This window comes from Lissotriton helveticus, chromosome 2_1, assembly GCF_964261635.1.
Source record: "Lissotriton helveticus chromosome 2_1, aLisHel1.1, whole genome shotgun sequence".
NCBI classification, from domain to species: Eukaryota; Metazoa; Chordata; class Amphibia; order Caudata; family Salamandridae; genus Lissotriton; species Lissotriton helveticus.
Window position 1 is genome coordinate 1,537,332,820 of NC_136059.1, and position 144,179 is coordinate 1,537,476,998.

The window sequence follows — 144,179 nt, forward strand, 5'->3', positions numbered from 1 at the left end:
TAGCTTGCTTAATCTTTCCGATGGCCCCCAGCGCCTAGAGACCCTTATGGGTGATTATGCGCTTTACAAATGTGGATTAATATAATTATTATTACAGTGAGTTGTAGTAATGTGGAATTATTACCATGTAATGTCTATAGTCTAGAATGCTACAAAAGTGCAATAGGATGCAAGACTGAAATGGATGACATTACATGACCCATGAGAGTCAAAGAAAACCTATGTGGATTGAGTCTAATACCTACGAAAAATCATTTCCTGTCAGCAGACACATTGCACTGTTTTTGTTCAGTATGTCCTACCAGGCAAGGTGGTAAATGTGCATATAAATACAACACCTAAGCCTTTGAACTTTAACTGTGATTTATTTTTATTTTTCTGCAGTCATTGAGATGTTAGCAGGCCAGTTTGCTGCCACTGTAGACACTCCCCTAGTCACACTTTTCTTTGAAGCCTACTCAGCCTATAAGATGTTTCTTCTTGAAACCATCCCCAGTCTCCAGGAGGTGAGTTTGAAAAGTGGGGAAAGGACAGAGCGCAGAGGATGATGGATTAGAGCTGATTCATCATACACAAGATTGTCCCTCCCTCTGCCTTTGCATATGCACTTCATTCGATGAAATACAAACAAAATATAGTTCATTCTCTTGATCCAGACTTGTGATATCTATTCTTGTAGATGACTAAAATGTGTAACAACCTGTATTGTACCATACCAAGCATCCAATACATATCAGGTCAAATATGTAAAACAAAATCAAACCTAAACGATGCTATAATTCTTAAGTATTAAGGAACAGTAAGTGTAATAAGTATTTTTGAAAAATGAAGTGACAGAGTGAGATTCTAGGGTAATTTAATAGAATCGGAGTTGCAGGAGTCTCTTTTTCATGTCTACCACAATCTTAACATGAAGAGGAGGCAAGGGGAATAATGGGTATTGGAATAAAATGATGGTACAGATTTAAAGTGGTAGTGAGGATTAATGGCAGGATTGGTAGTGAGGGGCTTGGGGGAAGAGATGACTTTAGTAGGGGAGTAGAAATTGTTGAAAATAGCTGAGAGATGTAGTGGGGGGCAGGGGAAACATAAAATACAAAAGTGGAGAGAGTGGATGTAGAACTCTCATTCAAATAAGATGAAAGGTTTGTGAGGGATGCAGAATAGGAAGGGTAAGACAGCAAACCCAAGGGTCTATGCAATTTTAACAACGGAATTGGAGGGAATTACTCTGATATTAAATTCATTAATCAGGATAAATGTAACAACTTGGGATTATTATTTATTTGAAGTATTTGTGGAAATAAATTCATGGATAACATTTCTATTTTCCAGAATCAGTCTTGTCTACTTTTTTGTACTACCAGTAAAACAAAGCATCTGCCTTTGCATGGCAAAAACACTTCCTGGAGAACAGGTGTGAAGTACAGCTGCCTCTCCAAGGAACCACCTACTTCCAGATGTGGCTCATGTTTTCTTAGTAGTTAATGTCAAGTGTGTGGAACTGAAAACCAGGTGTAATTTATCTTAACAGGTCTGGGGGCAGGTTATCACCACTCTGGGACATTTGGCCTCCGTCCTTCCAGAGGAGCAACTAGATAAAGAACTTCCATGGTTGGTTAAAGAGGTTGAAAGCCTTTAACCCCAGCTGCCTGCTGATATGGCATTTTGTTTGCTCAAGGTGAGTGTGACCTCCATTTGCTGTCCATGCCTGCCACTGCAACCAACCCCAAGTGATCCGCTCATAATGAACACCCTATCCCATAGTGAGAGATTAGCTTCAATGAAATAATAAATTACTGAGAAATGAGGACCAAATACAGAACTAAAGAATTCCATTGGTGAGTCAGTTACACCACAGGTGGAGTTGTGCAATGGTTCAGGCTGCCATCATGTGCACTTTGGCCCAACATATTGGTATTCCACACCTGACACTACCAATGTTGTGAGTATCAGTAATTTTGAGTTACAGGAAAAATGTATGATTCCAAGTTTGCCCCTAAGGTAACCGTGAGAAATAGAAATACCACGTCAATTTCGACTGTAATTCCCCACTATTTGACACATTCATGCCTGATAATTACTTCGGCTTTGAGCTGGTGTATTGTGTGGAGAGATGAAGGGATTACGGTGAATATAGTCTTCCAAGCATTCATTCTAAATACCGAACCAGCTAAATTCTGATTTGTACACAATTTGTGAAGACAGCTTGAGAAGCAAAACTTGAATTCTTATTTGTTACATATGAAATCGGGATAAATAAAGCAAAAATGTGAACCAAACAATTGTGCTAGAATTTAAATAAACATCAACCTTGCTGCAATTTTTCCACTTGTGATACTGTCAAATGTGGTTATTTAAGGGAATTCAAGCATACTGACGCCCCATACTTGTGCGTTAATCACAAGAGAACAGCAAATCTTCAGTCACTAGAGCCCAGAGATAGGTCCGGAGCCGCTATGAGGCATACTGAAGCCTCAGTGACCGCTTAGAACATACAGAGGGACATTGTATCTTCTCTAGTCTGAGGGGCTGCTTACACCCTTTGAAATACAAGTTGGTTACAACAAGTACATTTTTAAATGACCTTCACTAAAGAGCACAATGACTTTGCATTACACTCCTGGTGACCGAACATACAGGTAAAACAAAGTAATTTTAAGAGGAGCCCTGGAATTGTAATTTGTTGGCTGTATTGAATACTACTTTTGGTTGCTATGTGAAATAAAAAAAAAACATTAGCAAAGGAAATAGTCCACAGTTACTGGGGTTCATACTGTATTTAATGAAAGAGCAAGAGAGACATAGAGCTTGGTGGAAACATTATTGGGATCATTACTTCTCGAAACTTCCAATTTTCATTTCCACAGAAATATTGTTTGTAGAGGCTTTAGAATAAAAGATTAGTGCTGAGGCTCTAAGTGGGTCAGTTTCCGTGGGTCTGATCTCTTACAGTTCAAAGGACAAGATGTTCAAATTTCCTTACCAGGCCTTCTTTTGACATACTCCACTTTTGAAAGCCAGCTACAAACGAAAAAACAAATCACAAAAGTTTGGTGTAAGACATACTGACCATGCACTTAATTTTAGGCCATTTTTCCGATGATTCTTCTGAGCCTTCACTGTAGGTGAGCATTCTCCTCATTAGTATAGGTGAAGCTAAACGTGTTCCTGTTTTTAGGCACACATCTTATGTTCTGCAGTTCCTGCCTCCAAGTTGCCTTAGATGCTCATAAGCAAATGCTCCCACATTTAGGCACCTCTGTACTCCCTTGGTTCAGTCTGCAGGGCTGCAAGGGGGACATTGAGGAACCTTGGTCCACAAATGTTAAAAGTGAAACAGGTGCAGTGGCATCGGGATCCAGGGCTTAGAGGAGCACCCCAATTCCTACTGTATTGTACTATCTAACAGGAAACAAGGAGCTGATTTCCTTTCAATAGTGCCCATCTACCTGTGCTGCATCTCAGTGTGCCCTCTAGCTGGAGGTTTATCTGGTTGACTATGTATGAGAATATATTGTGCGGATGGAGCACTTTGAGAAGCAGGCAGATACCTAAAGGCCCTCTGGGATGAAGAGGGAGAACCATGGGAATGAAGAGGAGGTCACACAGATGAGGAGGAATGAATGGAGGAGGAGGAGCAGGCCCACCAGCAGGATTAAGAACACAAGGAACTGGATGTCCTGGAGAATGAAGTGAAAGCAATAGCAGGAGGACTATGAGAAAGACCTGGAGGATCCCACAGCCAAAGACCAGGATGACTGGGACCACCAGGACATGAGGATCAGTGAGACCAAGAGAAAGAGGAGGCTCAGTAAAACCAGGATGAGAAGTAGAATGAGGAAGCCCAGAAGGACCAGAACCAGAAGGTGAAAAAAGGGGGAGAAGGATGGGTAAATAGAAAAGGAGGACTATCAGGAGGATGAAGACCACCAGAAGAAGAAGAAAAAAGGTGACGATAACTACAAGGGGAACCTAGACCACTATGAATACCGCACACAGGAGGAGGAGAAGGGAGATGACCATGAGGATGACTAGTAGGTGGTCAAGTGGGGAGAGGAGTTGGCCTAATGGCTAGGGTGGTTGACCTTGAATCTGGGGAACCGGGTTCGAGTTTTGGCAATGAGGCTGAACATCCTGTGATTCTAGGCAAATCTCTTAATCTCTCCGTGCCTAAAAAATGGAATGTGTCCTCATGTAACACAACTGATGCTATGTAAAGCGCTCTGATACCTGATACCGGCTCAAGTTCGCTCCCAGGAAGTTTTGAAGCTTCAAGAGACCACCAGAAGGATTTGGAACAGTAGAACCAACAGGGGACCAATACCATGCCCAAGAAGTAGGAAAACCAAGAGGATCAAGACCAGGAGGCAAAGGAAAAGGACTTCCAAGAGGTAGGAGAAAAAAATGAAAACCAGGAGGAGGAAGAACAGAAAGAGGAGGAGGACCAAGAAGAGAAATAGGAGGTCAGGAGGTCCAGAACAACATTCACCACAATGACCATCAGGAGGGCCAACACCAGGACTGCTAAGAGGAATAGCACCAGAAGATTCAGAGTACCAGGATGAGGATGACCAGGACTAACTGGACCACAAGCAGAAGGACAAGGAAGATCATGAGGACCAGTAGGACTCAGACCAAAAGGAAGAACAACAAGGACTGGCACAGCAAGAAGCACCATGGTAAAGATAATATTTACCAACAGAAGGAGGGTCTCAGGAGGATGAGGGCCACTTATGAACAATAAACAATACCCAGAAGACTAGGACTAAGAATATGTAGGTGAAGACCAGGAGGATGAGCTTGAGAAAAACTATGAGGTGGCAGAGGGGAAAGAAGAATAAGAGGATGTTCAGGAGGAAGATATCTAGAAAAAAGAAGAGCATGAAAATCAACACAAAGATTAGGGGGACTAGGAAAAGGAAGACTTGGTAAACCAGGATCATGAAGATGAAAGGCTACAGGTGGGAGACCAGGAAGAGGAGAATGACCAGGAGGAGTAGAGGGACAAGGGCAACCAAGAAGACCAGGAGCACTGGGATTTCCAGGTTCACCAAGAGAACTTGTGGACCATGACCAGAAGGATCAGGACACAACCATCAAGAGATTCACGAGAAAAAACATCAGGTGGACTAGGTACAGGAGCAGCAAAGGCAGAATGAGGATTTGAAATAAGGAAAGGGAGAGCAACAAAACTGATTAGTGCCATCAAGACCAATACCAGCATGAGGACCAGGAACAGGAAGACCAAGAACAGGGAGGAAGGGACTTAGATGGCTAAGTGGATTTAGACAACAGTGCCATAAGAAGCAGGAGCAGCAGACAACCAAGAGTACTCGAACTACCAAGAGAATTAGGACAACCGAGACAAGGGCCATCAGCAAGAGTGGCTAGGAAAACAGGGCCTACAATGACAAGTAGTGATTCTAAGCTACGTGTTAGGGCAGGCCCCAGTTATTTGCTGCATATGTTCGGTTGTGGTTCCTTGATAGACCACAATCCAACATCTGATGCCAACAGAGAACAGTACTATGTGAAGCACACCAGCGAGTCAAGAAAACAGACAAACCAGTGAAGAAATAATTAACCTCTTGCATGCTCATGACAAGGTGAGCTCGTCATGAGGCACACTGGAGCTGTGCTCATGACAAGGTGAACTCGTCATGTATAATGGGGATTTGGGTCCTCCAGCACAGGACGGGAAAAGCCTTAGCAGCCAAGTGGTTAAACCTATGAATGGTCATCTGTCAAAATGTACTTGTGGTAATTTCTATTTAGAATTAGAACACATGAGAGCTCATTCACACAGAAACTCACTCTGGCATTCATACAGAATTTACATTTTAAAGTTTGTAGCTCACCACTGACCATCACCATTTCCTCAAATTGCCCTTTGGCCTCATCCCAGTTTTCTTATCTCCTTACAGACCCTTGAGTTATGCATGCACGCAGCTGTTACTAAGAGTTGCAGAGGCCTGAATGGATCTGTGCCAAATGTTCTTGCAGCCCTGCATCACCTGGTAAGTATATACATGAGGATATACAAAGTTTTACATATTGTAAAAAAGAAAAGAACCACATTGTTCCAATTTATAGCAAGAGTATTTTTAAAGGAGAACATTTAGGAAAAAATATTAAATTATAATCCATAAAGAGGCTTGTTAAGTGCAATCTCAGCAACTGAAAAAAGAGCATGTGTCATTTGCATTTTTCAATGTAACCAGGGCAGGAGTCATGCCTCTCAAAAGCAATCAGAGCAGGTTGCCTTCACACCGCTACTTGGTAGTGTGGGATCCTCACTTATTCACCATCAGGTATTCCCTACTGTGACCTAGATCCCCACACGTAGACCCAGGATCACCAAATGGTACCAAATGCCCAAAACGAAATTTGGAAATCTGCTCAGGAGTACAAACCCTGATGTGAGCTTCCATATTATATTGGTTTGGGTCATCCTGGAGTCAGAGATGGTGGAAGTTCTCATGGCCTTGAAATTTTCCTTCCCACTATATCATTTTTAAACATTTTTCCAACACATGACCAATTTCCGTGTGATTCATGCCAGACCAACACACAGAGTCTCATCAACATGAACCAATTTGCATCAATGATGCAAAGAAAGAAGATTATGCCAAAAACTCCGTCAGTACTGTCAGCGCAGAGAGGTACTAGTCAGGAACTACCCATAAATCCATCTCTCTGCAACTCTGGCTCTTGTAATAGATAACAGAGAAGGATGGCGACCTGAAAGAGAAACAAACGTCTTACCTAATAACAATGGTTTACAACAGAGACATAGTCACGAACAAAGCTTATCTGGAAGGATCAATTGTCCATCTAGACTTTACTATATAACATAAACTGGACGTTGTGACATTCCCAACAACAGGAAACCTAATGCTTATATGGTAAACACAAAGAGGTTTAATAACCTACCCTATACCGCTAAAATTGCAGAGAAAATTGCAAATGTGCAATTGATGGCATTTGCGGAGAAGAACAATCTCCTGCACCCCTTGATCGGGGTTCCGAAGAGGCTTCTCTACTGAGACGGCCCTATTAAGAGCCACCGAAACTCTACGTCAAGGAGCTGACGCAGGCCTAACCATGGCACTGGTCATGCTAGACCTAAGCGCAGCGTTCGACACTGTAGCACATATCACCTTGCTACAGTGTCTGAACAGAGGAGGTGTGACTGATAGAGCACTCGGCTGGCTTAAATCGTTTCTGACAGGCAGAAGCTTTCAGGTTCAGCGGGGCTCATTTCAGTCTGAAGAGTGGGTATTGGAACAGGGGGTGCCACAGGGCTCTGCTTTAAGTCCTACTCTTTTTAACTTATATATGGCCCCCCTGGCTGAGTTAGTTCAATCGTTCGGGGTATAGATTGTATCCTACGCCGACGATACACAGCTCCTACTCACCCTCACCCAAACGCCAGCGGCTGAAGCTAACAACTTCAGAGCCTGTATGCAGGCACTGGCCATGTGGATAGATACGCACTGCCTTAAATTGAACGGATCCAAGACAGAGGTCTTGGTGGTTGGTGGTGATCAACGGTTTTGGACATGTGATTGGTGGCCAAGCTGTTTAGGCGATATGCCTACACCATGTACTGAAGCGAAAAACTTAGGGATATGGATGGATCCCGCACTCTCTTATGAGACACACATCAACCGGTTAGTAGGCAAGTGCTTCGGAGTCCTAAAGACCCTCAACAAAACCCTAGATCTTCTCCCTTTGGAGGCTAGGCGTACTATGACCCAGGCACTGATTACGTCACGCCTCGACTATGGGAATGTCCTTTTCCTGGGAGCTTCGAGTAAAAGCATAGGACGACTCCAGACATTGCAAAATGCTGCAGCCTGCCTAGTGCTTAGACTCCCACGAAGAGCCAACTCTAAAACCACCCTGGAGGCCCTCCACTGGCTCCCAGTGAAAAAAAGAATAAACTACAAAGCCCTCCTGATATGTCATCGGATCCTATGGCACAAAGCTCCTGGTTACCTGACCGGTCTGGTTACCAGGTATGAACCTCGCAGATCGCTGAGATCGGGCGGCATGGGCACGCTTGTGACACACCGCTACAGGAGAGAAAAAATGGGAGGTCGGTCCTTCAGAGTGGCCGTAGCCAGAGCATGGAACAAACTTCCCATTAACCTCCGCCTGGAGCCTTCGGAAATTATTTTCCGACGGCAACTTAAAACTCACCTGTTCACCTTATAGCTCACTTAATGCCTTATGCCTCGCACGGCTCTCCCCCAAAATGAGTTTCTCCTCTATCTTAGCGCGTGGACACGCTGAGATGGCGTACTTATTCCATGCGCTCTATAAATGTCTTTATTATTATTAGCATGATTTATAACATCGCATGTCATAAATCAATAAGTATAATAATAAATAGTATATATATCATATACATCGGATTAATGCCATCAATTAACGGAAATTCAGTACTTACCCAAAAGAAAAAGGTCCTACTGTAGGCACCGACAGAAACACTCACCTCTCTCCTCTGCCAACCAGAAACCTGGGATGCAAAAGGAGCAACAAGTGCACAAAAGATGCCAGCTCTAAAAAGCATGAAACCCATCTTGCCTGCCAGAGACCTCGGGATGGAAAAGGGGAACTCACTTATCGTCCCCAAAGATAAACAAAGTTGAAATGCAACAACAGCGTCCTCCTTGATTTCCGAGAATAGCTAACACTGTCACTAGTGCCAGCTGTGTTAAATAGCATTCCGTACGACTGCCTGCTGCAATCTCGTGAGACTTCAGAGTCAACAAACCATACAACAAACCATTTGAAACTAAGGGGCCCATCTTAGAGTGGTGACTGAGGATTTGCAATTCCACCAATACTGGACTCACAGATAATGCTGTTTTCCACGCAATTGATTTTGCTGTAGCGCTGTATGGATCATGGCCCCACAAGGTCTGACAAACTATTATGCCGTAATTCCCTCGCTGAAAGTTATTTGCTGTCTGGATGTAAGGGATTGGCTTTCAGATAGCCTAGCTTCCATTATTGCTTTGTTATTGACAGATCTGCACACCCTCAAGGGGAGTTTCTGATGAAAGGGAGGAGCCACTCAAGGTGTCCACAGCCATTATCCTGTCACTGGGTGAGTTGGTCAAATATGCATGTCTGAATATATTTGTGATACTGCAAGTGTATTATGGTATTTACTTGGAATCAGGTCCTCAGAAACATTAATTTCTGTTTACTGCCCTGCACATAACTTGATCTTCTTAAAAGCTACTATTGCTTCAGTTTTTATCTCCCTTCCCAGTGCATTGGTTGGCTTTTTACTGGAACATGGAATCCAGTTTACTATATACAGCTATAGTAATCACATGAGTACTATGTACTCCTAAGATCATCATTAAATGTTGTAGACCATTGATATCGTACCTCCTGGATATGAGTTGAAGAATTTCCGTATATTTGGCCTTGATGACCTGCTCCCCTGCGTTTAGTTCCTCATTGCATGATTTTATGTTGTGTTATTTTTCGTTTATGTCTATTTTTTCTCTTCACTTTACTCTTGCAGCCCATTCTCACTCTAGTGAGGTCCTTAAATATTTTGAAAGTAGCTTGATCCAGATGAGTGCAGAGTCCCGTGCCATAACAATACAGCTGCTCTGCAAGCTTCTTGCTGAAACTGGTAAGACTGTCAGTGGGTAGGTGGCAGTGTGTGATTTAGGTAACATGGACAATAGTTAAAGGACTAAAATGCTTGTCATGGAATCTGTAGCCCTAAATTATAGTCCCAACTTACTCCCTTACTTAACCAACATGGTGCAGCTCTGAGCAAATCAGTTCAATTTCATATTCCTCAGCTATATTAAATGCAAAGAGTTTCTGGGAGAGCACTGTAATTTTAGATCAAGCCTCCCTTCCATCACCTTCAATAACATGAATTGGGGTGAAAATATAAAGTAGTGGTCAAACAATGCCACCTCTGTCTTTTCTCTTTATTGTTCCCATTGTGAGCCATTAATGGAACAGGGACACTGTGAACAGAGATCCTGACATAGACAGGACAGGGATAATAAGGGACATAAAATGCGGAGCAGGAAGACTCAGACACGTTCATTGGGACATGATGACACAAAACATCTACAGTGGAACAGGAAGGCGTTGATAGGCCCATGGGACTCACAGTGACAGACTCGCACACCAAAACTAAAAGACAGGACCCTCAGGGTGGTCAGCACAGTTGATCGCGGAAACTTCATCTACTTATCCATCAATCTTGATCTTTGTTGACAAAGGCAATATCTGTGTTGTGAACATTTGGAGTATGGCTTTATTTCATAGATTCAGAAGGTGCCTCTTATCTGGATGCTGTCTGTCACGTGCTTGAGGATGACAATCACAAGGTACCATCAAGCTATTATGTATGAAGCAATCTGTGTTGAAGCAGTTTCAAACTAACAACTCAATCTAATTAAAGTTTTGCACTTTTTGGATAGTGTAGTATTCTTTACTTACACGGACCCATAACAGTGGTATGCATACTACAGTCTGTTGATTTTCTCCAAGGCAAATCTTCCTGGAGGTGTTGGGTCATGCAACCTCCATTCATGTGTGTCTGTTCAGTGCATCCTGAGTTCCATTGCTTCCCTGTCCAAGTGGACATATCCTAGTTGTCCTGTCCCAGGTGCTGTTCCCTAATTGTTGAATAAGTGTGTGTTAAGAAACAATTTCTTGTGTGCTGTCTACATGTTTGGTCTGTATTTCACATTGTGTTGGTCTGTAATACCCTTCACTGAAGAGGAGAGTGTTGATGATCAAATCAGGGGGTTTGAAGTTTAGAATAATGATATCTGCTGAAACCTTTAACAACCGGGGGGTAAGATATTTTGTTGATGAGTCAATGGTCTCTTCCAAGAATGATATTTGGGCTATGTCTCAGCGAAATCTCACCAAACATGGATCAATAGAGCAGGATAATATTCAGTGTGCACATTTGAAAAGTCTAATTGTGATATAAAAGATGTATTGTCTGTAGAGATTGGAATATATGTAACTTTCTGAACGCCATATACGTCCACAATGTGCCCAATTTCAGTGACATTGAGAAAGCCTGTAACTTCAATAACAGCATCACCATGGTCAGTATGTAAGAAAGCACAGGACCTAGGGATGAAGGAAAATCGAAAAATTAATTCTCTTTCGATAATCAACAAAAACCTGTAATTCCATAACTGGGTCTCTAGTCTATTCTCTTTGGGGGGTTTATTGGGTTTGTCATTTTTAACTTCATGATATAAACCCAGTTGACTTTATATACTTGGCAGACTAAACCAGAGACATGAGAGTCAGGACCCTACTAGGATCCTTAGAATTTCAGAAATCAAACATGAATGTATTCTTTGGCGGTTGAAGACATTGGGGTCAGCTTGTGCAAATATGCAGCATTCAGAGCGATAATAGGGATGTGAATTTTAACCCTGCTATGTGGATACAGGAGACTGTGACTATTTACGGTCTTGAGCCAAAATGACTTCTTGAAAGTTATATGGACCAATCAAACATCAAGGTGTGGGATAATGGACTCCAAGTACGTTAACCCATCTGTTAACTGATGGTAGAGTGGGATGGTGTAAGGTTGCTACATCCTGTAGGTGGAGTTAGTCAGGGGCCATCATTCTTCCCACAGACTACTCTAGGTTGTTTTAAAGAGAAGTGGAATCCACAGCCTATTTTTCAGTCTCATTTTTTAGAATCAATACCAGGTCCTGAGAGGTTCTTTGTTGATTGTAACCTACTTGGGCATATTTTTCAATGTTTTGCAATCTTTTACCAAGTCCCAGGCACCTATAGAAGGTGTAGTGTACCTGGAATGTTTGGATATTCCCTCAATCGCACTTTGGTCAGACACTCTGTTAGAACAGTTTAATTAAATTGACTCCAGTTTCATTCTCAGAGTGTCTTAATAACCCTTTTCCAATATTTTTTAAAAGGTTGCATCGAGATGCTAGCTTTCCACACATAACAAAATGTATATTTCTATCCTCTGTGAACAAAAGGGAAGGAGAGATTGTATGGTTTCCTCACACTCCCTTGCTGCTCCCTCACCAGAATGAGGGATTTGATCCTATTTATACGCCAAAATGGTTTCTCACTAAACATGCTTACCATTTTTTGTTTATTATAGGTTATTCTTGCTACTTTAAGTTTAATATCCAGTTTAACATCCAAAGGTTATTATGATATGAATGGAAGAGCTGTGATTGAATATGTGCTCAAAAAGTACAATCTCCTCACCAAAGAGCAAGTAAGTGGCAGATGTACATATTTGTTTAAGTGAATATGTTAGGGAACAGCAATCGTAGTCAGTCCAAAAGAAATAAGGGGACCTTTTGGCCCCTTTGTGACCAATTGTAGCTCCTTTGCCATATAATATAGATCTGCAGTGTTCCATATTTGCCCCGGGTGGTGGAATATCGACCTTGTGTCCCTCTTTTTAGTTCCCATAGGCCCGCCTTGACATTCCTTGTTCTCCATTTGAGCCTAATGTACCCCCACTACCACTCCAGTGTGTCTTTCTCCATCCCTTGCTTTAAAGGACTCCCTTGCTCCATCTATCTGCTTACATTTGTACCTGAAATACAATGCTCAGACACCGTGGCAATGGCACTGGATCCACAGCAGTGCTCACAGGCACTGCAGAGGCCTACCACACAATCCAGCCTATGAGAGGCAACTGGCCATTAGACTTTATCAGAGCTTCTACGGTGATTGGGCAAGGCACAAGGGCATTTCGCTACTGCACTGAAATGATGTGCTTTTCACTGAGAGTGCATTATCCTGTTACATACCCATCTTTACCGTTCAAATGCCTGACAGGGCAAACTACCAAATCCTGCACAAAGTAGCACAAATATACTTCAAATCAGTATTTCATATCAACACTGTCTCCCAAAAATGTAGTTCCTGGAATTCTTTTGTCCTTATTGAGAGTAAAAAGTCCCATAATATAGCACATACTGCCCCATCAAGCGGTGGGGGCAGGGTGCATGAGCAGCCCAATCCGTGTGGTAAGGATGAGAGACTACCTTGGGGTGCCAGAGGTGCAATATCTCAGGTGTAGTGTCCTATGTATCAGACGCTTACATATTATAAGTGAGTCCACCAATAATTTTATAGTATATGAATGCTATGCCTTTCCCTGCCAAATTACTGAATAATTTATTCTCTACAGAGCGGAGCATGAGAGCATAACCTCATTTATACATTTTATTTACATGTTTGAGGTGATTGTTTTTGCTTTCACTTTTGAATTTAAGCCAAGAGATTCTCTTTGTGATTACAACTTGGATTAGGAAGTTGTAATGTTTTGACTCTCACATCTCTTGTCTCTCCATGAGGTGAGAAAACATAGTGAGTATGATGTGAAAATACATGTTGCTTTACTTCTCTTGCTTTCCATATTTTCACAGTGCACTAGTCACATGGATCATGAATCTGATGTTGAGGAAGAGACCATCCACATCCAAATCTCTCAGCTCCTCAATAAAATTGCATTAAGCCATAGAAATACTGATGAAGTAAGTGAGAACAATGTGAAACAAGGTGGGACATTTAACTAGGAGTGTAGAAAATATAAATTGCAGAATGTCCACAGAGTCCTGATTTCCCAGGTGATCTTAATTATCCTCCACCTCACATAAAAGCATGTTTTAGTAAAGCTCCTTCTACTGCAGGGTTGTATGTGGGAACCATTCAGACATTTATCACGTCTGCCTTAACTACGTGGTCTGAACCACGAATACCTGTTTAAAATGCATTCCTTTACCACACAAGTTGTTACAATGTCTTGCCTTAGGGAAAGCACTGGACGTTGGAATAGTACAATTTACAATTCCAACTCCAGCCTGCGCAAAAGTAGGGAAAGTGTTGGATTTAAAGTCCAACATTAGGCCAACAAAGCTTTCCTTAAAGCACTTGTTGTAATGACTTGCATTGTTATGCGTTGTAAAAATTCATTCGTGGTTTGGACCACATTTTTAAGCACAGCGTGGTTCAAGATGCAATGTAAAGGTTGTTTCCTCTGCTGCTGGGTTGGAGGTCTGCTGTCCCATGCAGTCCTCATTCCCAGTGTTTGCAGCATTCGGGGAAGATTGCTAATCAAATCCTACCTCATTCATTTTAATGAGGCAGGAGGTTTTGCATCTTCTTCTAAATAGCCAGTTTGACATGAGTGATATTGCAAAACATTGCTACTCAATTTACATCTAATATTTGCTATATGCCCCATGATACATCAGGCACCAATATTTCACATCAACAGGGTCTTGCATTCCCAGCAATGGCTTTGCATTCTCTGGCACATTGATAAAGATAATTCTATGAAGATAACAGCAGATAATGAGATCATTTGCAAAGTTCAGCTCACTTGAAGTTTTTTGGGAGAGTAAATGTTGCGCACATTTTATGCAAATAAGGTGTTCATTCTCCTTGGATGCAGAGCCACAGATTGTAGCATTAAACGGGATTGGTGCTACATGAGTGTAATACTAGGCATCTGCCTTGGACACCATGAGCAAGGAATATGGTATAAGGAAGGGGAAGAATCAAATGTAGCCCCATCTCCAGGAGAGGTGGACTTACAAAATGACAAATGACCTTAGGTGCCCAAAACCGTCCCACAGGGAATGATTGTATATCTATGGAAATAAAACCTTATTAAATGCTAATGATACAAATAACGCATTTGCCGGTCTTTCTTGAGGAATTTTGGAAAGAGATTTTGGGCTACATGCTGGAAGAGGACTATACTTCATCTGTGCCAGTTCTGTGCCAGATGCTACTTGTTGTGGATAAAAGAGCAAGCATCAGCTTTCAAAAATGTGGTGAGTCTTATGCATCTACTCATTGATACTGTGGGATCGATCACTGAAGGTGGTTAATGCTTCTTCCTCAGCTCCCAGATCACCTCTTACATAGCCATGATATGGCATGAGGTGAAAAACCAGTCCATTCGCTCAGGGGTTTTGGTTGATTTATTATAGCATGTGGGTGTTCTTCTTTCAAATAACAGTTTTTGCTCTCCTTTTAGAGATATGTGTATCTGTGCCAATGTTGCAGCTCTCTACATACTTCTTGCAGTTTGCCAGCCATAAAGTTACTTTCCTGTTGGTTTCATCTCTTCGTCTGGTTAATTCTCTCAACCCCTGTCAACTGTCCCAGGTTTCCCCACTCCGTGAGGCTACTCAGGCCGCTAATGCTCCTCTTCATACCTTGGAGTGTTTTTGCTCTCCATGGAATTACTTCTGTCTGGTATGCTGATCAGACCCTTCTGGATATGGTACCTATTTATACATGTTTAATTTTGTTGACAGCAACAGGGGTGTATTTTATTCCTCCATGGAGTTACTTTTAGTTATTATATTTTTCTCTGCAATGTTTCTGGTTCAACATTTTGGACTTCAGATCTAGACTAAAATGTTAGTAATTGGCCCTCACTTGACTTATGGACCTGGTACACAAGGATGCCTGCTCAATGAGGGTAAATGAAAATAATTATTTTGACTGACTCCACGGTTAGGAGGAAGATTTGCATCGGTGGGTGAGTACCTATAATTGCAGACTGCGTTTCCAGGGTTCCAATTAGCTTTCCTCACTCAGTTTTCCATTAGCTGTTTTGCTAAAGTGCAAGTGACCTGGGCAGATGGTATCATAGTTTATTTCTTTGTCACCTGTGTTAGTGGGTCATGAGCAGAAGAGAACAGGCAATATGTGCCCCTATATTGCCTGCCTCCCAGGTCATTAACATTATTAGAAAATGGATATGCAAGAACATGTTCTGGAGTCCTATTTTCTTATGGGTATCCGCTGTCACAGAATGACATGGTCCATTCAGGATGTAAAGCACGTCCACGACTACTGCGGCATCCTCTCTTATCCCACTGAAGACTTTTGCCCCGCAATGACAGCTGCAGGTTGGATCTGGCCATGACAGCTTAGGTAGCTCCTCCTGCAGCTGTCATTGCTTGAGAGCAACCGCTGGGGTGGGAGGGGGAGCATTGCAACACAGGACATCGAGGCACCTTGCCCATGAAGATCTTGAATTCAACTCCGCTTTTATCCATATGAATTTGATGGTTTTATTTCCAGGCATTTGGTTATCAGTACAACATACTACTTACATTGTACAGAAACAGCCAACATGTGGATTGTATCGAAAGCAAGGTAGCATTTGCAGATACGTTAAAGGCCAGAGAGTAAGACCTGATGAAATTATCACTTTCTGAATACTTTGTTGTGGATTTTCAGGTAATTTCTTCTTATCCCCACTGGGATGTCGAAAGGGGAACCTCGGTCTTGGCTCTTCTCGAGCACCTGATTCCTGCAAACTACCCATTTCTAGTGGGACTCGCGAAAATGAAGATCCCCCCGCTGATAGCATATTTATAAGGTAAGACCCCAAAGCATGAGACAGTGAGCACACAATTTAAACAAGCATTAATGGCATTTAAACAAGCATTGACAAAGCAAATAATTCTGGTGTTCGCTGCTAGCTTTTAGGCTTTGTCCACGCTTGTATTTTTTAACGGTTTTTGTAAAACTTTTTTGTGAATGGAGACGCCAGGTACTCACCAAGATAAAAAACATATTGTCTAAAGCATATAATATTGTTTTGGTCTTGAAAAGCCCACATTCCCATAGTAGTCCCTGGAACTAAAGAAAAATACTTTGTGTGTGAATGCCTTGTGTTAAAGTAGAATGTCACCACTCACAGTGAAGGTAGCCTGGGCTGATTGGCCCATTGTGAATGCTGTGGAGGACAGAAGAGAATGTTTTTGATCTGACACAATAGATCCACTGATGAGGAGGTCTGACTAAAAGTCTGTATAAGTAAGCAAAAAATAAAAATGAAAGAAATACACACAGTCATTTTTTGTAGCTGGCTGCTGCCATACTCCAAACTGCATCGACAGAAGCTTCATGCAAGTTCTGGGTTCCTTCCTCATGTAAAAGAAAGGCCGTTGGCAGCATTGGTTTGCTGAAAATCAGTTAGTTACAAAGCTTCTGCAATGAAGTGCTTCAGCTGTCAGATCCTAGCTTGATCACATAAAGAAGCAGTATCTTGAATCCGTGTTTTAAAGTGCACATTTGCTCAAACATTCCATGAACATAGAAAAAATACTTCTTCAATATATCCAAGGCCATCATGATTATTACATTTCTCAGATCCGCAACAGGTCTTTTATTTCAATTGTGACTTATTTTAACAATGCAGTATCACCACTTCTTCAAAATTATTGAGCTTGGAAAAAAAAAACAGGTGGCTTCAATACAGAAGAGAATTTCCAAACACATTTATTAACACCAAACGTTGTCTCTACTTTTACATTAGAAGCAGGTATTAGTTAGGGTACATGGGAGGGTATATTAGCCTTCTTGGGCATAACATTGTTTGTATGATGAGTAAGGCTGAACAGGGTATTTCACCGCAATTAATATGTATACAAATGTTAGGACACTGGTTTAACCATTAGTTGCAGTTAAAAGTAATGTTTTAAATGTTGCATAACTGAATCCTACTATGTGATAATTTCACAGTAAGGGACATTAAGAAGAGTTGGTGATATTATGTTGGTGGTAATGAATTGACACCTATTACTGCTAGGTGGCACACCCCTGTTTTCTGAAATACTAGACATATTTCAGCCTGTGTATAACAGATATCATGCTGAAGTGTGTTTAATGTGTTTTTAGGTATATATCATTACTTATTATAATTTCATTTAGGTGAATTATGAAGTGTTAAAATCATTTTGGTCTTGGATATATTAAAAGAGTATTTGTCTACGTGTATGTGATTTAGAGCATGTACGCACTTTTTAACTCAGAACTATGATGGTGATCACGGTTGCACCTGACAGCCGAAATGCTTAAGGGCAGAAACTCTGTAATACACTGATTTAAAGAGTTAAGAGTAATATCAAGGGCACATGAATAAATGAGGGCCTTGAAATCCATTACTAGGTGAGGCTGAGCCAACAGACACATTTTTCAGACTTTGAATTGTGTGATTCTATTTCTGCCAGTACTTGATATGTAAGCCCATGGCCTTTAAAATGAGTCTTGACGTTTACCTTTACTTACATATATATCTTTTTTTCCAACTGCTATTTCAGCTTCAACAGAAAGAACTTTTGACTTGGCACAGTGGAAATGCATCCTTGTTTCAGTAAGGATTATTTGCTAATGAATGTCTCACATGACTCTTGACTCATTGTTTTCCACAACCACTCATTCAGAGTGAACATATGCAGATATTAAATTCACCCCTTCATACTTATGTTCTGCTACATGGTTGAAATATTTTAACCATATTCATATTTTTTCTCTGGATTATGATCCTTTCTATGACCTTAAATATGATCGGGCACAGTGGGGGGGGACCGTACTGGGTACACAAAATTTTCCTAGGATGCAATATTTACTAGCAGCATTAATAACCTCTTTGGCCCAAGTTGACACTCAGAAAATTGAAAATTATGTACTTACTGCACCTAGTCCTGCATGTATCAGAGTTTATACCCATGTTTTACTCAGGTAAATTACAGGCTATACAGTGATTAATTCATTACTCATAAATTTGATTGTTGCACAGGGCAAAAAATGTAGCCCCACACTGGAAATCGGGCACTCTGTCTTTTTCTGTCCCCAGGATAGTCACACTAGCACAAAGTTCTTTTTTCCATGGATTGTCACAATATTTCTCTTCCTGCTATGCTTACTGCTTTTCCAATTATCAGTATGTTCATATTATGCAGTCGGCTTGGCACATGATCAGTGCTCCCTATCTTCATTTGAATTATCACTCTGTCACTGTTCCAGTTCAACCTTTTGATGGCCATATTATAGCTTTCTCTATTCATCCCTTGCTTATCCCATTACTACTTGGTTCCTTTTTAATTCCCAGACAGTCACATTAACTGTATTTTTGACCAGGTCATCACACTCCACTGTGCTATTATTGAGTTCCTTGAGGGAAGGTGGAGTATGACTACATGGATGCCCCCACTTATTTCCTGGTGTTTTGATGTTTTTTTGACTTAATTTGGCTGGGAACCTGATTTTCAGGTCCACAGCCTGTCTGCTTTCTCTTATAATTTGATTCCATGTACTTTAGATACACTCCAGATTGGATTCTGGGATACCCTTATAAGTCCCTAGTATATGGTATACTATGTACCCAGGGCATAGGTACCCCAGAGGCCTCCCAGGGGCTGCAGCATGTATTATGCCACCCCTGGGAAGCCTTCCAAAATGACACAACAGGTCTGCTACAGCAGCCTGTGTAAGGTGGTGTATGCATCCCTTACTCATATATAGGTTTCCTATATCGACCTTATCACTACACATATTAACCTATCAGTCACCCCTATGGCAGGCCTTTTCGATCCGGAAGGCAGGCTGCTGGGCTTTGTGTGAGAGGGTGCCCATGCATGAGCAGAGCCCTCTGCAGCCTTCAGAATCTATCTTCTGGGGTTGTTAGTGATGCAGCCTTGACCATATACTCTTAAGTGCAGTATAACCTTGCTAACTTTAAATCGGCTGCACAGGACCATGTCCTGTTTGGTGTCAAACACCTTGGAATCAAACCTCCACACCAGTAACTGGTGTGGGAGGTATGATTCCTCCATGGTAGAACCACTAGTGTGAAGCTCTGGGCTACCTGGTACCAGTTTTCCTTAACCCTGGCATCACAAAATGGATGCTGCAGCCACAGACACGATTATGGCCTCCTGCTGCTGGATGAAACTCCGGCAGGGGAGACCTGGACTATAGGTTTCCTTTCACAGGGAGGTGTAACCACCTCCCAGACAGGCTTTAGTGTATTGGGGCTGGGCGAGTGCACTCCAAGAGTGCTTTGAAGTATGCACTGGGGCACATTTGGTGTCCTTGTGCAGCGCCCATTTCAAACCGGTTTGAGGGGCTGCCAGTACCTGCTCGGGCGCGAAATTGAACAAAGGAAATGGGTGTAGCCACCCCTCTTTTCAAAGCCTCTCATAGGTGGGTCCCCAGAGTTTGTCCCAACCCTTCCTTGGGTATAAAGTAGGAACCCCCGACTACAGGACTTTAGAATTACCTGGACGAAACTCTGATACTGAATCCTTGAACTTCGATGATCTACATGACGCTAGATGACTGAAGAATCTCCCTTGGAGTAAAGGAGTTACTCCCCTGCGTGGCAGGCACCAAAGACGCATCTGACTGGTTTGCATCTCTGAAGCTCCCGCTGGATTCCGAAGAATTTGCAACACAGGAGGTGGGTGCCCAGGCTTCCCAGAGGCTAACCCGAGCTCCCAGCAAAGCTGAGACCCTTAGCCCTCGTGAGGACCGTGGAACCGGAACCCCTGGACACCGTGCATATTTGCAAGTGCATATACTTCTTGGTGATCCTGAGGCTGTGTTTTGGGTTACTTGTAGCCCAGACCCGAGCAGCATTTCCACCGAAGATTGTTGGCATACACTCCACAAGTGTTCCGTGAGCCGACGCTTTGTGTTTTCTCTCAAGGTACCTTCGCTATCCCTGGTCCGTCGACCTGTGGGTCCCTGAGAAGGCAAATTTAACTTTCCTTGGGCATCCCTGGTTGCTCCAGATGTTCCCTGATACTTCATTGCTTGGTGAGTCCCCTGGGCCTTGCTGGTCCACACTGAAGCTTCTTTTCTCCTTCTTCATGGGTTGCTGTTGCTGAGGCTTGTTGCGTTCAATCGGTGTACCGACACCGCAGCACTCAACATCCTTCATGGGACAGCTCGAATCCAGCTCCTGGTCATTGTCGACGCCTCCTGGTCCTCTTGGCTGCAGAGTCAAGCTTCATCTCTTCACACCTGAATGACCCATGAGCATTCGTCTATTGTGCCCCTGGTCACTGGCAAGTGACCCAGACTCTGTCCCCTCTGCTTTCAGGTTCTTCACATCTTCGATCCAGTCTTAGATCACACTGGACACTTTCCTTCTTCACGGCAGCAGCACTTTGCAGCAGGTCGCCATTGAAACGACGACAATTCCCGACACCATCTGACACCTATGCACCCGATGGGTGAGGTAACTCGAGTACTCCGGTGCTCCCATGGATGTTGGCACTAGAACTCCTTAAGTCTAAAGGGGTTTTCTCAGAGTCCTCTCCTAAGTGTCCCTAAACTTTAAAATTCGAACCGTGACTTTCCCTTTTAGAAGCTAACGGAGCTCGTGGCTGTGTTCTCACACTGCACACGTCCCCCGTGGGTCCCCTGTGTCACTACCTTGGGTGGTTCCTTGGGGTCCCGGCGATTCTACAGGCTCTAGGCTTTGTGTCAAGTCAAGTTGTGGTTCTTATAATACCACTTTCTTAATATATGGTTTGGTCTCCCCGTGGGGCCGTTTGTATGTTGTGCTATTTACTTAAGTTCTATCATGTTTTTGTTGTGTACCTGGCTCTGTAATCTCATAAAGAGATTACTAGAGTGTTTAGTAATAAATATAAATATATATATATATATATATATATATATATATATATATATATATATATATACCTTGTGTGGTTCTCCTTTCATTTAGACATTCTGGTAAACCAAGCTGCTTAACACTCCTTCAAGACTTAGCCTGAAGGCAGCTCTCCATAGCTACCACTAGGATAGCTTTCAATAAAGGTTGTCTCAACCTATCATCAAACAGGGCTGTTTGGACTGGTGCAAGGTGCCCACTATAACTAGTGGACAGCATATTCCGGACCAACTTCTCACATTAGTGTGCAGCGGTTGGATTCAAGCTTGCTATTGCATTACCAGATAATCTCATTGAGTGACTAACTGAAAACCACTATAGGTACATAGGTACATATAAATCAAGAATAGAATAAAGTAAGTTCTACTGAACTTAGAGTTGGGTGCCAAGGGTTTAGTACACCCTTTCTCCAACTCCAGAGTGAGTTTAGTAGTCCCACAAGAGTATGTAGGTGCAGACACCACACCACACTAATATGTCTTCAAGGGCTGAAGCCAGTAGCTCCAGATTAACCAAGTATGACCATGTCCCATTTCCAGAATTGAGGACCATGGCCAAGTCTAGGAAATTGAAGACAGGGAGACACCCAAACACTCAACGCCTCGTAGAGGCCTTGCTTTTAGATGATCTCAGAAAGACCCCAGGGTCTGATGAGGCAGGCAAAGTGGGTGGGACAGCAGAAGAGGAATAGCAAGGAAATGAAAACGTCTAAGACTTAGACTCTGAAGCTGGCCAGGAGGATCAGGATGATTCTAACCTGGACAATCCAACTCTCCCAGTGGAGGAAGGAGAGAACCCCCTGGGGCCTCTCTTCACCCCTGCAGGAAGAGTTAGCAGTGTACATAGGAGGTCTAAATCTCCTTCTCAGGATTCTAAACACTCTGGTACATCTGTAGGGACCTCTTTCTCTCATAGGACCTCAGTCTCCTATAGGAGAGAGTCCTCCCATGATAGAAATTGCAGACTGCTAGCATTTGAGGATGAGAAACTCAGAATCAGGAGAGAACAGTTGGCTTTAGACAGGGAATACCCGGAGCTCCAGAGAGCTTCTAGAAAGTTGGGGCAAGAGCCCCATGGTGGCAGCATCAGTGTTCCTAGAGGTAGAGAACATACTCAAGACCATAGGAACCTGAACAAGACTGTTCCTCCCTACCAAAGCGGGGAGGACATCCACAAATGGATAACTGCACTTGAGAGGGCCTGTAAAGTACAAAGGGTCCGTCAGGAGCAGTGGGCAGCAATCTTGTGGCTCTATTTTGCAGAAAAAGGCAGAGACAAGCTTCTGACTGTAAGAGAACAGGATGCTGATCATTATACTGTCTTGAAGAGTGCTCTGGTTGGTGGGTTTGGCTTACCCACTGAGCAATAAAGGATTAAGTTCAGAGACACCCAAAAGGCACAGACTCAAGAATGGGTGGACTTTGTAGATTGTGCTACCAAGGCTCTGGAAGGTTGGATACATGGCAGCAAAGTGCATGACAATTTAGGATTGTACTATTTGATTATGAGGGACCAGATCCTTAATAATTGTCAAAACCAGCTTTTACACCAGTACCTTTTGGACTCTGATCTGACCTCTCCCCAAGAATTGGGAAAGAAGGCACACAAATGGGTCAGTACCAGGATAAGGCCTAAGAATCAGGGTGATGAGAAGAAGGATTCTACTAAGTCCCAAGAGAACGGTGGGGATAAAACAAAAGACAAGTCCCCTACAGGGCCCCAAAAATCCACGTCTGGGGGTGGGTCCCAAACTCCTTTCTCCCCTGAAAAGAAACCCTATTGCCATGTGTGCAAGAAACCTGGCCACTGGAAAAATTACCCCATTTGCCCTAAGGTTAGCGATAAAGAAAATGTTCCTCCAAGCAATACTACCATTCCTCCTGGTACTATTAGTAGTAATCCCCCAGGTAGTAGTAATGCACCCAAAAAGATAGGTGCATTCTCACGGGGAACTGAGGTAGACCCTGGTTTAGAAAGGCCCCCCTAACGATGACTCCCAATACTTTGAGCAAGTATTGACAGGAGCACTTAATCAATGGCCAGAAAGCTGTGGCATTCAGGGACACAGGGGCTAGTGTCACCATGGTGACAGGGAAACTAGTCCCCCCTCACCAGTTTTTACCTGAGATTAAGTACCAGGTGACAAACATTGATGGTATCAGAAAAAATCACCCCATGGCCATAGTCAATCTGAGTTGGGGAGGGGTCACTGGCCCAAAGAGAGTGGCAGTGTTTCCAAACTTGCATGTAGATTGCCTGATGGACAATGATGTAGAGATTTCAGCCTGGGCTGAAGTTGAATACCAGGTCCGTCTTAGAATGTTGGGCCTCCCTGAAAGAGTGAGTGGGGCTGTGAGGGCCACAGCCCAACCCAAGGGACATTTTGAAGAGGTGTAGCCTGAAAGAATGGCCCACTCTACTCCCCCACAGAGCAAAGGGGTTGAGGAACAGTCTTCCTCCCCCTCCCCAGACTATAGGTAAGGGTCAGCTTCCTCAGGGAACTGAGCCTACCCTTTGTGAAGGAACTGCCACAGAGGTGTCAGGCCTGGCCTGGCACCACCCCTGAAGGCAGAGGACCCTTCCAAAGTAGTACCCAGTCTGGAACAGGTAGCCTGTCCCTCTCTACCCTCCTTCCATCAGCCCAGGGCTGCAGAGGTCAGGGAGGTCAGTGAACCATACAGGGCCCACTGTCCAGAGGAAACCCCCATCAGCAGATTAGGGGTACCCAGTCTAGTAGCCCTAGCTAGGTAAAAACTCCTCAACCCCCTGAGGGATCCCTTTTGACAGTGAATAGGGACCACCCCCAGATATACTATGTTGGGCAAGGGCAAACCTGGGACCAAAAGGTTCCAAACCTGCCATGTCCCTCCAGTGTTCCACCCAAAGGGACCCAACCCCCAGCTGTAGGCAGCCACAGGTGGACCCTTAGAGCAAAGTGCAACTAAGTCATAGAAAGAAAGGCATCCATGGTGACCAGTGATCCAAGGAAGCTGAGACCAACTTTATTAGGGCCTCACTTCCCTACTCAGACACCTCACCAGCCTTTCACTTTACCAAAACACACCTTAGGTAGTAATTCTCCATGGTGGAGACCCTGTCATATCCTTGGGGTGAGGGATTGCTTAGTGGACCATAAGACAGGAGGTAACCATGCTAGTGCAGGTAATTCCTTATAAGGCCACTTAGTCAATAAAGGCTAAACTGGGCAAGGTTAGCCTTATCTCCTTTCGTTTGGGGGGATATGTAGGAAGGTGGAATCTGACTACATGTTTGGCCCACTTTTTTCCTGGTGTTTTGATGTTTTTTTACTTAGTTTGACTGGGAACCTGCTATTCAGGTCCCCAGCCTATCTGCCTTCTCTTATAAATTGGTTCCATGTACTTTAGGTACACTCCAGATTGGATGCTGGGATACACTTATAAGTCCCTAGTTTATGGTATACTATGTAGCCAGGGTATAGGTACCCCAGCTGCCTCCCAGGGGCTGCAGCATGTATTATTCCACCCCTGGGAAGCCTTCCAAAATGACATAACAGGTCTGCTACAGCAGCCTGTGTAAGGTGGTGTATGCACCCCTTACTCAGATATATCTACCTTATCACTACACATATAACCCTATCAGTCACCCCTATGGCAGGCCTTATCAATCCTAAAGGCAGGATGCTAGGTTTTTTGTGAGAGGGTGACCAGGCATGAGCAAAGCCCCTCTGCAGCCTTCGGAATCTATCTTCCGGGGTTGTTAGTGATGCGGCCTAGACTATATACTCTTAAGTGCAGTATAACATCGTGGTAAATGCTAACTTTAAAACGGCTGCACAGAACCATGTCGTGTTTGGTGTCAAAAACCTTTGAATCACACCTCCACACCAGTAACTGCTGTGGGAGGTATAATTCCTCCATGGTAGAACCACTAGAGTGGGGCACCTGGGCTACCCGGTACCAGCTTTCTTAACCCTGGCATCACAAAATGGATGCTGCAGCCACAGACACAAGTATGGCCTCCTGCTGCTGGACAAAACTCCGGCAGGGGATACCTGGACAATAGGTTGCCTGTCACAGGGAGGTGCACCCACCTCCCAGACCGGCTTTAGTATATTAGGGCTGGGTGGGTGCACTCCAAGAGTGCTTTGAAGTCTGCACTGGGGGCACACTTGGTGTCCCTGTGCAGAGCCCAGTTCAAACCGGTTGCAGGAGCTACCAGCCCCTGCTTTGGCGCAGAAATGGACAAAGGAAATAGGTGGTGCCACCCTTCTTTCCAAACTCTCCCATAGGTGGGTCCCCAGAGTTTGTCCCACACCTTCCTTGGGTATAAAGTAGGAACCCCTGACTACAGGACTTTAGATTTAACTGGACGAAACTCTGATACTGAATCCTGGAACTTCGTTGACCTACACAACTCTAGATGACTGAAGAATCTCCTTTGGAGTAAAGGAGTTACCCCCTGCGTGGCAGGCACCAAAGACGCATCTGACCAGTTTGCATCTCCTGCTGGACTTCGAGGAATTTGCAACACAGGAGATGGGTTCCCAGACCTCCCAGAAGCTAACCCGAGCTCCCAGCAAGGCTGAGACCCGTAGCCCTTATGGGGACAATGGAACCGGAACCCCTGGACACCGTGCACTTTTGCAAGTGCATATGCTTCTAGGCAATCCTTGAGGCTGTGCTTTGGGTTACTTGTAGCCCAGACCCCGAGTAGCATTTCCACCAAAGATTGTTGGCCAACACTTAATGAGTATTCCGTGAGCCGACCCTTTGCGTTTTCTCTCAAGGTACCTTTGCGATCCCTGGTCCGTTGTCCTGTGGGTCCCTGAGAAGGAAACTTTAACTTTCCTTGAGCTTTCCTGGTTGCTCCAGACGTACCCTGACTCTCCATCACTTGGTGAGTCCCTGGGACCTTGCTGGTCCACACCGAAGCATCTTTTCTTCTTCCGCGTGGGTTGCTGTTGCTAAGGCTTGTTGTGTTCAATCCAAGCACCAATGCTGCAGCACTCAACATCCTTCGTGGGACAGCTTGAATCAAGCTCCTGGTCATCGTCAACGCCTCCTGGTCCTCTAGGCTGCAGAGTCAAGCTTCACCTCTTCGCACCTGAATCACCCGACATCGGTGGGCAGTCGTCTATCGTGCCCCTGGTCACTAGCAAGTGACCAAGACTCTGTCCCCTCTGCTTTTAGGTTCTTCACATCTTCGATCCAGGCTTGGATCACACCAGACACTTTTCTTCTTCACAGCAGCAGCAGTTTGCATCAGGTCGCCATTGAAAACTACGACAATTCTTGACACCATTTGATACCTATGCACCCAGCTTCCCTGGGTGAGGTAACTCAAGTACTCCGGTGCTCTCATGAGTGTTGGCCCTTGAACCCCTTAAGTCTAAAGGGGTTTGCTCAAAGTCCTCTCCTAAGTGTCCTTAAACTTTAAAATTCCAACCGCGACTTTCCTCATAGAAGCTAACGGAGCTTGCGGCTGTGTTCTCACACTGCACACGTCCCCCGTGAGTCCCCTGTGTCACTACCTTGGGTGGTTCCTTGGGGTCCCGGTGAATCTACAGGCTCTAGGCCTTGTGACTAGTCAAGTTGTGGTTCTTGACCACTTTCTTGATATATGGTTTGGTCTCCCCGTGGGGCCCATTGTATATTGTGCTATTTACTTAAGTACTATCGTATTTATGTTGTGTACATGGCTCTGTAATCTCATAAAGAGATTACTAGAGAGTGTTTAGTAATAAATACATATATTTTATATATATATATGCCTTGTGTGGTTCTTCTTTCATTTAGACATTCAAGAGGTTATGATCTGGTAAACCAAGCTGCTTTACACTCCTTCAAGACTTAGCCTAAAGGCTGCTCTCCATAGCTACCACTATGATAGCTTTCAATAAAGGTTGATTTAACCTATCATCAATGAGGGTTGTTTGGACTGGTGCAAGGCGCCCACTATAACTAGTGGACAGCATATGCCAGACCAACTTCTCACACTCCTGAGATACAATTTTCTTTTCCTTGTGTTCAGTCTTAACCCTTGTTAACACTAAATTTACATTTGGCCCAACGTTGGTGATCGAAGAGTCTATATGTTAGCATTCTGCTCTGAAGTATGTGATATTGTTTGACAGTCCCTATCAGCGTGGATTCCTGCACGGTTGCTCTTTTCACTGTAATTTGTTGGCAGCAGGCTTTTGTTGCGTGTGTTTCTTTGTAAATCATGGACACTGTAAATGTCTCCTTGTTTCTTCTGACCACTAATTTCACACCACACTAGTTAAGCGTTAAGAGTTATGTGTTCTATGGTTTTTCTGCCTTCATACTATTTCGTTATTACTGAGGTTGTTGTTAGCCCTGGTTTGTTCGCTCTTATCTTCTCAAAGTCAATGCACCCAGACGTTAGCTGTAGATACTGCATTTAAGTATATATTACTGTGTTAAAGTTTCTCTCTGTTTTCTTTGCAGTTCCTGGGGTCTATCCTGAAGCAAGTTCCATACAGAGAATGGCACGTCTCATTAATGGAGGAGTTCAGCTTTCAGATTCCCAGTTTTGTCCACCATGAGAATGAGGAGGTTAGTGCTCTCAAGGGTCAGCATTGAACCACTGGGGAAGTCAATTTAACACAAAGACAGAGAAGGATAGAACTGTGTATTCCAATTGCACTGTGATTGGTAAAGTTAATTTTTATACTATGGGTACACAGGACTGGAATTGACCAGTCGGAAAAATAAGGTATGATTCTCCCACTCCCTGTAAGAACCAACCTACTAAGAATCAGATGGAGATGAACTCCAGAAGGTAATTCCTCTCCACCTGGCTCGTTAGGAGCCACCACATGTCAGGGTTATACTGATTGCCCCAACGGATCTCCTTCAGCTAAAAGGTACTCTTCATGTTAGAGCCACTCTCCATTCAGTGGATCTGAGGTCATATTCATGCAAAAAGCAGTTTAGGTATTGTTCCTATCAAAAAGCAAAGACGAAAGAAAGGCAGACAAAGAACGGGGAATCCTAAGGATTATTTCCTGGTGACTTCACACATCCATGAGGATGTCATGCATCATAGTGCACGTGCTCTTCATAGGGTCAGCGCTTCAATGCCCCATGGGACCCACAATTTGCCTGCGTGAGGGCGTTTTGAATGTGAGTGTGGAGTGAATGTGTGCAGTGAAGTGAAGAGAGAATAAAACTGTCTCAGAGATACCGAACTTTACTTTAATGTAATGGTTCCCTTTGAAGGATTAAAAAAAACATAATTTGATAGGGGCTACTACAGTGGTGTAATGTACCCAAGTAGCCTAAATCTGTGAGTGTGGCCAGGTTGACATCTTTGGCCTCAAACAGTCTAAAAAAGATCCACAACACTTCTTCAGGACCCAAATAAATGGGGAAACCCCTTCCCTACACCTAAGACATGATATGCAATGTAGGTATTACCTCAGAAGAAAATACCTGTTTTAAAATATTTACAAATGATTTTCCAACCTAGACAATAAATGATGAGAATAAAGAAAACACACAGTAAAGAAATGTTTTGTATGTATGGTCACATATGCCACCAGAATCGCTTTTCCAACTTACTGTATCATAGTGTTTCCAAAGGTAGACATGTACATGCTATTGTTGGCACTGATCAGTCTCCACAACCTGAAAGATGTGAAAAAAACACACTAGTGCATACAATATAACAGAACTGGCAAGTGGACATACGTGGAATGTGTAATTGGAGTGATTGTTCTCAGGTGAGGTGTGTACAGCCCCGGGAAGGAGGGATGACCAAATGGCCAATGAGGAGAGGAGAGGAGGGGCGAGCTTGAGCCAATTGGAGCTAGCCCCCTCGTATGCTGGCGCGTCTAAGCAGTAAAATAGGACAGTTGAATGTTTTCTTAATGGAGAGTAATGGTAAGAGAAAAATATGGTGCACCTAAGTGCTCTAGTATATATAGTGACAGAGAGCAAGTACGGTGCACATAACTGCTAGCCATCCCTCATGGTGGAATCTAGGCATATTGGCATCTGTGTTCATGTTGGAAATATGGTCCTCCTCATGTAATAAATAACATGGGTGGCCAATCGAACAAATCACTACACCTAAATGAGCTGCCACCCACCTTGGCGAGCTTGAAATATAGACAGAAAGAAAACAATAATAAGTATCAAATCCAGAGACCCAGTGAGCCCCCAACCAACCATGCATCACTGTCACAAAGATCCAGAGAAGCTGATACTGAATGTCAAATGCAGAGACCCAGGGAACTCCCGGCCACCCATGTGATCCCAACACAAAGACCCAGAAAAATTGACCTAGAACATAGAAATCAGAGACCTTGAAGAACCAAAGCAGTCATGTCCTCTAAGGAGGCGACGGAGCTATCCCTAACTTACAACACTCTCCTCTCAGATACCCCTATAGCCAAGATTCAAGTGATCACCGGTTTCGGAAGAGACCACCGCTCCTCAAAATCTCCAAGACCTCCGGCCCTCCTCACTCCCATTCCCAGAGCCTCCCCCACAAAGAAGCACACCAAAGGTGAACGCACTACCAAATGCATGCTTTTAAATTGTAGATCAGCAGTCAAACACGCAACAGAACTTGCAGAAATCATCCTCTCGCATGACTTAGACATTGCGTTTATAACTGAGACTTGGCTAAATAAATTCTCCACACCAATCCAAGGCTTCACTATCATCAACAAGGACAGAAACAACAAGGACAGAAATGACCGAAGAGGCGGAGGCATAGCAATCATACATAAGAATACCATTGCTGCTTCGCATCCAAGATGGCCGCGTGAGCACAGGGCTCCAGAGACCCCCGTAGCCCCCGAATATATCCTGGCACTAATCCTGTCTACTGTGAAGTGCTTCTTGCAGTGGAACCGAAGGAGTGTCAAATACTGAAAATCGCATCCCGAACGGACCCCGGAAACCAGAGTTAGGGGGTCGGAGAGTTTGCGGCCTATTTCTGTCGGATGCCCGGTGCTTGGGTTGGAATAGTGCCCACGGCGTAGTTCAACAACAACGGCGCTGGGTACCAGAAGTGGCCGGTCTAGTCTTGCAGCCTTTTGGTTTCACTTTCGATTTTGATTGGAACGCTTGGTGTTCTCGCCTGGGTGCACTTCTGTGATCGGACACCCCAGTCGGTGTCAGTGTGCAATGCAGTGTGGGCATTTTACTAATATGGAGGCCTAAGGACTTGAAAACTAGGCTTTTGGTCGCGTATCATGCAGATGTGGCTCCCGTGATTGGGTCTCTCTGCGGCCTGATGGGCGCTGTGGTACCACGGATGGCTGACCCACTATCCTAAAGGTTCAGAAGATAAGGAGACTCGATACTGTCCATCAACGACGAGTCCCAAGTGCCATCTCCCCGAATAGGACGATGAATAAGGATTGTCCCAAAGAGTGCTTCCTGCAGTGGAACCGAGGGAGTGTCGAATACTGAAAATCGCATCCCGAGCGGACCCCGGAAACCAGAGTTAGATGGTCGGAGAGTTTGTGGCCTGTTTCTCTCAGATGCCCGGCACTTGGGTTGGCAAAGTGCTCATGGCGTAGTTCATTAACAACGGCGCTGGGTACCGGAAGTGGCCGTTCTGATCTTGCAGCCTCATTTGGTTTCACCTTCGATTTTGACTGGAACGCTAGGTGGTCTCGCCTGGGTGCACTTCTGTGATCGGACGCCCCAGTCGGTGTCAGTGTGCCATGCAGTGTGGGCATTTTACTAGTATGGAGGCCTAAGGCCTGAAAACTAGGCTTTTGGCCGCGTCTATCGGCGGCTGGCTGGGCGCTGTGGTACCGCGGATGGCTGGCCAATTATCCTAAAGGTTCAGAAGACAAGGAGACTCAATACTGTCCATCAACGATGAGTCCCAAGTGCCACCTCCCCGAATAGGACGACGACTAAGGATTGTCCCAAAATGGCGACCAAGCCGGAGGGGGACAAACAGAAATCGAAGGCCACTAGAGGGGGAAGATACACCCAATCAAACAACATGGACCGATACGCGCAAACTAAGGGGTCGCCTAGTGGACCGGGAAGGTCACAAGAAGGAGTAAAAGACGCCTCTGTCCTGGAAGTTGAGCCGACATTGCAAGATGTGATGGCCGCAATTGACGGGATCAAGTCCTCTCTCGGGCAGAAGATGGAGACGCTTGCTCATAAATTGGACACTGTGTCCATTGAGGTTAACTTGATTCGGACGGACCTCTCAAAAACTAGTGAGAAAGTGAAGTCTTTGGACATTAAAATGGCTAGTCTTACGGATGACGTCACAGAATTACAGTCAGAAGTTCGGAACCTGAGGGCCTCTAATGACCTCGTTGTTTGTCGACTGGAGGATTTCAAAGGGCGGGCCCGGAGGAATAACGTACGTATCCTCGGGGTGCCGGAAAAAGTGGAAGGGCAAGTGGCTGACCTCTTTGTTGAGGGTCTAATAATCAACCATCTTGGACATAAAGACCTGAGTAAGTTCTTTACCGTTGAGCGGGCACACAGAATTCCTGGAGGGAGACCACTTGTCAGTGCCCCGACCCTTGATAGCAAGAATATTTAATTTCAGAGACAGAGATGCAATCCTCCAGGCTTCTAGATTGGGGGGCCCCTTGAAGTATGAAAACTCGTCCATCAGTTTCTTTCAGGACTTTACGCAGGCAGTCCAGAAGCAGAGACTGAGTTTTATGGGAGTGAAAAGAAGGCTTCGAGATCAGGGACTTAAATACGCCATGCTCTATCTGGCTAAGCTGAGAATCGAACATGAAGAGAGAGTTTATTTCTTTGATAAGCCGGAGATCGCTGCAGACTGGTTGGACACTCTATCTGCCCAGCGAGAGCCCCAGAGACAGAGTGGAGAAGAAGACCCGGATTCGCAGGAGCAAGAATGAGTACTGTTGTCCTGGTAGCTGGGGAAAACTGGGGAATGGTCCATTGTTGTAATGATTGTAAGGTTCAGGCGCAGAGGTTTAACACAGTACAAACGGGGGGGTTAAAGGGCAATCGGTGGGTCTCTTTTCTCCTCAGCCTTACTTTTTGTAGTTTAGTCTAGATGTGGGGGCGACAGGCATACTGCAAGTTGGGGAGGCTCTATAGTCATAAGCAGGGGTGCAGGGAGGGGGTAGTGTAACAGGATGTTTGGGGGTGGTGGTGGAGAAATGTTCATTTGTTGTGTTTTGTTCGTGTTTCTGCAAGGCATTGTATTTAAAGATTGCTTCTATATGGTGCGGGATTCGGAGGAGGGTTGGGTCTTCTTTCTGTTTCGTGATGGGGGTAGGGGGTTGAGGGTATTGAGCTGGAATGTGAATGGGTTGGGGGATAAAATCAAGCGCAGTGTGACTTTACAATTTCTCAAAAGACATTCCCCTGATGTGGTCCTACTTCAGGAGACTCACTTGGAAGTGAATGTATGTAAGGCGATGAATAGGAAAGGCTATCGGCTGGTAGCTCATGCTGGTTTTACTTCCGGGTCCCGAGGAGTTGGGATCCTTCTGAAGAATTCTCTCCCGTTAGTAGTGGAATCTGTGGTTGCAGACCAGAGGGGACGATATGTTGCTGCTTCAGGACGTTGGGAGGGACACCCTCTCTCACTGGTTTCAGTTTATGTCCCTCCGGGTCTGCAGACTACGACTTTTATTAAGTTAGGGAAGATTGTGTTGGACCTCCCTAGTGGATTATTGATCTTGGGCGGTGATTTCAACACTGTAGTCTCTGGCAGTCTAGACAGGTACCCGTCACGGGACGTGAGGAGGGCCCATAGATGGCTCCCAGATTTTTTGAGGCACTGGGTCTGGCTGATAGCTGGAGATTGTTTCATTCTAGTCAGCAGCAGTATACCTTCCACCCTGGTGCTCATGGTAGTCTCTCTCGGATAGAATATGTTCGGGTGCCTGCAGCCCAGGCATCGTATATTGCTGAAGTAAAGCATCTGGCCAGAGGTATTTCGGATCACTCGCTGCTCTGGCTTAGATTTGAGTGGACTTCTGGTTCTGGTGGTAGGGTAGCCCCTATTAATCCCTGGTACCTGCGTAATCCTAAAATTTGCAATTATTTGTTTAAAACATTGGAGTATTATTTCCAGGACAATGAGGGTTCAGTTTCCTCGTCGATCTCGTTGTGGGAGGCTTTTAAGACTGTGCTCAGGGGTCAGGCTTTATCCCTGAACACAGGAGTCAAAAAGCAGAAAGAGGAGGAAGTAGTGAGAGTTGGGGCCGAAATAGCTAACATAGAAATCGAACTAGAACAGGAGGTGACCCGCGCCAGATTGCATGTCTTACAACTTACGATTCAGAAAAGGGGGTGGTGATGAACAGAGTGTCTGAATTAAGCAGACCACTCTTACCCAGTCCAAAGATCAGGGCTTGATCCATCACCGTTATTTAGCTCACTGACCCATCCCAGCTCAGAACCTGGCTATATGCAAATTAGGCTGTCCCTGGCCCAGTGCATCATGGGAACAGGGCAGACCAAACTACCAAGCCAATTCTTCACCAGAAAGGAGACAGTCCCAGTGCATGATGGGAACATGGCAAACCAAACCAAACTTCATCACCACCCCCTTTTCTGAATCATTTTGTCCACCATAAGCGTGGAAGGGTATACTCAGATGTGAGTCCCTTGCTCATTGCACCATCAGGATTCAAGCAAGCCGGGCTGACGAGGCTGAAATGCCAGAAACCGGTCCCCGGTAGCTTGTTTCCTTCCCAGTATAAGAATTGGCTTGGTAGTTTGGTTTGCCCTGTTCCCATCATGCACTGGAACAGGAACAGACTAATTTAAATGTAGCCAGGTCCTGAGCTAGGATGGTGCAGTGAGCTAAAAAACGGTGATGGATCAAGCCCTGATCTTTGGACTGGGTAAGAGTGGTCTGCTTAATTCAGACACTCTGTTCATCACCACCCCCTTTTCTGAATCATTTTGTCCACCATAAGCGTGGAAGGGTATACTCAGATGTGAGTCCCTTGCTCATTGCACCATCAGGATTCAAGCAAGCCGGGCCGACAAGGCTGAAGTGCCAGAAACCGGTCCCCGGTAGCTTGTTTCCTTCCCAGTATAAGAATTGGCTTGGTAGTTTGGTTTTCCCTGTTCCCATCATGCACTGGGACAGGAACAGACTAATTTGCACGTAGCCAGGTTCTGAGCTGGGATGGTGCAGTGAGCTAAAAAACGGTGATGGATCAAGCCCTGATCTTTGGACTGGGTAAGAGTGGCCTGCTTAATTCAGACACTCTGTTCATCACCACCCCCTTTTCTGAATCATTTTGTCCACCATAAGCGTGGAAGGGTATACTCAGATGTGAGTCCCTTGCTCATTGCACCATCAGGATTCAAGCAAGCCGGGCCGACGAGGCTGAAATGCCAGAAACCGGTCCCCGGTAGCTTGTTTCCTTCCCAGTATAAGAATTGGCTTGGTAGTTTGGTTTGCCCTGTTCCCATCATGCACTGGGACAGGAACAGACTAATTTGCATGTAGCCAGGTTCTAAGCTGGGATGGTGCAGTGAGCTAAAAAACGGTGATGGATCAAGCCCTGATCTTTGGACTGGGTAAGAGTGGTCTGCTTAATTCAGACACTCTGTTCATCACCACCCCCTTTTCTGAATCATTTTGTCCACCATAAGCGTGGAAGGGTATACTCAGATGTGAGTCCCTTGCTCATTGCACCATCAGGATTCAAGCAAGCCGGGCCGACGAGGCTGAAATGCCAGAAACCGGTCCCCGGTAGCTTGTTTCCTTCCCAGTATAAGAATTGGCTTGGTAGTTTGGTTTGCCCTATTCCCATCATGCACTGGGACAGGAACAGACTAATTTGCATGTAGCCAGGTTCTGAGCTGGGATGGTGCAGTGAGCTAAAAAACGGTGATGGATCAAGCCCTGATCTTTGGACTGGGTAAGAGTGGTCTGCTTAATTCAGACACACTGTTCATCACCACCCCCTTTTCTGAATCATTTTGTCCACCATAAGCGTGGAAGGGTATACTCAGAAGTGAGTCCCTTGCTCATTGCACCATCAGGATTCAAGCAAGCCGGGCCGACGAGGCTGAAATGCCAGAAACCGGTCCCCGGTAGCTTCTTTCCTTCCCAGTATAAGAATTGGCTTGGTAGTTTTAGTTTGCCCTGTTCCCATCATGCACTGGGACAGGAACAGACTAATTTGCATGTAGCCAGGTTCTGAGCTGGGATGGTGCAGTGAGCTAAAAAACGGTGATGGATCAAGCCCTGATCTTTGGACTGGGTAAGAGTGGTCTGCTTAATTCAGACACTCTGTTCATCACCACCCCCTTTTCTGAATCATTTTGTCCACCATAAGCGTGGAAGGGTATACTCAGATGTGAGTCCCTTGCTCATTGCACCATCAGGATTCAAGCAAGCCGGGCCGACGAGGCTGAAATGCCAGAAACCGGTCCCCGGTAGCTTGTTTCCTTCCCAGTATAAGAATTGGCTTGGCAGTTTGGTTTGCCCTGTTCCCATCATGCACTGGGACAGGAACAGACTAATTTGCATGTAGCCAGGTTCTGAGCTGGGATGGTGCAGTGATCTAAAAAACGGTGATGGATCAAGCCCTGATCTTTGGACTGGGTAAGAGTGGTCTGCTTAATTCAGACCCTCTGTTCATCACCACCCCCTTTTCTGAATCATTCTGTCCACCATAAGCGTGGAAGGGTATACTCAGATGTGAGTCCCTTGCTCATTGCACCATCAGGATTCAAGCAAGCCGGGCCGACGAGGCTGAAATGCCAGAAACCGGTCCCCGGTAGCTTGTTTCCTTCCCAGTATAAGAATTGGCTTGGTAGTTTGGTTTGCCCTGTTCCCATCATGCACTGGGACAGGAACAGACTAATTTGCATGTAGCCAGGTTCTGAGCTGGGATGGTGCAGTGAGCTAAAAAACGGTGATGGATCAAGCCCTGATCTTTGGACTGGGTAAGAGTGGTCTGCTTAATTCAGACACTCTGTTCATCACCACCCCCTTTTCTGAATCATTTTGTCCACCATAAGCGTGAAAGGGTATACTCAGATGTGAGTCCCTTGCTCATTGCACCATCAGGATTCAAGCAAGCCGGGCCGACGAAGCTGAAATGCCAGAAACCGGTCCCCGGTAGCTTGTTTCCTTCCCAGTATAAGAATTGGCTTGGTAGTTTGGTTTGCCCTGTTCCCATCATGCACTGGGACAGGAACAGACTAATTTGCATGTAGCCAGGTTCTGAGCTGGGATGGTGCAGTGAGCTAAAAAACGGTGATGGATCAAGCCCTGATCTTTGGACTGGGTAAGAGTGGTCTGCTTAATTTAGACACTCTGTTCATCACCACCCCCCTTTCTGTGTCTTACAACTTAAGCAGCTTGAGTATATACACTGGTTACGGACAGTGCTAGAGCCCTGAGTCGAGAACAACAGGAGCGTCTTTATGACGTTAGGGACAAGGCCGGTAAATTGATTGCCTGGTTGGATAAGAAGGATAGAGCTGATCGGGTGGTTCCAGAGGTTGAGACGATTGGTGGGACTTGTATAACTGACCCACAGGGGATAGTGGACTGTTTCGCTGATTATTTTTGTACTATTTACCCTTCCGTCTCAGAGAGACTGGAGGAAGATTCGTGTCTACTATTGAGGGATATTAAGCTTCCTTGTCTGACTAAGGAAGATCGTGAACTCATGGATGGTAAGCTTACTTAGATGAGGTAGCTCTGGCGGTGCATTCCCTAAATTCGGGCAAAGCGATGGGTCCCAATGGTCTTCCTATTGAGCTGTACAAACTTCGACCAGACAAGATTGCCCCCTATTTGAGAGATATGTTCTTGGAATCCTGAGATTGTGGCTTACTCCCCCAGGACCAGAGACTGGCATCGATAGTGGTGATACACAACGAGGGGAAGCCTAGAAACAGATGTGCTTCCTATAGGCCTATCTCATTGTTGAATTCAGAACCCAAGATACTAGCTAAAATATTATCCAATAGATTGATCAAAGTCATTAGTGAGTTTTAGACCTGGCACCTTGGTGTGAGTCTCCCTTCCACTTTTTGCTGATGTGCCTCAGATGTTTTGCTGATGTTCGATGCTCAGGTCACTGCGCCACGGCCAATCCGTACCGCAGTGGAAGTGCTACCAATATAAAGTATATGTGTAATTGACTTCCACAATTGGCTTATTTGGTTTACTATCAGTCCCCAGTAAAGCGCACGAGGAGTGCCGGGGCTTGTAGATACAAATGCTGCTAGTGGGCCTGCAGCGCTGGTTGCGCCACCCACAGAAGCGGCCTCGTAAGATGTGTCACGGGTCCGCCATTGCAGACCCCGCGTTCGGTCTCGTACTGTCACGCTGACTGCGCAAGTGCCCACACTTGCCAGTCCCCAAACCTTACCCGACCTTCATATCAGTCACCCCTATGGTTGGCCTACGGGCAGGGTGCAATGTAAGCGTAAGGTAGGACAAGCCTAGAGTGTGGCATGTCCTAGTAGTGAATTACCGCCCTTCTCGTTCTTCACTATGGAAGGGCTACCAGTTCTCTTAGACCAAGATGAGCTACCGGAACTATTACACGCTATAGTCCCGACAGGCTCAGGGAACACGGTAGCACGTTGAGTTTAGTATGCCTGAACTCAGAATAATAAAATACTTCCTTTAGTAAGGTTTATTTTAATATCCTGTGTTTGCAAATGCTACTTTTAGAAAGTTAGCCTTTGCTGGCCTAACTGTTTCAGCCCGCCTCTGCCAGGATGTGTATCTGCTGTCTGGGTTTGTGTGAGTGACAGGGCTGGGAGATTCTCGTGGACAGTCTGGGGCTCCAGGTGGAGAACAGGGTGCTTACTCCAGAATGGGTTGGCGGAGTAGTCCTTGACTCTGAATAGGGTTGTGCTCCACCACCACAATGCTGGCTCCACCTCCTGCGGAGCGTCTGATGTCTCTGCCCTGCGCCCTGAAAGTAGACGGCAGCGTCCTGTCAACAGAGTACTCTAAAATCGGGTTGAACTAGGCTCAGGCCCCCTGGCCTGCAAAGACAAAAGAAAAGCAGTATAAATATAGGAGCTTCGCTCCTTACAAATCAGATCCAGTTTTGACCACGACGAACCTCTGCCTGACTAGAAGGACCAAGAGAAGCTGAAGGATGGAAACCAGTCTGTATCCTGTAAGATTGGCCTGCAGTGGTGCCTTGCTGAGAACGGAGAAGAAAAGACCAGAGAGGACTTTGTAGACTTGTGCCTGAAACGATCTCCAAGGGCTTGATCGAGAGCTTGCCCCCTGAACGGAACCCCAGGACCATTGGGTTCTATCTGCTTGTGCCTGTGTGCTGTTGGGCCTTAGTTCTTATTCCCCCGAGAGATTTGTGACTCGGGTGCCTTCGCCCCCTCCCAGGTCGTGACAGCTCGGAGACTGGACGCCCTGCCGTAGAGAGCCCCGCTCATCCCTGAGTCGCTCTCCGCTTCAGTGCCGGGGCTGCCCGCTCTCCTGTCACCTCACCGCTAACGGAGCGCGTTGTGCGCCTTTCATCTTCTCCAGCCGGATTCTGCACGGAGCGCATTCCATAGCCTCGGACAGTACGTAGGTCGTGACGTACCCGACTGTCTCGCTTTGCCCTCCTGCATACCAAGACCCGTGCCGCACCTCAAGAAAGGCCTCCCCGTACAGTGGTACCAGAAGCCTGGTGCTGCACCCGTCTGCCATAGAACGCGACGCCCCTCACAGATCCACGAGTACGACCCGGCGTGCTAAGAAGTAGTAGGTCCCGCAGGCCTGAACGGTGCCTCGCCCCGTGAGCTGCATCGACCCCGGATCACCGCAACCCTCCTCAGTCCTGCTCCCCCGCCTCGCTCCTCGAGGGGGACCGAGTCGGAGAGATCCTCTGGAGAACCGTTGGCCTCGTCCCGGGTCCGCCCTCACCAGTAGCTGCGCCTGAAACGCCTCGGACTTCCACAAGCAAGGTACACCTGAACTCCGTCCCGAGTTCATATCGGATCCAGGGTCCGCACCGTTCTTATTTCCCTGTCGTCGTACCTAGCTGAACAATGAACATTCAAAGACTAATCTTGCCTATTGTAATCTGGTGGCCTCAAATCGCTAAACGTTATTTGGTCTTGTGATAATCCTGCTTGAATATAGCTTTTATATAAAGTCTACGTATTTTTGATACAACCATACGACTGGTGTCCATTTGTGGTGGGTCAGTGGGTTTACTGTGTATGATCATGAATGCTTAACTTACTATCGCCCTGAAGATTAGCCTTGTCTGCTCGCGCCACACTACCTAGAGGGTGAGCAGGGGTTATTCGAAGGAGTAGTTCCCTTGCCCTGACTGGAAGTGAGGGTCCCTGCTTGTCACAAGTGCATACCTGTGCCAACCAGAGACCTCCGGTTCCAACATTGGTACCAGCGGTGAGGATTTCGGATTTGCATTTATGATTCATGTACAGTGAATTACTGATCACCACGTAGTGAGAGCTGACCAATAACAAAGCCACAGATTACGTTCTTGCCGTGAGTTCTCCAATCTCCAAACCATGCCTGGTTCACTCCCCGTGAGAGCACCCTCTGTTATCTCTGGAATCTACGAAGTTGACTGGGAAGGGCTTGACAAATGGAAAATGGATCAATTGAGAGCCCTATGCGAAAAGTTCAGAGTCTCCCAAACGGGCTGCAAAACCAGAACGCAGACCCTCAAGGCACTGAGAGCCTGGAATGAATCGAGAGAGCCAGAAAATTGGGTGGTAGTAGATCCACCAGAAAGCCTTGTCGAGGTGCAGGGAGGCCCGTCGTCAGAAGAGCTGGTGGACAGGGCCGCTACCAGAGCGTATGAAGTAGAGATGGCCAGATTGAAAGGACAGATGGCAATGGAGGAAAAGAGGCTCCAGCTGGAGCATGAGATACGCCTTAAAGAATTGGAGCTGAAAGCAAAGAGCTTGGACGCAGCTCCTGGTGGCAGCACAACGCCAGCCCAGGTAGAGTCAAGGGTCTACGTACCGAAGGATGTAGTTAAGGAGTAATTTAAGGGGGATGACATAGGGCAGTGGTTCTGGGCCTACAAGGTAGCCATGTCCTCCCACTGGGTCCCTGAGAGAGATTGGGGAGCGGGGTTGTGGGGACGGTTCCTGACCGAGGGGCGGGATACCCAGCTAGATCTTCCTTCTGAAGAGTCCAACTCCTACCCGCACATGAAAGATGCCCTGATAAATCGATTTGGGTTAACTCCTGAAATGTACCGACAGCGGTTTAGGAAGTGTGTAAAGATTCAGGGGGGTACGTATGTGGAGTATGTGACCTTTTTCTGCAGAGCGCTGGATGGTTGGGTGAAGGGCAGTAAGGTAAATGATTTCCAAGGGCTGCTTGATTTAATGGCATGGGAGCACTTGTCTGATAATTGATTTCCTGAGTTACGCCAGCACCTGATCAATAGCAAGCTGTCCAACCTGAAGAAGCTTGCCGAGAAAGTGGACCGCTGGCTCAGCACCAGGGTCCACAAGGGTCCAGTGGGAGACTCAGCCAAAGGTGGGCAGGGCCCCCAGCAGAAGAGTGGGGGGGACAGGGGAAAACAGAAAGGGTTCCACAAAGGCCCCCAAAGTAATCCCCAAGGGAACCAAGGGAAAGGTTCTCAGCCTCCTCCACCCCCGAAGTCAACCGGGGCCCCAACAGGTAAACCTGTTCAAAGAGGGCCCATCACCTGTTTTAGGTGTGGTGACCTGGGTCACGTTGCCTCTGACCCTAAGTGTCGCTTGTTCGCAAAACCCGTACCCACTGGTGCTCCAACCCGGCAAATAGCTAGTGTTAATTTTGGGGAGGAAGTAGCCGTCCAAATGGGTGGGGATCCCGTACAGATGACCCTAGTCTCGCTAGGAGACAGTGAGATGGTCCCCGAGAACTACCTACCCAATAACACTAAGAAATATGGGCAGGTAGTGACCATCAACGGTAAGAAGGCGGAGGCTATTCGAGATACAGGAGCCAGTGTGACTGCAGTGAGGCAGCACCTGGTGTCTGAACAGCAGGTAGTACCGCACGCCTACTGTAGGGTTGTCAATGCTGACAATTCTGAGAGCCAGTGTCCGATGGCTCAGGTTCCCTTGGAGTGGGGGGGACTCAGGTACTCTGCAAGTCGCTGTGAGGACCTCCATGCCTGTAGATTGTCTGCTAGGGAATGATTTGGAGAACTCCCATTGGGGAAAGGTGGAGAAAACGACTCATCTGCGGATGGTGGGTCTACCCGACTGGGCGTGCGTGACCACGCGGTCCATGGCAGAAAGTAGGGGTGTTGAAGAAGTCCTGGAGCCTGAAGGAGAGGCCCAGGAACCGGCCTTAGAGAGAAGGCGCAGGGGGCGCGGACAGCCGGCTCCCGAAGTTCCCATGGCCCAGGAGGAAGCAGACCTCGATGGGGATGCCCTGGAGCCTACCGGGGACAGATCAACGAACTGGGAGACCTGCCTGAGCTGACCCATTGGCAGAAAGAAGGAGGCCCCTCCAGGGAGTAATTCTGCAAGGAGCAGAAAGAGTGCCCTTCTCTCGTGGGTATGCGGCAGCAGGCTGCAGACCAGGCCAATGGTGTTCAGTCCGGAAAACACTTGGTCTACTGGGAGAACGATCTCCTGTATTCAGAGCCTAAGGATGCTGAACCTGGGTCAGCCCATGCGCTGGTGGTACCCCAGAAGCTCAGAGCCTTCCTACTGGGTCTGGCTCATGACGTGCCGTTAGCAGGACCTCTGGGGATGGACAAGACCTATGAAAGGCTTGTCACCCACTTTTACTGGCCCCAGATGCACAGGAGCTCAGACGCTCACTGTAGGACCTGCCAAACTTGCCAGGCAAGTGGTAAGTGTGGAGGGAAGAACAAGGGTCCCCTCCAACCATTACCCGCCGTCAGTACCCCATTCCAGCGAGTGGGAATTGACATTGTGGGGCCTCTGGACCCCAAGACAGCCATGGGCAACAGGTTCATCCGGGTCTTGGTGGACCATGCCACCCGGTACCCTGAAGCCATCCCTCTGAGGACAGTGACGGCCCCCGTGGTGGGACGAGCACTGATGGGAATTTTCTCACGAGTAGGATTCCCTCTAGAGGTGGTGTCTGACAGGGGCACCAATTTCATATCAAAGTCCCTTTGGCAAGAGTGCGGTATAACGTACAAGTTCACCACCCCTTACACCCCCAAGGAAACGGGTTGGTTGAAAGATTCAACCGAACCTTGAAAGGCATGATAATGGGCCTAGAAGGACCGATGAGGCTTAAGTGGGACGTCCTCTTGGCATGCTTACTCTTTGCGTACCGAGAGGTGCCACAGAAGTCGCTCGGGTTCAGTCCCTTCGAGCTTCTGTACGGTCACCCGGTCCGCGGACCTCTGAGTCTGGTTAGGGAAGGGTGGGAGCAATCTCCCAGGAAACCTCCCCAGAATGCATACAGTTACATGCTGGCCTTCCGAAACCAGACCAGGCGATTCAGGCAACTTGCTGAGGCAAACCTGGAAGCCAGCCAGGAAGAGATGAAGCGGTGGTACGACCAGAATGCCACTCTGGTGGAGCTTCAACCTGGACAAAAGGTGTGGGTCTTGGCCCCAGTGGAGCCCTGTGCACTTCAGGACAAGTGGACGGGTCTATTTGAGGTTGTGGAGCGCAAGAGTCCTTTCGCCTACCTGGTGAACTTGCAAACTCCCAGGAACCCTTTGTGGGTCCTACATGTTAACCGCCTTAAGCCCCACTTGGAGAGGTCCGAAGTGGGCATGCTGTTGGCAACCGATGATGGAATGGAGGAGTAGAACGAGCCTCTTCCGGACCTCTTGGTGGTCTACGAGCGAGACGGGTCAGTGGATGTAGTTAACCTCTCACCCTCCCTGACCCCTGAGTAGCAGAATGATTGCCGCCAGCTGCTGGGGCAATTCTCTGACTTGTTCTCCCTGGTTCCGGGTGTCACAGATTGGTGCGTCCATGATGTGGACACGGGAGACAGTTTGCCGGTGAAGCACAAGGCTTACCGCGTGACTGACAGGGTATGAGCCTGCATCAAAGAGGAAGAGCCGAAGATGTTTGCTCTTGGGGTGATTGAGTACTCCAGCATTCCTTGGGCCAGCCCAGTGGTCTTGGTCTCGAAAGCTGCGACGCCGAGAGCCACACCCGAACTACCGTACTGTGTGGACTATCGAGGACTCAATTCAGTCACGAAGAGTGACGCGCACCCCATCCCCAGAGCTGATGAGCTCATCAATCGGTTTGGGGCTGCACGGTATCTCAGTACGTTCGACTAAACGTCTGGATACTGGCATACGGGACTTGTAGATACAAATGCTGATAGTGGGCCTACAGCGCTGGTTACGCCACCCACAGAAGCGGCCTCGTAAGATGTGTCTCGGGTCCGCCATTGCAGACCCCGCGTACGGTCTCGTACTGTCACGCTGACCGCGCAAGTGCCCACACTTGCCAGTCCCCGAACCTTCCCCGACCTTCATATCAGTCACCCCTATGGTAGGCCTACGGGCAGGGTACATTGTAAGCGTAAGGTAGGACAAGCCTAGAGTGTGGCATGTCCTAGTAGTGAATTACCGCCCTTCTCGTTCTTCACTAAGGAAGGGCTACCTGTTCTCTTAGACCAAGATAAGCTTCCGGAACTATTACATGCTATAGTCCCGACAGGCTCAGGGAACACGGTAGCACGTTGTGTTTAGTATGCCTGAACTCAGAATAATAAAATACTTCCTTTAGTAAGGTTTATTTTAATATCCTGTGTTTGCAAATGCTACTTTTAGATAGTTAGCCTTTGATGGCCTAACTGTTTCAGCCCGCCTCTGCCAGGATGTGTATCTGCTGTCTGGGTATGTGTGAGTGACAGGGCTGGGAGATTCCCGGGGACAGTCTGGGGCTCCAGGTGGTGAATATGGTGCTTACTCCAGAATTGGTGGGCAGAGTAGTCCTTGACTCTGAATAGGGTTGTGCTCCACCACCACAATGCTGGCTCCACCTCCTGCAGAGCGTCTGATGTCTCTGCCCTGCACCCTGAAAGAAGACAGCAGCGTCTGTCAACAGAGTACTCCTAAACCGGGTTGAACTAGGTTCAGGCCCCCTGGCCTGCAAAGACAAAAGAAACGCAGTATAAATAATGGAGCTCCGCTCCTTACAAATCAGATCCAGTTTTGACCACGATGAACCTCTGCCTGACTAGAAGGACCAAGAGAAGCTGAAGGACAGAAACCAGTCTGTATCCTGTAAGACTGGCCTGCAGTGGTGCCTTGCTGAGAACGGAGAGGAAAAGACCAGAGAGGACTTTGTAGACTTGTGCCTGAAACGATCTGCAAGGGCTTGATCGAGAGCTTGCCCCCTGAACGGAACCCCAGGACCATTGGGTTCTATCTGCTTGTGCCCGTCTGTTGTTGGGCCTTAGTTCTTATTCCCTCGCCAGAGTTGTGACTCGGGTGCCTTCGCTCCCGCCCAGGTTGTGACAGCTTGGAGCCTGGTCGCACCGCCGTAGAGACCCCAGCTCATCCCTGAGTCGCTCTCTGCTTCAGTGCCGGGCCACCCGCTCTCCTGTCACCTCGCCGCTAACGGAGCGCGTTGTGCGCCTCTCATCTTCTCCAGCCGGAATCTGCACAGAGCGCATTCCATAGCCTCGGATGGTCTGTACGTCGTGACGTACCCGACTGTCTCGCTTTGCCCTCCTGCATACCAAGACCCGTGTCGCACCTCAAGAAATGCCTCCCCATACAGTGGTACCGGAAGCCTGGTGCTGCACCCGTCTGAAATAGAACGCAACGCCCCTCACAGATCCACGTGTACGACCCGGCGTGCTAAGAAGTAGTACGTCCCACAGGCCTGAACGGCACCTCGCCCCGTGAGCTGCATCGACCCCGGACCGCCGCAACCCTCCACAGTCCTGCTCCCCCATCTCGCTCCTCGAGGGGGATCGAGTCGGAGAGATCCTCTGGAGAACCGTTGGCCTCGTCCCGGGTCCGCCCTCACCCGTAGCCGCGCCTGAAACGCCTCGGACTTCAACAAGCAAGGTACACCTAAACTCCGTCCCGAGTTCATATCGGATCCAGGGTCCGCACCATTCTTATTTCCCTGTCATCGTACCTTGCTGAACAATGAACATTCAAAGACTAATCTTGCCTATTGTAATCTGTTGGCCTCAAATCGCTAAACGGTATTTGGTCTTGTGATAATCCTGCTTGAATATATCTTTTATATAAAGTCTACGTATTTTTGATACAACCATACGACTGGTGTCCATTTGTGGTGGGTCAGTGGGTTTACTGTGTATGATCATGAATGCTTAACTTACTATCGCCCTGAAGATTAGCCTTGTCTGCTCGCGCCACACTACCTAGAGGGTGAGCAGGGGTTATTCGAAGGAGTAGTTCCCTTGCCCTGACTGGAAGTGAGGGTCCCTGCTTGTCACAACTGCATACCTGTGCCAACCAGAGACATCCGGTTCCAACAGTGAGCTTGTACATCCCGACCAGTCGGGATTCATTCCGCATAGAAATACGGCTTTGAACCTGAGGCGGCTGCATGGGGTTCTTGCGAGGGCGTATACCTTGCGAGAGCCGGCAATAATAGCGTCGCTTGACGCGACGATGGCTTTTGACACGGTGGAATGGCCATATCTATGGGTTGTTCTGGCTAAATTTGGTTTGGGTCCGGAGTTCATTAGCTGGGTGCGCCTATCATATACTGAGCCTCTCGCACAGGTTGTTGTCAACGGTCGTGTCTCGGCGCCATTTTGTCTTGGGTGGGGCACCCTTTTGTTTTCGTTGGCCCTCGAACCTCTAGCGGCTTGGCTTGGTTGGGAGCCTTCGATCAAGGGTATTCGTTGGTCTCCGCAGTTTGAAGATCGGATTTCTTTATATGCGGACAACATATTACTCTATTTGTCCTCTCCTAGGAAATCACTTATTGTTATCTGTGATGTCTTGACCTCCTATGGTAGAAATTCTGGATTGATAATAAATTTGGAGAAATCCTATCTGTATGTTTTATGTGGTGACGTCCCCATTCTGCCTCGGAATTGTCCCATTCAAATTGCAAAGGAAGGGTTCAAGTATCTTGGGGTCTATATTTCCATGGATCCCACAGTTCGGTATGAGAAAAACCTTCTCCCTCTATTGGCTCGGCTGAAAAGTGATGTGGCGGGCTGGAAGAAACTTCCGCTCTCGATGCTAGGACGGGCGGCCCTTTTTAAAATGATATCTCTCCCCCGTTTTCTATATGCCCTCCAAAATACTTTAGATGTGGTACCGGCTAGTTATTTTCGAGAAGTAGAGGGTCTGCAGCGTACTTTGCTGTGGGATGGTAGACCACGTATAGCGTTAGCTAAACTGACGCTTCCGTGGAATGACGGAGGGATTGCCCTCCCCGATATTAAGAGATACTATTGGGCATCGCAGTTGGGGGCTATTAACCATGGTATGTACGGGTCCGAATCGGATCCCGGTTATGCCATGGACAGATGGACACTTCCTGGCGGTAGTTATAGCAGAGCGCTGTACACTAGATCAGTAGAGAAAAGTCTGACGGGACCGACCAGGGTGGCAGTACGTATATGGCATGATGCTACTAGTTCTCTTGGATGGAAGGATCATTTGACTTTGGCTACCCCGCACTTTGGATCTGATAGATTTGGTAGGCTATGGAACACGAAGGGCTTTAATAAATGGGACCTGATTGGGATTACTACTGTGGGCGATCTCTGGGCGAAGGGAAAGGTTAAATCATTCGCTGAATTACAAACTGAATATGAATTGAGTGGGACGGAGTACTTTCGTTATGTGCAGGTTCGTCATGCAATGAGATCGGTATTCCCCGAAGGGGAAGAGATACGGGAGGCAACCCCTTTGGAAGATCGCATCCTAGATGGACATCTGACTGATAGCACCATTTCTCTTGTTTATAAGAAACTGATTAATCACAGAGCTGATCTTTTAGTAGAGCTAAGGGATAAGTGGACTCGAGACGGCCTTGAAATTGACGACGAGGACTGGCAATAGGCAATTTCCTCTCCGAAGGAGGTTGCGATTCCAGCACGGCTGAGACTGGTCCAGCTGAAAATACTGCACAGGGTTTATGTCACGGGTCCACGTCTGATTAGAATGGGTTTAACGGAGGAAGGTCTGTGTCAGCGGGGATGTGGTCAATTGGGGACATTCTTCCATATCATTTGGGAATGTCAGTATATGGTAGATTACTGGGGCACTGTCCATGATGTTATGCAGGAAGTGACGGGTGTGGCTCTCTTGCTGGAAGCTAGGAGATGTTTGCTGAATATTTGGGAGTCTACTGACCTGAACACTGCACAGACCCAATGGGTCACTTTGGGGGCCATGATTGCTAAGCGAAACATAGCACAACAGTGGGGATCTCAAAGGCCGCCAACTATAGAGGGGTGGATAGAAAGTATGGATTGGTGCATGTTCCGTGAAAAAACTGTGTACCTGGCTAGGGGCCGCCCTCAAAAATGGAACAGTATTTGGGGCTCTTGGAATCAGTACAGTGGAAATATCTGTGTACCGCCTGCAAATGTAGTCTTTGACGTCCCGCTTTCCCCATGACCCTTAGATGTGAATATTTAAGATGCATGTACCCCGCCCCCCTCTCCCCCCTTTGCCAATACTTATTGTGTCGCATGTTGACATTGTGAATGACCCTCTTCTCTACTATGCACGGATGTGTTTATTGATGCCTTGTTTTAATAAAAAGAAATATATAAAAAAAGAATACCACTGCAATCTCAGAAAAGGACTCCTTCAAGTACAGCTCCATCGAATGTCTCACCGCCAACATCATGACTAATGACAATAGAACAATTCTCTGCCATCTCCTATACCATCCACCAGGCAACACGTCCACTTTCGGGGAACACCTGTCAGATGTAATTGCCCACTGCTCACTCGGCGATGCAAATAACCTAATTTTGGGTGACTTCAACATACATTGGAATGAGGCAAACAATCCACTAATTCTGACCCTCAACAATATTCTTATGGACAGCAATTTTACTCAATTCTGCTCCGAAGAAACGCACAAGAATGGGGCAACCTTGGATGCCATTATAGCTCAAAATGACACAGTGACAATTGATCACGTCCTCCCCGTAGACTGGTCCGACCATCACAACATCCTATTTCACATCAATCAAAAAACTCTTCTCCAGCCCCCCGTGCAAGACCCCCCCAAAATGGTCCAGAAATCTAACTCAGATTCACTTAACAGACCTAGATAAAAAGATATGTGCACTTCTCCCTAGCTTCTCTGATCACCTTTCAACAACAGAACTTACCTCGCACTACACCTCAAAGATGATATCCATCCTCGATCAAATAGCTCCTCTAAAATTAAAAAAAAGCAGGAGTACTCCATCCAGATCTTGGTTTAACTCCAACATTAACTCAGAAAGTAGAGAGACCACTAAGAGCTACAGAGAGACTATGGAGACACAACCCCTCAGTCACACACCGCGAACAACTCAAAGAAGCTCGTGGAAAGTACAAAAAACACATTGAGAACGAAACATCCTCATTTTTTTGCACTGCACTAGATAACTCAAAAAACAGGCCTAGAGAACTCTTTAGCATCATTACTCAACAAACCTCCAAGCCTGCTACCTCCGCAATGCAAGCTTCCAAAGAATTATGTGATAACTTTGCAATCTTCTTTGAGGAAAAGATCAACAAGATCGAACTCTCACTTGAGTTTAACATCAATACACCCAGCAAGATCCCCCAGCCCGAGATCAAGGACGCCCCATACAAACCTTCTTCAAAATCGTGGAAATCTTTCAGCCCTATACATTAAGACAAGATAGTCAACCTGATCTCCACATCTAAGCCTACCTCACACGCTCTAGATCCTCTGCCACCTCAATTGACCAAAAAGCTTAAACTCGCCCTTGCCCCGCTGTGGTGCAAAACCATTAACAGTTCACTGCAATCCGGCATCATCCCGGAATGCCTCAAATGGGGGCAACTCACGACACTGCTAAAAAAAACAGACCTAGACAAAAAAAGAGCTGAACAACTACAGACCAGTCCCAATTCTACCTCTTCTAGCCAAAACCCTAGAAGGATGCGTGCTCTTGCAACTTACCCAACACCTGGATAGCATCAACCTACTCGACACCAACCAATCGGGCTTTAGAAAGGGTTGTAGGAAACCGCGATCCTCAACGTCATCAATGACATGCACAAATCATTGGATGCGGACAAATGCTGCCTTCTCATCCTCCTAGATTTATCAGCAGCTTTTGACACGTTTGATCACATCCTCCTCATTAAGGCTCTTCAAGAAAGGGCAGGTCTAGATGAGTTGGTCTTACAATGGTTCTCCTCCTTTCTACAAAACCGCACTCAAAGAATAAAAATGAAAAACTGCTTGTCTGACCTACATCAAGTTAGCAAGGGAGTCCCCCAAGGATCAGTGCTCTCCCCACAACTTTTTAACATTTACATGGATTCCCTCACAACCTTACTCAGAAAAGCTAACATACCCTTTCACCTTTATGCCGATGACGCACAGATCTACCTGGAAACCACATCCATTGACGACATTCAGAGACTCAATTAAACGCTCAGAGAAGTCCAACACTGGCTATCAAGGAACCACCTAAAACTCAATCAGGACAAGACTGAAATACTCCTCATCTCAAACAAAGAAGAGAACGCTCAAATTGCAGAATGGCTATCTGCAATCGATACACTCGATGGAAACATCACCCTGGCGGATACTGTAAAATCATTAGGCATCACTTTAGACCCGAAACTGAACATGACAAAACACATTAAGATCTCGGCAAAGAACGCCTTCCTGAACTTAAAGCTATTAAACAAAATAAAACCTTTCATCCCAGCCAAGGACCTTAAACAAGTTACCCAATCACTGGTGTTATTCAGATTAGACTTTGGGATCGCAACACTGTCAGGCTCAGCAAAGGCGCAACAACACTTAAAACAACACTAAACGCAGCAGCTAGAATGGTCACAGGATTGAAGAAATTTGACCATATCTCACCCGCACTCAGAGAACTAAAAAGGCTCCCAGTTGAAATGCGTGCCAGTTTCAGAACAGCCTGCCTCACCCACAAAGCCCTTCACACAGGCAAACCCGAATACTTGGCCTCGAAACAAAAAAAAAGCCGGAAAAACCAGGTCCCTCCGGAGCTCAAACACACTACTACTCATCCCAATGAAAGCACGCAAACAAAAAACCGCAGCCCGATCCTTCGCGGTAAACGCACCCAAAATCTGGAGAGCTGTTCCCCCTCATATAAGAATTATCTCCTCCTTCGCAAAATTCAAAGAGCAACTCAAAAATCTTTTCCTTGATCGGTCCCTAGCAAAAGGGCAGGAGACACAGAAGAGCTTTTGACAATACCCACCGATGGGGGTGGGATACCCAGATTACGGGCATCCTGATAAGGTACTACAAGTACGTATTGACACTGTTGACTTTCCCTCCAATACGCAAAGTGTATACCCGATATTGTCTCGAGACTCTTGACACCTGTGCTGATATCTGCACTGTACTTACTGTGAATGTTTGTTTGGTCTTTGCATTTGAACAGTTGTGAAGCGCTCCGATACCTCTGGGTCTGGCTAGCGCTATATAAAACTTCATAATAAATAAGTGGTGTATTTCCAATGGATTAGAGTGCTTGGAGAGTGCTATTGGGAAAAAGGCTAATGAAGAGAAGAGAGAAGAGAAGGGGTACGCTGGTACGCTGGAGCCAATAGGAACAAGCCCCTCGCGTGCTGGTGTAGCGGAAGTATCATCCCTCAGTGGCAGCAATCTTGGAGTGTGTAGCGGTCAGATTCAGGACGGCACAAAGTCCTCAATGGTATTAGTAAGGGGCAGTCTAAAACAGCTGACACACAGAAAAATGTTTTCTTATTGGAGAGTACTGCCTCATTGGTATCAACAGAAATATTCACGTTAATGAAGAAGAGACCCACACCAAGTTGTAAAATACTTATCATAAGCACTGCTTAGTGTGGCGTGAGAGACTCTATAACAGGGCATTTCATATGTGACATGGTGCCAGTGGTGATATGGTAGATCAGATTGCATGTATGAAGAGAATGTCAGTGCATCCATGGTAAGGGAGTATCTGATTTTGCAGGGGACTGACTGGGGAATTACACCTCGCACCAGGGGTTTTAATTGTTCAGATGTTAGAAATGGGATTTCTGGTTGGCTAGGGCTTGCGCCAAAGCCAGGCAGAAACCACCATTCCTAAGGTAGGGTAAGGAAGTCACCCGCCAAGACAACCCCTGCTCACCCTATTGGTAGCTTGGCACGAGCAGTCAGGCTTATCTCGGAGGCGATGTGTAAAGCATTTGCGCACGCACCCACCCACCAGCAACAACATCCAAGGCCCCCCACAAAAGGAACTCCACACAAGGTATATGTAAAAATAGCCTTTGTATCGAAAAACACATTAGATAGGAACACACACTTTACAATGTGCCAACAGGCATGGGCAGAATTTACAGGGGATTATGTACAGGACAGGGCCACAGGCACCACTGTCAGGAATATGCACTTAGTAGAACTAGTACTTAGAACATTTAACAATCAGAAGCTTCACACATGATGCATAGAACATTCAGAGGTGTAGGAAAGACACATGATGTATAAACAACACATTCAGAGGTGTAAGGAACAAGGTACATGATGCATCTACAACACATTCAGAGGTGCAGCACAGGAGAACACATGATGCATAAACAACACATTCAGAGGTGTAAGGAACAAGGCACATGATGCATCTACAACACATTCAGAGGTGCAGCAAAGAACACTTCGCAGAAATCATATTAGCATGAACTCAAAACTATACCCATGCCAACTGGCCTCTCTGGGGCTAGGACGCCCTGTGTCGCAATGTCAGGGGGCCTAAACGTAACAGCTGCCCACTAAGTGCTGGGCAACTGTAATCAACAAGGATGGGGCCAATGCTGGAGCCTTGCAGGCTCTGGCCAAAAGAACTATGCCCCCGGGCGCCTCGTGGGGTCTCAAGAAATGCAGCCAACGTTGGAGCCTCTCAGGGTTCGAGAACAATGTGGGGGCCTTCATTGGAGTCCCCCTCTGGGGACTCGACATGGGCAAAATGGGCAAAGACCCTCTTGTGGGCTCGGAAGCAATGTGGGGCCCTCTTGAGCTTCTCGGGCTGGTCAAACAATGGAGGGGGTAGTCGGAGTCCCTCTCGGGGGACTCGGCATCACTTGAGGCCTCACGGGCCTCTCTGCACAAGGGGTCTCGCTCTGGAGGGGAGGGGCAGGCACCGGCAATGTGCCCCGACGCCCCTCCTCCCCTTCTATCCACACACCGGGTCGTGTCTCCGGCGGCTCTATCTCCCGGGCGGTGGTAGCGCATGGCGGGGCTCTCCCTCCTCATGGGAGCCCCGCCTTCACAAAGCGTTCGCTTCGCTTTGCTGTTCACCCGGTCCCCCATCTCCGGACCGGGACTCAATGTGGAGCCTTCGTGGCTCCCGGGCCAGCAGTTCCCTCTTGCGGCCGGGCAGCTAATCGTGGCACAGCAGCGGGCGGGACTTCCTTCGCAAACAGGAAGTCCCGCCCAACGCCAGGCACCCGGCCGTCTGACTACCTTTTTGGCGGCATGAGGGTTGTGGCGGTGACACGAAGGGGGCACAGATGAGGGGTAGGCTCCCTCGAATTTAGATAATAAAAGTAAATATGCATCGTGGGCAGCCGCGAAAGGGGAAATAAAGCTCTCAGAGCGCTAGGTGCAAAATAGAGTGCTCCCAGGCGCTAGTTACACGAAAAGCACTCTCAAACGCCAGGGGGCCAAAGGCAAGCGCTCCCAGGCGCTAGGGCAACAGAAAGGTCCCCAAAGATAAAGGAGAGATCCTGGGGCAAGGAACAGGAGCAGCAGCTCCCAGCAAAGCCAGTCTCCCAGTCATCCAGACAAGGCAGAGGGGTCCCCAAGAAGTCCTCCAGCAATCCAGGGTATCCAGGGGCTGGGCAGGGCCCAGGGAGGCAAGCCTTCCCCTGGGCCCCAGCAGCAGCACGCCCCTGGTTGATTCCAGTCAGAAACAAGAACATTTTGTAAGGGGACACAGCCCCTTTTTATACAGAGAAATCCTTTGTCTAAAGGTGCAGGGTGGGGGAAGAACCAGTCGCAGCTGGTCTGGAAGCACCCTTGATGTGCTCAGCCCCTCACTCTATTCACTGGCAGGGCTAGGGTCGTTAGAAGCACCACAGGGGGCGGAGCCTGTGTGTGGGGAAAGCCCAGCCCTATTCAGGAACCAGGTGCAGCCCTCCCTCACATCACTCATGCTAATCTCTCCACTCACCACTGGGCAGACCCATCCAGACTTCCTGGAGCCAGGCTTGCCAGCCAGCTCCAGCCAATCACGCTACAGCACCCTCACTGCACACACACACCAATGTCTAGAAGTGGCACTTCCCTACTAGACACATACCCGCCGCACATATCATTGCGCAGCATTCACTCTCCCGAGTTTGCACATAACAGACTTGAGCCTGCACACCCCCTGCATCAGGAACTACCAGGGACACATACATTCCCCATGCATTCCTATGGGAGGGCCAGCCTAGCTCACGCACTTTCCACTGGTACACAGTGAAAGTGCGCAGAAACCAAGACATCACTATAATTATTTAATAACACCAGGCAAAAAGTTCAGGGGTGAACCTGCCAGAAGGGCCAAGTCCAACATCAGACATTTGCTGTTGGTGGAGAGACAGAAAACCCACTGTTGCTCTCTTCTGAAAAGGTTAACAGGGCCCCATGAGCTAGTTGCTTCAAAATTGTCCACCGGAAATCATCTTAATAATAATTTGAGTCGCAAAAGTGATTGGACATTTTTGTAGTGCTGTGTCTGCAGTGGATGTTGCTCCAGTGCTCCATTATTCTTGATGTGATGGCGCTTAGGGTCTTTCCCACGTAATGAAGGCCACACGGGCAAGTGATTAGGTAGATGCAGTTTTTGTATTGCAGTTAGTGTAATTTTTCTATATCCAGGTGAACTGGGGACCCAACATGACCTCTGTGGAATGTTTATAAGAGGGGACATTCCCCGTAGCACTCGCAGGCATAGTGTCTTGTCACAGGTGGTAAGACCCACAAGGTGTTCTACATATAAGACTGTTGAATGAGTGGCCTGGTGTGTACCAAGAGGTCCTTCAGGTTCTGGGTACACTTAAAAGCAAATCGTGGCCGTGGAATCTCAAGTGACCCAGTGCATAAAATACCCCAATGGTTCATGACGGTGCGTTTGATCCGATTGGAGTTGGGGGTGAAGATAGGGACACAACTAAGGACATTTTCAGATGACTTGTGTTGGTCCCCAAAAGAGATTCCCATAAATTGTTTTGTGTACTTTTCTCAGCACGTTTGGTAACTCTGGATGCGTAGTACCTGGAGGACAGATTCCTACTAAATATTTTGGCTTGAGCGCCATAATCTTTCAAAAATCTGCAATTTCTCCCAACACAGAGAAACTGCCCATATGGCAAGTTCTCCCATAAGGCTTTTGGACAGTGGCTCTCAAATAAGAGAAGACTTTTGCAATCAGTGGTATTTTATATGTCTTTGTGCATAGTTGCCCTTCCTTAATGGAGATTAGTAAATCCTGGAATGGTATCTGCCTTGTTGAGCCAGACTGGGTGAATCTCAGGTATGGGTTAAGAGTACTGATCCAGCATCCAAATCCCTGGCATGTGGTGTTATCACCTTTCCAGAAGACCAGAATATTATCTATGTATTGTCGTCACGTTAGAATGTTGGTATTGAAGGGATTCATGTTAGTAAAGATGTGTTGTTCTTCAAAATGGGCCATGTATAGACAGACCAGACTCGAGGCAAATGTGCTGCCCATTGATGTCCCTTGCATCTGACGATAGATCCGGGTCTTGAATTTAAAAAAGTTATTATTCTACGCTATCGTGGCACATTCGATGATAAAGTCGATCGGCGCTGCTGCTGTCCAAGTTTGTGCTCTGAGGCAGGCCTCAATTACCTCTATGGTGGCGTCTTGAGAGATGTTGGTGTACAAGGCCTCTAAGTCTTAGTGTCAAAAGGAGGTTGATTTCCTGTTGATCATTGGTGTCAGCAATCAGGTTCAGCATGTCCCTTGTGTCTTTGAGGAACAAGGGGGCCCTAGAGACCACTGGTATAAGGTAGTGGTCGCGGAATTTACTCAAAGGTTCCGATAGAGATCCAATGCTGCAGACGATTGGCCTTCCAGTAGGGGGGCTGTTTTCCTTGTGTATTGTGGGCAATATGTAAAAGTAGCGGATCCTTGGTCAGGTATTCACCAGGAACACTGCTTCATGTTTAGCGACTCAATCTTGTGCCTCCGCCATCATAACCACGAATTGAATTTGTTTCATCAAGGTCTCAGTTGGATCTGAGCTCATAGAGCAGTGGTATCTCCCATTCACTAGCTGGTGTAGGCCTTCTTGGTTGTAATTGGTGATGTCCATCACAACAATCGCTCTGCCCTTGTCTGCTGATTTGATCACAATCAAAGGATCCTCAGTCAAGGCTGTAACTGAGCTGCGTTGTTCTGGATGACAAATTGTTGAAGAACCTAGGAGCTCTTATCTGTGCAGTCTTCTTCAGTATGGCTTTTTCAAAGGTGAGGACCTCACTGGGTGTCATGGCTGAAGTAGGTGTCAACTCAGATAGAATCCGTAGTCCTGAGTCCTAACTGTCAGGGGTTTTCCTGTCCTGAAAAAAAGCCTGAAGGCGAACTTGTGGAAGAACTGGTGACTTTTGCTTATGAGACGGAATTGCTCTTCCAAAGAGGTGGGCATGAATACAAGGCCTTTGCGTAGTACTGCAGTCTCGTCTTCGGTCAGAGCTCTCTTTGAGAGGTTAATGGTTAGTCTTCCTTGGCTGCCTGACTCCTGGCCTGCATCTTGGTTTCTTGCTGTTTCCAGTGCATTTGTGTGTTGCCTCCTCTTCTTATTACTATGCTCCCACCCAAAAAAGTTTGGGGAAAGGGGTGTTGGAAGAAGGGCTGCAGTGGTTGGGAGGGACATCTGGAATCTAGGGTACCACATTTGTCGGTGTGCTGAAAATGGGGGTATTGGATATCCATACATGGATGGTGGGGGAACCTTTACCCGTCGGTTCTCATTGCTGCCCCAACTGTCATTACTCAAAATGCTGCTTGAAGAATGATGTGTCCTGGGAGATGTGATAGAACCTCCGTCTGACGAGAGCTTATGCTGCATGAGGTAATTCTTGTGCTCGTTCATCTGGGCATTGATCTCCGAGAGCTGTGAATTGAATGCTGAGATACTGATCGCAGCTTTAAGTGCAATCTACGTAATGTTGATTTTAATGATGAGTGCATCAGACAGGAATTTGGCCATGTTGATGATAAGAATGAGCCAGTAATGTGTGTATTCCATGCAATTTGTGACCATTCTCGTCTGAACACCGTATCATCAAGAAACAGGCGTGGTGCTGCGGTCACTAAGAGCCCGTTGGGTGCTATATTGGCTCTAATGTACTCTGTTATGATGGCCGCTTGCATGGCTATCTTGGCTTATTGCTTCTTTAGGGCCGTGAAAGAATTCCAGTAATCTCAGTGGTTGCTTTTCGGTGTGCTACTGTCTGCTCCGAATAAGTATGGTGTATTTAAAATCCAGTGTTATCAAATTAGCTGAGAAATAAGCACAGAACAATCACAGGGAAGCTCTCTTGGGGACCAACACATGACCCACTGAAGATGTCTTTACTTGTGTGACCACCTTCACCTCCAACTCCGATCAGATCAAATGCACCATTATGTAACATTGGGGTATTTTATGCACTTGGTCCCTTTAGGCTCCACAGCCACAATTTACTTTTAAGTGTACCCAGAGCAACCTGAAGGAACTCCTAGTATACATGAGAACCCATGTTCAACAGTCCCACATGCAGAAAACCTTGTGGGCCTTACCACCTGTCACAAGACACTATCCCATGCTGGGTCTGTCCACTCCCCAAACATTCCAAAGAGGTCAAGTTGAGCCCCCAATTCACCTGGATACAGGAAGGTCACACTAACTGCAATATAAAAAAACTGTGTTGACCTGATCACTTGCGTGTGTGGCCTTCATTACGTGGGAATGACCATGAGTGCTATCAAAGCCAGAATATTAGAGCACCCTGGCAATATCTGCTGCAGGTGCAGCTCTACTAAAGTGTGCAATCACTTTTGTGACTCAAACCACTCTCCAGATGACCTCCGGTGGACGATTCTAGAAGCAACTAGCTCATGAAGCTCTGCTAACCATTTCAGAAAGGAGCAATGGTGGATTTTCTGCCTCTACATCAGCAGCAAAGGTGCGAATGATGAAATCCTTTGGTGCGAGGTGTAATTCCCCAGTCAGTCCCCTGCGACATCAGATACTCCCTTACAATGGAAGTATTAATATTCGCTTCATACATGTGATCTGATCTAACATATCATCACTAACACCATGTCACATATGGGACGCCCTGCTATGGAGTCTCCCCTACCACCCTAAGCCGTGCTTATGATAAGCATTTTGTGAATGGGCATGGGCCTCTTCTTCATTAACACAAATGTTTCTGTTGATACCAATGAGGCGGTACCCCCCATGAAAACATTAACTGCTTAACCGCGGTTCGAATTGCGCTGCAATGCGGCGGTTTTAATCAGTGGGCGGGGCCACATCAGCCAACGGACATGAGCACCACTACGGAGATAGTGCTCGAGACGGCCATTGGCCGACAGGAGCACTTAAGTGGTTAAACTGTCTTGGTCTACTGTTTTAGACACTGCTGTACTAATACCATTTATGACTTTGGGCATTTGACTGCCACATAATCCAAGATAGCTGCCACTGAGGGATGATACTTTCACTACACCAGAATGCGAGGGTTCGCTCCTATTGGCTCGAACATGCCCCTTCTCTTCTCCTCATTAGCCATTGGCCCAATAGCGCTATCCAAGCATCCTAATGTTTTGGGAATAGCCACTTGGCCGCCCAATGTTACTTTTTAATGAGGAGGCCCACATTTCCAACATGTACGTAGATGTCAATATACCTAGATTCCACCAGGAGGGATGGCTAGCGGTTATCTGCACCCGGCTTTCTCTCTGTCACTATACATATGAGAACGATTAGGTGCACCATAGTTTTCTACTACTGTCACTGTCCATTAAGAAAACATTCAACAGTCTCAGTTTACTGCTAAGATGCCGCCTTTCAAAAATCATTGTTGACTTTGGGATGGCCTGCATTTGACCACTACACATTACGAGATGGCCACCACTGAGGGATGATACTTATGTTATACCAGCATGTGAGGGGCTTGCTCCTATTGGATCAATATCGCCCCTCCTCTCCTGTCCTCATTGGCCATTTTGTCATCCCTCCTTCCTGCAGCTGCACGCACCCCACCTGAGATCAATCACTCCAATTACCCGCACCTTAAAAGGCGGGTCTTCTCCCCTGCTGAGTTTCTATCCAGGTGACTGAAGGAAGGTACGTCTCTTGCACTCTGCGCAGAAACCATGTGAGTATGGTTGCTTCTCTAGAAAACTTTCAGCTTTTCCTTTTCTTTTCACCCTACGGTCATTTGGGTCCCCTTGATTTACTGTTTCTTAATGCTGATTATCACTGCTCTTTCCACAGTTAGCAGCTAAGCTCTACCCTCTGCTTTTGACCTATGGGGCATTATAGATTGATCCAAAGGATAAGACCTGTCATTCACACCTGAGGACAACTAATCACTTATGATAGACTGTGTAACAACAACACAGATTGGTTTTATGTTGTCTGTTAGACCAATGTCCACTTGCCTGTTCTGTTAAATTTGATGTTTCAGCGTGTGCTTCACTTCTTTCACGTTGTGGTAACTGATCAGCGCCAACAATAGCATGAGCATATCTACCTTAGGAGAAGTGTGGCTCACTGGTTAGAAGCGACATACCCTGAACCAGAGGTCGGCCCGGGACCAGGGTTCAATTCCCGTCGCGGCAGGGTCTTGGGTCAATGTCCACGGACTCGATAATTCTCGCCTAGGTGCCTAAGCTAACCATGGGTCCCACTCTGCAACTCTGGGCAATAGCTTGCTTAAGCTCCACAACGGCCCTATCAGCGCCGGGGATGCCTGGCTTCACCTTGGGGGTGCCCAGGAGGGACCATCTCACAGGGAAAGACAGGAAGGGTTCCCCAGCGGTATACAGCGCCAGGACACTGCGTGATGGAGTAACAGTGCGCTTTACAAGTATACATTTACATTTACATTTACATAATGATACACTGTGCTGGAAAAGGGATCCTGGTCTGGTGATGCATTGGACCATACATTCAAAACATTAGTTTACTGTGTGTTTTCTCTATTTTCTTATTAATTTTCAAGGTTGGATGATCAATTTTAAACTTTTTGAACAAGATATTTTCTTTCAGGAGAATACCTACATGGCATATTACGTCTTAAGTGTGGGATAGGTGTATCCCCCTTTTCTTTTAGGTCCTTAAGAAGTAGCGGAGATCTATTTTGGGCCACCAGTCGTGAAACATGTCAACCTGACCACACTCACAGGATCCATCATGTCCCTGTAGTAGCCCCTACCAAATTATGTTTTTGTAATCCTGCAGGAGAACCGTCACATTAAAGTCAAGTTTGGTGTGTCTTAGACAGTTTTAGTGTCCCTTTATTTCAATATACACATTCACTCCACCCCATACATTCAAAACGCCCTCACACTGACGCTTTTCACCAGACGGCAAAAAACATAAAAGATCTTAGCTAAAGCGACCCTTTGTGGAGCCCTACGAGGAGCAAGTCCAATGATGATACATTTCATTCTCATGGATGTGTGAGGGTACCAAGAAATAATTATTAGGATTCATGCTTCTTTGTCCGCACTTTTTTCTTCTTCACTTTCTGGAAGGAAAATTACCTCCACTGCTTTTTGAATTATCACTTTATGAGCCTAGGTACAGGATCTTTATTGGCTCCCACTCCCCTCCCCCTTATCATTGTTTTGAGACATATTCATGGCAATGTACAAATCTTTACAATGTCCATAAGATATAACATAACATTACATAATAAACATTTATCTCAACTCATTAAAAGCTATTTAAGTGAGAGACGACGTGTGTAGAGTTTAATCAAAGATGAATGCTCCTCTATAAGTAAGACTCTCATAGAGTGGGCAGGAGTTGCAGCTTATTCTGAACTCGGACTGTCTTTAATTCACTCCCATATTAGGGTTTTATTTTCCGGTGCATCGGTAAGTGCCTCGCCGCCTGTGATGATACTGCGCTGATCTTACACTTCATTCGAAGCATGTTCTTATCTGCCCGGTTCATCTTAACTCCTAAACATTCAGTAAGTATCAAGTGTATTTCTTACAATAATCATAGATCTATTCCCCTGAGATAAAATGTCAACCTGTACGAACAGAACAGACACATGTTGAGAAGGAAGTCATATGGGACTGAGGAGCATCTGGGTGTACATTGTTCAGATTTGTAACTTCATTAAAGGAGCTTGACAGTAAATTAATGATGACCGGTGAAACCTTCCTCACTCAGCAGTTCCTCTCATCCAAAAGTGTGATATCTACTCCATGGATAGCCAAATCATGTCAGACTGAAAATCTTCCACAGAGTAGATGAGGACTAAGTTAGCAGAAACTAGACTAATAGTTCCTTTGTTCAGGTGACCACTGCTGCATTTTATCAGGGAAAGTTAGGCGCCTCTTTCGGTGATCTTTCCTGATAGATGGAAGTGATTGAATAAGATTATTCAAGTTTAATCAATGTAGCAGATAAAGCGGAGGAAGGTCTAAAGCTATGTAAAAGCTTTGAAATGATTCTCTCAGAGAGACCTACTAAAAAGACAACAGAGCTGTCTGTTTCTACCTGTTGTCAGGGAGGGGTTCTCAAAGATTGAAGGGCAAAACAGAATCTGGTCTAATCCCTGTACAGTAGACTTGAGGAAGAAAGGATAAGCCCTCCTGCTAAAGAAATCTCACTTCTTCATCACAAAGAAGGCTCATGAACTGAACTTTCCTTGCAGTGCCTTTATGTGAAACACTAGAGAGAGAACCTAGTGAAGGAGCACGGATAATGACTGAACTCTCATCTTATCATCCAAAGATGCTTCTTCAGTTCCATGGTATGAACACCCCAGCATAGTTATATAAGAGTATCCTTAAATCATTCATGCTTTCTGGGCACTGAATATATTTGATTTAGTAGTGGAGAATCATTTGCCAATGCCAGTTGTAAACACTGAAGGTCCAATCAAGAACCGCATCTTTAGCTTTTCTTTCTAATATGGAATCTCTTGTCCTAAATATCTGTGTTTGGTTAATGTCTCCCTGAGGCTGTGAGTTGTCTTTCACTCTTTGCAGGATATAGTAATCGGCTTTCAAATATGTGCCAGAATTCATGAATTCGAATGCCGTCAAGTACTTGAAGAGTTCAAGGGTTCCCTTTTAGCTACTGAGCTGGTAAGACCTATGCATCTCTTTCTGTGTCATATTTTGAACTTTCCTCAGCAGCAGCGGTTTACATTTGCAAAAGTGTATTTTACAATTAGATAAAAGTTTACAAGAAAAAAAACAAAAATATGTCTAAAGACTTATGCGGTCTACAGTACCGAAAACAGAAATGTATCAAATAGATGGCTAGTGCAGCCTCCCGTGCCTGATGTGTATATAACATTTGTTGAAAAAATATTGAAATGTGTTTAGAAAATTTTTTTTGAAGGCACTTATGATACCAAATGCAACAACCTCTTAAATTCACAATGAATGACAAGTAATTTAACTTTCACTTCCTCCTTTGGATTACTCATGACTTCAGAAGTGATAGAGCACAGACGGAAAGGCCGCTTTCCAAGACAACTCATATTTAGGAATGTGGGTGTTCAATACAAGACCGGGTCTAAGACCAGGCCCTGGACTCAAAGGTGGCAGTGCTCAGGATCAAACGTCAGGCATGGGTAAAGGCTGGACTCTGCATCCCCAGAATACAACATATAACTACATTAAGGAAAGGGACAGGGATGAGGATATATTCGATAGCACACAGCTTACTGTGTTCAAAACTGCTGCTGAAATAGTAACTGTCCCTGGCCAGGAGGCAACTGGGACTGACCCTGGTGTGTTGTGTTACAGGATTACCTGTCCTCTCTTTTGGCACGGTGGATGGGCCTTCATGAGGTTAACGTGAACAACACACCCTGACAAATGGTAGCGGATGGCAGTGTGATTGCATTATAGGGGCTTGGAGCATACTTCTGATAGCGCCCAATGGTGTGTTGGCTAAAATACTGCTTCCAAGTTATTAAAATCAAATTGGAGCGCTCAGTCAGATCTCATTGGAAGCAAGCCTGCCTATAAGACCCGGCAATGAGATCATAGATGGGTCTAAGAGGGGCTGCAAGCAAGACAGGAAAACTTGGGGTATAAGCTGCAGAGGGCTGCATTCTTCTCTGCAGGTTTTGTCCTCACCCCATAGAAACACTCAGTTTACTTGTGTACTTTCTTTCTGGTCTCCTCCTTTAACTTTGTGCACATGTTCAAGTTTAACAGCGTGTACACGTAATAATAATAAATAATATTTTCATTTATAGGTCTTGAAGCTGTATTTTTGTCGTTTCATAGTGTTGCCACGTCTTGACGATACTATTTTTAATAAATGAATAACCCAGGCACAATAAATATCACTTAGGCCCTGGGCTTTAAGTGGGCTGGGTCTTGCCAGTGCACCAGCTGTTCTAAAAAGCATGTACGGGGACGGCTCCCTATCAGGCTCTTTATTTGCCCACACCCTCTGGGCAGCAACCTCAGGTTTGACTGACTCCTGTTTTCCCTGGAATGTATGCTCTGATCCCACTGCTTGAAGAACAAATGTTCATTGCTGCTGAAAAGCGTAGCTCTTTTTCCAATGCAGCACACTGTGCAGAACAGAAAGACATTTTCTAATATAATGCAGAGTACATCATTACAGTGTTCACCACAAATGACATTAACTTTCATTGTCCTCTACTAGAGAAGGTTTCTACCTTTCATACGGTTGTATACTTTTACCGTCAAGGCAACTATGATACTTACTTGCTGTTGTTACACAAAAGGACATATTCCCCAGCCAGGGCACTCCCAGGCCACGTTATGATGTTCTCATTTTAATCTGTCCGTTTATATAGAGCGTACTTTGTCCGAGGGCACTAAATCACTTTACATGTAACCCATACGTTTTTAGCTGGCAATTGTTTTGCAGTAAGAAATGCTCTGAGTGTGTAATCGCGCCCGGAAATCTCTGGGATAGCTGTGCGCCTTACTAATTCAAAATAATAATAATCGAGGTATTGGAACATGTATTTTGTTAAACACCAAATTTGCTGAAAAAATTGTTATGAGAGAAAGGAAAGGGCTTTACCTTAATATCCTTCTTTAAACAGAGGAAAAAACAGAAGATGGCCTATTTAAACTAACCTTTGAAAATCCACCCTTTGAGAGAGAAAATACTTAAAAGGAATCAAATTATTTGAAAAGCACCGAGCATGTTTACCTTCAGATACAGCCAACAGAAATACATACTATTGACAATGCCGACAGCCCTGGCTTCTTGTATATGTAATGTTACTTGCTGTATTATATATCTGGATGCAGTGACAGAAGCACCAAAATATCAGAGGGGTGGATCACAATGCAAAAGCACATATTTTTAGCTTACGTGTTTTTAATCCACATGCTTATTTATATCTGCCTCGCCCCTTTGAGAGACTCACCAGTGTTTTCATCCCACATAGACCCTTCATTGCAGGCCAGGGTTTATTTCACAAAGCACGCTCCAATCAGTAACTTGCTGCATTCCATTTTTGTTCTTTCTGAGTGTGATGAACTGGCAACTGTGGTAAACGTTTATGCACGTCGCAATTCAGCATTATTCACAGCTGGGTAAAGCATAGTGATATCGTGTTGGATATTTGCATAATGCACACTGGCAGCTGGGGTTGTTGCAAATTGCTGGGGGCTTTGTTTCAATGATTTTGTGGCTAATCTTGTTAATTGTTCTCTGATTCTAACTTCTGTGGCCTTCCTCCCCCCACACTGCAGTGTAACTGAAAGTGTGGGCGATTAATTGTCCCTTGCCACCGCCCACCTGGGCTATCTGCAGGTAGGGCTTTTCAGTGCATAGCGTGGCGCACACTGAAGGAGCCACTCACTCCATGTGCCGCCTGTTTAATAAAATGTGAACATCGGCTACTTTTCTTAGAAAGTAAATGTGGGTGAAAAGGTTGGCATGTGTATGGAAATGAGTGGCACACTGTACGGTATCGCACTATACACATTTTGGCTACAGTAGAAGTCGTTTTACAATCGTTTTCTGATCTGAAGAAACCTGTTACATATGTTTCTTTTCTTAAATTGGATTATACTGTAATTGCGTGTACAGGTAATTTCCCTAGGATTACATTTGTACACATGTGCTGCTTTTGTGGGTATTCTCCCTAGGGCAGGATGACATGTTGCATATTTATTAGCACTCATAATTTCTGCATCTACAATTTTGTCACCTGCCCCTATATTGTGGCCAAAGCACACACAGCCATTTTCTTTGTCGGGCATACTGCTACCACCGATACATAAACCACAATATCTGCTTGGTCACCCTGTCTTGCTCTCTGCCTCACTCTGAGAACGCGGAAGAGAACACATGTGCGCTGGCCCAGGCAAAGCATTGCAGCGCTATTGAGGTATCTCCCTGATGGTAAACTACACAGCTAGCTGAAGTCATGTTTTAAGGTCTCAGCTTGACGAAAGCAGAGCATGTGCTGCTCTTCATACGAGGGCTTCTTGGAATCAATACGATTCAGAAGTTCGCTTTCTGCTCTGCCCGTGTTTTGCATTGGTTCACGTCATTTTGCGTCACCAATTATGCAAAACCGGGTGTTCTGATTGTCCAGGAGGGGTTTTAGTCCCTCCTGGCTACCACCCTCTCTCCTTTTGGCCCCGCCCACCGGGATTGCATCTTTTACTGGCGGCGGGAGACAGTGGCTACTAATTAACCACTACGCACTTTTTGTATCACTCGGCTTTGGCAAAGGCAGCCGAGTTTTTATTTTTGCATCGCGCTTTCACTCAAAGTGAAAGCGTGATGCAATTATAAACAAGCATCTGCCTTTGCCTAAGCTGAGAGCTTGTTCTTCTTGGACGGAACTGTTTGCACATCATTTGTTATGCACAGTTGAAAATGGGACATTTTCGTTTGCATCCTCCTGGTCCGTCATTGGGGATTGCGCAGGGAAGAGAATGCAATGAAAACTCAGTGCAGTTGAGTGGGTTAAAACTACTAAAGAAGGATCACAATTACCCACTGTGCCATTTTAGTATTATTATTCAACCAAAGCCATGCTACTCGTGCGCCCATCTCTTTAAGCTGAAAGTCTGACATGGTCCTTTTGGGATATGTAACCTTACCTACAGTCAATGTATATAGTAGGCGCAGACACAACTATTTCGTACTGCCTTCAAAGCATTTTGAGAGTGCGTTTAGTGAAAATGAATGCTTTCTAGGCTGTCAATGGAGACACAAATAAATAAAGTCTGTTAAAGTAAAAGAGATTTTTGGGAAGAATATGGAGAACAGTTCCCTCTAACAAAGCAACGCGCTGGCAGCGATTCACGACATTGCTGGGACAGGCGATGCCTCCCCAAGATGGGCTGGAAACTACGGTTTGCTGCTGCCTGCTTAGCTTACCAGCCCCCTGCAAGTGAACAGCATCTCTGGCATGTGTCACAGCAAAAAATCGTGGCCCATGCTTCTCCGAGGACTGTTTGGGCTGTGCTCTAGAGAATATATATCTGGATATATATGGATTTGTTCCATGTTCTTCTGTCTGATAACGGAAAATGTTTTTATTCATATTGATGCTGATTTCCTTTTTTTCGAGAGAATTTACTTATGACAGTTTTGAAAAAGCCACATCGTGCGTTATTACATTAGGTGAATGAATGAAAAAATCAAATATCCTTCATTTTGTAATACCTTAAAATAAATAGGTGAACATCGTTATTAGTTTCATATTTGCAACATTTGTACTTTTAAACGGATTTAAAAATGAAGCTAGAATACATTTGCTGCAAAAGTCCAAAGGTTCTGTCAAAATATAATTGTAAATTTTTTCAGCGCACTTCATCTAACAGATTTGGGCACTTAAGAGTATGGACACCAACTAAATGTCCATAATCTTCACGACACAGAACCCAAGTGATTAGGAGCCACATATATTGATGCTTCCTTGCTTTGTATTATGATGGTGAGCGACTCATCCAAGATGACTGCGGGAAGCTCACAAGGAGCATCTTGATTTTATTGAATTCAAATACTCAGTGAAACAAAGTGGTGATGAACACTTTCTCCTGCCAGTATGAAAGGGTTTATTTTTACTGTCTTGGAGTTGCAGATCTCCAGAAGGGTTTCCCATGCATGGCCACTCAACACCTTGGTCCCCGAATACCTGTGTGTTGGTATTTTCTGACATCCATGTGAACACCAGTTTGCAAAGGGGTTAGAATTGCATGTCAGCTGGTAGTTACAGCATCCAGTATTGACGGGTACAGTAAATATATCTCTATTCTTTAAATAAATATTGGCAGGTCAAAGCTGTCAGAATTTAAGAGGGGAAAAAAACGATGGTAGGTCCCTTACCATGCAGATTTGCACCAAGATCTGAATGTTACTTCTAGGAAACTCGTAATAGGTGCTATTTATCATGCCCAATAAACAATGTATCCCATGGTATTACTTATCTGGTGCAATAAAAAGTAACCCAATGATGCTGCCATGCTCTATTTACCTGTCCAATGTGTGGACCTGCTCAATGACCTCTCTGTATCTCTAGAGCAGTGGTCTTCAAACTTTTTATGTTGCATCCCCCGTCCCATCTAATAAAAAAATAATAAATCATCACCCGCCACACACAATCTATCTGTTAATTTGGCAATGCTTGTAAATGTCTGAGCATATTTAAACATTGCACTTAATTTCTATTATCCCTTTTAAAAATGCATTCAAATACATGATTGCCAAACATACTATTCTGGTAACCAGGTCTTACTAAAGTGTAACAGTATCCACAGTGGGATTATCAGAAAAATGCGGGGGAGGTCTGAGGAGTATTTGGAGTCCCTTCCTATTTGACACCAATTCCCAGCTATTATATAAATGACAAAATATTTTAGTGATGGCCCACTACATAGCGGCTTACTGGCACTCTCTTTTTTAACTTAAAACAAATACTGTGATCACATGATGCCTTTCTTGCCGCCCCCACAGAATCAATTAAGGCTCCCCAGTTTGAAGACCTCTATACTTGAGATTGCCATTTTTCCTTCCAAAGCCAACAGTGCTTCCATCTTATGACGTTTTCTGGATGAAGATGCTTCTAAAGAGTCTGTTTGATTAGACCTCTCCAAAGAGTATCTAAATATGTAAACAATAAGTCACACTTTACTCCGAGCCCAGCCAACAAACATGAGTAAATCCACTTCCGTAAAGGAATTTCAGGAACAAGGCACAGATGAAGGAAAAGAGAATACTGGGGTGGGTGTGCTGAAAAGTGGCGTGTTTCAATTAACAAGATGAGCCCAACGAGTGACAAAAACCTAAACACAACAAATCCCACCCCCCTGTAGATGACAACTCGTGTCACAGACACACTGGACTTTTGAGAGGAGCAGATAGGCAAAACAAGCTTTGAGAAAATGCAATAGATCTCGCCTTTCTTTAAGTTAAAGCCATTTGCTTTGCTATTGGTGTTGTATAGCAAAGCAAATGGCTTTAATTTAATGAAAGGCAAGACCTATTGCATTTTTTATGCGTGTTTAAGTCTCTGGCTGTCTCAAATTTCCACTACACAACTTCACACCACGCCACACAATTCCAAAACAAAGAATTCCAATCTACTACAACTCTCACTTGCACTATCACCAATCCCGTCATCTCTCCCCTACACACTCACTGCCCCCTCATCTCTCCCTCACACTCACAGTACCCTCTCTCATCTCGCAATACCACCGCCCCTCTCATCTCTCCCTCATACTCCCTGTCTCCTCTCTATACTGCCTGCCCACACAGGCTACCTTCCTGTACCACCTCACGCTCTGCACTGGTCCAACTCTCGCCGCCCCCCATATGGGCCCGTCTACTCATACCTCTATCTCTCTCTGTCTCTTACTTTCTCTCATCCTTCTCTCTCGCTCTGTCACACTCTGATCCCACCTCTCTAATATGGTTCAATTCAAGTCTTCAAGCACAGCCTTTTATCTATTTATTTATTTACTGTATTTTATATAGCGCGCAGCTACCCCAACAGGGTGTCCCGGCGCTCCTGTGTAAACTTAAGCTTAGTCTAGCTCAGATGGAACTAGCAGAAGAGAAAGGTTTTTAGAGCTCTACGGAAGGGGAGTTCTTCCTGGATCGTCCGAATGTTGATGGGAAGCTTGTTCCAGTGGGAGGAGGAGCAGACTTGAAAGGTTTTTCCCCCCGAGCGAACTTTTTTAAATCTGGAGGTGGTAAGAAGATGTTTTGAGCTGGAACGAAGAAGTCTGGCATTGCTGTAGGGACGAAGACAGGAGGAGAGGTATGCAGAGCCCTTTCCTTTTACTGCCCGGTGGGCCAGAGTTAGTGCTTTAAATTGTGCCCTTTTTTGGATTGGCAGCCAGTGTAGTTCACGCCGATGTGGTGTGATGTGCTCACGGAGTGAAATGCCACAAACCAGACGTACTGCAGGACGGTGTGAAGGCGGTGATAAAGGCCCGCGGACAGACCTATGTATAGGCCGTTCCCATAGTCCAGGTGGGAAGTGAATAGTGCCTGAACGATTGTTTTCCTGGTGTGGCTATGGAGGAAGTTAATGAACTTTTTCACCATCCTGATTTTGAAAAACAGGCAGCGGACAGCATCTGAACTTGGTTATGGAATGAGAGTCTGGAATCCCATCTAACCCCTAGGTTTTTTACTGATTCCTTTGGTAGAGGGGGCGTACTCAGGTCGAGGGGCCACCACAAGTTGGAGTCAAGTGGCGCGGGCTGATGGAAAAAAAAAGGACCTTGGTTTTACCGGCATTAAGTTGTCCATCCAACTTGCGATTTTACGGAGGCAGTTTTTTAGAGGATTAAAGGTGGTTTGAGAGGGGTTGTCGTAGGAGAACAGTAGCTGAATGTCGTCAGCGTATGATGTGACCTTGATACCTGATTGGGCAATGATCTCAGCCAGGGGGGAGAAGTAGACATTGAACAAGAGGGGGCTTAGTGAGGAGCCTTGGGGGACTCCCCACTTGAGTGGGCGACTATCCGAGGTAACATTTTCAAAAATTTCCGTCCCTCAAACCCACGCTCTCCTCCTCTTCTTCAGGTGTATTCTCGTACACATGTGCTCCCTCTTTCTGCATCTGTGGCTTGCTCTCCCCTTCTTTCTCACACACTCTTTCTGCTCCTCTATCTCAAATGCAATCATCACTTCGTGCACAAACTACCTATTCCTGTGTATCCTCCTTTCTATCTATTCTGTGCAGCTCCTACCCTTTCTATTCACCATGCCACATGATTCCACCGCAGAAATACACCATACAATTCCATCCCACACAATTCCACAACTAACAATTCCAATACAATGCACATAATTCATCTCAACACCACATACATCCACTACACTGAAAACCAAGACACACAGGTTAAAGACTTTGTCATTTACAACGTCAATAGCTCTAACTCTTGCAAAACGAAGACCTATTGTATTGCAAATGGTTGTTAAATTATCCAAGCCAATGCATACGCAGGTCTCTGCTTATTGACTGAGGGGTATTACGGGTGATGAAGATGCTCAGTGGTTAACAAAAACAAGGCAATGAAATGTTCAGACTTGGGGCCAGATGTAGGTCGGTCGGTAACGGCAGAAAATCGGTTTTTCCGGCCGTTACCGACCGGTATCAGAGAAATGATATGTAGGGACAGTCATTTTACAGAATCGGTAAATTTACCGATCGGTAAATTTACCGATTCTGTAAAATACTGAATCGGTATTTTTACCGATTCGGTAAATTTGAAATGTAGGTGGGACTCTTCAGAGTCCCACAAGCCTTACCGAATCGGTATTTTACCACCAAATCAATTTGATGGTAAAATACCGATTCCGGTGTGCATGCACATGTGTGCATGCACACCTGTGCCATATGACAGGCAGACCTGCCCTTAGGGCAGGTATGCCTGCCACATGGCACCCGAACCTGTTTTGGGGGTGCTAGTGGGTGTCAAAGTGACACCCCCTGCACCCTTGTGGAAATCGGTATTTACCGATTCGGTAAATACCGAATCGGTAATGCCCATTCATTCCTATGGGCTTCAAAGCCCATAGGAATGAATGGGCATTACCGGTCGGTATTTACCGAATCGGTAAATACAGATTTTTACCGATTCGGTAAAAAAAACATCTGGATGGTCCTACATGTCCCCCCTTCATATTTACCGATTCTTAATTACCGAATCGGTAAAATTCGGTAATTAAGAATTGGTAAATGAGTCCTACCTATATCTGGCCCTAGATGAATAGTTTAGAAAAATGCACCAGCACCAAAAAAGGTGGTGCCTACCATAACCAATAGCTGTCAATCCAGAAACATATAATATGATTCTCTAAGAATATGTCAGTCAAAACAGCAGTCCCAGCTCTTTCTAGGTAACCTAACACTCTGCACTGGTGTTGCATGTATGTATGCATGGATATTTCTATAATCTGAACATCAGAAATATTGGAGTGTTGATGGATGGGCCAGCCTTTCAAATAATGTACTCCATTTGGACAGGGCAGTGGAGGCATGTACTCCACTGACCTGACAGACCTACAGCCCACCACATTGAGGGATTTCTGCCAGCCTGAAAATTCCATGCTAGTTTGTAGGACTTGAGTCAATAACATGAAAAGTTGTGGGAAAATCCAGCTTGCACAACTGCAGGGTCGGCTTTGACTGTGAAGTGAACAGATTAGTGGTGTTTCATTGATGAATGTCACCCTGATTCGAGTGCAGCTATTGCACAAGAGGCAATTCTTGTTGATTTGTCCTGTAGCTAGATAGTAAGTTCTTTCTTTAAAAAAAAATCTTTTGATTGAGTTTAAGATCACAATACTGTGACACTGCATCGTCATTTACCCCATGCTCCCCTTGCACAACTACCCATTGAGTTCCAGAATACCATGAAGTAACCCCACTTAAGTCAACTGCGACCAGTCTGAGTACAGTAAACTATGGATGGATGTGTGCTCCAAACAACTGTGTGCTTTCCCCCGATAACTTCCTATGGGTATTTTTTGTTGCTCTTTCCACTGTCCCCAGACTTTATCATACTTTTGTGAGCATCCTCTGGACCTATACACTGCTTCCTTAACTAAAGAGCAGTAACCCACCCCTCTTAGCTGTTTTGAGATTGGGGGGCCCCATGGATCTCCAATGGCCCACTATGTGTCGTTTAGCCAAAACACAACCTATCCCAGCCATCATTTTTTGTCCCTTTACCCATCCCATCCGTGGAATACTTCCATGATTCCTAATATGGGGTTGCGTTCTCTCAGAAATCGTCATACCATTTCTTGGTTGGAGAAAAGCAGGTTCCAATATACCTGAATCACCCGGCATCCTATACCACATGCATAAGAGAACCTCTGGCCTGTCCGCAACTGAGACATTCAGGGCAGCTGTCGCTCCCCATCTTCCACAGCCTGTCAGGGGTGTAATACATTCTATGAAAGTATTTAAACTGGTCTAATCTAAAGCGAAGTGTGTGGCCTGGTGCTGAAAAGTCACCAGGACTCTGGCGCGCACTACTATAAACTCAAATTCTCCAATTTGATAGTTTACATATGATTTTATCAATTGTTCATCAATTATTTAATGCATAATCATATAGGTTAGTATAATCACGTTTCAAACATTCAACAAGTAATCAAAAAGTAAATACATCATATCAATGTATCATCTGTACAAATTTCACAAAACACAATATATTGCACAAAAACCCAATGCATTTCGGGGCAGCGGCCCCTTCGTCAGGGGTCTGTTGGAAGAGACAAAGGAAACTTTATTACTAAGGGTGCCGTAGGGGTTTTATAAATGTTGCGTTATTTACAATATGAAGCTCCTTACTGATAACGTAGAGTGTCTCGATCGAATTTATGTTGAGTACTGTATATCGTAGAAAAATGTGTTCTATGGGGAATGAATCAAAAACATAGGGTAAGGATTCATAATTGAGAAATTCAGTAGGACGAAAAGAGATTAACTCTCAGATTTTACCTGAGGATACAGGAACAAATTTTTCTACGATATACAGTACTCGACATAAATTCTATCGAGACACTCTATGTTATCGGTAAGGAGCTTCATATTGTAAATAACGAAACATTTATAAAACCCCTACGGCACCCTTAGTAATAAAGTTTCCTTTGTCTCTTCCAACAGACCCCTGACGAAGGGGCCGCTGCCCCGAAATGCATTGGGTTTTTGTGCAATATATTGTGTTTTGTGAAATTTGTACAGATGATACATTGATATGATGTATTTACTTTTTGATTACTTGTTGAATGTTTGAAACGTGATTATACTAACCTATATGATTATGCATTAAATAATTGATGAACAATTGATAAAATCATATGTAAACTATCAAATTGGAGAATTTGAGTTTATAGTAGTGCGCGCCAGAGTCCTGGTGACTTTTCAGCACCAGGCCACACACTTTGATTTACACAGTTGGCAGGCACTAATCTAGCGCAGCACACCTACCGAAAATAAACGGACTAAATACGTATAAATGAGTGCAATACCCACATCTATTCTTTCTAATCTAAAGCGAGGCAATATTTCCAATTCTTCAGTTGCCATTGTTTACCTCAATCCATTTGTTATCATCCAAGGGCCGCAGGTCTGATTCCTTTCTTTCCTGCAATTTGTTTAGCAGGTCTGGAACGTTTATCACCAGAGTTCTGTATAAGCAAGATCTGTCCTTCCTATCAATAGCTGACATCATGAGTCAGATTTCTTATGGGCTGTACTCTGTGAGAGCTGATATGTGTGCCTTGGGCCTGACTGCCAATTGGTAATTTTGATTATGCATCATTAATTAAAACTGTTGCATACACAGAGCATATGTGATTAAATAGGATTGATTGTGTTAAATAGCCAGGTAAAAATGAAAGTTAAAAGAGCCTTATTTGTCCAATGATGTCCATTTAGTGATTCTTTGGGTTAAAATCGAAAGAAAGCTGCTCTGTGCTCCATTTTTCCTTTCCGGTGCTCCTATGATGGTCTTTCTGCTAAGCAGTCATTTGTTGTGTGTTGGTTGTGTTGTAATGCTTATTGGAGTTGTGCGATGTGCCAGGCTAGAATGGTTCTAACTTCAGTCTCTTCTCTGCAATATTGAGAATTTTTGTAAATCGACAGGTCAATTGCATGTTGACAAATATGAAACAAATCAGCACTGCCTGTCTGCAGGAACAGATCCCGTATGGATTAAAGAGGTAGCAAGAGTAGATGTTATTCTTGTACTAGGCTTTTGCAGTTGCAAATTATGTGTGTGAGATCTTCCGACGCTACATAGTTGACAGATGTTGTCTCTGGGTTTCCTCGTCCATGGTAAAAGGTGTGGTAAGATCAGCATTATACCCATTCTGTATTGTAAAAGTTTCTCTTTCAGATGGATATTGAATCCATAACTTAAATAATTTGGTGGTTTGGCTGCTACATAGTTGTTTAGTACGTACCAGGCATGTACTCTCTTTACAAGTGCAGGCTTATCTTCTTCCAATGACAGTGCTTTGATGGTCTTGTTAACCACTTTCTTGAAGCTGGTGGGGGACGCTGATGTTGCCCGCAGGTTCTCCAGACCAAGTTGATTTAGGGAGTCTCTAATATATGTCCCCAATGGTAAGTTCTTTCTTAGTGATACTTCAACCCAAAGTTGCCAGTTCAGTGTTCAAGTTCAAGTTCAAAAGACCTTTATTCGAATTCCTTAAAATTCATAAAAGTACCGAACATAATTCATCAACACACCATGAATATATATACATACAAATAATGAATAAAATAAACATACATATGACATTCTATTCCATACAATGACAATACAATATGTTTCAAAGCAATATGCTAGATTTCCATGATAACACTAATAAAAAGCAGATTTACAATACTCAGGGGTTTTCCATCATCTTGCGTGCTCGTATAGCCAGTCTTAAAAAAGAGCTAACACGGAATGTTAATTCATCACTATCCAGAACAATCAACATGTTATATGAATCTTGGAGCGTCAGTGGTCTGGATTTTTTAAAATACGGAGTTAAAAACCATTTAATATACACAAGATAAAATTTACAGAAAAATAAAAAGTGCAAGTCATCCTGAATACTCACGCCATCACAGGGGCATAAAATAGAATCAACACTGTGACAATGGCCTAGTGGAAAAGACAACATATATTTTACTGTTCCTGCCCTTAAACGAAACAGCAATGATCTCTCCCAGCTAGTCATAGGCAGCGAGAGATAGGGCGGCAGAGTCTGTCCACACAGTCCATTGCCTATATATTTCATTACAGTTGATTTTTGTAATTCGCTTCTGAGCCTTTCACTGTTATAAAGTGCATATAGTGCATTCTTAACCTCGACTTTGTCCTGTAGTTTTATAGTTGTCGGATCAGTAAACAGAGTACCTCTACCAACTTCATCCAGTGATTTTGAAACTTCAGACAACCATGGAATTCTCATTCCATGGTCGCAGTTTAAACAATCCTTAATAATATTCTGAGTAAGAGCAGCGGCTTCATTCCTCCAGATTCTGATCCAGAAAAGTGCCGGTCTTGCTCTGATAAAATCGCTAATATATGGGAGGGTTAATTCACTGTGACAAATGAGGGTAGAGGAAGAAATTGGTGCACCCAACACTTTCCTACAGAAGCGATTTTCCTCCCTTTGAATGCAGGAGCTGTTTCTTGATCCCCATACCTCTGCTCCATACGTGGCAACTGGTGCGCACTGTAGTTTAAAAATCTTAAAAATAGCCTTAGTGGCACCTATTTTCTTTGGGCGTGGGAGGCTCAGAACAGAATTGTTGGCTTTCGAGAACTTGCTCGTGGCGTGGGCCATATGCCCACTCCACGAGCCGTTCGCAGCGAAAACCAACCCTAGATATGGAAAATTAGGGACAGATTCCAGTTTGTCTGTGCCTAACTGTATAGTGCTGAGTTTCCTTTTGCCAGGTCCACAGGACATGATAAAAGATTTTTTTAAATTTACCTTTAAATCCAGATCCTCCATGAACTTAACAAAACTATGTACAAGCAGGCGAAGAGCGTTAGGAGTGCGGGCCATAAGCACCGCATCGTCTGCGTATAAAAGTACTGGAAGGGGTTTCCCTAAGATAAATGGGACATCTGAGGTAGCTTTTTTCAGACAGGTGGATAAGCCGTTAATATAAATGATGAACAACAGGGGTGCTAAAACGCACCCCTGTCTCACCCCCCTCCCTATCTCAATAGCTCCTGATACCTCTCCGCCCATCCCGATACGTACCCGTGCTTTCAGGTCGGTATGGAGATATGCTAAGAAGTTTACAAGAGTGATATCAAGACCGTTAGTTGAGAGAATGGACCAAAGCTTTGATCTATTGACAAGATCAAAAGCAGATGAGAGATCCATGAATGCAAGGTAGGTAGCGGAGGAGCGAGCAACACTGTATTTGTCAATTATCAGTTTCAAATTTAGGCATTGCTCCACCGTACCTACCCCACTACGGAACCCCATCTGACACGGATCTAAAAAATCGGTGTCATTTGCCCAGTCCAGTATTCTATGGAAAATAATATGACCCAATACTTTTAAAGTATTGTCCAAAAGGGAGATAGGGCGATAATTCGCGGGATCAGACCTATCTCCCTTTTTGTAGATAGGGACAATAATACTGGTAGTCCAGGTAGTCGGCATGGCTGTTTTTGGTAGACTATTAAAAATATTGAGGAATATAGGTGTCCACAAATCAACATCATATTTAATGATGTCAATGGGAAGACCGTCCGGTCCAGGTGCCTTATTTCCCAGACTCTCTTTTATGGCTGTTTTAACTTCGTGCTCTAGGATTAGTAGACCACTTGATTGGTCAAGAGTAGGTGGGAGATACTCCTCAGTAGGGGCTGCATAGATGCTAGAAAAATGGGTCTCCCATGCTGCGCTTGTAATATTACAGCTAATTTGGGTAAGTTTCTTTCCCATTTCCCGTGTTTTTCTAACAGCTGACCAAAATGGGCCACTACCACCCAAGTTTGCACTGAGTACCAAAGAGTCCCATTGCTCGGAAAGTAAATTTGCCTTCCGTTCGGATATTTTAGCTTTATAATTTTTCCTAGCTAGTTGGACGGTGGCTTTACACCTTGGTTTCATAGAGAGAGCCTTTCTTAATTCTCTATTTGCCAAGGAGCATGCCGAATCGAACCACCTTGGTTCTTTACCTTCCTTGGGAAATGGAACGGACAAAAGAGTTTTAATGACTGAACACAGAACTTCAAAATCTGCAATTAATTGATCATAGTTGTCACTTGGTAATTTACAGGAGTCAATCAAGTACGGGTATAACAATTGTACATTAGTTAAAATGGCCTCACAATCCACTCCCCTCCATTTTAACCGTAAACCGTCAATTGATGGGGTAATGTCCCTAGCACCATTTAAGTTTTCAAAGATCGGGCTAGGCGCAAGATCCAAAACTACAACCAGTGGATTGTGGTCACTAAGGGGTGTTTGTACCACAGAAGTTTTTACTATACAATATGTTAACAGTGAAGACGTAAATACGTAGTCAAGAGTAGAACTACTATTTGCGCCAATATATGTAGGAGCATAAGGGGAATCAGTTTTTTGTCCTATTTTCAAAGCATCATCTAAATCAAATTCAGTGAGCAATTTGGACAATTCAAAACCCCTACGCTCAGCTGGATCAGAATAGGTTTGATTAGCAGATCCAGCACTCACTGCTAATTTTGCATTGAAATCACCCCCTATTAAAATGCCTGACTTGTTGTCAACTGCAAGGAAACATTCCAAATTACTTAAAACCTTGGATAATGCCAAAAAGTTCTTGTTCGGTACATGGTAAAAGTCATTGTTATAAAAATTTATTAAATAGATTGTGGTCTTTGACTTCAGCTTATATTCAAGAATCTGGATGTTAGAATTTTTCGGACCATCGTTCTGCAGGTTTTTAATTGTACCACCTGCAAGAATCTTGATCCCAACAAAAAGGCCACCCACCGCTCTGCCAAAACTTGGTTTAGACGAAGTTAGGCTGAAGCAGTGATAGCCCTCTATAAACACATTACCAACAGCCCATGTTTCCTGAAACATAAGAATGTCCGCATCATTAATTATCTCAAGCCATGCAGGGTCTGATAGTTTGGATTCCAGTCCTGCAACATTCCAGCTTAGAATTGATAACCCATGAATATTGCAATGGTTGCCTAGCCTAACCCTATTACAAGTGCTCACTACGTTACCAGAACTAGTGTTAACAGCAACAGTTTGGTTACTACAAGCAGATTTTAATTCCAGGGTTTCTACGGTGTCAATTGAAACCTTACAATCAACAATCGAAGCTAAATAACCCTCTTCTGTAGTGACTGTAGCTAGGCTATCAATGTGTGTTTTAGGCAGTGTATTCAGTCAATCCTGGTCATCTAAGTTAGAAAAATATTCAAAACGATTGTAAGTGGGAATGTTGAATGTTGGCCTTGCTTCAGTTATCGGTTGAAACGAATGAAGTTCGGGGGCAGGATAAGATCTATCTCTATAATTAAATTGATGCATGTTTGAGAATTCAAAATGGTGCGGATGGTGGATAGGGGGTACTAACGTTGGCATCTGGTTTGGCATCTGGTTCCGCCAGTTATTATGGCCGTTCAAATGACCAAAGTCCTGATTTTGTAAGAAGAGCGGAGATTTGAATCTTGCCCCAACGTTCAAATCTTGATGAAAGGTAATAGGATGGCTCTCCATGACTTGGTTCTGGGGTATCAAGTGTCTGTAAAAATAACCTAAAGGGAGGAGTGTGGTGTTAAATTCCCGGGTTGAGGGTGATGGGGCATTTGCTAATGTTTTCTCGGCCCACTGTGGATTCTTGAAATTGATTGTAACACAATCGCCCTCAAACTTTTTCCTGAGTGGGCCTATCCAACCCACCCGCTGTGTATTTATAATTTCCCTTGCACCCTCTATGGGAAAATTGCAATTTGCAATTAACCAATGTAAGGTTTTGTTTTTAAGAGACGAGGGAGTTTCTTCTTGATCCTTCCTTAGTTTAGAAACATTAACTAGAACAAGGACATAAGCCCCGCATTCTGGTGGTAAATTAATACGAGAAGGTGCCTGTCTGGATGTTTTTTGTGACGATTGGGCCAAGATGGAACCACCTCCGGAATTCGGGGGCTGGCCGACCGCAGGCCTGCTTATATTTTTTGTGTTATTGTTGTCCTTCCTTATGGCTGGGGCTGTCTTGTCACAGTTAACTATTGGTTGACTGACACTTATCCCCTTTGGTAATACCGGGGCAGGTTTGGGTAAATTGACTATGTTTGCGGGTGGTACTTGGGAGACATTAGAATCAGAACCTACTTTTTTGGTAGCAGTAGGTTTGATTACATCATTTGCAACAGTTGTTTTAGCTAAGCTCCTAATGGGCATGATTAGTTCCGCTAGTTGCTTTTCTATCCGGGTGAGCCTACTTTCAATAGGAGATAAATAAATACTAAGAAGTTCACCCAGTTTGGCCAGCATATGATCATTCACCAAATCGGTGCAGTCAATTATCCTATCGTCCGTTTCTTTACTTTTTCCAGACTCATGCTCCTCAAGGTCATTAGGTGTCTCCTCAGTCCTACTTGTATTTGGGTTGAGATTTAAATTGATATCTTCCCCTTGATATTGGGGCAGGACTTGTTTTTGTTTACTGACCTTAAGGGTTTTAGACGTAGGTGCATTTTGGTTCAGTTGCAATTTCTTGATGGCACCCTCTCGTCTTCCCCTTAATTCCCTGGTATTTTCTACTGATATAATTTCAGGTGAGGGGGTCATATGTAGGTCAGGAGTCTTCTCTAAATCTAGACTAATGTCTGTGTCGGAGTCTATCAGGGGAATGGAGGCAGATAGATTCACCTCATTTGGGATGGTATGGACATCAACACACGTATTTAATACGGGACCATTAACTATGGGCAAAACCTGGATAGGAGTAGTTGCGGAAGCAATGAGTCCCAAGGAGGAGCGTCTAGCATGGGCAAGATCTTGTGACACCCTACGTTCCAGAATGGATATACCCTGATTTATAGCGTCATTTGCCTTAATTATAAAATTGTCAATGGGGCCAGTTTTGCTAATGTTACTATTACCCCCAGCAGCTGCAGTTCTGCTGCGACTTCCCCTTGGAGACATATTGACTATAAGTAGCAATAGACTGTAGGTATAATCACCTATTGAATTCAGAATGTAGGGCCTTTGCCAAATACTGCAAGATTCAATGGACAGGTTAACAAATGCCAAATACCTAGGACAGATTGTGCATGAACTCACGGTCTGGCAGTCAAGTCACAACCATTGGCTAGTAAGTAGTATGTTCTTTTCTCCCAGTCCAATAAAATGCGAAGTGTTCCAAAGTTCCTAGTCCTCAATATAGTTACCCAAACACAAAGTCAATGGCAATAAACAGAGTGATACCTTATTTTCGAGACGTTAGAGGGCTGGACCCGTCCCGTCCTCCTCCGGCCTCTGAGGGCCTAAGAGGGCCCGCCCTTTGCCCGGGCTTCGCCCGGCGCGGCCCCGTGTGCTCCCGCGATGCGGGAGGGGCAGCTGTGCTTTAAGCGCCTCCAGGCGCGGAAGTCCGGTGAGGGAGAAGGCGGCGCCCCAGAGGCTGCTGGGTAGTGTAGTTCCCACTCAGGCTGCCGCGTTGGTCTGCGGCGACGGGGAACCACACAAACAGGCAGCCGGTCAGCTTAGGCGTCGCTGGTCAAGATGCTCCCCAAGGTGAGTTTTACCCCCGCTCTGCCGGAGGGGCAGCTGTGCTTTAAGCGCCTCCAGGCGCGGAAGTCCGGTGAGGGAGAAGGCGGCGCCCCAGAGGCTGCTGGGTAGTGTAGTTCCCACTCAGGCTGCCGCGTTGGTCTGCGGCGACGGGGAACCACACAAACAGGCAGCCGGTCAGCTTAGGCGTCGCTGGTCAAGATGCTCCCCAAGGTGAGTTTTACCCCCGCTCTGCCGGAGGGGCAGCTGTGCTTTAAGCGCCTCCAGGCGCGGAAGTCCGGTGAGGGAGAAGGCGGCGCCCCAGAGGCTGCTGGGTAGTGTAGTTCCCACTCAGGCTGCCGCGTTGGTCTGCGGCGACGGGGAACCACACAAACAGGCAGCCGGTCAGCTTAGGCGTCGCTGGTCAAGATGCTCCCCAAGGTGAGTTTTACCCCCCGTATCTTGCTCTGCCCCTGTGATCTTTTGCCAGCATTTTATAAATGCACCCCTGTCTTGCCAGTTTATGCTTCTGTCCCCCAAACTCTATCCTTATTTGGGCAGGGGAGGTGTATTTTGGGAGGCTGAAGATTGTTCTAAATGACCTGGTGATTATTTTTCCACAGTAGTGGTGTCTCTTCCTCTCATTGCCTCGCTCCCGTATATTATCGTTGGAAGGAGTTTGGCTTGGATAACCTCTAATAGAGGGCTCTGAGAGGGCCCGGCAATCACTTTTTAAAAGGTTTCCTTGGTGAAGGATAATGTATTACCTTTTTGTTTAAGTGTTTCAATATGAGAGTCGAAGGTGCCTTTGTTATCTAGTAGAACACCCAAGTATTTGTATTCCTTTGTTGATTCAAGTCGGTGTGTGTCTAGAAGCCTAACTGCTTCATGTCAGCGCTGTTAGAAAAGAAAGAACTGGGATATGTGTAAATCGTATTCAGCTTTGATTGGGTCATAGAACATCATATGGTGTGTCTGCTAGACATCTCCCAATTTAGGGATCCCCAACTTATCTCAGTGCCCTGGATCCCTACCGTTTCCGATAGCGATGTACTCATCCACAGTGGCTTATTCCTAGTGGGCACCCTCCACTATCCAACCCACTGCAGTGCCTCTTTCCAGCTAATCACAGGAATGGCTGAATATAACCAGGATAGTGGGCAGGGGGGACTCCCAATACAGCCAAAACCATGGGTCCTGTCCGGTTAAGAGAGTCTGCTCAAATCTCGTAGCTGGGTCCCCCCGAAGATCCAGTCATTAACCACAAGAAGGTGGACAGACTAGTAATACAGGGTAAACAACTGCGTTAAGGGTTTGAGTGTATATTAAGAGATCGCGCTCAGCAAATATACGTATAGTGTGTTTGGATGAACGAGTGAGTATGGTGCTAAACAGTAAGGGGAGACCATGGTAACCCCTCAATGTGTGTAGGGAAGACCCTACAGCAAAACAGTACAACGTTATCCTGTGCACTCATACAAATTAAAGCAAGTAAATACAACATTCGACGAATGCAATATGTGCAGAATTCTTCAGTGATACTGGATATTTTTTATTCTTTTGAGAAATGCAACCAGCCAACACGTATTTCGTCAGGGAAAAGTAATCCCATGCTTCTTCGGGGCTGTTGAAATTTGCGTGAACGCAGTAAAGTCCCAAAGTTGGTGATAATTCCAACCCCGCTGGATGCACAATTCGACCGTAGATATTTGCAAGACAGCAAACTAAGTCTGTAAGAATTCTTGTTTGTGTGAGGTATTCGGAGAACCGGTGATAATTAAAAACCGGCAGTCAGCACATCTCATCAATGATAAGATCGGGTCTGAATTGGTTGGCTTGGTTTATAATATCATAAAGTAATGGTGCCGCGAGTAGGGGATAATTAAGAGTCCAAATGGTAATACATTAAAGTTCTACGGGGTCAATATCACACCGGAATGCGGTGAAATCTACGGTCGGAGCGGAGCTAACAAATGGACAGAACACGTGTGTGTGTTCCCCTTTTTTTTTTGAGAGAGTAAAAACAATTGCGCGTCCTGGCGGCACTCGTTCTAACATGTGTGTGTGCATTTACTTGCTTTAATTTGTCTGAGTGCACAGGATAACGTTGACTAGTAATACAGTCTGATGTCTACTGCCCCTAGTCTGCCATCATAAGGGGATTGTATGCACTTCTTATTGGAGATTCACAGTGCAGTTCCTCCCTACTTGTAGTTATTGATGTTGGCCAGTAGGGTTGTAGATAAGTGGGTACAGATTTTGTGGGGCTAGTGTTGCAAAACTTAAAACAGCTATGGCAAGGCCACCGTTTTGAAGAGGGCTATATGACCCATAATGATCGGGGGAGGGAGCTCCATCTTGCCATATATCCCTTAAATTTGCGAGTCACAGGGGTGATTTTCCTGTCCCAGCGTTCCTGTCGGTCTCTTGATATGCGCATGCTCTAATGTTAGACATTTGGTTTCTGATTGGCAACAGTATGCACCCTGTCTAAGCAGAAGCCATAATCCTGGTCAGGGTAAGCTAGATCCACACTTAAAGATAACCTGTGCTCACACTCTGGCGAGGCTTATCTAAAGAGGCAATGTGTGAAGTATTTGTGCAACACACACACAGTAACACAATGAATACACCACAAAAAGACTCCAAACAGGTTGAGAAAAAGCAGGTTATCATAGTATAAACAAAAAAAGACTAAAGTGACAAAATTCCAATGTACATACTTTGAGATATTGAATTTTAAAGGCATAAATGCAGTAAAGTGCTTAGAAGCAAGTATTGCTAAAAAGGTTACTTTAAGTCATGCTGGACCGGGTCAAAGTCAAATATCAGGCTGAACACATGGAAGCGCAGGCCAGCTAAAGGATCCACGCAGGACCCAGTGAACAAAGCACCTTTCCTGGTCGCAAACAGTGAGATGTGTCGATCTGCGCCATGTAGTTGATTGGCAAAAGTATGCACCCTGTCCAAGCAGAAGCCATAATCCTGGTCAGGGTAAGCTAGATCCACACTTGAAGATAACCTGTGCTCACACTCTGGTGAGGCTTATCTAAAGAGGCAATGTGTGAAGTATTTGTGCAACACACACACAGTAACACAACGAATACACCACAAAAAGACTCCAAACAGGTTGAGAAAAAGCAGGTTATCATAGTATAAACAAAAAAAGACTAAAGTGACAAAATTCCAATGTACAGACTTTGAGATATTGAATTTTAAAGGCATAAATGCAGTAAAGTGCTTAGAAGCAAGTATTGCTAAAAAGGTTACTTTAAGTCATGCTGGACCGGGTCAAAGTCAAATATCAGGCTGAACACATGGAAGCGCAGGCTAGCTAATGGATCCACGCAGGACCCAGTGAACAAAGCACCTTTCCTGGTCCAAAACAGTGAGATGTGTCAATCTGCGCCATGTAGTGAAGGCGATTCGTCTGTTCCGAAGACGGGTGCCGGAGTCAAGAGGAGCCGAACAATTCGTCGTATCAGATTCTACCAGGCAGTTCAGGGGATGCATCAATCTCACCAAGCAGCAGTGGCGGTGTACTCTGTATGATGCATCGATCTCTGAAGGCAAAGTGCTGGTTCCAATGTGATGTGCTCATTTTACTTGTGCAACGGATCGATGCACCCGTACTGCTATACACAGACAGAAGATGCGGCAAATTCCGTGCTGCAAGTATCTGGCCACATCCAGTGAGTTCAGGCGCAGGAGTAGGGGTAGAAACGTTGATATCCCCGAGCCTCAAGTAAGAGGAGGCAAGCCAACAAGACCTTGGAGATCACATGTAGGGAAGGTAGAGTCCAGCTCTCCTTCAGCAAAGAGCATCAGACTGCAGGGTAACACAAGAGAAAAGCAAACCTTCCAAGCCTGCAGTCCAAAGATTACTTATTTAAGCAGCACAGCATTCCTTGTAACAGAGATTCAAGTTCAGGATCCAGAAGTGTCTATTTTTTGGGAGGGGGGTCAGAAACCCAGTACTTATTCTCAAAAGTGCATTTGTTGTGGTGTGGGGTGACTTCAAGGCCGTACATGTTCCCCTTACAGCTGTCCCCTTACCTGTCTGCCAGGCTATCTGTGGGGGGAAATCAGTCCTTTGTGTGGGGACAGGATACTACCAATTCAAGTGAAGTGTTAACCTCTCCATTCCATCCAGCCCAGGCAAGGCAGTCAGATTGCAGATGTATGTAGATGGGTACTCAAACACACCTATCCTTCCTGTGTTGTGGCTGTCTAGAGGAAATGCACAAAGCATAGCTGTCTGTCACCTCAGATATGCAGTGGAGACGGGCTGCCAGGCACACAAAGCAGTAAGTGCAGAGAAAGTCCACTTTCTAAAAGTGGCAATTCTAAAATAGTAATGTTAAATTAAATGTCACCAGTAATTAGGGGTTATCACTACCATTCCAAACATATGAAACAGGAAACAGCTACTACTCTCTGATCAGGAATTATAGCTTAAAAAGTGTATTAAGGAATTCCTGAAGCTAATCTATGAGGGGAGTGGTCCTCGCAGTAGTGAAAAATGAAATATGCTGTTTTCACTACCAGGAGGTGCAAACTATAAAGTAAATGTCCTACCTTTTGCTTACATACCACCCTGCCCTAAGACCTACCTAAGGCCTACCTTAGGGGTGAGTTATATGTAATAAAATTGGAGTTTCAGGCTTGGAAAGTAAGTTGAAGTGGCAGTAAACTGTCCACAAAGGCACTGCAGTGGCAGGCCGAGATGGGTTTGACAGGCTTCTTCAGTTGGTGGGACAATCATGGCTGCAGCACACTAGCGGCAGTAAATTTGCAAAGGCTGGGTTTATGGTATACCACCTTACAAGGGACTTACATGTAAATTAAATAGGCCAATTTAGTATACACCAATTGCACAAATGCTTAGGGAAGAAGCACTTGCCCTTTAGCACTGATTAGCAGTGGTAAAGTGCTCAAAGTCCTAAGGCCAACCAAAGATTCAGCAAAATGTGCAGCCAAAAAGATTGGGGTAAGACCACCATAAGACTGAAAGGTCTAACACCAAGTATTTAAATGCTGCAGATCGCTGGGGAGTCTGGAAGTAAATCTAGAGGAGAACCCACCATAGGGGTTATGGCTGATTCCCCCCAGCTCACCCTCAGGCCTGACATTGCTTTGCAGATTTTTAGAATATAAATTAGCTTTAGGATGGATTGGTTTAGTCACCAGATATAAAGGAGAACATTGTCTGCATACAAAGAGATGCGGCCCTCTAATTTTCTGAAATACCTCATGCTCTACACCTGCACATCCCGCCCATCAATTTGGCCTGTGGTTCAGTTGCAAAAGTGAACAGTAGAGGAGACAGCAGGCCTCTGCCTATCTGGAACTGCTGTGAGTAAATCCTGTTCACTCTGACCCCAGCCCATAGCATCATGTATACCAGCCTCAAATTCTAAAGGAATCTATGACCAAAATTAATATTTTCCAAGATATAGTGGAGGAAAGACCATTCAAATGGAGCAAAGGTCTTCTCAAAGTCAAGTTGCATCATGGCTGTGTGAACAGATACAGAATGTAAATGGGCCAAGTACATATTTAGCCTCCAAGACAAGGCCGTGTACCTCTGACTGGCATAAAGCCATTTTGATCGGAACACACTAGGGGTCTCACCTGTTTCAGTAGCCTGGTTGCTTAGGCTTTTGCAACTATTTTGACTTAAATATTTATTAGGACGATCAGTCTGTAAGACATGCAGTCTGTAGGTGGCCTATATGGTTTGGGGAGGGCTACCACTGAGGCACTCCAGATATCATAGGGAAGTAGCAAAGCTGTCTCTGCAGCTTCAACCATTGTGAGGAAGTGAGAGAGTAGTGTTGATGCAAACCTTTCCAAGAATTGCCTATGGAATCCATTTGAACCAGACACCTTCTCAAATTGCATCTCCTTCAAGGCTGCAAATAACTCCTCCTTTGACTGGTGAGCATCCAAATTCACCCTTCCACTGCTGGAGAACCTCGGCATGACGAGGGTTGCAGCTCAGGGGTTTTGTTGCTCCAACCTGCCCGGCGGATTCGATTGGTAAAGTGCCTCATGATTTGTAATGGGTCACCTCACTGTCGGGCCCCATGTCTATGGGACAAACCTGTCTTCCAGAGTTGGTTGCAAGCCTGTTTAGCAATTTTCCTGTCTTGCCTCAAAATCGTACTCTTGGTTTTTAAAAATCAGACACTGGTGCTCTAGCATGATTCATCAGTTTATGTTTAAGGGCCTCCTTAGTAGCTTCTAGACTACAAAGTGTTTCATGATCTCCAATTTGGTTAAGGCGATATTCTAATTCCCCAATCTGCCTTTCCAGTGCTGTACTTTTAATTCTCCTCCCACAGGGTATGCTATTATTAACACCCAAAGAACTGATTTCATTGCCTCCCACAATGTGATTAGGGAGACTTCTATTGTGGAGTTTGCTCTTAAATAGAGTTCTATCTTTTTCTTCATGTGTTCTTAAAACCTTACATCCTTCAGCCACCCAACCTAAAGGCTCAAGTGCATGTTAGACCTACACCTCCCCAGCCCAATCGTTAATTAAATTGGTGATTGGCCCAACAGTACCCCTGTGTGCATTGTAGTTCCTGACGACTATCAGAGTCCAGCAGCTGGAATGAAGAAGTAGTCTAGTCTTGAATGTGACCTATGGGAGTGGGAATAATATGTGAACTCACATGCCAACTTGTTCTTTGCTCTCCACGGATTGCAAAGCCGCAGGGACTCTGCCCATGGTGCAATGGTTTAGCCCCTCTTTTCATTCACATCAAGTTGTAGGTACATGACATCATTGAAATCCCCCCTACAATAAGCTCTTCATCCAGGCCTGAGGTGATAGCTGTCATCAGATTTTTCATCATAGTCGCCTGCTGGGTCGGTGGAATATATACAGACACTACTGCCATTGGAATGCCAAACAGGAAGACAGTAACCACCACATATCTAACTATGGCATATCAGATAGTGTCCACTACCATCAGGGGAAAAGTAACTCCTCTGGAACCCCTAGTGAACCCTGCATGATTAAAGACATAGTGTTCCAAAAAGGCACCCCTGTTCCCAAGAAAATGTGTCTCTTGCAACAATGGAACCACTAGGACCAGATTGTGGGCCTCTTGAAGGATTGTTGTGTATGGTATTTTATCCAGCAACCCACTGAAATTCCAAGACAATTGCTTGTAGTGGATGGCACTGTTGTCAGAGGTCATGGCAAGTCATTGCGCCCATTTGACTGGGGTCCGCAATCTGTCTTGCATGAGACGTAGTATTGTGACCAAAATCAACCCTAAAGTATCCAACTGTTCCCCAACAACCCTCTACTCAACACCTCTAAAGTGGAAGCAGTTGTCGCCTCTAAAACAAGCAACCCCAATAGAAACAACATGCAATGCAATGTACTACTAAATCAAAATAAAGTAACCACAATGATCTTGTGCAGTGGGGAGTGCTTTGCCTGGGGCCAGCCCCTCTCTCCAGAGGCAATGTGTCTCTTCTCCCTCAGCAAATGAGAAAACACTTGTAGCTCTACATGGAGGAAAGAATGGAAAGGGACCAAACCCTTCCTCTATTCCGCTGAATAATGTCTCATCATCCACTAGTAGGGTACCCTCCCCGGTCATCACCAGAGCTCTATGAGGAGGATGCCCTATGTTTAGCCTCCTGTTATAACCAGATTTGGCCTCCTATCAGACTGCTGCATTTCAGCCTAGAGTGGGATGGTTGTCCCCCTTCAGTCTCCCGAGATGTCATTGGCTCCTTTGTTGATATGGGCAGTTGTTTCATCTCCGCCGCTCAGATGCAGGCCTCTTCCGAGCTTTAAAATAAAAATGGTTCCATACTGATACATAACTTTTAGTTTGGCAGGGTACATCAGCACATTCACTTAACCTCTAAGAAACAATTACGAAGGAGCTGCACTTAACTGTGTAATCGGGGAAGAGCATAAACTTGGAGTCTGTGCAAAGGATGTCTGGATGTTGCCGTACCTGCCGTGGTATAGAGTCTCTGCCTACAAAGTTCAGTACCCTAATGATAATGGCTCTAGCTTTGCGACCGGCGGAGGGCATGGGGCCAGCGCTCTGTGTGCCCTTTTCAGAACGAAGTAGGGGGATAGCTCACAATCCGGGACTCTGTGAGGAATTCTCTGGGTGCTGGTCCCCCACGCCATCTGGCATTTCTACCAGCTGGGAGGGGACAGAAGGGTCCTCCCTACACACAAGCAGGGGACATATGCCCTCGCTTGTCTCTGTGAGGCCATGTCTTACTGGCCCAGTGCTGGGGCCCACCTCTCTCCCCTCCTCTATCCAGATGTCCTCCTGAGACACCACGGTGATCAGGGGTGGAGTAAGGTTGGGCTTTTGTGACCGTCACTGCCCTCCATTGGCCATAGCAGTCTCCCAGGACTTCTGGGCTCCCAGAGAGGGATCACCTCCTGAGGTTGAAGCCATGTGCCCAGTCTCCTACCTTTGGGTGATACATCTTGTGTGGGTCCCGGCTGACCTGGGCTGTAATCTTAGTCCTGGATGCTCATGCTGCTCATCCAATCTCCTCTACTCTGACCCACCATTTCGGCTCAACTGTCACAATCCAATGTGGCTGCCTAAAAGTGAAAAGCAGTCCCTACCACTCCTCTCCCATGTGGCTGTTTCCTCTGTGCCCCAAGAGTCAATGCGAAGGTAAAGATGTATCACCGCAGTGGGATTGTAGCTCCTGGTTGGGTACGTTGGCTGCAGGCCAGTCTTCCGGCATGTCGTTGTTTGTCTAATGCTTTTCTCTCCTCCCTGCATGGGCTTGGGTAGGACAAAGGGTATAAGCATAGTGGCTGCAACGCAGATTTTTGCATCAGAGAAAAGGTCTCCCCTTAGTCAGCTCGCCCAGTCTGCAGTTGCAGCCCTGGCCACGTGTGGTGCCCAGTCTGGCTCCTCCACTCTAAGGGACCTGTTCCGCTGTTTCAGGCCACCGCTTGGAAGTGAAAGCGGCTTCTTGCCACACCCTGGCCACTTGGCTGTCTTCTCTCTCTTGCGCACCCCAGGAGTCGATGCACAGGGGGGTTCACAGTGAGTCCACAGCTTCAGGTGATGTTGTCACCCGCAGGCACGTATCCAGGCAGGTCGTACGAACACCCAGGCTGTCGATCGCCAACATTTCTTTGTCATCCCGGGCTCCCTGGATGGGCTCCAGTGGGACAAAGAGGGTTAGTATAAGGGCCACCGCACCGGTGCTTACGGCTGAAAAAAGGTAGCCTAAGGGTCAGATTCAGCAGAATTCTTGGAACTGGCACGGAGCTAGCGTAAAATGCAGCCTCCATCATGCACTGCTTGGCAACTCCTCCCAGTAATTTCTTTCTTGATGCTCTTTACAATGTAGTGGAGGTGAGTGATCTGTCAATGGTAGGCGAGAACTTTGGGAGCCAGGATGGTATTCATATCAGATAAGGTAGATAATATATTGTTTAGAAAGTGATATACACAATTTATTGGGTCAGGAGCAGAGTGCCCACTTCTGGTAGCAGCACACTTTTACACTGTCAGCTTACCATCATTCATGGTTTTTGCATCTTTGATCCATTACTCATAAAAGTAATAGTTCTACTTTAAAAGGTGATGAACACAAGGTGCTAAGGCCTTGAAATGCCCAAAATAGGAAGTGAACATAGTATGCTATTTCTTGTACAAATGTCTTTCTTAGTTTTCTAGTTTCTTGAGGTGTGCAGCCTTTCGTGACTTCCGTCTCTGTGAGACACATGAAAGTCTAGATGTGTTGACAACGGTCTTGGTAATGCTGATATTTTAATAATATTTTCAGGATCCAACTATTCTGCTCGAAGAAGTAACACCACCGGAACACAGGGATGCCTTCGACATGCCCACCATTGCAGCTGAGAAATATGTGAGTCTTGTTTAAAATTCTATACCATCAAGTTCATGTGCCCTCTCTCTCAAACTCTGTCGCTTCCATTCCATCTACATGAATCAAAGTAAATCCACAAGATATCACAGGAATAACTGCCCATGGAAACTGCCCTTCATTCTCAGAAACAAAAGGAATTAATTACAATATTACCAAGGAGTGAATGGTGTAGTAACTCACTCCGCCTCTTATCCAGTGGTACCCTTAGTGAGCTAGAACCGATTTTGTAACTTAAACGCTGGTTTTAGTGCACAGTGTAAATGGACAGAGGTGGAAGGTATCTCTTGCTGGAAATAGGAATTAATTAAAACAATCACCCTTCTGACTACAAGACTAACCTCTTCCATGAGAGAAGAGGACGAAGCACAGAGGGGTTAATCATATTTGTGGATGAGCAAGGAACTATTGAATCAAAAATTCCCTTTCACCTTAGGAGCAAATTTAGCTTTTTCTATCCTCACTTCTAAACCAGGCAAAGGATTCAGCTGCCATTGGCATTGTGCTTCAGAGTAAACAATCTCCTATTCCCTGGGATCAACCAGTTACTGGCAATGCCCACAGTTTACCATTTTTGAGAAAAATAAGTAATCTGTTATGCATGTTGTCACATCTAAATAGCCTTCTCGTTTCCATTTACTCTATCCACCAGATCGAGGAGATGATCGAAATTATGAAAAACACTCTCAAGTTGTGCGACTACATACTTTCTAAGAAGAGTGAGGTAAGATTTTGATGCTTTTGTTTTCTGTCAATGTGAGTGAGAGTGTGAGAACTATCAGATTGAAAGGATCACACAACAAACTATCACTAATCGATGGGGTTACTGGAATATAATGTGAATGTAAGGTGGTTTTGGATAGTGCTGCTTGTCACCCGTGAGGGTAGCCAGGCCCTTCTTCCATACAATTTTGGGTTTGCTGTACTTACCAAATAATGCACCCTATGCTACATAGATTGCAGATTTCCACAAATAAATGTATTGCTAGTTTAGAATAATCAAAAATAACACATGGTGCTGCGTCATGGCAAACATTAACTACTCAACAGATTACCTCACCCACGTGCTATACTGGTATAAGAGAGGTAAGCTTTTTGGGAGAACAGCATTAATGTGTGATAAAATAGCAGAATAGTATTCTCACAAAATGTAATAAATTATGCTGCATAATTTTCACTGTGTCTCATAATTTGGCCTTCCAAATGTGCCTCCTGAATATTGATATTGTCTGACACTAATATAATTGACAAAAAAGCGAGCCAAAATATCGAAAGGTAAACATGAACAGATTTTCTGTACCTAATTCCACATATGTGTACCATAAATATATATGCATATATCTTCATTTATGTGGAGTTAAGAATGGTAAATATATCTGCCCATCTTTGCATTTACCATTCAATATTTTGTCCCTTGATATTTTGTCCATGGCATTAGTGCGCCACAATATTCTTGTACTAGATTTCCAGAGTACAATTGGCCCTTCATAGTCTCATAATTCCAGAAGCACTTCTGACAGAAGGCTTTTGATTAATGTTTTAAATTACATTACAGTTGGGTGTGTTGAAAAGGAACGAAATACATAGGTATTCAAGAGTCTAGAGAAATATGTAACCAACAATGGACATGGAGAGACTGAGGGATCACCTCCCATTGGTGCTGGAGAAGGAGCGATTCTGGAGTAGGGTTGTCCAAAGCAGTTGTCATAAAAAAATACCTCTATGTTGGGAAAGATTGGGTGCAAAACATTTTAGAAGAGAAAGACAGTGGACTCGATTCACAAAGGTAAAGTTAGATGAAAGTCTAACTTTATGACTTTCGGTATTCACAAAGGGCATTTACGAGTAGTAAAAGTAAAGACCCTTTGTGAATACCAAAAGTCATAAAGTTAGACTTTCATCTAACTTTACCTTTGTGAATCAGGCCCTTTGTTTTTAGGAATTCATAGATGCATCATCTGAGAATACAGCCACCAAGACCTTGGCTGTAATCCCACTATGGATGCTTTGTGTTTTTAAAAGAAGAGCATAATAATTCTGAAACTCTGGTTCAGATGCAAGGGGGGGCCCATGAGCAAGCATTGGTATCTGCCCCCTTGAGTCTAAGACTGGCATTTATCAGGTCGGGATCAAATTGTTAAAAATAATCCATCTGATTACAAAACACCTACTGCCTGTTTATGGACTTCACAGAGTCTTGAATTCTGTGGAGTAGCTCCTGTGTAGTAGAGGGTGTGACACTGAAGAGGACAAGAGGCAGTTGCTGGAGTACAATATTTGAAGGCAGCACATTTTTATGAACTAACTTAACTCTTGTCATATTTGAAGAGGCGTAATCTCTTCAGTGCTGACTCCCCCTTCACCTTGGTTAAATGTATTCAAATTCCTTGCAAGCCAATGTTGGAAACAAGGCAAAATATATTTTATGAGCTCATGATGCCTCAATTGCTTGCTGCACTGTAAGGATGGACAATTGCCTACTTGACCTATCTGACCATGTACCTTTCAACTTTCAGGTTCCAGCCTAAGTGCCATCTCTTTGGCCTATGATTCGGACCACTGCTAGCAGTAGTTTGATGGGAATTCGGACCATCCTTCCTACACGCTGAATGATCCAGTACTTGAGATAACTGGCCATTGTTCCCCATTGTTCCAGGCTGAGACACCCGGCCTACAATAGGACTGTCTTCAAACAATCGTCGTTCGCCCTCCCTCCCTCACCTGTCTCGAGGAAGACTCACTGTGACCACCCATTGGGGCACTACAGGGTCGAAACGTCGACGCGTTTTCTAGGTCCAGCACCACCAGGATTCTATACTAGGAAAGATAGGAATCTTTGGATTGAAATCAACATCTGGCCTATTGTTAACACTTGTATATGTGAAAATTCTTACACTGTATATAATGTTCACCACCTGAGCACCATGCACATCTGTCACTAATATGCACTTTATGTTTACTATTGATCTTGACAGTCTACCTTGGTAATGTATATATCAATGAATGAAGTAATTCTGATATAAATAACCTCATCGCAAAACTTATTTTGATCTTGTGTCTTATTCATTAAGTGCTAGGACTGTGTTTAATTGCTGTGTGTTAGAGAGCTTATGTTTCAGATTGCATTAATAGCATCCTCAACCTAAGTTTATTGTACCCGACAGAACTAATTCCTACATAGAGGCTTTTGCTGTAGTCCAGTCAGCTGGTGAGTACGGATTGTGTCACGGTGCGCCTCTTGTGTAAGGGGAGCAACTTGAGGATCTTACATGGCATGAGCAGAGTGAGGAAAGCTGACAGAGGAGATGGCATTGATCTGTGATTTCATGGTGAGCTTGTTGTCAATTAATATTCTGAGGTTTCTGGCATGCTTAGAACGAGTGAGTGTGGGTACTAGGTCTGATGGCCACCAGGAATCATTCCATGTGTTGCTGCGATTGCCAAAATCAGTACTTCCATTTTGTCTGAATTCAGCTGCAAGCAGTTGTTTTTCATCCAGTCAGTGACATTTGTCATGCATCTGTGGAAATTGGTTCTGGTGGTGGTGGGGTTGTTGGTGAGTGAGAGGATGAGTTGGGTGTCCTTTGCATAGGAAATTATGTTGAGAACGTGGGATCTGATAATGTTGGCCACTGGGGTCATATATGTGTTGAAGAGTGTGGGCTTGAGTGATAAGCCCTAAGGGACACCGCAGGTGACCTCCTGCGTTCAGAGGTGAAGGTGGGAGGTCGACCCTCTGGGTACTTCCTGTGATGAAGGAGGTGATCCATCTGAGTGAGTCCCCTTGGATGCCGATATAGTGGAGTCTTTCGATCAGTGTGTGGGGTATAGGCTGCCGAGAGGTCAAGGAGGTTCAAAGCTGCTGTTTCTCCTCAATTGAGAAGGATTTGTATGTCACCGGTGGCTGTGATAAGAGCAGTGCTGTGATTGCTATGGAAGCCGGATTGGGAGGCATCGAGTAGCTGATTCTGCTCCAGGTTTGTCATGAGTTGACTCAGCATTTTTCAAGGTATCAGTAAATGTTGCAGAGGTGATAGAGGTAGTGAGTAGGGTGGTGAGTTCCTGGCCTATCCTTTGGTTTTCAAGGTTGAAGATGTGTGGGCATAGGTCTGTGGGATGAATTACATGGTGGAATTTGTGTCCTGCGTAGAAAGGATGTTACAAGTGGTCAGTGTGTGGTTCATGTCAGTTATGGTGGTGGTGTATCTGTTGAGGACGTCCATAGATGTGGGTTGGGGTTCGAGGTTTCTGTAGATGGTTGCAATCTTTTCGATGACGTAGTGGGTGAGGTTGTCGCACAGCTCCTGTGAGGGTGTGAGGGTTGGGGAGTTCCTTAATGATTTAAAAAAGTGTCCTTGGTGTTTCTGGCACTGGTTTCGATGCATGCGGCAAGGACTGTCTTCTTTGTTGCCCTCAGCAGGCATAGGGTAGAGGTTGAGGGAGGTCTTGAAGGGTGCCCTGTCTGAGATGTCCTTGCACCCGCTCCTCTACATCTGTCTCGTTTTGCTGTTCTGAACTCTTGGGTGTACCAGCTGGCCTTTTTGGAGGATTTTCTCTGGACATTGATCTTGATGGAGACAAAGATGTCTGCGCAATTGGTGATCCGGGCGTTGAAATTTGTCACTCACTGTTGGAGGTTGGTGGCGCTAATAGGGTGGAGATGTTGTGGGCATTCGCCCAGCTGGTCTCTGAGATTTTGTTCCACCACCGGTATGCGGTGTTGACCATCTTGGGGGTGGTGGTGCAGGGGTTGGAGATGCTGAAGTTGATGATGGAGTGATAGGTCCATGTGAATTCTGTGACATGGCTGTATTTAACACGGATGCTGTTGATGAAAATTGGGTCCAGCGCTTGTCCTGAGGTGTTTGTGGGGTCGTACATGATTTGGGTATATCCGGGGCTGCTCATACTGTCCAGGAGGTGTGCAGTGTTTTTGTCGGTGGGGTCGTGGATGTGGAAATTTAGGTCACTCTGAAACATCTAGTCCTTGGAATCTAACACTGGGGGTGCAATGAAGTCTGTCATGAAGTTGCACAAGCTGGAGCATGGCCCTGGGGAATGCGAGGGTGCCTCCAATGGTTGTATTGTCTTCCGTGTGGAGCTTGAAGTTGAGATGTTCCATGGGGGTGGTGGTGTTGTCGGTGGTGTTGGTACACTGTATGGTTTGTTGGTGCGGTCTTGGTGAGTGATTTTATATGCGTCGGTATCACTGTGGCAATGCCTGGGGTTGATGTTGGGTTGAGCTAGGTCTCAGTGAGGAAGACGATGTTGGGTGTGAGGATGGTGATGAGGTCCTAGAATTCAGGGGAATGTTTGCATAGTGAGCGTGTGTTGAGAAAGGTGCATGCGAGTTCGTGTTTTTGGTCAGGTGGTGTCTGTGGTGTAATCATGTTGGGGCTGGTTGTGGGGCTAGTATGTGTGCAGTGGCAGCTGAGGTGGCAGTGGGTGCAGGTGAAAGGTCCTACTGTGGAGCGTGGCTCGCGCAGTGGCAGTGTTTGTTGCGGCAGTCGGGTTTGAAGGTATAGAGCTTGGCAATGGTATATCTTTGGAGTCAGGGGACATGGCACTGGGTGCGGTCCATGAACAGACGGGCACAGACAGGCTTGCCTTTGGTGTACCTTTGCCTCATTAAGTGGGTCATGGGGTGGGCGAGGCGCCTGTTCGTAGGAAGAATGCTAAATTGGGAAAACCCCTGCGGTGTCACTAGATCAGTCTGGAACAAGCAGGAACTAGAGCCAACAAGCAAGAGGCAAGCCAGGTGCCCAGGTGCCTACTAAATGGGGTATGGTAAAGTCAATGAGACATCCAGTGTCAGCAATAAATCCAGGTCTAGCCATTGTTTTAACAAAAAGAAAAGTAATTCGCTTCTAACATTCAAATGAATACAGCTCATGAATTTGAGAGTGTACGCAAATAATACACAGCTATCAAAGCAATAATCGCTGTGAGCTGAGACTTAAAGAACTAATCTAGGCTACTCCTCTGAGAAAGGTATAACATAGTTGTTCAATGAATATTGGGACATTAGCCCTTATAAAGTAAGTGGTGGGTAACATTATTATTTTTACTCTTTTAAGTCCGTCTATTCCCCCCCGTAAGTAATTGTGGTGAGGTGGATCATGGATAGTACCCAATGACAATTCTTCGTGGGTGACATCACCTTTCTATCTTTATTGTTTCTCAGGCAAACAAAAGGCTGTGAGTGCCAGTGAAAGGAAAGACCACACTGAATGTTGTCTTTCCTACAAACCCACCAAGCGGGATCACAGTGGCTCTGCCTCAGCCCAGCTGATGTTGCCCCAGACCTTCCCTTCTATATGTGATGCACCTGCCCCTGTCTGATGAAGACAAGCAGCAGCACCAACAATGAGGAGACTGCAAAACGCTCTCCGGTTGTGTTCCATTGAATACTCACTGGGGTAATCTTCCTCAGACCCAAATGAAACCCCATCACCCAAATAACCAGTCCACCCTAGGTTGCAGCAATTATCAGGAGATGGAGACAGACGCCACGACTGATTCTGGAGAATGGTCATACCTAGTGCTAAGCTGCTTACGGCACTTCAGTTACCGACTAGGCTCATTGGAATGATGGAGACATGCTCACCACGAGGTGATATATAAGGCCGCGTGAAGCAACAACGTAGTAAGTGGATGAGGTGTCTGGCGCATCCTGTGCTTTACAGAGTTCGATACTGTCCGGGTCTGAGCACTAACATTTCTTTCACCAGCACTCGGGGCAAAGCAGCTTATGGCATCAGCATTTATCCCGAGGCCTGTTACACTATTAGTGGAAAGGGTTCGCACTTCTCAGCAAAATTGCAATACTTACAAGGGCACCTACCCTCCACTGGGGCTGCCAGATGTTTAGTGGGACAGGACCAACACTACTCGTGAGTCTACTGTACTTTTATTGCACAGCACCAGTACTTCTTATCAGGGCAACTGCACATTGAGCTGGGCATTACCGAGGTTTCACTTCATGGCTCCTGTTCTATTATTAGGACAGTGCAGGTGCTTGTTATGCAGGATGCTATATCTGCAGTTGGTAGGAGAGATATTTCACGGCAAGAGTGCTTCACCTTTCAATGGGATAGCACTGGCACTTCTCAGTGGAACCCCTATACCTTCACACTGAGCTCGCATGCTCCGACCTGCAGCTCAGCGGTGGAGTTTAATGTCAGCGAGAGCCTGCAACTGGCTCCTGCTGCCTCCATGCTGGAATCCAGCGAGATAACTCGGCGGGTTGAGGGCCTGCTGCTGAGAAGTTTCCGAGAGCGGCAAATCCGCCCTTCTACCTTCTGTGGTCAATAACGTGATTATCATTGAGCAGGACATAACTGACACCGGATGTTTACAGCGCTGCAAATCAGCGGTGGCCAATACTGTGGTACGGCAGGCAGGGGTGGAAGCCTGTTACCGACTAGGCTCATTGGAATGATGGAGACATGTTCACCACTGATGTATAAGGACGCGTAAAGCAACAACATAGCAAGTGGATGAGGTTTCTGGCGCATCCTGTGCTTTACAGGGGTCGATACTGTCTGGGTCTGAGCACTAACACTTATTTCACCAGCACTCGGGGCAAAGCAGCTTATGGCATCAGCACTTATCACGAGGCCTGTTACACTATTAGTGGAAAGGGTTCACACTTCTCAGCAAAAGTGCAATACTTACAAGGGCACCTACCCTCTACTGGGCTGCCAGACGTTTAGTGGGACAGTACCAACGCTACTCGTGAGTCTGTGGTACTTTTATTGCACAGCACCAGTACTTCTTATCAGGGCAACTGTACATTCAGCTGGGCATTACTGAGGTTTCACTTCATGGCTGCTGTTCTATTATTAGGACAGTGCAGGCGCTTGTTATGCAGGCTGCTATATCTGCAGTTGGTAGGAGAGAGATTTCACGGCAAGAGTGCTTCACCTTTCAATGAGATAGTACCGGCACTTTTAAGTGGAACCCCTATATCTTCAAACTGAGCTTGCGCACTCCGCCCTGCAACTCAGCGGTGGAGTTTAATGTCAGCTAGAGCCTGCACCTGGCTCCTGCTGCCACCATGCTGGAATCCAGTGAGATAACTTGGCGGGTTGAGTGCCCGCAGCTGAGAAGTTTCCGGGAGCGGCGAATCCGCCCTTCTACATTCTGTGGTCGATAACGTGATTACCATTGAGCAGGACATAACTGACACCGGATGTTTACAGCGCTGCCAATCAGCGGTGGCCAATACTGTGGTAGGGCAGGGAGTAGTGGAAGCCTGTTACCGACTAGGTTCATTGGAATGATGGAGACATGTTCACCACGAGGTGATATATAAGGCCGCTTAAAGCAACAACATAGTAAGTGGATGAGGTGTCTAGCGCATCCTGTGCTTTACAGGGGTCGATACTGTCCGGGTCTGAGCACTAACATTTCTTTCACCAGCACTCGGGGCAAAGCAGGTTATGGCATCAGCACTTATCACGTGGCCTGTTATACTCTTAGTGGAAAGGGTTAGCGCTTCTCAGCAAAAGTACAATACTTACAAGGGCACCTACCCTCTACTGGGCTGCCAGACGTTTAGTCGGACAGTACCAACGCTACTCGTGAGTCTGCGGTACTTTTACTGCACAGCACCAGTACTTCTTATCAGGGCACTGTATATTCAGCTGGGCATTACCGAGGTTTCATTTCATGGCTGCTGTTCTATGATTAGGTCAGTGCAGGCGCTTGGTATGCAGGCTGCTATATCTGCAGTTGGTAGGAGAGAGATTTCACGGCTAGAGTGCTTCACCTTTCAATGGGATATTAGCGGCACTTCTCAGTGGAACCCCTATACCTTCTCACTGAGATTACGCGCTCCGCCCTGCAGATCAGCGGTGGAGTTTAATGTCAGCGAGATCCTGCACGTGGCTCCTGCTGCCGCCATGCTGAAATCCAGCAAGATAACTCGGCGGGTTCAGTGCCTGCTGCTGAGAAGTTTCCGAGAGCGGCGAACCCGCCTTTCTACCTTCTGTGGTCGATAACATGATTTACATTGAGCGGGACATAACTGACACCGGATGTTTACAGCTCTGCAAATCAGCGGTGGCCAATATTGTGGTAGGGCAGGCAGGGGTGGAAGCCTGTTACCGACTAGGCTCATTGGAATTATGGAGACATATTCACCACGAGGTGATATATAAGGCCACGTAAAGCAACAACATAGCAAGTGGATGCGGTGTCTGGCGCATCCTGTGCTTTACAGGAGTCGATACTGTCCGGGTCTGAGCACTAACACTTCTTTCACAAGCTCTCGGGGCAAAGCAGGTTATGGCATCAGCACTTATCACGAGGCTTGTTACACTATTAGTGGAAAGGGTTCACACTTCTCAGCTAAAGTGCAATACTTACAAGGGCACCTGCCCTCTACTGGGCTTCCAGACGTTTAGTGAGACAGTACCAACTCTACTTGTGAGTCCGTGGTTCTTTTATTGCACAGCAGCAGTACTTCTTATCAGGGCAACTGTACATTCAGCTGGGCATTACTGAGGTTTCACTTCATGGCTGCTGTTCTATTATTAGGACTGTGCAGGCGCTTGTTATGCAGGCTGCTATATCTGCAGTTGGTAGGAGAGAGATTTCATGGCAAGAGTGCTTCACCTTTCAATGGGATAGTACCGGCACTTCTCAGTGGAACCCCTATAACTTCAAACTGAGCTCACGCGCTCCGCCCTGCAGCTCAGCGGTGCATTTTAATGTCAGCTAGAGCCTGCACCTTGCTCCTGCTGCTGCCATGCTGGATTCAAGCGAGATAACTCGGCGGGTTGAGTGCCCGCAGCTGAGAAGTTTCCAGGAGCGGCGAATTCGCCCTTCTACCTTCTGTGGTCGATAACGTGATTACCATTGAGCAGGATATAACTGACACCGGATGTTGATAGCGCTGCAAATCAGCGGTGGCCAATACTGTGGTAGGGTAGGCAGGGGTGGAAGCCTGTTACCGACTAGGCTCATTGGAATGATGGAGACATGTTCACCACTGATGTATAAGGCCGCGTAAAGCAACAACATAGCAAGTGGATGAGGTTTCTGGCGCATCCTGTGCTTTACAGGGGTCGATACTGTCTGGGTCTGAGCACTAACACTTATTTCACCAGCACTCGGGGCAAAGCAGCTTATGGCATCAGCACTTATCACGAGGCCTGTTACACTATTAGTGGAAAGGGTTCACACTTCTCAGCAAAAGTGCAATACTTACAAGGGCACCTACCCTCTACTGGGCTGCCAGACGTTTAGTGGGACAGTACCAACGCTACTCGTGAGTCTGTGGTACTTTTATTGCACAGCACCAGTACTTCTTATCAGGGCAACTGTACATTCAGCTGGGCATTACTGAGGTTTCACTTCATGGCTGCTGTTCTATTATTAGGACAGTGCAGGCGCTTGTTATGCAGGCTGCTATATCTGCAGTTGGTAGGAGAGAGATTTCACGGCAAGAGTGCTTCACCTTTCAATGAGATAGTACCGGCACTTTTAAGTGGAACCCCTATATCTTCAAACTGAGCTTGCGCACTCCGCCCTGCAACTCAGCGGTGGAGTTTAATGTCAGCTAGAGCCTGCACCTGGCTCCTGCTGCCACCATGCTGGAATCCAGTGAGATAACTTGGCGGGTTGAGTGCCCGCAGCTGAGAAGTTTCCGGGAGCGGCGAATCCGCCCTTCTACATTCTGTGGTCGATAACGTGATTACCATTGAGCAGGACATAACTGACACCGGATGTTTACAGCGCTGCCAATCAGCGGTGGCCAATACTGTGGTAGGGCAGGGAGTGGTGGAAGCCTGTTACCGACTAGGTTCATTGGAATGATGGAGACATGTTCACCACGAGGTGATATATAAGGCCGCTTAAAGCAACAACATAGTAAGTGGATGAGGTGTCTAGCGCATCCTGTGCTTTACAGGGGTCGATACTGTCCGGGTCTGAGCACTAACATTTCTTTCACCAGCACTCGGGGCAAAGCAGGTTATGGCATCAGCACTTATCACGTGGCCTGTTATACTCTTAGTGGAAAGGGTTAGCGCTTCTCAGCAAAAGTACAATACTTACAAGGGCACCTACCCTCTACTGGGCTGCCAGACGTTTAGTCGGACAGTACCAACGCTACTCGTGAGTCTGCGGTACTTTTACTGCACAGCACCAGTACTTCTTATCAGGGCACTGTATATTCAGCTGGGCATTACCGAGGTTTCATTTCATGGCTGCTGTTCTATGATTAGGTCAGTGCAGGCGCTTGGTATGCAGGCTGCTATATCTGCAGTTGGTAGGAGAGAGATTTCACGGCTAGAGTGCTTCACCTTTCAATGGGATATTAGCGGCACTTCTCAGTGGAACCCCTATACCTTCTCACTGAGATTACGCGCTCCGCCCTGCAGATCAGCGGTGGAGTTTAATGTCAGCGAGATCCTGCACGTGGCTCCTGCTGCCGCCATGCTGAAATCCAGCAAGATAACTCGGCGGGTTCAGTGCCTGCTGCTGAGAAGTTTCCGAGAGCGGCGAACCCGCCTTTCTACCTTCTGTGGTCGATAACATGATTTACATTGAGCGGGACATAACTGACACCGGATGTTTACAGCTCTGCAAATCAGCGGTGGCCAATATTGTGGTAGGGCAGGCAGGGGTGGAAGCCTGTTACCGACTAGGCTCATTGGAATTATGGAGACATATTCACCACGAGGTGATATATAAGGCCGTGTAAAGCAACATCATAGTAAGTGGATGCGGTGTCTGGCGCATCCTGTGCTTTACAGGATTCGATACTGTCCGGGTCTGAGCACTAACACTTCTTTCACAAGCTCTCGGGGCAAAGCAGGTTATGGCATCAGCACTTATCACGAGGCTTGTTACACTATTAGTGGGAAGGGTTCACACTTCTCAGCAAAAGTGCAATACTTACAAGGGCACCTGCCCTCTACTGGGCTTCCAGACGTTTAGTGGGACAGTACCAACTCTACTTGTGAGTCCGTGGTTCTTTTATTGCACAGCACCAGTACTTCTTATCAGGGCAACTGTACATTCAGCTGGGCATTACCGAGGTTTCACTTCATGGCTGCTGTTCTATTATTAGGACAGTGCAGGCGCTTGTTATGCAGGCTGCTATATCTGCAGTTGGTAGGAGAGAGATTTCACGGCAAGAGTGCTTCACCTTTCAATGGGATAGTACCGACACTTCTCAGTGGAACCCCTATAACTTCACACTGAGCTCACGCACTGAGGTACTGGGTTTTTAAGAACCGGCACAGAACCGGTAACCGAGCGGTGCCAGGGCACACCCAGAGACCTCGGGTTCTTTCCTGATCCAGACCACAGAAACTCAGAGTCTTCTAGGTGAAGTCAAAGATCGATTTATTGGTTGCAACCAAGGTAACAAGTGTCCTAGAAATACACCACACGGGGAGTATATTCTCAGGAGACTGCTCAAATTCACAAATTCAGGCTTCTCCTCTTATACAAAGTTTCTAGCTTCAGGCAAACATTCTTTGAATTTGTAGTATGTTATTTACAGTTATTGGTTACAAGAAAGAACAGAGTCATGATGACATGTACATATTTCACGTCGTGCTGCCCACAACAAATCACTCGGCAAGGCCTAACATTTCATCAGATATCGCTGGACCCCTAATAAAAACGGGCACCTCCCCATCATAAAGTAAGTGAAGAAAAGGAGTGGAGATAGATGTGAGCGAGATAGGGCAGGTGTGCGCGCTGAAATGGTTTTATGGTTTGTTGAGCCTTGATGCTCGGCCACTGGGAGGGGAACTGACCTAACGAGTTCGGCCTGTGGCAACGTTCCAAACTTGTACAGGTCATAGGAAAGTCGATTAAGGTGTACGTGTCTTTGTGGAGTCGAATTCAGCTGGATTAAGGCCTATGTACAGGGCAACACACCAAATGGCGGCTATATACAAAATGGATGCCAAGGGTTCAGGATATAAATGGTGATTTCGAGGTGAAATCATCACCTGAATGCGACGAAAATGCTTGCACATACTGTACTCGCCATTCTCGGTCTTTTGACACTAAATTCGTCGTATTACAACAAAGTTTTATTCCTAAAACTGGTATGGGTACAAGAGTTCGGATTTTCAGTACCACAAACCCTTCTTTTGCCCTTACATAGGCAATTAATCTATCCTCATGTTAGTCTGAGTCCAGATCTATATTCTTAAAGTCATTGAGATGTTGCTGTAACATCATCCTAGTACTTAGTTAATCTCTTGACACAGGCTTCCTTATACATGATGTGACACAGAGGCCACATATTGCAGGAGCGCACTGTATGCACAGACAGAACAGTAAAAGGATGGCTAAGATTATCCCAATGACCATCAGAATTTTCCAACCCCAGCCAGATATCAGATCCCAGAACCACCCTACTAGGGACCAATCTCCTTTATCCACATGAATAGATTCGGAAATCTTATGTAGTTTGGAGATGGCCTGATACACTGTCGGAGCGTTATCTGGGATAAAAATGCAACAGCTGGATTGGATCAATCTGCATACACCACCTCGGTCTGCAAGTATGACATCTAGAGCGACCCTGTTCTGAAGGGTCATAAGACGATCCGACTAGAGCTCAGCAGTTAAGTTACTAAGGGCACCGGCAGTTTCAATCACGGTGAATTCGACTACCCTTGTCAATTGCCTTATATTCCTGCTGTTAGCCATAGATCCCCAGAATGGCAGAAAACCCTTAGCAAAGTCTCCAAATTCTTGACCTGCAGTGTCTTCTTTACTCAAGACACCTCTAACTATCCTTGTCCGGTGGTAGTCTGCCGCTGCTGTGTAGGTGGGAGGCAACAGAAATGACACAAAACATGAGCCCGAAAAGTCAGGGGGCAACCATGTATAGGCTCTATCATGACAGATGAAATAAGTACCCTTTGCTGCTAGAAACGCAGGGGAAGTCTGAGATCCAAAAACATATGTTTCTGTACAGACACTTTTTCCTAACTGAGCTCTGGGATTCCTGCCAACACCTTGCAGACACAGATTACCTTGATGGGGTACAATCCAGATCGGGGAAGACTTTGTTACTTGCTGTTTCTCACTCACAGTAATTCCATATCTGGTCACGTTCCAACCTACATATGCAAGTATCTCATCATCGGGTGTATTTACATAAGAAGTTATGTCCCTACTCATGTCGATTATGCCTTTTATTAGGGCGCTAGTCTTGAGGTTATCTTTTACAGAGCGTAGGGGTTGGATTTCTCGTGCATATACGAACATTGTTCTGTATGCCCACACAGAGCCATTGTGACTAAAGGGCAGAACTAGATAAGGGATACCCTTATCCGTAGTGTGAGGCATAAGTTGACAAACCCAGCAGTTTGTTATGTTCATTGCTAGCTGGTGCTGATGCAGGAGCTGAATAAAGGAGTTGTTAATGAATTCTAGTCTTCGATTGGATTCGTGGTCAGGAAGGGGATGGAAAGAATGAGGGGAAGCAGTAGTAGCAGGTATGGGCGATGCCGTGGGTGTAAATGTCACACGAAAAGAGAATATGACGTAACTTATAAAAAATATCATCATACTGAATAACATACAAATGCATAATATTATAAAACTTCTCTTTGACATTGTTTCGCGTAATTGGTGTTTAAAGTTCGTTCGTTTGGCAGGTCTCTCCACATCGTGAAACTCCACCCTCTCTAAAAGTGCTGCCCGCGATGAGGAGGTTGATTCTGCTAAGGAGTGCTTCTGTCAGTCTAGGGCAACTCCCTTGGACCAACCAGAACTACCGACCTAACGTCGTTAGCTGCACTTTCCGAAGACTTTAGCCAATCGCGGCCCTAGCAGCGTGAACCCGGATGGCGGTTCGAAAAACAAAAATAAGCAAGTTTCCTAAATGGGAGAGCTGCACTTTCAAAAATAGTACTTGGGGGGGAAAATATTTGTTTATTAGTCCATGGATCTTTAGTCTCGAATTTGCAAAAGAAATTACTTTATTTGTTCATTTTCCTCGGTCTCAGACTGTAACGTCGCGTTCCAGGTATAGTCTGGTCCTGAAACAAAAGGTCAGGTTCTGCAGTGTTCAACAGTTCAGGCGGTGGCACAATCTTGTGCGAAATGTTCTCATTTTCTGGTTCAGAGTCAGAGCTTCTTTCGTGCAAATCGTTAAAAGGTACGGTATTTGGAACAGTATCATGTTCTGGATCAGTGACACCTGTCTTGACCCATTGGTCAGTAGGCAGGGGAGAAGGTATCTTCCTGCAATGGATCCCGTGGACCCAGTTGGTTTTTCCTTCCACTGGAACCGCAGATCTTGTAGAGAGTAGGACGAGGTGAGGCCCGGTCCACCTGGGCTGGTCGTTCTTTGTTCTTTGAAAATTCTTTACAAGTATCCACGAACCAGGGTCAATGTCGTGACCCGGAGTGTCAGAGACCGGAGGCAGAGTGTTGTGGACCTGTTGATGCAAAACACGTAATTTAGCCGTCAATTCATACAGATAATCGAGCAATATAGGGTGTTCCAGTTCACTAAATTTCGTGGGCCTAGGCATTCCCCAAATGTTGGCTGTCCGGCCAAAAACTATTTCATAAGGGCTAAGTTTTACTCGTGAATGCACAGTCATTCTAGTGGACAGGAGTGCTAAAGGTAGAGCGTCAGGCCATTTAAGGCCTGTGCTCGCTTGGATTTTGGCCAGTTTAAGCTTTAACGTGCCATTGTAGCATTCTACTAGTCCAGCTGATTGGGGGTGATTTGCAGCGTGGAACTTTTGTCTAATACCTAACCCTTCACACACTCTCTTCATCACACGACCCACAAATTCACTTCCATTATCAGACCAGACCACTCTAGGCATTCCGAACCTCGGGAAGTACTCTTTCACCAGGGCTTTTGCTGTGGACAAGGCAGTATTATCTTTTAGGGGATAGGCTTCTATCCATCTTGAGAAAGCACACACAACAACTAGTACGTATTTTAAATTGTTGCATCTCTCCATGTGGATGAAATCTAGCTGCAAAACCTCGAACGGATACGTAGGGGGTGCAAAGTGACCAGCTGGAGTTGGGGTTCCCCTACCTGGGTTGTGTTTCAAACAAACCATGCAATTCTTGACAACATTCTCTGCACATTTGGGAATCCCTGAATTCTTCCATACTGGGGCCAACAACTCGCAAATCCCTTTCACGCCGATATGAGCCATTCCATGAGCCATTGTAACTACTGCAGGCACGTATGCATCGGGTAACAACCATCTCTGATGTTCTGATAATTCAATCCAACACCCATTTGAATCCACTCTACCCGTACTTTCTCTCCACACGCTCAATTCGCTCTCTGTGGCCTCGGCTTGAATGGACTTCACACTCTCTATGGTGTCTACACATATTCCAACATCACCAGTCCCTCTTGCAGGGCTTGCAACATACATTCGGCTCATTACATTTCTCGCCGTCTCTCTCGCGATTTCGTCAGCAAATGCATTTCCACGACCAACATCATCAGTCACCCTCTTGTGAGCACTACATTTCACAATCGCCATTTGCTGGGGCAGGGTCAGTGATTCAAGAAGCTCATTCACCAACTGACCATGCTGAATCTTTGCTCCATGCGAAGTCAGGAACCCACGTTCTCTCCACAATCGTCCAAAACTGTGAACCACACCAAATGCATACTGACTGTCGGTATAGATAGTCACTTTCATTCCTTTAGACAACACACATGCTCTCGTGAGTGCAACTAATTCAGCTGCTTGAGCTGAATTATGTGGCACACGTGCAGTTTCTACAATTGTGTGCAATGTCGTGACAGCATATGCTGCAGTCGTGTCACCATTCGGGAGCTTGAAGCATGAACCATCTACCCATAATGTACCATCACATTCGGTAAGGGGAGTATCGGACAAGTCTATTCTCCCTTTCGTTTCTTCCTCTGTTCTAAGGAAACAATCGTGCTGTCCTGACACATCTGATCCTTCAGCAATTGGTAACAATGTAGCTAGGTTCAATCTGCTGCACCTTTTTATGCGCACATGACTTGCTAGTAGGGTCAATTCGTAGCTAGACAACCGAGCACTAGTTATGTGCTGTGTCCTAGTTCTATTTAGTAACGTCTCTACTGCATGTGGAACCATCACGACTAGTGTGTTATTCATTACCAGACCAGCAGACTGTCGAATAGAAACAGCTGCTGCTGCTGTGGCTCTTAGGCAACTTGGCAAGGCTTTGGCTACCAGACCCAAAGTCGATGAAAAGTAAGCGCATGGACGCTGTCTATCTCCAAACAACTGAGTCAACACAGATAATGCACAACCGTCCTTCTCATGGACGTACAGTGTGAAAGGCTTACTGTAGTCGGGGGTACCCAACACAGGAGCCGAACACAATGCTGCGCGTAGTTCGAGAAAACTTTTCTGACACTCTTCAGACCAAGGTACAGGATTGGGCGTATTTTGTATATCAATGCCACCAAAGGTTTGGCTAATAACGAGAAATTTGGAATCCACTGTCTACAGTACGAGGTAATGCCCAAGAAAGCACGCACTTCTCTCTGTGTTCTAGGTACGTTCAATTTCGCTATTGCCTGAATTCTTTCTGGGGTCAGTTTCCTTCCCTCCTTCGATAAGAGGTGACCTAAGTAGGTCACTTCTTGTCGGCAATATTGGAGCTTGGAAAGTGACACCTTGTGATGTAAATCACACAAATGACGCAATAGTGACAGTGTGGCCTTTTTGCAAATTTCCGCATTGTCTGCAGCAATGAGTAAATCGTCCACATATTGTACAAGAGCTGCACCTTTAGGCAAAACGATTGTATCAAGCTGTGTTTTTAGCGCTTGACTGTATATTGACGGACTTTCACAGTAGCCTTGAGGAGCGCGTTTCAAACGGAAACTGCGACCTCCTAAAGTGAAGGAGAAAATGTCCCTGCTCTCCTCAGCAATCGGGATGCTGAAGAAGGCATTCTTCAGGTCAATCACCGAGAACCAAGAGGCAGAAGCTGGGATCATTGTCAACAATGTGGTAATGTCGGGTACAACTGGAAATTGTGGCACAACTATTTTATTATTTATTTTTATTTATTTATTTTATTTATTTATGACATTTTTAGTGCGCAACTAATACCCGAGGGTGTCTAGGCGCAGTAAGATCCTCTAGGATACAGTAATTGATAAACAAACTTATCGGTTGAAGAGCCATGTCTTCAAGGCTCTACGGAAGCAAATGAGAGTAGGGGCGGTTTTGATATGTGAAGGGAGAGAATTCCACAATCTGGGAGTTGCTACCAGGAATCGTCTGTCACCCCAGGTGGCCGTTCTTGTTCGGGGAACCGGTAGTAAACAATTGGCTGCTGATCTTAGGTTCCTTTTAGGGGTATAAATCTGAAATGCCTGTCTTAGGAATTTCGGGCCAGTATGATGAATGACCTTATAGGCAATGCATAAGGCTTTGAATTTTATCCTGCTCTCCACTCTTAGCCAGTGAAGATGGCGTATAGCTTCCGAGGTGGACTGGCGCTTAGGAATATTGAGGAGGATTCTGGCTGCCATATTTTGAATAGATTGGAGCTTATTCAAGATATATTTATGAGTATTGAGAAAGAGAGCATTTCCGTAATCCAGCTTAGAAAACACCAAGGTGGTGATTAGGGTTTTTCCAGCAGATGCTGGTAAGTACGGTAGCAGTTTTTTTATCTTTTTCAACGTAAAGAAGGCGGCTGAAACAACCTTATTTACATGATGTTTGAATGATAGCTGTTTGTCAAAGATCACTCCAAGATTCCTGACCTTTGCGACTGGGACCGGAGGAGGACCCATCAGAGTAGGCCACCAGGACTGGGACCATTCAGGAGAGATGTTACCAAAGGTCATAACCTCCGTCTTCTCCGCATTCAATTTTAAGCAATTGCTATGCATCCATGCTTGTACCTCCAGTATCCCCTCCTGGAACTTAGCTGCCACCATCGGGCCGTTCTTATGCACTGCCAGCACAAGTTGGGTGTCGTCAGCGTAAGAAGTTAAACGCATCCCATGAGATTTTATGACCCTTGCCAAGTCTGCGACATAAATGTTAAAAAGCGCAGGACTTAATGAGGATCCTTGGGGGACTCCGCATGGCAGTTCAGAGGTCGGTGAATAATGGTTGCCCAATTTGACTGCCTGTTTGCGGTTAGCTAGAAAGGAGGCTATGAGATCTTTGGCCAGATGGTTAATCCCCAGGGCGGCGACACGGTCGACCAAGATGGCATGGTCGACCGTGTCGAAGGCCGCCGAGAGATCTAGCAGAATAAGCACTGCTGCTCCTCCCGAATCCAAGATGTCTCTGATTTCATCGGAGGCCTTTATCAGTGCTGTCTCCGTTCCGTGTCCCCTCCGGAAGCCAAACTGCGTGTCATCCAAGAGTTCGTGTTGGTCAATGAACTCTGAGAGCTGCTGGTTCATAATGGCCTCAATGATTTTAGCGGGAAAGGGAAGGCATGCAATGGGTCTGTAGTTGGCCGTGATGGTAGGGTCTAAGGTAGTCTTTTTAAGCAAAGGTTTAACGATAGCCTTCTTCCAAATCTCTGGGTAGACACCTGTTTTGAAGATGGCGTTACAGATAGTAGTAAGCGGCAGAGAAATGGTATTGTAAAGTTGATTCATTATTTCAGGACGGCATGGATCGAGCGGAGAACCCGATTTGATCTTGGCAGCTAATATGCTGACCTGATCTTGTGTCACTGGCTTAAAACCCGAGAAAGCAGGATAGGCCACAGCCCTACAAGAGGAAGGATCAGTCCTAACGACCACTGGTTGCTGTGGAAAAATGGAATAGATGTCCATTACCTTAGTAGTAAAGAAAGTGGCCAACGAGTTACAGAATTCCTGTGATTGTTCAGTCACAGGTCCAGTAGGTGGGGTTGAAAGAGAATTCACCACCTGGAATAGCATTCTTGACGAATTCTGGGCCTGTTCGATTTGACCAGTAAAAAATATTTTTTTTTGAGTGGTGATAGCTTTCTTATAAATCGCTAAAGCATCTTTATAAGTTTGCTTAGCGGAGGGACTGTAGTGCTTTCTCCAGTGTCTTTCTAAGCTTCTACAATACTGACGCTGGAGACGCAATTCTTCTGTAAACCATTGGGCCGATGGAGTACATCTGTTTGGGCGATAAGATTTCTCAGGTGCCACCTGATTGGCTGCCTTTAATAACCAGCCCTGAAAGTTAGTGGACAAGATTTCTGGATCACAGGAGCTTACCGGGACCGAGGTTCTTAGAAGATTTGAAAGATGTGGAACATCGGCGTTTTTCCAAGCTCGTATGCCCAGTGACGACCGGGCTTTGGTCTGGGGGGGGTTGGCTTGTAATGCTCGAATTCTAAAGATGATGGCTTGATGGTCAGACCATACCAATGGTAGTACTGCTACCAGATCAATGCCTGGGTTGTTTGTAAACAGACCATCAAGTGTATGCCCAGCTTCATGCGTAGGGCCCCTTACCAACTGTTGCATTCCTATTGCTTGCATGTCTGTAGTAAGTTGGACTGTATCCTTATTTTCCATATCTTCCAGCGGAAAATTAAAATCCCCAAGGATTGTATAGTCCAAGGATCCTAATACAGCTTCGGTGATTTCAGCGAGTGCAGCTAAAAAATTTGTTCGAGGACCCGGTGGCCTATAAACCAATGTCCCTTTAAAAGCTTGCTTCTGCGTGAGATTAATAACAAACGTGATAGCTTCGCAGTTTGAAGTTGGAATATGCTCAAATTTTATCCGATAAGCATCTTTATGGATGATGGCTAAGCCACCACCTCTCCCAGAAGTTCTATCTTGTCTAACGACGCAATAGCCTTCGGGGGTAGCCAAGACGAAATCAGGGCCTGAAGCCTCATCTCCCCAGGATTCCGTAATAAAAAGAATATCCAATTCCTGGTTGATAATACAGTCCCTAATAGATAAACTATGTTTGGGGAGGGAGCGAGAGTTGATCAGTGCTGCTCTAAAGTACTGTGCAGTTCGAGATTGGTCGATCTCTTCTCTAAGGTCGATCACGAATCTGTACACAGGTGGTTGGGAAGGGTCAGTTAGTTTTAAAACAGGCAGAACTGGACTGTTGCAAACGTTTCCTCTTGTTTCCTCAATCACGTCTTTTGCAATTAGCTCGTAAACGTAAAGGCTTTCTCACCCTCTCTGGAAATTCGGTACTGGGGAATTCGTGGCATTTTAACATTGGCTTTTAATGTTACAACATATGGTGGAATTTCTAAAAGACCCACATCATTAGGACCAGTGGCCCAAAGGATATCGGGTAGAAATGACAATTCTGCTGGAAGCTTATTTCTTGACAGGTACATGGGAGAAACCACTTTCTTACCTAAAGTAAGTTCTACTCCTGATGGAGAACAATACAAAGTTGCATACAATCTTTTTAGTAAATCCAATCCTAACAAGTTTTCACCACAACCTGTTGTCATAATAAGGGGTGCTTCAAATTCACAAGGACCAACAGAAAGAGACAGAGGGTCAGAAATTGGATTTCTAATCGGGCGCCAGAAAAACCTACAGAAACATTCATTTCGCCAGACAAAGGTGCGCCAGGGAGTTTGGAGTGCATAATAGAACTCTTTGTAGCACCAGTATCCAGCAGAAAAGGTTCTGACACACCTGATGTAATCACCTCAACCTATGGTCCACTCTGATCTACTGGAACTGAAACAACTCCCTCTCTTTGTCCAAGGCTGTCCTAGCAATCATTATTGCTCCATTGTTCGCTTTCTGTATAGTAATCATCAGTATAGTACTGAGCTGTCCTACTTGATGCGTCATTCTGCTGATCGAATTTATTCATAGAATTCTGTGGTGGAAGAGACTGCGCATTTTGGGGGACGTTTCCACGTCCTCTACCTCTAGGTGCTTGCTGAACGCCTCTACCTCTTACGTGTGAAACACCATTTGCACGTTGTAGCAAGATAGGGCAATTATACTTAAAATGACCTTCTTCCTTGCAATACAGACACTGGTTGGGGCCTACAGTGACACGTGGCTGATTATACTCGGCTCTTTGCCAATTTCTCTGTGAATGCTGAAAATTATTCTGATAGTTGTTCTGACCACCGTTACTCTGGCCATTACTAGCGCCACGTGGCGGATAAGCTTGCTGTAATAAAACCTTCGTTTTTAACTCTTTTGTTTTCTTGTCTGCTTTATCCTTCTCATCTTTGTCTCTGTTTTCGTAATATTGGGCAGTAGCCAATATCTGAGTCGAAGACGAGACAGCCCAAGAACTTTCTGAATCCTTTATCTTTTTACAGAGTTCTGGAAGTAAATTGTGCACGAATTTATCGACAAATAATCGCTGGCCACCTTCAGTGGTCATATCTTGACCGCTGTGATCGACAAATGTTTCTTCAAACCTGGTGAAGAAATCTGAGACAGTTTCGTCTTTCTTCTGCTTGCATGCGGATAACTTGTCCCAGTTTACACGTATTGCAGACATTATCGTTTTCATGTAATCAACTATTTTACTAGGGTGGCTCTCGTTGGCGACGCAGCGATAGCGGTCTCCCAGGTGCCTGTGCCGCGGATGCCGCTCACCGAAAGGGACAGGGCCTATTCATTCTCATTGAACATCCCGAAAGGGGTGACTCAAAATCCCCCAGAGAGTTGTCTCTGTGTCCCATGAGCACACCAGAGGACCTCGGATCAGGGAGCAACACTGAACTGGAGTCCGTACTTCGACTTCGTAAGGGACACATGCCCGTTGATTTGCCGGGGACAGAACCCAACGATGAGCAGTGCAGTGAGCTGGGGCCCCTCTTAGTGGACCCCCCTGCAGTTCAAGAAGACAGTCAAGAGGAATGTGAATGTCCCAATGAACCTGTTCAAGAAGATGAAGGGTTTATGGGCATGGCCCCACTGTTGCAGGCCCACCATGCCATGGAACGCGTAGAAGAGTTTATGTGCAAGGTATGGGAAGGTCGATGGCGTGTCATCCCACACGATGTTTTACCTGACTGGCTGAAAGACAATGATTACCTTCTGCACGGGCATAGACCACCACTGCCCTCCTTCCGAGCGTGCTTCAAAAGCATTTTCAGGATACATACAGAGACAGGCAACATCTGGACGCACCTCTTAGGTTGTGTTTTTTTCCTTTGCTTGGGGATTTTCTACATGTTCCGGCCCAACATTGCCTTTGTGGCCCCCATTCAGGAGAAGGTGGTCATTGGACTGTTCTTTTTAGGTGCCATCCTCTGCCTCTCGTTCTCATGGGTGTTCCACACGGTCTACTGCCACTCTGAAGGGGTCTCCAGAGTCTTCTCCAAGTTGGATTACTCTGGCATTGCATTCCTGATTATGGGCAGCTTTGTTCCATGGCTCTACTACTCTTTCTATTGCAACCCTCAGCCCTGTTTCGTGTACTTGATCATCATCTGTGTGCTAGGGATAGCAGCCATCGTCGTTTCGCAGTGGGACCTGTTTGCCACTCCTCAGTACCGAGGGGTGAGAGCTGGGGTTTTTGTGGGACTGGGCCTGAGTGGCATCATCCCTACTCTGCACTTTGTCATCGCCGAGGGCTTCTTGAAGGCCGCCACAATGGGTCAAGTTGGCTGGCTGTTTCTCATGGCCACCCTTTACATCACTGGGGCCTTACTGTATGCCGCCCGCATCCCCGAGCGATTCTTCCCTGGAAAATGTGACATCTGGTTTCACTCCCATCAACTATTCCACATCTTTGTTGTTGCTGGAGCCTTTGTCCATTTCCATGGTGTGTCCAACCTCCAGGAGTTCCGCTTCACCGTTGGAGGAGGCTGTAGTGCGCAGGATGTGCTGTAGCACCTATCTTTCCCATCAAAAATGGGGGAACAAGTGGAAAACCGCTGCGTGGTGAAACTATAGGTTGGAATTTTCCATGAACTATGTGAAGATGAAGTGAAAAACACGTCCAACTGGAACCTGGAGCCCCCTTAGGTGGACTTGAATAAAGAAATTGCGGGCAACAAAATTCTTACCTCAGATGATTGAAATGAGAAAGTGTAACATTAATTTATACCTGTAAAAGCACGGAGGAAAGGAGTATAGGAGTCTTAAAAAATGCAAGATGGGATTTTTGTTAAATGCCATATTTATTTATAGAATATATGGGGGGCTCTAAGTTAGGCAGATTTTGTTAATAATGTTGAATTGAACAACATGTAAAATGGTTTGATTTACATGCTGATTTGGGAAGGGTAAAAGAACAGTTTAATGTAAATAAAATTTATAACTTTCCGTTAACCATAACTTTATAGAAGTATAAAAAAGGTGGAATGGAAGGGATGGGGGTTATTTTGTATAGAAATCCATACATACTAGGTAGTTTTGCTACCAAAGGCTCAGGCTTGGCACCACCAACTTGTCGGGCGTCTGCAATAGCAATGTTAGCCCATGAATCACCTAATTCTTGATCATGATCTGTATGACGTATTTTACTCCATAAAGGCTGCGGAACAACGTTCCCAAATAACATGTCTATGTCGGCTAAATTCATTATACATGACCCAGCAGTCTGTGACAACTCTTTGTAATACCCTGCAGGATTTTTACGCGGATCAGGTAACGTCTGTTTGAGTGCTAAAACTTCAGCTCGCTTCCATGGGACATGGACCCACACATGCTGAAAGTGGGGCAGAATAGGCGGTACAACGGATGAGTCACCCTCCCTCCATTGTGGGGGAACTTCTCTCATGGGGTATTGACGTGCCTTTTTCCTACTAGATGTAGCACATTCAGATGATGACCCAGAACTACTTCCCTTACTTCGATATGATAACAATACCTCAACTGCTTTTTCGACATCGGGGCCTACAATCATGCCGTCCCCAAATTTAAACCGTACACGACACAACTCTTGCGGGTTGCTCTCCTGACCATTGTCTTCCAAATCCTCACACAGAAAAACACACATCTGCTCAAAAACATATCTCTGTGTCGGTGCATCCCATTGACGAAACACTTCCATGACAGATTCTACATCATATTTCATGGTATCCATAGCCCATTTCCGTGCTAACCTATTCAATGAATCTCTCTCCTGATAATCAGGCATTTGGCTTCGCCACTGTCTTCGTCCCATATTAGGGGTCGTTTTAGGCGACCGAAAAAGTGGTGAAGGAATGTTAGTAACAATGCTGGCCATTTTATGCCAGACGGAAGGTGAAAGTGAAGGAAGAACTGGCGGAAAAAACAGAGTCAGGTAAGGCAGAAACAGAGGTAATTGTCGAACGAGCATCAGGAGAAATAGAAGGTGTGCTAGGCGGATTTGGAGAAGGAGCATTAGGAGAAGTAGATGTGATCGGTGAGTCTTGAGGAGTCTGCACCAGAGAGATAGAAGCCAGCTGAAGAGCAGCTGGTGAGTGCTGTAAAGGAGCAGACATAACAGCTACCGGAGGTGCAACTAAAGGTTGCGGAGGTGCTGTGGCATTTTGTGCATAGGGTGGTGGTGAACTTAGCAAATGCGACATTAATGGATCTTTTCCACGCTCTTTTGCTGCCTCTTGCTGAAGAGACCGTAAAACAGGATAGCATTTATCTATTGCCATTTTACGTTGCCTGTGCAACTGCTCATGTATCTGTTCCTCTTCATTGTCCTTAAATTTCATCACGGCTTGCATTGCTGAAATACCCCTTTCCTTCTTATTTTTCTTCTCTATTTAATTTCCTTTTGTTTGGCCTCTTTACGCCATAGGTGGAACGAGTCAAACATCGCCGTCCGGGCTTTCTTTTTGAACAGTTTGACCTCAAGATTATCTAGAATTTCTGCGTCAAAACTACCGTATTGGGGCCATTTTAGAACACCATCGTTTCTGGTGTATTTAATCCACACCTCATTATATGCGATGGGACCTACTCCGTGTTTGACATATAACTCATATGTTGGAGTTCCAACCGGAGGAACCGGACACGAGTCCTCCAATCGGGAGTCCCTATTATTTTTACCAATACAAAACAAGTTTCTAAGTCTAAGACCAGGCATGTTCGCTCACTAGTCTAGTTCCAAACTTCGAAGGATTATCGATTACGATCTTTCTTGTGAATACACAAGTCCTTCAGTTTTGTTGCTTGCAAGTACCAACACAAACCTCAAAATACCCAAAACTCTAGAACCACCTAAGGACTGGGAGACGCTCCACTCATACTTAACTGAAATATCGATGACGTCACTCAGAATACTCGTCTTAGTGTTTCGCTCTACCAAACTTCAAGGGTCCAAATCAGGGCGATATCCAAGGCAGCAGTCCTTTGTAGCCGTCGGGAAGCGGGGAACCTCGCAGCAAAGACCTTCGGACCACGTCGACATGCAGGGGTCGCTGAAGTGGCTGGCCGTCCTCCGGAATTTCCACACGAAGCTCCTCACGATCCTCTGGCTGACTGGTACCACTGGAATCGCCCCACGTTGGGCGCCAACTGAGGTACTGGGTTTTTAAGAACCGGCACAGAACCGGTAACCCAGCGGTGCCAGGGCACACCCAGAGACCTCGGGTTCTTTCCTGATCCAGACCACAGAAACTCAGAGTCTTCTAGGTGAAGTCAAAGATCGATTTATTGGTTGCAACCAAGGTAACAAGTGTCCTAGAAATACACCACACGGGGAGTATATTCTCAGGAGACTGCTCGAATTCACAAAGTCAGGCTTCTCCTCTTATACAAAGTTTCTAGCTTCAGGCAAACATTCTTTGAATTTGTAGTATGTTATTTACAGTTATTGGTTACAAGAAAGAACAGAGTCATGATGACATGTACATATTTCACGTCGTGCTGCCCACAACAAATCACTCGGCAAGGCCTAACATTTCATCAGATATCGCTGGACCCCTAATAAAAACGGGCACCTCCCCATCATAAAGTAAGTGAAGAAAAGGAGTGGAGATAGATGTGAGCGAGATAGGGCAGGTGTGCGCGCTGAAATGGTTTTATGGTTTGCTGAGCCTTGATGCTATCTTGTTCGGCCACTGGGAGGGGAACTGACCTAACGAGTTCGGCCTGAGGCAACGTTCCCAACTTGTACAGGTCATAGGAAAGTCGATTAAGGTGTACGTGTCTTTGTGGAGTCGAATTCAGCTGGATTAAGGCCTATGTACAGGGCAACACACCAAATGGCGGCAATATACAAAATGGATGCCAAGGGTTCAGGATATAAATGGTGATTTCGAGGTGAAATCATCACCTGAATGCGACGAAAATGCTTGCACATACTGTACTCGCCATTCTCGGTCTTTTGACACTAAATTTGTCGTATTACAACAAAGTTTTATTCCTAAGACTGTTATGGGTACAAGAGTTCGGATTTTCAGTACCACAGCGCTCTGCCCTGCAGCTCAGCAGTGCAGTTTAATGTCAGCTAGAGCCTGCACCTTGCTCCTGCTGCCGCCATGCTGGTTTCAAGCGAGATAACTCGGCGGGTTGAGTGCCCGCAGCTGAGAAGTTTCCGGGAGCGGCGAATCCGCCCTTCTACCTTCTGTGGTCGATAACGTGATTACCATTGAGCAGTATATAACTGACACCGGATGTTGATAGCACTGCAAATGAGCGGTGGCCAATACTGTGGTAGGGTAGGCAGGGGTGGAAGCCTGTTACCGACTAGGCTCATTGGAATGATGGAGACATGTTCACCACGAGGTGATATATAAGGCCGCGTAAAGCAACAACATAGTAAGTGGATGCGGTGTCTGGCGCATCCTGTGCTTTACAGGAGTCGATACTGTCCGGGTCTGAGCACTGACACCTCTTTCACAAGCTCTCGGGGCAAAGCAGGTTATGGCATCTGCACTTATCACGAGGCTTGTTACACCATTAGTGGAAAGGGTTCACACTTCTCAGCAAAAGTGCAATACTTACAAGGGCACCTACCCTCTACTGGGCTTCCAGACGTTTAGTGGGACAGTACCAACTCTACTCGTGAGTCCGTGGTTCTTTTATTGCACAGCACCAGTACTTCTCATCAGGGCAACTGTACATTCAGCTGGGCATTACCGAGGTTTCACTTCATGGCTGCTGTTCTATTATTAGGACAGTGCAGGCGCTTGTTATGCAGGCTGTTATATCTGCAGTTGGTAGGAGAGAGATTTCACGGCAAGAGTGCTTCACCTTTCAATGGGATAGTACCGGCACTTCTCAGTGGAACCCCTATAACTTCACACTGAGCTCACGCGCTCCGCCCTGCAGCTCAGCGGTGCAGTTTAATGTCAGCTAGAGCCTGCACCTGGCTCCTGCTGCCGCCATGCTGGATTCAAGCGAGATAACTCGGCGGGTTGAGTGCCCGCAGCTGAGAAGTTTCCGGGAGCGGCGAATCCGCCCTTCTACCTTCTGTGGTCGATAACGTGATTACCATTGAGTAGGATATAACTGACACCGGATGTTTACAGCGCTGCAAATCAGCGGTGGCCAATACTGTGGTAGGGCAGGCAGGGGTGGAAGCCTGTTACCGACTCGGCTCATTGGAATGATGGAGACATGTTCACCAGGAGGTGATATATAAGGCTGCGTAAAACAACAACATAGTAAGTGGATGAGGAGTCTGATGCATCCTGTGCTTTACAGGGGTCGATACCGCCTGGGTCTGAGCACTAACACTTCTTTCACAAGCACTCGGGGCAAAGCTGCTGATGGCATCAGCACTTATCACGAGGCCTGTTACACTATTAGTGGAAAGGGTTCGCACTTCTCAGCAAAAGTGCAATACTTACAAGGGCACCTACCCTCTACTGGGCTGCCAGACCTTTAGTGGGACAGTACCAACGCTACTCGTGAGTCTGCGGTACTTTTATTGTACAGCACCAGTACTTCTTATCAGGGCAACTTTACATTCAGCAGGGCATTACCGAGGTTTCACTTCATGGCTGCTGTTCTATTATTAGGAAAGTGCAGGCGCTTGTTATGCAGGCTGCTATATCTGCAGTTGGTAGGAGAGAGATTTCACGGCAAGAGTGCTTCACCTTTCAATGGGATAGTAGCGGCACTTCTCAGTGGAAACCCTATAACTTCACACTGAACTTGCGCGTTCCGCCCTGCAGCTCAGCGGTGGAGTTTAATGTCAGCGAGAGCCTGCACCTGACTCCTGCTGCCCTTATGCTGGAATCCAGCGAAATAACTCGGCGGGTTGAGTGCCTGCTGCTGAGAAGGTTCCGAGAGCGACGAATCCGCCCTTCTACCTTCTGTGGTCGATAATGTGATTACCATTGAGCAGGATATAACTGACACCGGATGTTGATAGCGCTGCAAATCAGCGGTGGCCAATACTGTGGTAGGGTAGGCAGGGGTGGAAGCCTGTTACCGACTAGGCTCATTGGAATGATGGAGACATGTTCACCACGAGGTGATATATAAGGCCGTGTAAAGCAACATCATAGTAAGTGGATGTGGTGTCTGGCGCATCCTGTGCTTTACAGGATTCGATACTGTCCGGGTCTGAGCACTAACACTTCTTTCACAAGCTCTCGGGGCAAAGTAGGTTATGGCATCAGCACTTATCACGAGGCTTGTTACACTATTAGTGGAAAGGGTTCACAATTCTCAGCAAAAGTGCAATACTTACAAGGGCACCTGCCCTCTACTGGGCTTCCAGACGTTTAGTGGGACAGTACCAACTCTACTTGTGAGTCCGTGGTTCTTTTATTGCACAGCACCAGTACTTCTTATCAGGGCAACTGTACATTCAGCTGGGCATTACCGAGGTTTCACTTCATGGCTGCTGTTCTATTAATAGAACAGTGCAGGCGCTTGTTATGCAGGCTGCTATATCTGCAGTTGGTAGGAGAGAGATTTCACGGCAAGAGTGCTTCACCTTTCAATGGGATAGTACCGACACTTCTCAGTGGAACCCCTATAACTTCACACTGAGCTCACACGCTCCACCCTGCAGCTCAGCGGTGCAGTTTAATGTCAGCTAGAGCCTGCACCTGGCTCCTGCTGCCGCCATGCTGGATTCAAGCGAGATAACTCGGCGGGTTGAGTGCCCGCAGCTGAGAAGTTTCCGGGAGCGGCGAATCCGCCCTTCTACCTTCTGTGGTCGATAACGTGATTACCATTGAGCAGGATATAACTGACACCGGATGTTGATAGCGCTGAAAATCAGCGGTGGCCAATACTGTGGTAGGGTAGGCAGGGGTGGAAGCCTGTTACCGACTAGGCCCATTGGATTGATGGAGACATGTTCACCACGAGGTGATATATAAGGCCGCGTAAAGCAACAACATAGTAAGTGGATGCGGTGTCTGGCGCATCCTGTGCTTTACAGGAGTCGATACTGTCCGGGTCTGAGCACTAACACTTCTTTCACAAGCTCTCGGGGCAAAGCAGGTTATGGCATCAGCACTTATCACGAGGCTTGTTACACTATTAGTGGAAAGGGTTCACACTTCTCAGCAAAAGTGCAATACTTACAAGGGCACCTTCCCTCTACTGGGCTTCCAGACGTTTAGTGGGACAGTACCAACTCTACTTGTGAGTCCGTGTTTTTTTTATTGCACAGCACCAGTTCTTCTTATCAGGGCAACTGTACATTCAGCTGGGCATTACCGAGGTTTCACTTCATGGCTGCTGTTATATTATTAGGACAGTGCAGGCGCTTGTTATGCAGGCTGCTATATCTGCAGTTGGTAGGAGAGAGATTTCACGGCAAGAGTGCTTCACCTTTCAATGGGATAGTACCGGCACTTCTCAGTGGAACCCCTATAACTTCAAACTGAGCTCACGCGCTCCGCCCTGCAGCTCAGCGGTGCAGTTTAATGTCAGCTAGAGCCTGCACCTGGCTCCTGCTGCCGCCATGCTGGATTCAAGCGAGATAACTCGGCGGGTTGAGTGCCCGCAGCTGAGAAGTTTCCGGGAGCGGCGAATCCGCCCTTCTACCTTCTGTGGTCGATAACGTGATTACCATTGAGCAGGATATAACTGACACCGGATGTTGATAGCGCTGCAAGTCAGCGGTGGCTAATACTGTGGGAGGGTAGGCAGGGGTGGAAGCCTGTTACCGACTAGGCTCATTGGAATGATGGAGACATGTTCACCACGAGGTGATATATAAGGCCGCGTAAAGCAACAACATAGTAAGTGGATGCGGTGTCTGGCGCATCCTGTGCTTTACAGGAGTCGATACTGTCTGTGTCTGAGCACTAACACTTCTTTCACAAGCTCTCGGGGCAAAGCAGGTTATGGCATCAGCACTTATCACGAGGCTTGTTACACTATTAGTGGAAAGGGTTCACACTTCTCAGCAAAAGTGCAATACTTACAAGGGCACCTACCCTCTACTGGGCTTCCAGACGTTTAGTGGGACAGTACCAACTCTACTCGTGAGTCCGTGGTTCTTTTATTGCACAGCACCAGTACTTCTCATCAGGGCAACTGTACATTCAGCTGGGCATTACCGAGGTTTCACTTCATGGCTGCTGTTCTATTATTAGGACAGTGCAGGCGCTTGTTATGCAGGCTGCTATATCTGCAGTTGGTAGGAGAGAGATTTCACGGCAAGAGTGCTTCACCTTTCAATGGGATAGTACCGGCACTTCTCAGTGGAACCCCTATAACTTCACACTGAGCTCACGCGCTCCGCCCTGCAGCTCAGCGGTGCAGTTTAATGTCAGCTAGAGCCTGCACCTGGCTCCTGCTGCCGCCATGCTGGATTCAAGCGAGATAACTCAGCGGGTTGAGTGCCCGCAGCTGAGAAGTTTCCGGGAGCGGCGAATCCGCCCTTCTACCTTCTGTGGTCGATAACGTGATTACCATTGAGCAGGATATAACTGACACCGGATGTTTACAGCGCTGCAAATCAGCGGTGGCCAATACTGTGGTAGGGCAGGCAGGGGTGGAAGCCTGTTACCGACTAGGCTCATTGGAATGATGGAGACATGTTCACCAGGAGGTGATATATAAGGCTGCGTAAAACAACAACATAGTAAGTGGATGAGGAGTCTGATGCATCCTGTGCTTTACAGGGGTCGATACCGTCTGAGTCTGAGCACTAACACTTCTTTCACAAGCACTCGGGGCAAAGCTGCTGATGGCATCAGCACTTATCACGAGGCCTGTTACACTATTAGTGGAAAGGGTTCGCACTTCTCAGCAAAAGTGCAATACTTACAAGGGCACCTACCCTCTACTGGGCTGCCAGACGTTTAGTGGGACAGTACTAACGCTACTTGTGAGTCTGCGGTACTTTTATTGCACAGCACCAGTACTTCTTTTCAGTGCAACTTTACATTCAGCAGGGCATTACCGAGGTTTCACTTCATGGCTGCTGTTCTATTATTAGGACAGTGCAGGCGCTTGTTATGCAGGCTGCTATATCTGCAGTTGGTAGGAGAGAGATTTCACGGCAAGAGTGCTTCACCTTTCAATGGGATAGTAGCGGCACTTCTCAGTGAAACCCCTATAACTTCACACTGACCTTGCGCGCTCCGCCCTGCAGCTCAGCGGTGGAGTTTAATGTCAGCGAGAGCCTGCACCTGACTCCTGCTGCCCTTATGCTGGAATCCAGCTAAATAACTCGGCGGGTTGAGAGCCTTGTGGTAAATAAATAAATAATACCCTATTTTTGGATGAATGAATGAATAACAGATAGCTCAATAAAATAAGAGTCAAGATTCGAGGTAGTAGGAGTTTCTGCAGGTTTATTACAGCATAAGGACAGGATCAGGACAACCTGCATAGGAACAGGATGACAGGGGAAAAGAGGCCCGGCAGCTGCCGGGGCTTGGTCTGGGATGAGCTCGCTAACATTCAATAACATAACATTGACTTATATACATAGCGCAAACACATAGCATTACATTGCAGTAGGCGTAACAGTGGGTGGAGCAGAAGGCATGACGTGTAGCAGTCGCGAGAGATAACAGTAAAAAGAGGTGTAACTGGGAGTTTACTTAGACATGTGATGTAGAACGTAACAGAATATGTCATGAATGGGCGGACACATAGGAGGGGGCTACCTAAGGAGCCGGGACCTCTAACCTAATGGTGCGCGAAAACTGGCAATGACGTGTTACTAGGAGAAGCTGGGGGCTACGAACTCTGTGCTAGGAGCAGAGACTAGAGTCTGGAGGGTCGGAGCGACATGTACCTAAACCCTATCTGGTATCTAATGTTTAGGGAACATGTTGATATAAACTAGAAGTCACGAGGGGAAAAGCTAACTTGATTCTAAGACTGGACCATGCATTATTCTACATGTAGTGCGTGAAGAATATTAAATGACCATTAAATACAGTATTTCTCTAACAGGGAGACGAGAAGGCTAGACAATGACGGAAACTATTGATGCAGTTCAGTAGCTTAGGAATGCAGAGGAGGAGGACTGAACTGATAGCTGGAACTATAACATACTTTTGGCAGACTTAGAGGCAGGGCCGGGCTGCACCGGGCAGTGCGAGGCAGGAAGTAAGTGAAAGGTCGAGGATACAGGTGGGGGCTGTATCGCTCCTCAGCGAGGCTTTCAGGAGACAGGAGCTGAATCCAGGGTCCGGGCCCTTTTGAGGCCTAGAAACGGGGACTTTATAATGGAATAACGTGCACACTGAGAAACGTGGCAACATTATTTTACATAGGCCTGATATTCGTAGTATTCACGAGGACTGGAAACTAGCATACCAGAGGTGGACACAACTGTAATTGCGTCTTTAATCAGAAATGGGGAATAACATATGCATATTGGTCATGCATACATAACATATGATGGATGGGGCGTAGGGACACAGAACATGGCAAAATTTACTTTTCCACATTCCCTCCTTGTCACTACGTTTCCATCAGGAAACATCAATATTCATGATACCGTCTATCATTTCATACAGTACCATTTGCTCGTCTCGAATTGTCTTGGAACGGGATTTAGAACAGGGCTTGGGACGGGGAATACAAGAGGTAGCACACATGCTGCAAATCGCAGGGCCACATTGTATACAGAGGCAGCAGCTAAATATGATCGCTACTGCTATACTTAGAAAGGACAGGACTTTCCATCCCCAGGCGGAAATTATATTCCAGAACCAACCGGACCATGTCCAGGTGCCTGGATCTTGGTGTAACAGATGGGCAATTTTATGGAGTCTGGTTATAGCTGAATAAACAGACGGCGCGTTATTTGGAATGAAAATGCAACAACTGGATCCGAGAATTCTACAGGCCCCGCCCCTATCGGCCAGTATGACGTCAAGGACGAGACGATTCTGTAAAACGACAATTCTCATAAAGGATTGTTCTTCAGTTAAGTTACCTAGAGCAGAGGCAGTCTCATCTACTACAGCTTCAAGGGTTCTTGTTAACCTACGAATTAACTTACTATTTACAACTGTACCTAAATAAGGGAAAACACCTTTATCTATATCAATGAATTGCTCTGCGGCGGTTTCAGTATAATCGACAATCGGGAGATTTCTCTTGTGTCTAGTGTGTACTAAGAAAGAATTCCTATGATAATCAGGTGGGGCTAGAAAAACAGGTGGCAGTAGGAAAGCAATGTAACAGGTTCCCTCCCAATCGAGGGGCAGACGGACATATGCAGTTTGACCACAAACAAAATAGGAATGACGTGAAGCTATAAAAATAGATTTCCTACTGTCACTATACTGGATAACAGTAGTACATTCACTATGACCTATATGTACAGAACCATAACTACGGACACATAATTCGCCTTTGACTGGTAGTACTGAAATAGCGGGTGAATCTGGAGTAGTATCAGACTGAACATTCAGAACCATGAAATTCGACGAATAATTTCCTAAATTATATACTTCATTTTCTAGATCTAAACCTGTTCTATGGGGGAAACCTTGCTTGTCTGGGAAACATGTACTGTTAAGAAAAGACATATCTGTTGAGGATGACGTTAACGTGGACCATGCTCCACACGAACCATTGTGTGAAAATGGATAAGGAAACAGTGGCAGAACTCCCTTCGGTGTCTGGAAAGGGGGGAGTCGACCACACACCCAACAATTAGTGGCATTGCTGGTCTGGTGTGAATAATGTAACATACGGATGAATGTGTTATTACGCATGGCGAGGCGGTATGAATATTCGTGAGGAGGCAGATCACTAAACGTGTGCTCTACTGTAGCATGAGCAGACATATTTACATGAGGAACTGGAAAATACAGATAGAAAGCATAGCTGGTGCAAGAAATCATTATGCTGATGAATAGTATGAAACTCAGAAAAACGATGCATTGAAATGAACTTCGACTGACTCTCTCACTATGGGGGTCTATTTTATACATGTCAGAAACAGTCTAACCGTTTCACCTAGGGGAGGACTTATACAATCAAACTGGCTGACTTATTAGACCTGAGCTTTAACTTATACTCCTGTTGCGGAGTTTTCTCTACCAAGGGAGGGGTTGTAATAAAGTCTGGTGCGGGACAGTCCTTTAAAACAATGTTCTGGCAATCCTTCGAATCCGGGGAAATGTTCTTGGCAATGTCTTTGAAGTCTGGCTTTGGTCCTTTGAAAAGTTTTACATGAGAGAGATGGACCCACCCCTTCCTGCCTTCCAACTTGACGGCAGTTCGGGTGGTCAAGAGGACTTGACGTGGCTCTTTCCAACGTGGTTCCAGCGGACTTGATCTGTCAAAGTTGCGGATCATCACCAACGACCCTGGAACGATCTCGTGCGGTGCCACCTCGGTATTGTCTGGAAATGCGGCGGCAACCTGTGAACGACATGAGTTGAGGGCAGACATCAAGGAAGCTAGGTAATCTGTCAGCATATTACATGAAACATCGGTAATACTTCGGGGTCTAGGAGTACCCCACATGTTAGGGGGGCGGCCGAAAACGACCTCATACGGGGACAGACCTGATCTGGAATGTGCGACCATACGCATGTAAAATAGAGCGACTGGCAAAGCTACTAACCAGTCCACACCCTTGTCTTTACAGATTTTTGCTATACGGATTTTCAGAGTCTGATTATGTCTTTCGACTAGTCCAGCTGCTTCTGGATGGCGTACACAATGGAACTTCCACTGGTACCCTAACAACAGGGAAACGTGTTTCATGAGTTCGGATGAGAATGGCTGGCCGTTGTCAGAATATACGACTCTAGGGAGTCCGTATCTAGGGAAGAATTCACGAACCAGCTGCTTGGCAGTGGTCGCGGCTGTGTAATCTGGGACTGGATATGCTTCTGTCCACCTGGACAAAGCGCATACAACTACAAGGACATACTTGAAACCTCGACATCGCTCCATCTGAATATAATCCATCTGGAGGACCTCAAAAGGGTGGTCAGGGGGCTGGAAACCACCTTGTTCCACCGGGACACTTTTACCTGGATTAAACTGGCAACATATCATACAGGTACGGACTTTCTGCTTGGCTGCAGCTCGTAAATGCTTGTTGAACCAAATGTTCTGGATACTGTCTAACATAGCTTTTTCTCCTAAATGTGCTGGACTATGTGCGGTATTGATAATAACTTGAACCATAGAATCGGGGAGAAACCATGTGGCTCTACCCTTCGTTAACCATCCTTGATCTGTCTGGACCCCTCCTTGTACAGACCATTTCTTGATTTCATCGGGGGTAGCATGTAACTGGATATCTATGACATCTTGTGTAGGGTCCTTAACTGTCATGCATGTAGTCAGATCTGGAATATGTGTCTTGTTTACTGGAATGTCTGGAGTCTGTGCTGTAAGTTTGGCTGTGCGGTCTGCTAAATCATTACCTTGGGAAATAATGTCAGTAACTTTCGTATGTGCTTTGCACTTCATGATAGCAATAGATGTCGGTAAATGTATGGCGTCTAACAGAGCTTGAATAAGGAGACCATGCTGAATCTTGGTTCCATGAGAAGTCATAAAACCTCTCTCCTGCCAGAGCACTCCGAAGTCGTGTACAACTCCGAATGCGTAACGTGAATCTGTGTAAACATTAACCTTCAGGTTCTTGGCGTGTATACAGGCTTGTGTCAGAGCAACTAGCTCTGCTGCTTGAGCGGACAGGGTATCAATACGGTGTGTTTCAATAACTTCAGTGTCAGTAGTCACTGCATATGCGGCGACTAGTTCTCCTGTACTAGTTCTCATACATGAACCATCCACATAAAGTGTCAGGTCAGGATCTGATAACGGAATATCTGTCAGGTCTTGTCTTGGCTTTGTCGTAATGTTAACTACTTCCACACAATCATGTGGGTCTGGATTTGAATTGACTGATGGTAACAGTGTAGCAGGATTCAGGACGTTGCAGCGTCTAATTTCTATGTGTGGCTGGAACAGTGTCAATTCATAACCTGTTAAACGTGCAATTGTCAAGTGCTGAGTTTGTGTTCGGTTTAAAAGAACTTCTACTGAATGTGGAACTTGTACTGTCAGGGAATGTCCTAAAACTATGGAATCACTTTGTCTGATAGCTAGTGCTGTGGCTGCAACTGACTTGAGGCACGCAGGCAACGCCTGGGCGACCGGATCTAATGTGCTTGAAAAATAAGCACAGGGCTTGTATTGACCTGCTTGATCTTGTGTGAGAACAGATAATGCTGTACCTTCGCGTTCTGTAACGAAAAGTGTAAAAGGCTTACTGTAGTTCGGTGTAGCTAGAACTGGAGCTTGGCATAGGGCTTTCTTTAACTCGTTGAAACTAAGTGTATGTTCAGATGTCCAAGGGAGGACAGTCGATACGGCTGCCTCCTGTGTCGTTAACTGTATCAGTGGCTTGGCTAGAAATGCATACTGGGGAATCCATTGTCTACAATAAGAAGTAAGGCCGATAAAAGCACGTACCTCCTTCTGGGTTCTGGGCTGGAGAAGATTCGCTATTAACTGGATACGGTCGGGTGTCAACTGCCTACCCCTCTTGGACAGCAAGTGTCCTAAGTATACCACTTGCTGGACACAGAATTGAAGCTTTGAAGGTGACACCTTGTGCCCCATCTCGGCTAGAAAATACAGAACTGTAAGTGATGCTCGCTCGCAAGCACGTTCAGAACGGGCTGTGATCAGTAGATCATCGACATACTGGAGCAGGGCAGTGTCAGTTGGCATGTGAATATTGTCTAGTTGTCTCTTGAGTGCTTGACTGTAAATACTAGGGCTTTCTGTGAAACCTTGAGGAGCGCGTGTAAACATATAGCTCCTTCCATTTAAACAAAATCCGAAAAGAAACTGGCTGTCTGGATGAATTGGAACACTAAAAAATGCATTCTTGAGGTCAATAACAGTGAAAAACATGGCTTCGGAATCAATGGCAGTTAACAGGGAAGAAATGTCTGGAACAACTGGATACTGAGGAATAATACATTTATTAAGCTCTCGTAAATCAATCACTAATCGATATACTGGGGGTGCATTTGGATCAGTACGTTTCATGACTGGAATGATCGGAGAATTGCATACATTGGAGTCAGTTTCTACAACTACTCCTTGAGCCATGAGCTCGTCAATAATTTTGGATAAGGCTGCTACAGCCTCAGGTGGCAATCTGTACTGTCGGATTCGGGGCAACACTACACCTGGTTTGAGAGTCACACGATAGGGTGTGATTTGCATATAACCTACATCAGTTGGACCTTGCGCCCATAAATGTTGCGGAACATTAGACAATCTGGAATCAAAATCTCGTAATACATAGTGACCCTTAAAGTCACGTAGGAACAGACGTATTCCCTCTGGGGAACAGCAAATAACTGCACCTAACTCTTTCAGTGTCTTAATACCTAACAGATTTTCTGGACATGCCTTAGTAAGTAACAGATCAGTAGTACGGGACAATGGACCTACTTCTAGAGTAACTGGCTGAGATATTTCATTAACTATGGGTTTTCCTGAAAATCCAAGGGAAACATTTCTTGAGCCTGAGAGCGGAGCCCCTGGAACTTCGGCGTGACTAATTGTGGTCCTACTTGCCCCTGTATCGATCAGAAACTTTCTGTCTTTCCCTAATACTTGACTGTGTACATAGGGACCTTCTTGGTCTACAGGTATCTCGATGAGAGGCAAGCCTACCTCCCTCTCTAGGCAGTTTCATGAATATGACTGGTATTCTGGATACTCGGACTGTGCATACTGGTACATCTGCGATGTAACGTGCTGTGTTGCAGCAATAGGCTGCGGTACTGTAACTGTCTGTGGTGCATTCTGTGACTGAGGAATCTGTGAAACTTGTTCTTGTCTAGGCGGACGTGGTCTTTCTTTAGTCTTACCAGTAGCTATGTTATGTTTCAGAACTGCACACTCGTTTATAAAATGACCTGGCTGTTTACAATAATTGCAGTTCCCTTTAACGGGAGCCGCAGGATGACTGACTTGAATCGGACCCCTCTTCTGACTGTCTTGAGGAATAGATTGTGCAACTAGCACTTTCATTTTCGTGTCTTTCATACGTTTTCTTTCGTGTTCTTGCTCTTCTCTAATTCTATTCTGGTGATACTGGAGCATCTGGAGCATCTGGGACGGAGTATTTGCTTGCCAGGTGCTTTCGACTTTCAAAACTCGGTTTTTAATTTGTGGACTTGAATTCTCGACTAATTTGGTAACGAAAAGATGAGGGTATGACTCACTACTTGTCTTGAGACCACTATTAATACTGAAACATTTCTCAAATCTAGAATAAAAATCACTAATGTCTTCATCTTGTTTCTGTTTACAGGCTGAGATGGCATCCCAGTCTTCTTTTCTAGTTGTCAATAATCTGGGTAAAACTTGAATCAATAATTCTGGTAATTCTTTACATTTATCTCCAAGACCGGTACCTGGTACTCGTGCCTTGTCTTCAGCTTCTAGAGCTGTCCAATCGATCTTTTTCTCTCCCACCTCCCATTCTTTTTCCTTTAACTTTTCATACACCCCTGCGGGTAGCAGAACCTTTAACATTTTAATGACATCTGGGTACGTGTATTCTCCCATACGGAGCATGTCTTTTAATTCTCTATGGAACCCTGCTGGATCTTTGTCATGACAGGGAATTAGCTTTTTCATTTCGAGGAGTTCCATCTTTGAAATCGGAGTGTATACAAACACTCGTTGCATTTCGCCACCCGTCCCTTGGACTGGGTGGACTTCTCGTAACGGATTCTGTCTGTCTATGTAGAATGATTTACTTTCTGGGGGTGAGACGTGAACAAAATGCGGGTTCAGGAACGTTCTATACTTGTGACGCTGTTCTAGAATAACACTAATTAAATCGGTACCTAGACCTCTCCATCTGTACTGGAGTAACTCGTTCAGGATATCGTGTAACGGGCCTGGATCAGAGTGTTGACCCTCATACTGAGTAATGAGGTGCTGGATCATATACATACCCACCAGTCGTTGCTCGGCTGGGGGCAGTTTCAGAAACATTTGTGCCACTATTTCGTCTGGAAAAGTGGTAGAATCAGTAATCCATCGGACTGCTGATCGGGCTAATTCTTGTTCATGCATGGTGCTTAACTCGCTATAACCGACTCGTGATTTCAGAATGTGATCGGTAGCTTGAAATACTTGTTCTAGAGAACAAGGCTCTCGTTCTGGTGCTGGATGATGAAAAATAGACTTGGGTTCTAGACGTAAATGGCGATCTGGAAATCTGGATTTTCCTACATACGCTATTCTGGCGGGATTCTCGTCTTCCTCTTCAGGATCAGAGATACTTTCTTTCTCGCTTACTTGTGCTGCTTTACGCTGTTCGTGTAACCTTATTATTTCTTTACGAATTTTCTTGTACATACTTTCCATGGCACTAATGGTCTTGTGCTTACCCTCGGCTATATTATCACTCCACCTTGTCAGGATTCTCATTTCGGCGGGATCTTTAGACGGGTAATCTTGTTCTCTTATTAGACAATTGATCAGGAACTTTAATATCATGAGCTGAATCTCGGCTTTCCTTTGAGACATGATCTCGCCAATACTTTCTGGATCATCCCCGGTACGGATGAAACGATATATTCTGTCTAGATCTTCTTTCATATTTGGTAAGGTGACTAGATACTCGGTCACCCTTCTTACACGTACGGAATATAAAACCATATTATACTCGCCTGGGACTGTGTCATAGACACATTCGGCAAGGGCTTGTCTGATTTCTGTAACAGACTTATTACTTTTAGGAGTACGCTGTGATGCTTGAGCATGTAATTCGAGTGCTGATAAACGTTTGTGTGGCGGCGGGGTTTGAGGAGGACCTCCTCCTGCGGCCCCTAGACTAGAATCGTCGACTGACATTCTTCGTGCTTGCAGGGTCGGTAATTGCAACGTGGGCTGAACTTGTATGGCAGGCTGACCCGGGGGTACCGTAACAGGTACTCCGGTGTCTGGAGGAACGGGAAGTGCCTGATTTACAGGGACTAGCGGAGCGCGAACAGGATTTGCATATTCTGGGACTGTGTCGTCCAAATAGGACGAAATAAAAATATCAGCTGCGGTCGGTTTGTGACGTAGCTTGGTCGGAACTAATGGTGGCGGGAAATTACTGGGTGCCTCTGGGGTCGCTTTTGGCGAGCCTTCGGCAAGGAGAGGATACATACCCTTAATAAGGGCATGCCTCTGTCTGTCTGACTGTTCGGCTTTTACTTGTTCACCTATCTCGATTAATTCTCTTTCTTGGGTTCGTTCTTGGGATTCTCTACTTAACTCTGACTTTCTGACTTCCTTTTCCGTTCTTTTATGAGCTTCCTTACGCCATAACTCGATGGCATCTTTCTGTGACTGTCTGGCTTTCTTTTTCCATAATGCTTCTTCTACTCGCATGATACATTCGGCATCCCATGTACCCGATACGGGCCATCTATACTTTTCTTCTAACTGTTTGGTATACTCTACCCATAAATCTAGATACAATATGGCGCTTATGCCATGTTTCTGATACATAAAGTGACCTGGACTGTCCCTAGGCGGAACAGGAACTGCTGCTTCCAGCAGACCCTTTCTAGTTTTTAACTGACGTAACTTGGAAAAGAGCGGCATTCTAAACTTGAATCGGAACACAATACAATACACGAAAAACAATAACAATTGGGGAAACAATTCAGGCATACCACGACATTGGAAATACATTAAACAACATTATAAATAACAGTTCGAACAGAATACTACCTGGAAATACTGAAAACAGAACAGAATTCTCGAGAACGGAACAGACTAGAGTTACTGGATGCACTGCTATAACAGTACGGAACATACCGGTCCCATAAAGGAACACATCAAGACCCGTATCCACCTAGGTGAACACTTCGTTTGTGAGCTTGGGTACCACCAACCCACGGACCAGAGTCAATTTAGACTGACCCTGTCTAGACACTACCCCAGCAATGGTACTCACCGGGCAGCACGGAACGGAAGGCCTCGGACGGGACTGGACTACGACGACGAACTTCGGACTTCGGACTTCAGTTACGGGTGGACCTCCGGATACCTCGGACCTTGGACTCTCTGGTCGGGACTCGCCGCGTTCCTCCACCGTCTCGTTCGGATGCTGGACCGCCTCCTCCGTCTCCTCCGTGGGCCTGAGGGATACTTGAAGCAGAAATATCTGCCAGGTGCACGGTATGGTTCCGTCACGACTGCAGAGGGTCAGGGGGTCGGCGTGGCTTCACCGACGCGTGGGGAAAGGGCAAGTCCCTATTCGGGCGCCATTATGTGGTAAATAAATAAATAATACCCTATTTTTGGATGAATGAATGAATAACAGATAGCTCAATAAAATAAGAGTCAAGATTCGAGGTAGTAGGAGTTTCTGCAGGTTTATTACAGCATAAGGACAGGATCAGGACAACCTGCATAGGAACAGGATGACAGGGGAAAAGAGGCCCGGCAGCTGCCGGGGCTTGGTCTGGGATGAGCTCGCTAACATTCAATAACATAACATTGACTTATATACATAGCGCAAACACATAGCATTACATTGCAGTAGGCGTAACAGTGGGTGGAGCAGAAGGCATGACGTGTAGCAGTCGCGAGAGATAACAGTAAAAAGAGGTGTAACTGGGAGTTTACTTAGACATGTGATGTAGAACGTAACAGAATATGTCATGAATGGGCGGACACATAGGAGGGGGCTACCTAAGGAGCCGGGACCTCTAACCTAATGGTGCGCGAAAACTGGCAATGACGTGTTACTAGGAGAAGCTGGGGGCTACGAACTCTGTGCTAGGAGCAGAGACTAGAGTCTGGAGGGTCGGAGCGACATGTACCTAAACCCTATCTGGTATCTAATGTTTAGGGAACATGTTGATATAAACTAGAAGTCACGAGGGGAAAAGCTAACTTGATTCTAAGACTGGACCATGCATTATTCTACATGTAGTGCGTGAAGAATATTAAATGACCATTAAATACAGTATTTCTCTAACAGGGAGACGAGAAGGCTAGACAATGACGGAAACTATTGATGCAGTTCAGTAGCTTAGGAATGCAGAGGAGGAGGACTGAACTGATAGCTGGAACTATAACATACTTTTGGCAGACTTAGAGGCAGGGCCGGGCTGCACCGGGCAGTGCGAGGCAGGAAGTAAGTGAAAGGTCGAGGATACAGGTGGGGGCTGTATCGCTCCTCAGCGAGGCTTTCAGGAGACAGGAGCTGAATCCAGGGTCCGGGCCCTTTTGAGGCCTAGAAACGGGGACTTTATAATGGAATAACGTGCACACTGAGAAACGTGGCAACATTATTTTACATAGGCCTGATATTCGTAGTATTCACGAGGACTGGAAACTAGCATACCAGAGGTGGACACAACTGTAATTGCGTCTTTAATCAGAAATGGGGAATAACATATGCATATTGGTCATGCATACATAACATATGATGGATGGGGCGTAGGGACACAGAACATGGCAAAATTTACTTTTCCACAGCCTGCTGCTGAGAAGTTTCCGAGAGCGGCGAATCCTCCCTTCTACCTTTTGTGGTCGATAATGTGATTACCATTGAGCAGGATATAACTGACACCGGATGTTGATAGCGCTGCAAATCAGCGGTGGCCAATACTGTGGTAGGGTAGGCAGGGGTGGAAGCCTGTTACCGACTAGGCTCATTGGAATGATGGAGACATGTTCACCACGAGGTGATATATAAGGCCGCGTAAAGCAACAACATAGTAAGTGGATGCGGTGTCTGGCGCATCCTGTGCTTTACAGGAGTCGATGCTGTCCGGGTCTGAGCACTAACACTTCTTTCACAAGCTCTCGGGGCAAAGCAGGTTATGGCATCTGCACTTATCACGAGGCTTGTTACACCATTAGTGGAAAGGGTTCACACTTCTCAGCAAAAGTGCAATACTTACAAGGGCACCTACCCTCTACTGGGCTTCCAGACGTTTAGTGGGACAGTACCAACTCTACTCGTGAGTCCGTGGTTCTTTTATTGCACAGCACCAGTACTTCTCATCAGGGCAACTGTACATTCAGCTGGGCATTACCGAGGTTTCACTTCATGGCTGCTGTTCTATTATTAGGACAGTGCAGGCGCTTGTTATGCAGGCTGTTATATCTGCAGTTGGTAGGAGAGAGATTTCACGGCAAGAGTGCTTCACCTTTCAATGGGATAGTACCGGCACTTCTCAGTGGAACCCCTATAACTTCACACTGAGCTCACGCACTCCGCCCTGCAGCTCAGCGGTGCAGTTTAATGTCAGCTAGAGCCTGCACCTGGCTCCTGCTGCCGCCATGCTGGATTCAAGCGAGATAACTCGGCGGGTTGAGTGCCCGCAGCTGAGAAGTTTCCGGGAGCGGCGAATCCGCCCTTCTACCTTCTGTGGTCGATAACGTGATTACCATTGAGCAGGATATAACTGACACCGGATGTTTACAGCGCTGCAAATCAGCGGTGGCCAATACTGTGGTAGGGCAGGCAGGGGTGGAAGCCTGTTACCGACTCGGCTCATTGGAATGATGGAGACATGTTCACCAGGAGGTGATATATAAGGCTGCGTAAAACAACAACATAGTAAGTGGATGAGGAGTCTGATGCATCCTGTGCTTTACAGGGGTCGATACCGTCTGGGTCTGAGCACTAACACTTCTTTCACAAGCACTCGGGGCAAAGCTGCTGATGGCATCAGCACTTATCACGAGGCCTGTTACACTATTAGTGGAAAGGGTTCGCACTTCTCAGCAAAAGTGCAATACTTACAAGGGCACCTACCCTCTACTGGGCTGCCAGACCTTTAGTGGGACAGTACCAACGCTACTCGTGAGTCTGCGGTACTTTTATTGCACAGCACCAGTACTTCTTATCAGCGCAACTTTACATTCAGCAGGGCATTACCGAGGTTTCACTTCATGGCTGCTGTTCTATTATTAGGAAAGTGCAGGCGCTTGTTATGCAGGCTGCTATATCTGCAGTTGGTAGGAGAGAGATTTCACGGCAAGAGTGCTTCACCTTTCAATGGGATAGTAGCGGCACTTCTCAGTGGAAACCCTATAACTTCACACTGAACTTGCGCGCTCCGCCCTGCAGCTCAGCGGTGGAGTTTAATGTCAGCGAGAGCCTGCACCTGACTCCTGCTGCCCTTATGCTGGAATCCAGCGAAATAACTCGGCGGGTTGAGTGCCTGCTGCTGAGAAGGTTCCGAGAGCGGCGAATCCGCCCTTCTACCTTCTGTGGTCGATAATGTGATTACCATTGAGCAGGATATAATTGACACCGGATGTTGATAGCGCTGCAAATCAGCGGTGGCCAATACTGTGGTAGGGTAGGCAGGGGTGAAAGCCTGTTACCGACTAGGCTCATTGGAATGATGGAGACATGTTCACCACGAGGTGATATATAAGGCCGTGTAAAGCAACATCATAGTAAGTGGATGCGGTGTCTGGCGCATCCTGTGCTTTACAGGATTCGATACTGTCCGGGTCTGAGCACTAACACTTCTTTCACAAGCTCTCGGGGCAAAGCAGGTTATGGCATCAGCACTTATCACGAGGCTTGTTACACTATTAGTGGAAAGGGTTCACAATTCTCAGCAAAAGTGCAATACTTACAAGGGCACCTGCCCTCTACTGGGCTTCCAGACGTTTAGTGGGACAGTACCAACTCTACTTGTGAGTCCGTGGTTCTTTTATTGCACAGCACCAGTACTTCTTATCAGGGCAACTGTACATTCAGCTGGGCATTACCGAGGTTTCACTTCATGGCTGCTGTTCTATTATTAGAACAGTGCAGGCGCTTGTTATGCAGGCTGCTATATCTGCAGTTGGTAGGAGAGAGATTTCACGGCAAGAGTGCTTCACCTTTCAATGGGATAGTACCGACACTTCTCAGTGGAACCCCTATAACATCACATGAGCTCACGCGCTCCGCCCTGCAGCTCAGCGGTGCAGTTTAATGTCAGCTAGAGCCTGCACCTGGCTCCTGCTGCCGCCATGCTGGATTCAAGCGAGATAACTCGGCGGGTTGAGTGCCCGCAGCTGAGAAGTTTCCGGGAGCGGCGAATCCGCCCTTCTACCTTCTGTGGTCGATAACGTGATTACCATTGAGCAGGATATAACTGACACCGGATGTTGATAGCGCTGAAAATCAGCGGTGGCCAATACTGTGGTAGGGTAGGCAGGGGTGGAAGCCTGTTACCGACTAGGCTCATTGGATTGATGGAGACATGTTCACCACGAGGTGATATATAAGGCCGCGTAAAGCAACAACATAGTAAGTGGATGCGGTGTCTGGCGCATCCTGTGCTTTACAGGAGTCGATACTGTCCGGGTCTGAGCACTAACACTTCTTTCACAAGCTCTCGGGGCAAAGCAGGTTATGGCATCAGCACTTATCACGAGGCTTGTTACACTATTAGTGGAAAGGGTTCACACTTCTCAGCAAAAGTGCAATACTTACAAGGGCACCTTCCCTCTACTGGGCTTCCAGACTGTCATGTAGCTCCTGTATATCCTTATATCGTGTTAAGTTAGCGTAGGTACATTTGAGGTTTAAACGCCATTTTCCATTCTTGCAACTTCTGCACACGACACTTAATTGTTGTCTTAGCTTTCAACCTAGTAGTTTGCCGTGGTTTATGTGAGAATAATATGTTGCTGCTCTGCTATCAGCTTTGTTTAATAAACTATGTCTGCACGAAGAGTGCTGAAGTTTCAGGAACGATTCAGAAAAGGGGGTGGTGATGAACAGAGTGTCTGAATTAAGCAGACCACTCTTACCCAGTGAAAAGATCAGGGCTTGATCCATCACCGTTATTTAGCTCACTGCCCCATCCCAGCTCAGAACCTGGCTATATGCAAATTAGTCTGTCCCTGGCCCAGTGCATCATGGGAACAGAGCAGACCAAACTACCAAGCCAATTCTTCACCAGAAAGGAGACAAGCTTCCGGGGACCGGTTTCTGCCATTTCAGGCGTCGTCGGCCCGGCTTGCTTGAATCCTGATGGAGCAGTGAGCAAGGGACTCATGTCTGAGTATACCCTTCCACGCTTATGGTGGACAAAATGATTCAGAAAAGGGGGTGGTGATGAACAGAGTGTCTGAATTAAGCAGACCACTCTTACCCAGTGAAAAGATCAGGGCTTGATCCATCACCGTTATTTAGCTCACTGCCCCATCCCAGCTCAGAACCTGGCTATATGCAAATTAGTCTGTCCCTGGCCCAGTGCATCATGGGAACAGAGCAGACCAAACTACCAAGCCAATTCTTCACCAGAAAGGAGACAAGCTTCCGGGGACCGGTTTCTGCCATTTCAAGCGTCGTCGGCCCGGCTTGCTTGAATCCTGATGGAGCAGTGAGCAAGGGACTCATGTCTGAGTATACCCTTCCACGCTTATGGTGGACAAAATGATTCAGAAAAGGGGGTGGTGATGAACAGAGTGTCTGAATTAAGCAGACCACTCTTACCCAGTGAAAAGATCAGGGCTTGATCCATCACCGTTATTTAGCTCACTGCCCCATCCCAGCTCAGAACCTGGCTATATGCAAATTAGTCTGTCCCTGGCCCAGTGCATCATGGGAACAGAGCAGACCAAACTACCAAGCCAATTCTTCACCAGAAAGGAGACAAGCTTCCGGGGACCGGTTTCTGCCATTTCAGGCGTCGTCGGCCCGGCTTGCTTGAATCCTGATGGAGCAGTGAGCAAGGGACTCATGTCTGAGTATACCCTTCCACGCTTATGGTGGACAAAATGATTCAGAAAAGGGGGTGGTGATGAACAGAGTGTCTGAATTAAGCAGACCACTCTTACCCAGTGAAAAGATCAGGGCTTGATCCATCACCGTTATTGAGCTAAAAAACGGTGTTGGATCTAGCCCTGATCTCTTGACTGGGTGAGAGTACTCTGCTTAATTCAGAGACTCTGTCCATGACCACCCCTTGTTGTAAATAATTTTGTCCACCCTAAGCGTGGAAGGGTATACTCAGATGTGAGTCCCTTGCTCATTGCACCATCAGGATTCAAGCAAGCCGGGCCGAAGACGCCTGAAATGGCAGAAACCGGTCCCCGGAAGCTTGTTTCCTTCCCAGTGTAAGAATTGGCTTTTGTAGTCTGGTCTGCCCTGTTCCCATGATGCACTGGGCCAGGGACAGACTAATTTGCATACAGCCAGGTTCTGAAACTGGGATGGTGCAATGAGCTAAAAAACGGTGTTGGATCTAGCCCTGATCTCTTGACTGGGTGAGAGTACTCTGCTTAATTCAGAGACTCTGTCCATGACCACCCCTTGTTGTAAATAATTTTGTCCACCCTAAGCGTGGAAGGGTATACTCAGATGTGAGTCCCTTGCTCATTGCACCATCAGGATTCAAGCAAGCCGGGCCGAAGACGCCTGAAATGGCAGAAACCGGTCCCCGGAAGCTTGTTTCCTTCCCAGTGTAAGAATTGGCTTTTGTAGTCTGGTCTGCCCTGTTCCCATGATGCACTGGGCCAGGGACAGACTAATTTGCATACAGCCAGGTTCTGAAACTGGGATGGTGCAATGAGCTAAAAAACGGTGTTGGATCTAGCCCTGATCTCTTGACTGGGTGAGAGTACTCTGCTTAATTCAGAGACTCTGTCCATGACCACCCCTTGTTGTAAATAATTTTGTCCACCCTAAGCGTGGAAGGGTATACTCAGATGTGAGTCCCTTGCTCATTGCACCATCAGGATTCAAGCAAGCCGGGCCGAAGACGCCTGAAATGGCAGAAACCGGTCCCCGGAAGCTTGTTTCCTTCCCAGTGTAAGAATTGGCTTTTGTAGTCTGGTCTGCCCTGTTCCCATGATGCACTGGGCCAGGGACAGACTAATTTGCATACAGCCAGGTTCTGAAACTGGGATGGTGCAATGAGCTAAAAAACGGTGTTGGATCTAGCCCTGATCTCTTGACTGGGTGAGAGTACTCTGCTTAATTCAGAGACTCTGTCCATGACCACCCCTTGTTGTAAATAATTTTGTCCACCCTAAGCGTGGAAGGGTATACTCAGATGTGAGTCCCTTGCTCATTGCACCATCAGGATTCAAGCAAGCCGGGCCGAAGACGCCTGAAATGGCAGAAACCGGTCCCCGGAAGCTTGTTTCCTTCCCAGTGTAAGAATTGGCTTTTGTAGTCTGGTCTGCCCTGTTCCCATGATGCACTGGGCCAGGGACAGACTAATTTGCATACAGCCAGGTTCTGAAACTGGGATGGTGCAATGAGCTAAAAAACGGTGTTGGATCTAGCCCTGATCTCTTGACTGGGTGAGAGTACTCTGCTTAATTCAGAGACTCTGTCCATGACCACCCCTTGTTGTAAATAATTTTGTCCACCCTAAGCGTGGAAGGGTATACTCAGATGTGAGTCCCTTGCTCATTGCACCATCAGGATTCAAGCAAGCCGGGCCGAAGACGCCTGAAATGGCAGAAACCGGTCCCCGGAAGCTTGTTTCCTTCCCAGTGTAAGAATTGGCTTTTGTAGTCTGGTCTGCCCTGTTCCCATGATGCACTGGGCCAGGGACAGACTAATTTGCATACAGCCAGGTTCTGAAACTGGGATGGTGCAATGAGCTAAAAAACGGTGTTGGATCTAGCCCTGATCTCTTGACTGGGTGAGAGTACTCTGCTTAATTCAGAGACTCTGTCCATGACCACCCCTTGTTGTAAATAATTTTGTCCACCCTAAGCGTGGAAGGGTATACTCAGATGTGAGTCCCTTGCTCATTGCACCATCAGGATTCAAGCAAGCCGGGCCGAAGACGCCTGAAATGGCAGAAACCGGTCCCCGGAAGCTTGTTTCCTTCCCAGTGTAAGAATTGGCTTTTGTAGTCTGGTCTGCCCTGTTCCCATGATGCACTGGGCCAGGGACAGACTAATTTGCATACAGCCAGGTTCTGAAACTGGGATGGTGCAATGAGCTAAAAAACGGTGTTGGATCTAGCCCTGATCTCTTGACTGGGTGAGAGTACTCTGCTTAATTCAGAGACTCTGTCCATGACCACCCCTTGTTGTAAATAATTTTGTCCACCCTAAGCGTGGAAGGGTATACTCAGATGTGAGTCCCTTGCTCATTGCACCATCAGGATTCAAGCAAGCCGGGCCGAAGACGCCTGAAATGGCAGAAACCGGTCCCCGGAAGCTTGTTTCCTTCCCAGTGTAAGAATTGGCTTTTGTAGTCTGGTCTGCCCTGTTCCCATGATGCACTGGGCCAGGGACAGACTAATTTGCATACAGCCAGGTTCTGAAACTGGGATGGTGCAATGAGCTAAAAAAACGGTGTTGGATCTAGCCCTGATCTCTTGACTGGGTGAGAGTACTCTGCTTAATTCAGAGACTCTGTCCATGACCACCCCTTGTTGTAAATAATTTTGTCCACCCTAAGCGTGGAAGGGTATACTCAGATGTGAGTCCCTTGCTCATTGCACCATCAGGATTCAAGCAAGCCGGGCCGAAGACGCCTGAAATGGCAGAAACCGGTCCCCGGAAGCTTGTTTCCTTCCCAGTGTAGGAATTGGCTTTTGTAGTCTGGTCTGCCCTGTTCCCATGATGCACTGGGCCAGGGACAGACTAATTTGCATACAGCCAGGTTCTGAAACTGGGATGGTGCAATGAGCTAAAAAACGGTGTTGGATCTAGCCCTGATCTCTTGACTGGGTGAGAGTACTCTGCTTAATTCAGAGACTCTGTCCATGACCACCCCTTGTTGTAAATAATTTTGTCCACCCTAAGCGTGGAAGGGTATACTCAGATGTGAGTCCCTTGCTCATTGCACCATCAGGATTCAAGCAAGCCGGGCCGAAGACGCCTGAAATGGCAGAAACCGGTCCCCGGAAGCTTGTTTCCTTCCCAGTGTAAGAATTGGCTTTTGTAGTCTGGTCTGCCCTGTTCCCATGATGCACTGGGCCAGGGACAGACTAATTTGCATACAGCCAGGTTCTGAAACTGGGATGGTGCAATGAGCTAAAAAACGGTGTTGGATCTAGCCCTGATCTCTTGACTGGGTGAGAGTACTCTGCTTAATTCAGAGACTCTGTCCATGACCACCCCTTGTTGTAAATAATGAAGTTTCAGGAACAACACGATATGGAATTGTTATGAGGTCTGATCTCCACGCCTTCATAGTCATAACACAAGTGCAGCCTTTGCCAACTGTGGTTGCAGGCGGGATTGATATATTGCTTTGCATGGGTTACACAGGACACACACTTGATGCGGTGTACATGCAGAGAGAGCTGGTGTATGCTGATGTGATTCTTTCATGCTAGGACACTAAGGTATGGGCCCGCCCTAAAACAACCCAAAGAGACCTTCTTAGCTAATAATATAATATATGTGTTAGGGTGGGTGAGATATAAGTGTTGTTAACTCTTATTCGTTACAGTATGTTAACATGCTGTCACAATTCGCTTTTTATGTCTTAGTAATTATGCTGGTAATTTTGCTACTGATAATAAGTGTACTTGTATTATCTAAGATACTGCGCCTGAGAAGACGGCATTAGTAAATAAACATTTCAAATGCACATGTGTCTTCTTTACTCCATGTTCTGGCTTTGTAATGATAATATAACGAAAGAGTGTTCATGAGTTCCACGTACCCTGAGGTACTGTAAGTTCATGTTCTGGTTTGTCTAAACATTGGGAGTTTGATATGTCCAATGAGACACTGTAGCTAGCTCGGTAAGGGGTGAGTTGTGTACTAAGGTGAGTTTTGGGTCACCCTAAGTCGCCGAGGTTCCACTCCTCTGTGCACAGTTCTGTGTGAGAACAGAAACCCTGCGACATGGCGCCCAACGGTTTCGGTGGTCTTATATCATGACACTCGAGTAGTATATCATTCAAACCTTAACCCCTTCACATCCGTTTCCAGAAAACGGGGTGTCGGTGAAACCTACCTATTTTTTGAAATAGGTCTTTTTCAAGCTTGATTCTTTCTTAAACGGTTTCTTTGAATTACTACCCAGTTGTGCTACAAAGTATTCTTTGTGTTTTCTTGTTTCCAGTGTTGTCATGGCGGCGGTGGCCATTGCGCAGCATAGTCGCGTAGCAGTGCGCACACATCTCCAGACATACCAGGTACCGGTGGATGGGATGGCTGTGATTTTGGTGGTGGGGGCAGATCCGGCGTTCCCTTTCGAGTTGTTTTACTCTTGGGTTACATTTCCGGCTGTGGACGCAACTTCTGGTTTGTTCCACTCCTACACCGCCACAGCTGTCCCAGCTGAGTATACACCGTACAGGGCACTGGAAATACCTATTGATCATTGGCAGCATAGAGTTTGGTTTGATGGCGCCCTCCCCCACTCTTTGTCCGCTGCGAGGTTAGGTCCACTCTCAATTCCAGGTGCAAACTGGCCTGCGTTGGGTGGTTTTACCCCGCACCCGAATCACGGCGCTTGTACCCTTGCAGAAATTCGCAGGCTACATGTTGTTTCCATTTCCATGATTCGTGCTTTAGTGCAATACATCGGTCGACATCTTCCTGGTGGTCCCCAGGGTGGTGCGGCCGTTCCCATGGATCGAGGCGGTATGCGTCTGAATAAAGTGATGGTAAATTCGGTTTTTGATGCACGTCCAGTTGACAACGATGACTTCCCGTTCTGGCTAGCAGAGAAGTTTGATCAACTGGAGGCGGTTTTTCCGAATTCGACTCCTGCTGATAAACATAGAATGTTGACGATCACTTTACCGAAGGATTTAACTCCTGAACTTGTTGACTGTGAAAGCTGGGGAAAAACTTTTGCGGCAGTTTATACGAGGTGCTTCGGCACCCCGTCAATGAATGCCCTGCCAGACATTATTAAACGTGTTCAGAATGATCACGGTCCAGAGGCAGCGGTTGAATTGGGTATGCGCCTGTGTGGTTCTTTTGAGATTGTAAGTGATCTCATACTCTCCAATGTTAAAGGAGATGCAGTGAACTTTCAGGTGTCGAATGCTTTGGCTGCTCTGCCCGATGCCGACAAACCCCGTCAGTTAGCAAAGATTGTTGTGGCCGCTTATAAAACAATTGGCCGCACAAGTAGAGGTCTGAAATATTTTTCAGTAAAGGAGAAAAAACAACCTCAAGGGCAATCTGCAATGACAGATGCCCAGCCCAAGTCCAAAAAACAGAATTGGCCTAAAAAACAGACACAGGGGAAGCAAAATAAACAGACTCAGGATTCTTTTCCTGCAATACAAGCTCCTGCGCCGACCGAAAAAGTTTATGATTTGCGCGATCGCGCGATGATTAAATCACCTGATCGATTTCAGGGTTCTGATCAACGCTCTCCTCGTTCCTTTCAGGAAACATCGGCCCAGAAGACCGGTGGAGGAGGAGGGGGTGGACGTGGATGAGGTGGCCAACAAGGACGTGGTCAGTCCCGCCAGACGGACGTCGCAGTGAAGCAGGAGGATTCTACGCCTAAGCGACCGCAGTTTGCGAAAAAGAAAGTCGCAGCCTTAACAGCACATAGATATGCCACAGATAGT

The 144,179-nt window shown here is 46.0% G+C and overlaps 1 pseudogene; it reads left to right on the plus strand.

The window, feature by feature from the left end:
• The first annotated feature begins 112,902 nt into the window (after positions 1-112,902).
• Positions 112,903-114,717, plus strand: LOC144818765 (adiponectin receptor protein 2 pseudogene; annotated as a pseudogene).
• Positions 114,718-144,179: the final 29,462 nt, after the last annotated feature.